This window comes from Neoarius graeffei, chromosome 11 (genome assembly GCF_027579695.1).
Source record: "Neoarius graeffei isolate fNeoGra1 chromosome 11, fNeoGra1.pri, whole genome shotgun sequence".
NCBI lineage: Eukaryota > Metazoa > Chordata > Actinopteri > Siluriformes > Ariidae > Neoarius > Neoarius graeffei.
Window position 1 is genome coordinate 47,997,121 of NC_083579.1, and position 120,604 is coordinate 48,117,724.

Here is a 120,604-nt window from a genome sequence, read left to right on the forward strand (position 1 = left end):
TTTGCATATTCATCCTTTGTTTCTGTGAGTCTCCTCTGAGTTTTCAGGTTTCCTTCTACTTGCCCAAAACAGGGATGTACGTAGGTATATTGGCTACATTGGTCCTAGGTGTAAATGAGTGAGTGTGTGCATGGATGCCAAGTGTCTACTGCCTTCTGAAACAGAGAAGAATGCGCTGGCTCAGACACCTGGTTCGGATGGAAGATGGCCGAGTACCAAAGGACCATCTCTATGGAGAGCTTATGGTAAGTAAACGCCCCACTGGAAGACCGAAGCTACATTATAAGGACATCTGCAAACGAGATCTGAAAGCCTTGAACATTGACTTACACTCCTGGGAGAACCTAGCCCTCGACAGACCTGCATGGAAGCTAGCTGTCCAGAATGGACTATGCAATTATGAGAAGACCCTGATGAGGCAGGCTGAAGAAAAAAGAGAACGGTGGAAGGAACAGCAACAGAGAGGGCACCTTCCATCAATTCACATCTGCACCCTTTGCAGATGGGACTGCCTGTCAAGAATTGTTCTTAACAGTCATGCCCAGCACTGCTGTCGTAGTGCTACTCATGGAACCACTCAACAAAGTGCGACTCCATAGTCTCAAAAGACTGATGGATGCCTACTTTAGCACTCTACCACTTGCAGCAGGTGATGCTGGTGCTTCACTGGTCTGGGCTTTGATCTTGAGCTCTGGTTACTGTCTATATGAAGTTTTGAATGTTTTCCCTTCAGTTTCCATTCACCTCCCATTTTCACACATTGCCAATATATATTTTGAACTACATTTTGAATTGATTTTTTCTAGTTAACTTGTTCAATGATCATTTATTCAAGCGCAGAACAGAATGTAGCGATGCTCACTGCCCTTTTGTATTTGCCTATCCTGACGATGTTGTTCCTATGTATTTACAATTCTGTTCATGATGATTTGTGGTCTGTTTACTGCTGACAGATTGAATGTTCTCTGTCTATGGCTGACAGATGTATTTTCCACCCCTAAGGTGCCTGACACATTTGTAGCTGCTGTAAATCCTTTGGCAATATTCCTTGAATGGCTTCACATTAATGTTTTCTTGGAGTAACCTCACTTCTTTCTTTCTTTTTAACTCAATCATACTATAAAGTGAAGTGGGGTTCTAGACTGTACATGGTAAAATTTTTGTGTTTATTCTTCACACTTTTTTCCATAAAAGAAGACAGAAATTTCATCTCATTATCTCAAAATATGTACAGGTATATGTCGGTTGTATATACATATACAGTAACTGATTTTGTATGAAATTAAGAAATTCAATGCAATATATTCACAATACATGCACTCAAACAATTCCACATTACAACCACTTGTACACACTTTACAATTTGTTACAATACAAAATGGCCAAGCAACAACAAAAAAGTACAGCCGCGTGTTAAACAGTCACAGCATTACTTCGTGTGTTAATGACATACAGGACAGCTAAATATTACATTTACAATTACTATTTTGAGAATATTTTCAACAGGCTTTGCACAGCATCCATATATACAACATACACAATCCATCTTACATGCCTTGTGTAGTACACATTTACATAAACATGGTGGTAACTTGTTAAGGTGCAGTATCCTTTCTAAGAACACATAATGCTGATGGCTAAAGTGATTGACTGACTAATTTCCATCTTGTAGTGTCTTGCTCACAGCCAAGGGAATACCAGCCAGGGTGGAGCTGGTGTGTTGGCGGGGTAAGCGGCTGGAGGTAGAGCTGCTTTGGGCCTGAGATTGTCTGCGCCTCTGGAACATGTGGCGGCACAAGTAGGACAAAAACTTGTCATGCAGAGAAGCATAGATAAAAGGGTTAAAGCATGCAGAGCTCATGGCTATCAAATGGCATGAGACCTGGATCACATTGACATGACTCTTGCTCAGGATAACAAAGTCAGTGTCCAAGTCACGGATGAGGTTGACCACCTGCAAGGGGAGCCAGGAGAATGCAAAGCACAGCACTGATATCAGCAGCAGGCGGAAGGTCTTGCGCCTCTTGCGACCCCATTTCTCCTGATTGGCAGGAATGGCAGCTATTAGTCCCTGTATGGCCCTGTGTTGGAGGTGGCACGAAATGGCACAGTAGGATATAGACACAGCTGCAAGAGGGACAAAATAGGAGAGGAGCAGAAAAAAGCACGAGTAGATGAGCCGACCAAGCTCCTGCTCTTGCCAAAACTCCTCACACACGGCCATGTGATGACCGGCAGCGCTCAGATCCAAATACACAGTGTGTAGGGTAGCAGGGATGGACATTACCATGGCACAGATCCATATGCTTAGCACCAAGCCAATGCAAAAATGGCGCCCTATACGTCGACGAATGGGATAAGCAACCACAATGTACCGGTCCACTGCTATGGCTGTCAGAGACAGGACTGCTGCAAAGACAGTCGCAGTCTGCATAAGCGAGACAAAACGGCACATGAAACGCCCAAAAACCCAGCCGCGCTCATCAAAGGCATAAAACACAGTCAGGGGCACGCAGAAAAGACACATCACCAAGTCGGCCAGGGCCAAGTTTCCAATCAGGAAGTTTGTTGTGCTGTGAAGCTTCTTGTTCAGTCCAATGAGGAAGAGAAGGAAGAGGTTTCCACAGCAGGCTACTAGGACTAGCATGGCATAGAGAGGCACAAAGAGCATCTTTAGTTCCATCAGAAGGTTCAGTCCGTTGAAAGAGGAGAGAGATGGAGGAGAGATGTTGAAAGTACTGTTCTCCCAGGTTCCATTCAGGAGGGGGTCCATGTTCACCTCAGCTTTCACCTGTTATAAAGAAGTGTGTAAGTATTGTATGGAGGTACATACAGATTACATATCTTACATGTCATTCATGGTGAAATAGAAAGAACAACAACTACTGTATATGTGTGTCCTTTTGTTACCTGAATCAACGAGGATGCATTTTTAAGAAGTCTGAAGACTCTTGACCATTGAGAGGTTTATACAAAGCTGCATCTGTTTGCCTTTTTGAAGTTTCATGATACATAGCCTGATAAGGGAGATTATGGTGCTATGCTGAAACCCTAAACATCAAAATAACTCAACTACAGATATGCTGATCAATTTTCTGAAATCGTTGGCTTCTTCCTCTTTTTCTTAAAAAAACCCCCCAACAACAATTGTTGCCTAAATCAAAGACATGATCGCTTTAGAATTACTAAGCACATTTTGTCTGACTAAAATGGCTGAAATGCTTCAAAAGGATTGATTTGAGTCAAATCAATATTTCTTTGTTCATAATAGCTGTAACATTTCGAGAGTACAGTCCTGTTCTTCTAATGAGCCAGATGTAAGAAAAGCTCAAGTGAGCTATGCTAACCTCCTTCTTTGGTAGAAATTATTATAAATACAGTCATTGCTAAATCAATTATCGCTTCATGCTCTGTTCTAACTTTAATGAACTTGGCTCATGACAGATCGCAATCCCTATTTTTAGATTTTTTTTCCTCCTCTGATTTGTTTTAACACCACCAACTAAAGTCTCTGATAGTTTTTGTGAAAGGTGTGGTTACTGTTTAAGCAGGGCTGTTCTAGCCCAAGAGACATAGAACCGTGAGCTCTGTTCTCACCTCTTATTAACATTAGATCACAATCAGACATGTGATACAGAAATCTGTTTTCAACTGGCATTTCATGTGTATTGACTTCAGTGAGCACTTGTAAATGGATTTTGTGACAAGGCAGTCTTTCATTATTTTCCCTCCCTCCAGAGGTAGTGAGGTCCTACATTTGATTAAATTTACTTAATCAACATTTGAATAAATTACCAGTGTATTACTGTTGCGAGCATATGCAGTGAATATAAAATCATTTTGCGAGTCATTAATTTCCTAAGAAGCAGGAAATAAAAAGGAATTGAAATAGGATTAAAGTGTAAAGCATAAATGATTTTAAAGATTAAACAGGAGAATTATAAATCAAAGAATTGAGTAAGATTCCATATATAGCACATGTAAGTTTTTTGAGCACATATTGTATGAATTAATTTCAAATATAAGAGCAAACCTACTTCCAGTCATTAAACTAAGGCCATATGAAACACCCATTCAGATTTAACAAAATAAAATAGAAAAAGCATTTCCTAAGTTTGATCTACATGCTGAAAACTGAAGAATATTCCAGTCATTTGAATGGGTACCATATTCATCTCATTATCTCTAGCCGCTTTATCCTTCTACAGGGTCGCAGGCAAGCTGGAGCCTATCCCAGCTGACTACGGGCGAAAGGCGGGGTACACCCTGGACAAGTCACCAGGTCATCACAGGGCTGACACATAGACACAGACAACCATTCACACTCACATTCACACCTACGGTCAATTTAGAGTCACCAGTTAACCTAACCTGCATGTCTTTGGACTGTGGGGGAAACCGGAGCACCCGGAGGAAACCCACGCGGACACGGGGAGAACATGCAAACTCCACACAGAAAGGCCCTCGCCGGCCCCGGGGCTCGAACCCAGGACCTTCTTGCTGTGAGGCGACAGCGCTAACCACTACACCACCGTGCCGCCCACCATATTCATTATTTCTGTAATTCACTAATATAAACAAGTATAGTGCTTTTGGGGCAGCATGGTGGTGTAGTGGTTATTACTGTCACCTCACAGCAAGAAGGTTCCGAGTTCGAGTCCAGTGGCCGGCGGGGGCCTTTCTGTGTGGAGTTTGCATGTTCTCCCCATGCCTGCGTGGGTTTCCTCTGGGCTCTCCAGTTTCCCCCACAGTCCAAAGACATATAGCTTAGGCTAATTGGCTACTCTAAGGCCCTGTCCACACGGCAATGGATTCAGGTGAATCTGATAAAATTGTTTATCGTTTCGGCCTGGCGTCCACACGGCACCAGCGTTTTGGGTGCCCCAAAACGAAATCTTTTGAGAACGGGTTCCAGAGTGGAAAGATCTGGCAACGGCGCCATTGTGAAGTCGTCTGGATGAGTAGAACGGATTTGTTTACGATGACGTCACAACCACATGACTGTCAGTGCTTCACGCCGGGTAGAAGTGTAACGAACTCAATGCGAGTTGTCAACAGATCCTATAACTTGGTTCATGAAACGCGCTTACAAAATATTTTCACTGTGAATATTTATTGTGTAATGGTGCAAAGTGAGAGAGAGACAGAGAGTGAGAGACTCTGCCCTTAGGGCAGAGTCAATCCTGCCAGCAAAAATAGGGAAAAAAAGGAGCGATCTCATCTCTTCAGATGTTGGTTTAAGTCCTACAATACATTCCTCAAAAAGGGCGTAGAAGAACAAATTAATCCATCAACGTGTAGCATTCAATTTATTCTGGACCATTAAAGACGCTGCCTTCCGCGTAGAATCATACGTCATCCTCGCCGCCATATTGGATGGGGCAAAGCAGAGAATAAAGATGCCTCATTCATGTGCTGCGTTTAACTGTACCAACAGGTTTACCGTCCAAACGAGATCACATGGGATTACCTTTCACAGGTGAGACTGGAAAAATACTTTTCATTGTATTTGGTCATTATAACGTAACTTTACGAACAGATTTTCCTGACTTTGTGGCTAATATGAAGTCTTGCGCATAATAGTTTATGCGCATGCGTCCTTACTTCTTCTATTGTCCTGGTGTCTCCGATGGGACCGTCTTACAGCGCACCTAGAGGTGTGGCATGTGTATTGCATCGTTTTCAGCAAGTGTTGCGTTGCCATATGGACCTGATATTTTACTGATCCGTTGCCCATGTGGACGCGATATTTTTTTTAATAACATCTCGTTGCCGTTGTCGTGTGGATGTAGCCTAAATTGCCCATAGGTGTGAATGTGTGTGTGTGCACGTGTTTTTATATACTACTGGGGACCAAATGTCCCCACAAGGATAGTAAAATCTGACAATTTCAACCTTATGGGGACATTTGGATGATCCCCATAAGGAAATTGTTGTGTCTATTTCTTTTAAACAAAAAAAAATTAAGAAGAAGAAGAAAAGAGCCAAAAAGTTTCCTTTTCATTACTGAGGTTAAAGTTAGGGTTAGGTTGAGGTGCATGCACAGCATTAATTAACTGCAATAATAATCATGTCACTGGAAGGTCCTCACAGGGATAGTGAAACAAATGTGTGTGTGTGTGTGTGTGTGTGTGTGTGTGTGTGTGTGTGTGTGTGTGTGTAGTAGTAGTAGTAGTCAAAGACAGCAACATTCCAATTTTTATTTTAGCAATTTAAAATGTCCAATTTTAAACTCACCCAATTGTAAATACCCAGCTTCATACTGTCTTATCCATTGATAATATTTTAAATTCAGTCAGGGTTCAAATCTGGCCATAGTGCAATCACAGCATCAACTTAATTTTTTAATAATTTAGTTTGTTCCCTTCAATCAATCAGCTTGTGATAGGTTTTATAGTTACCTTACAGCACAGACTCTCTCTGAAACTGTGGCTCATGTAAAGTCAGGATTCAGAGAGTTTACTATCTGTGCCCCACAGGGGTCAATATTGGGTCTGAGTTTATATACACTGGATGCATATAATATACTGTACCTATAATGTAAGTTTCATTTGCATGTTGATGACATCATGTTGTGCTGGCTATTTCGAACCTCTAAGATTTTTTTGACATTATGCAAAAAAACTTGATCATTTATTTAAAATTAAAAACATGTTCCTCAAGTCCCAAACTATTAACCATAATGGTTTACAAAGTAGTAGCACATTCACAAATGAAAGAATTAATGATTAACCTGACATTAAATCCTGTTTTGTTTTAATACCAGGGTATATTTTTCTATTTTGTTTTAGATTATGGGAATATTATTTATGACAGGGGCATTGCTTCAATCCTGAAAACTTTAGATTCAATATTTCACAGTCCCCTGTGTTTTATTAGAACTGGCAGAAGAGATACACATCACTGTGATCTTCACTAGCCATCTGCAGGCAATTATACTCCCTTGGTTTTGTATATAAGGCTTTACTGCAGGGGAAAAAAAAACCCAATATCATCTTCTTTAGTGTTCTGCCTGATGGCAGGTCTGCTCTGACGGTTTCAGCCATCAAAGTTTCTCGGGAAGAATTACAGTAGTGGTTTCCCATTGCCTTCTACTGGATTATTATAGAGGTTTTCTCCTCTCAACCATTCACACACACACACACACACACACACACACACACACACACACACACACACACACACACACACACACAGAGGATACTACACAGTGGCGTGAAGATATGAAGTTTATTTTCGAGTGGTGAACATACCGTAAAATACCAAATAATAGCCGAGTTCCAATTAACCGCCGAGTTCCCTTTAACGGCCGGGTGTACGCGTGTGTTGTGACAAATAAAGGCCGGTTCCGAATACTCGCCGGGGTCTAAAAAAAAAAAAAAGCGTCCGAACGTTCTATCTAGAATCTTGAGGCCCAGCACTTTTCTGGTTTTCTGGTGTTTAAACGATTTTGCATTGCATAGTTTTCTACCGAAACAATATGAATGAATGAATGAATGAATGAATGAATGAATGAAATTATTTCTATAATACTGTTTACAACATTTTGTTACGTGATAATAAACATGCCATTTCAATGTTATAATCTTGGTCTACCGTAATATTTCTTGAGGAATGCAACTCCGTAACTTTTGACAGATGTCTTAGCCAATTACGTTTGACATGGGTGTGTGGGATATCACTTACGTCATCGAATGAGGAATACCCCTTTGGGTATACCCAACGAAAGCCAGCGTGTGTGGTGACATTGAGGACTGCGGGTTTCCAAGGTTGGACTGCTGCTTCTGTTAAACGACCTAAATTGCCGAATGCATGCGTCAAAGCACACACTGAGTTTTATTAAAGACCTTATACCATTTCACTTGCCCTTACCCATTCGGATCTGGAAGACGCTTTACAAAAAAGGTGAGAGCGTTCTAACATGCATTTCAGTCTGCTCGCGGCCAATCTAATCCAAGGGGCCTTTTCAACAAGTAATCTGTCGTGCAAGTTGGGCAGAAGCACGCGTCAGGCAGGCAACATGTAGGCCTACAAGTCAGTAACCTATTCAACTAACTTTCATCCGAACTTTAAGTTTTCTACGGGGTCGAGCTACCGTACCAACTCACTCGGGGAATAGGCTCATATCGGCCAAATAGGGAGACGTCTTGGAGAGAAACGTGAGAATGCAAGATGACAGTATGTAGCCACTGCAGGTCACTTATTTTTCAGCATAAGAAAAAACCCTTTGGTTTGACACTTCGCACCCTAATTATGTTGCTTCAACGTCGCGCCCTCCATGCAATTTCAGATTGACAGACATCGCGAAGCGCAAAGGGTGGAGGCTGCATGGGTGAGGGTGATAGCAAGTGACCATAACTTTGCAGAGTAATTAAATCACAGTGCTGCGCACAGACAATGGTGTGGTTTCTTGATTATTTTGTAAAGCATGCGCTTAACTAGTCATTAACAGGAAAAGGTGTGTGATTTATCCTTTATCCACCCCGACTGTGCCATGCGAAGATGCATTCTGCGTCTTCAAAATTCCCCGAAGTCGGCACCGTGCTATCTGTAATCTAACTCTAAACAAACTGTAAGTTATACTGGTTAAAAGTAGGCCTATCTGAGAATGATTTTTTTTCCCCGTTTTGAGGTAGATTTTGGGGAAGGTATTTGTGAAGAAGGAATTAATCGCCTGTTCCAAATAGCCGCCTAGTCTCTAATACGCGCCGGGTCTCTTACGTGATTGAGACAAATAATCGCCCGGGCTATTATTTGGTATTTTACGGTATTTCACAAGTGAGCACTCGTTATATTTTTCAACATGAGAAGATAAACATATCTTCGCACCACCGTGTAATGTTCTTTATATTATATAGACACATCCACAAAAAAATACGCAAGTTAATCAAAATAATTTAAATTTTGAACTGGTTCGCCATTTTGACAACCCACCTCCAGTCAGTGGGAAAACACTGGGAGTGACTTCATCGGAGTGAGATATCGAGAATTATTATACATAGAGGATGCATCTTTCTCTTTCAAAATTCTCTCAGTTTTCTGTATTTAATGAAGCAAACTTGGTGGCCATGTTTGTTTACAAATTGTCAGTCGCTCACTAGCGTGGAAGTTTTACGTCTCTGATGTGTCTCTTTTCCAGTTTTTCGATGCCCGTTGGTATGTTTTTCTCTTGTAAATATGCGTGAAGAATATCTAATGAAGTTTTGGTAGTACACGTTTGAGTGTTCAGTGGATCTTTCTCTTTCCCAGCAAACATAGAAATGATTGTGCGCATGCGCAGCAGAAAAGTTTCTCATTGGATATTCGCGCTCCGATGTGTGACATTGTGTTGTTTTGACAACGTGCAATATTGTAACAATATTACATGCTCATTCTGCATTGGGGTGAGTGGCATAATATACGTAGGATAAGCGATATGCTAACAATATTGCATGCTATCGAACCAAATGAATGAAACCCACTAGAAGGGAATAGAAAACACATTTTTATTTCACGGAAAAGGTGTCTTGTATGTATAATAATTCCTGATATTCCACTCCGATGATGGCACTCCCAGTGTTTTCCTGCTGAGTAGATGCACGTTGTCAAAATGGTGAACTGGTTCAAAATTAAAATTCTTTTGATTAACTTGCATTATTTTTTTTGGATGTGTCAATGCTGAAGGTGTGTTTTGAGCCATTGTCATGTTGAAAAACAAATGATGGTCCCACTAAGTGCAAACTGGATGGGATGGCATGTCATTACAAAATGCTGTAGCCAGCGTTTACCTTGATGATGCTTTGTACACTATTGGCATTATCTTAACCAGCTTCATGAGGTTGTCATCTGGAATGCTTTTGAATTAACAGGTGTGCCTCGTCAAAAGTTAATTAATGGGATTTCTTGCCACCTTAATGTGTTTGAGATCAAACAGTAAATAATAAAAATATAGTAAATAGCCCGATTCCACAACTGTAGTAATCCATATTATGTGAAGAACTGCTCAACTAAGTAAAGACAAACGACATCCATCATTACTTTAAGACATGAAGTGAAATGGGGGACAGAACTGGGCTCTAAGATGGAATGCATAAACCAGGTACTTTTTTAAAGTACTGTACATTAGCTGGGATAAAATGGTGACTAAACACATTACAAATTAAGGTTTTATTATCAGTTAAGTCAGATTACATTTCTGCAGTCTCTTTGGATGTTTTATTAGTTTCCAAAACCTAGAATGATGGCCATTACTATCTGTCAAATAATCATGGCCTTTAAAAAAAATTGCCAATGAGTACTGGTTTCAAACATCACATTTTTTGTCAAAATCAGGAAATCTGCAAGAGACCCTTGAAATGCTATATGAACATAGCTCTCGAAAATTTCCAAGAAATTGAGCGCATTGTGTATCAAGATCATCAGATCACCCTCACTGATACCCCTTTTGAAGTGCAATTGCCACTCAGAACACATCACCCGGCCCATCGCTTCATTGCTGTAGGCTTGCGTAAGCATTTCGGGGATCTCTGTTGTTGATTTCCTGAGTTTGACACAGAATTTGGTGTTTGGTCTCTGCATAAAATCACAAATACAGTGGTGCTTGAAAGTTTGTGAGCCCTTTAGAATTTTCTATATTTCTGCATAAATATGACCTAAAACAACATCAGATTTTCACACAAGTCCTAAAAGTAGATAAAGAGAACCTAGTTAAACAAACGAGACAAAAATATTATACTTGGTCATTTATTTATTGAGGGGTGGTGTAGTAGTTAGCGCTGTCGCCTCATAGCAAGAAGGTCCGGGTTCGAGCCCCGTGGCCGGCGAGGGTCTTTCTGTGTGGAGTTTGCATGTTCTCCCCGTGTCTGCGTGGGTTTCCTCCGGGTGCTCCGATTTCCCCCACAGTCCAAAGACATGCAGGTTAGGTTAACTGGTGACTCTAAATTGACCATGAATGTGAATGGTTGTCTGTGTCTATGTGTCAGCCCTGTGATGACCTGGCAACTTGTCCAGGGTGTACCCCGCCTTTCGCCCGTAGTCAGCTGGGATAGGCTCCAGCTTGCCTGCGACCCTGTAGAACAGGATAAAGCGGCTAGAGATAATAAGATGAGATGAGATTTATTTATTGAGGAAAATGATCCAATATTACATATGTGAGTGGCAAAAGTATGTGAACCTCTAGGATTAGCAGTTAATTTGAAGGTGAAATTAGAGTCAGGTGTTTTCAATCAATGGGATGACAATCAGGTGTGAGTGGGCACCCTGTTTTATTTAAAGGCAAGGCAAGTTTATTTATATAGCACATTTCATACACAGTGGCAGTTCAATGTGCTTTACAGAAGTAAAAGCAAAACAGTAAACAATAGAAAATAAAATTACATAAAATAAATGGGGAAGAAAATTAATAAGAATTAAACAATAGTAGAAATAAAATAATAAAATGAGATAAAAGTTCAATTTAAAAAAAAACAGCAGAATAAAATAGAATAAAAGTTAAGTAAAATTTAAAACATGGAGAGACTGTAAAAGTAAAGAGTTTAAAACATGTAGAGATGGCAATATTAATAATTTAGCAGAAAGCATCTGAAAACAGCTTGGTCTTTAGTCTAGATTTGAAGCTGCCAACAGCAGGAGCATTTTTAATGTCCTCTGGCAGTTGGTTCCATAGCTGTACTGCATAGTAGCTAAAAGCTGCTTCACCACACTTTGTTTTAACAACAGGTTTTACCAGTAAATTTTTCTGCTGCGATCTGGTAGATCTGATTGGGTTAGGCCGCTGCAACATATCAGAGAGGTAATTGGGCCCTGTACTGTACCATTTAGAGATTTGTACACCAGCAGCAATGCTTTAAAGTCAATTCTGTAGCTTACTGGAAGCCGGTGAAGGGACCTTAGAATTGGAGTAATGTGTTCTGTTCTTTTTGTTCGTGTGAGAACCCTAGCTGCTGCATTTTGAACCAGCTGAAGTCGTTTGACAGTTTTTTTTGGCAGGCCTGTGAAAAGGCCATTGCAGTAATCAACCCTACTAGAGATGAAGGCATGTATAAGTTTTTCCAGATCATTTTTGGCATAAGTCCTCTTAGTTTGGAAATGTTTTTTAGGTGATAAAATGCCGTTTTAGTGATTGCTTTCATATGCCTCTCAAAGTTTAGCTCGCTGTCAATAAAAACACCAAGATTTTTAACCATTTCTTTTGTTTTAATCCCCTTTGTGTCAAGAATAGTGGTAATCCTGAGTCTTTCATCTTTTTTTCCAAATAGAATTACTTCTGTTTTATCTGTGTTCAGCTGAAGAAAATTTTGTGACATCCAGTTGTTGATTTGATCGATACACTGGTAGAGACATTCAAGGGGGGCATAATCATTAGGTGATAGAGCAAGATAAATTTGGGTATCATCTGCATAGCAGTGATATAAAATTGAATTGTTCTTGATAATTTGCCCAAGTGGGAGCATATAAAGGTTGAATAGTAATGGTCCAAGAATCGACCCCTGGGGGACACCACAGGTCAAGGACATTGACGCTGAGGTACAATTTCCCATGGTAACAAAGAAGCTTCTATCTTTTAAGTATGATTTTAACCAATTGATAACTTTACCAGTCAACCCAACCCAATGTTCAAGTTGATATAGCAGTATGTTGTGATCAACAGTATCAAAAGCTGCACTGAGGTCCAGTAATACCAGGACCGATGTTTTGCCTGCATCAGTATTAAGACGTATGTCATTTATAACTTTAATCAGCGCTGTTTCAGTGCTATGATTGGCACGAAATCCTGATTGAAAGTTATCAAAACAGCTGTTTGATATCAAGAAGGCAGTTAATTGATTGAAGACAATTTTTTCAAGGATTTTCCCGATGAATGGTAGATTTGATATTGGCCTGTAGTTATTTAATACTGAAGCATCCAGATTATTCTTTTTAAGTAGGGGCTTTACAACGGCTTTTTTCAAGGACACAGGAACAATGCCAGTCTCTAGGGATGTATTTATGATTTGAAGCACATCTGTAATTATAAGATGTAGAACAGACTTAAAAAAGTTGGTGGGCAGAATGTCCAATTCAGATGTTGAGGAACTGAGATTTTGTACAGTTTTTTCAAGAGTCTCATAATCAATTAAACAAAATTCTCACATTGTGTTGAAGTTATCTGTCTGTGTCACTGGTGATTGCAGTTTTTCAATTATTTGCAACTGAGATATATTATGAGCAATATTATGTCGTATTTTATCAATTTTACCTTTAAAGAAGGATGCAAACTCATTGCATTTATTAACTGAGAGAAGTTCAGGTGCTAATTGTGGTGGGGGATTTGTTAGCTTCTCTACTGTTGAAAATAGCACACGGGCATTGTTCATATTCCTGTTGATGATGTTGGAGAAGAAAGACTGTCTTGCTTTACGAATTTCATAATTATATTTACAAAGCATCTCTTTATGGATTTGATAATGGATGTTAAGTTTAGTTTTGCGCCATTTTCTTTCAGTCTTTCTACATTCTCTCTTTAACAGTTTAACAGCTGGGTATTGCTTCCATGGTGCTTTCTGCTTATTATTGACTCTTTTGATTTTGAATGGAGCAATATCATCCATAATTTGGGTCATATTTAAATAAAAAATTTCCAGTAAATCATCTACAGAGTCTGACATTTTGGTTGAGATCCGAGAGAGAGCTTGTTTAAAGAACAGGGATCTATCAAAGTCTGATCTTCACAACACGTTTGTGGAAGTGTATCATGGCACGAACAAAAGAGATTTCTGAGGACCTCAGAAAAAGCATTGTTGATGCTCATCAGGCTGGAAAAGGTTATAAAAACATCTCTAAAGAGTTTGGACTCCACCAATCCACAGTCAGACAGATTGTGTACAAATGGAGGAAATTCAAGACCATTGTTACCCTCCCCAGGAGTGGTCGACCAACAAAGATCACTCCAAGAGCAAGGCGTGTAATAGTCAGAGAGGTCACAAAGGACCCCGGGTAACTTCTAAGCAACTGAAGGCCTCTCTCATATTGGCTAATATTAATGTTCATGAGTCCACCATCAGGAGAACACTGAACAACAATGGTGTGCATGGCAGGGTTGCAAGGAGAAAGCCACTGCTCTCCAAAAAGAACATTGCTGCTCATCTGCAGTTTGCTAAAGATCATGTGGACAAGCCAGAAGGCTATTGGAAAAATGTTTTGTGGACGGATGAGACCAAAATAGAACTTTTTGGTTTAAATGAGAAGCGTTATGTTTGGAGAAAGGAAAATACTGCATTGCAGCATAAGAACCTTATCCCATCTGTGAAACATGATGGTGGTAGTATCATGGTTTGGGCCTGTTTTGCTGCATCTGGGCCAGGACAGCTTGCCATCATTGATGGAACAATGAATTCTGAATTATACCAGTGAATTCTAAAGGAAAATGTCAGGACATCTGTCCATGAACTGAATCTCAAGAGAAGGTGGGTCATGCAGCAAGACAACGACCCTAAGCACACAAGTCATTCTACCAAAGAATGGTTAAAGAAGAATAAAGTAATGTTTTGGAATGGCCAAGTCAAAGTCCTGACCTTAATCCAATCGAAATGTTGTGGAAGGACCTGAAGCGAGCAGTTCATGTGAGGAAACCCACCAACATCCCAGAGTTGAAGCTGTTCTGTACGGAGGAATGGGCTAAAATTCCTCCAAGCCGGTGTGCAGGACTGATCAACAGTTACCGGAAACGTGTAGTTGCAGTTATTGCTGCACAAGGGGGTCACACCAGATACTGAAAGCAAAGATTCACATACGTTTGCCACTCACAGATATGTAATATTGGATCATTTTCCTCAATAAATAAATGACCAAGTCTAATATTTTTGTCTCATCTGTTTAACTGGGTTCTCTTTATCTACTTTTAGGACTTGTGTGAAAATCTGATGTTTTACGTCATATTTATACAGAAATATAGAAAATTCTAAAGGATTCACAAACTTTCAAGCACCACTGTATGCATGTATGTACACATTGTCACAAAAATGCATCTAAATGCTATTTGCATCTTTTTAAATTTTACTTAACTTTTATTCTGTTTTATTCTGCTGCTTTTTTTTAATTGAACTTTTATCTCATTTTATTATTTTATTTCTACTATTGTTTAATTCTTATTAATTTTCTTCCCCATTTATTTTATGTAATTTTATTTTCTATTGTTTACTGTTTTGCTTTTACTTCTGTAAAGCACATTGAACTGCCACTGTGTATGAAATGTGCTATATAAATAAACTTGCCTTGCCTCTAACACAGGTCCCAATGTTGACAGCATGACGTCACATGGCATACTGACCCACGAAAGTTACTGTTCACTCCTGCTGCGTGCACACGACTGTGCCACACTCTGTTTGTTCATAAAAGGAACAATCTTTGATCGTACATCGTAATGAAATCCTTGTGCCATAGTTGCAGAGATGGGGGGGATGCTTGAGGAGTTGTTGTACAGAAATGTTGCTATGTATAATTCCTAACATTTCTCATCACAATAATCTCTCTGTACCTGCATTTTCAAAGGGAAACTCATCTCATCTCATCTCATTATCTCTAGCCGCTTTATCCTTCTACAGGGTCGCAGGCAAGCTGGAGACTATCTCAGCTGACTATGGGCGAAAGGCGGGGTACACCCTGGACAAGTCGCCAGGTCATCACAGGGCTGACACATAGACACAGACAACCATTCACACTCACATTCACACCTACGGTCAATTTAGAGTCACCAGTTAACCTAACCTGCATGTCTTTGGACTGTGGGGGAAACCGGAGCACCCGGAGGAAACCCACGCGGACACGGGGAGAACATGCAAACTCCACACAGAAAGGCCCTCGCCGGCCCCGGGGCTCGAACCCAGGACCTTCTTGCTGTGAGGCGACAGCGCTAACCACTACACCACCGTGCCGCCTCAAAGGGAAACTGTTTTATTTAATTGATAAGCCAATCTAAACAGACTCCCCTCAGCCAGAATTTCAGAAAGGGTGTCTAGTGATGAGGGTGGGTGATCAGCTGTCACTTTCAAATTACTGGCTAATGCAATAACATAATAATCCTGCTCTTAGCAAAGATGCTACCTGGAAAATGACATTTATTCAAGTCAATTTTTTAAAGTACCAATATTTGAGAAAATAATGAAGTAGTAAACCTTGAATGAGCAAGGTTTGCGATTTTTATCTCCTCTGTCCTCGTTGTTCGAGACACATCAGGACACAATAGCACGCACTGCAAATGTTACATGGTCACCTCTGAAAGTGGATTAAGTAGATCAGATCACAATGTAGCCCCAAGACACACTTGACTCCAGAAGTACCTGTAATTGTGTACATTGTTTATTTGTGAGCGCTTCATCCAACATTGGTATTAATACGAAGTGTGAGATTTTCCTGTTTTCACAGTTATACTTTGTGACTCTATAGGACACTGTTATAGAAGCGAGTTATTTATAATCAGGCTATCTGTCATCACACAAATGAGGATGGGTTCCCTTTTGAGTCTGGTTCCTCTCGAGGTTTCTTCCTCATGTCGTCTGAGGGAGTTTTTCCTTGCCACCGTCGCCACAGGCGTGCTCATCAGGGATAAATTAGGGATAAAATTAGCTCACGTTTAAAGTCTTTAATTCTTTGGATTGCTGCTTTACAACAATGTCTGTTGTTAAAAGTGTGATACAAATAAACTTGACTTGCTTAAACGCAACTGGGTCATAAGGTAGGTTTTTATGTGCATACCATATACTGTATGTGCAACATTTAAATAGACCAAATAAAATTCATCAATAATTCATCATATCAATAGTTCCAGAAGCTGGGCATGCCAAGTGCCATGAAAATCCAACTAAAGCACCAATATGATAAAGAAAAACAATCCCATTAATTATTCATCGTATTTGAACACAACTAGAGAGTTAATGGAAACAAATGAGGCGCCCCGGCTTTGAAAAACATCTTAATAAAAAAGGAGGTACTTGACATTTATGAAATTGGGTTGATCCATAATCAAGAGTTTTTCAAAGCCTGAAATTAGTGAATAGGTTTCATTTATTACAGTCAAACAGATCTACACGATGTCGTATTCTATGCATGAATATGGAACATCTATCCACAGCTACAGGAAAAAAAAAACACTTCCACACTGTCGCAGAGCAGGAGCTCTCAAAGTTTTTGCAATCAGAGACACATTTAACTGTACAATAAATTCCACAGACTTCTGAGCACAGCTTTATGATGACAAATCAACTATTCAAATAGTTGGCTCATTGTTTAAATGTGTGCAATAATAATTTGGCTATTTATTGAAGCCATAAAGCTACAGTATTTATTCCTGAAATTTCCATCAACAGTCAACATTAGGTAGGTCTCACCTGTAACTGATTTTGAGTTATTGAGATTTGGGATTAGATTAAACCCTTTCATTTCAAATAACCTATAAATACTATAAGAATTCAATATTAACTCAGTACTACATATAATAGAGTGGCACAGTGGTGTAGTGGTTAGCACTGTTGCCTCGCAGCAAGAGGGTTCTGGGTTTGAGCCCAGTGGCCAACCCAGTTTCCTCTGGGTGGTCCAGTTTCCCCCACAGTCCAAAGACATGCAGGTTAGGTTAACTGGTGACTCTAAATTGACCGTAGGTGTGAGTGTGAATGGTTGTCTGTGTCTATGTGTCAGCCCTGTGATGACCTGGCGACTTGTCCAGGGTGTACCCCACCTCTCGCCCATAGCCAGCTGGGATAGGCTCCAGCTTGCCTGCGATCCTGTACAGGATAAGCGGCTACAGATGATGGATGGATAATTTTTAGTAAATGTGAGCTGTGATTTCCACTGCTGTAACAATTTAAAAAAAAACAAACATTACAGACCCTTGTCAATGCTTCAGGGACTCCACTGAGAGAACCACTGTCACAGATGATAATATGAGGCACTAAGAACATAATATTTCTACAAATACAGTTGAACATTAATGTTTTTCAGCAGACTAAAATTTACTACAGGAAGTTCAAATAATCAAATTTTATTTCCATATTAAAAAAAATACAGATGTAATTGCTAGAGAAAAATATAACATGAAATAGTCCTCGAGTTAAGATACATATTTCAAAATTGGACCTTTATTATTATTTATTTTTATTTTTTTTACAATCAATATATTTATATAATCAGGTCCACAAATGTGCTGTAGTATTAAGACTTGAGATTTCAGAGTGAAGGCATCACCTGTAACCTTGCTTCAGTTTAAGCTTGACCACTGTATACATTACACAACAGCCTATATGATATATGCTATGCATGACATTTCAGTAGAGATATATTAATTTTATCATTTTTAAGCATTACACCTGCAACTGACATGAGTATGGAATTAGGGAACACAACAGTTACCTTCCTTTGTCGAGCTGATCACATCTCAAGCAGACAGTAGATGATCCAAAAATAAGTTCACTCTAAATCACAACTTTATTTAGGTTTTATATTTGACTAAAAATAAAAGGGTGGTCAAATGTCAACAAGAGAATATTAGGTGTTATTGTCTGAAGATTTTCAGTCAGCTGTCGTTCATCTGAAGCTGCTCTCGTCTTCCCGTTGCTCCACAGCAGGCACACACAAACACACACACACACCTTCTCTATTCTCCACGTCACTGTGCTGGAAGCGAGAGGACCAGCCTCTTCATCACCACCTTATTATAGAGCCGAGTGTCATAAACATTGCAGTAAATAACCATCATAGTCAGAGAATTTTTGCACATTCATAATAGATATAATTACATGCATACAGTGGTATGCAAAAGTTTGAGCACCCTTACTGAAAATGTCTGTTACTTTGAATAGTTAAGTGAGCAGAAGATGAACTGATCATCAAAAGGCATAAAGGTAAAGACGACATTTCTTTTCAGCATTTTCTGCAAGATTTGTGTATTATTTTTGTTTTGTACAATTGGAGAGTGAAAAAAGAAAAGGAACACCATGCAAAAGTTTGGGCACCCCAGTACATTTGAGTTCTCAGGTAACTTTTACCAAGGTTCCAGACCTTAATTAGCTTATTGAGCTGTGGCTTGTTCCAATTCTTCATTAGGAAAGGTCAGATGATGCAGATTTCAAAGCTGTATAAATTCTCTGACTCCTCAAACTTGTCCCTAAAATCAACAGCCATGGGCTCCTCTAAGCAACTCCCTCGCATTCTGAATAATAAAATAATTGATGCTCACAAAACAGGAGAAGGCTACAAGAACGTAGCAAAGTGTTTTCAGGTAGCCGTTTCCTCAGATTGTAATGTTATCAAGAAATGGCAGTTAACAGAAACAGTGGAGATCAAGGTGAGGTCTGGAAGATGAAGAAAACTTTCTGAAAGAACTGCTCGTTGGATTGCTAGAAAGGCAAATAAAAACCCCTGTTTGACTGCAAAAGACCTTCAGAAAGATTTACCAGACCCTGGAGTGATGGTGCACTGTTCTACTATGCAGCGACACCTGAACAAATACAACCCCGATTCCAAAAAAGTTGGGACAAAGTACAAATTGTAAATAAAAACGGAATGCAATGATGTGGAAGTTTCAAAATTCCATATTTTATTCAGAATAGAACATAGATGACATATCAAATGTTTAAACTGAGAAAATGTATCATTTAAAGAGAAAAATTAGGTGATTTTAAATTTCATGACAACAACACATCTCAAAAAAGTTGGGACAAGGCCATATTTACCACTGTGAGACATCCCCTTTTCTCTTTACAACAGTCTGTAAATGTCTGGGGACTGAGGAGACAAGTTGCTCAAGTTTAGGGAGAGGAATGTTAACCCATTCTTGTCTAATGTAGGATTCTAGTTGCTCAACTGTCTTAGGTCTTTTTTGTCGTATCTTCCGTTTTATGATGCGGCAAATGTTTTCTATGGGTGAAAGATCTGGACTGCAGGCTGGCCAGTTCAGTACCCGGACCCTTCTTCTATGCAGCCATGATGCTGTAATTGATGCAGTATGTGGTTTGGCATTGTCATGTTGGAAAATGCAAGGTCTTCCCTGAAAGAGACGTCGTCTGGATGGGAGCATATGTTGCTCTAGAACCTGGATATGCCTTTCAGCATTGATGGTGTCTTTCCAGATGTGTAAGCTGCCCATGCCACACACACTAATGCAACCCCATACCATCAGAGATGCAGGCTTCTGAACTGAGCGCTGATAACAACTTGGGTCATCCTTCTCCTGTTTAGTCCGAATGACACGGCGTCCCTGATTTCCATAAAGAACTTCAAATTTTGATTCATCTGACCACAGAACAGTTTTCCACTTTGCCACAGTCCATTTTAAATGAGCCTTGGCCCAGAGAAGACGTCTGCGCTTCTGGATCATGTTTAGATACGGCTTCTTCTTTGAACTATAGAGTTTTAGCTGGCAACAGCGGATGGCACGGTGAATTGTGTTCACAGATAATGTTCTCTGGAAATATTCCTGAGCCCATTTTGTGATTTCCAATGCAGAAGCATGCCTGTATGTGATGCAGTGCCATCTAAGGGCCCGAAGATCACGGGCACCCAGTATGGGTTTCCGGCCTTGACCCTTACGCACAGAGATTCTTCCAGATTCTCTGAATCTTTTGATGATATTATGCACTGTAGATGATATGTTCAAACTCTTTGCAATTTTACACTGTTGAACTCCTTTCTGATATTGCTCCACTATTTGTCGGCGCAGAATTAGGGGGATTGGTGATCTTCTTCCCATCTTTACTTCTGAGAGCCGCTGCCACTCCAAGATGCTCTTTTTATACCCAGTCATGTTAATGACCTATTGCCAATTGACCTAATGAGTTGCAATTTGGTCCTCCAGCTGTTTCTTTTTTGTACCTTTAACTTTTCCAGCCTCTTATTGCCCCTGTTCCAACTTTTTTGAGATGTGTTGCTGTCATGAAATTTCAAATGAGCCAATATTTGGCATGAAATTTCAAAATGTCTCACTTTTGACATTTGATATGTTGTCTATGTTCTATTGTGAATACAATATCAGTTTTTGAGAGTTGTAAATTATTGCATTCCGTTTTTATTTACAATTTGTACTTTGTCCCAACTTTTTTGGAATCGGGGTTGTATGACCTTCATGGGAGAGTCATCAGAAGAAAACCTTTCCTGCATCCTAGCCACAAAATTCAGCGTCTGAAGTTTGCAAATGAACATCTAAATAAGCCTGATGCATTTTGGAAACAAGTCCTGTGGACTGATGAAATCAAAATAGAACTTTTTGGCCACAATGTGCAAAGGTATGTTTGGAGAAAAAAGGGTGCCAAATTCTAGGAAAAGAACACCTCTCCAACTCTGAAGCATGGGTGTGGATCAATCATACTTTGGGGTTGTGTTGCAGCCAGTGGCACAGGGCACATTTCATTGGTCGAAGGAAGCATGGATTCGAATAAATACCAACAAATTCTAGAAGCAAACATCACACTATCTGTAAAAAAGTTGAAGTTTAAAAGAGGATGGGTCCTACAATAAGACGATGATCCAAAACACACCTCAAAATCTACAATGGAATACCTCAAGAGGCACAAGCTGAAGGTTTTGCCCTGGCCCTCACAGTCCCCTGACCTAAACATCATTGAAAATCTGTGGATAGATCTCAAAAGAGCAGTGCATGCAAGACAGCCCAAAAAACTTGTAGAACTGGAAGCCTTTTGCAAGACTGAATGTGTGAAAATCCCTCAGGTAAGAATTGAAAGATAATTAGCTGGCTACAAAAAGTGTTTACAAGCTGTGATACTTGCCAATGGGGGTGTTACTAGGTACTAAACATGCAGGGTGCCCAAACTTTTGCTTTGGGCCCTTTTCCCTTTTTGTCATTTTGAAAATATAAAAGATGAAAATAAAAAAATTGTTTTTGCTTAAAATATAAAGGGAATGAGTCATCTCTAACTTTATGCCTTTTGGAGATCATTTCATCTTCAACTTGCTTAACTGTTCACAGTAACAGCAATTTTGAACAGGGGTGCCCAAACTTTTGCATACCACTGTATATAAAACTCCCACATTTTCAATGGAATGTCAGTTGATAGAATTTCTATTAAATTTCTCTCTATTTCTTACAGAGCACTTTCTTCCATTCCTTCCATCAAATAAACTGTCACAGTAAACTGATTTAATGTTAAAGAGCAACAGAGCCTTATTAATAAAGTCTCATCTCATTATCTCTAGCCGCTTTATCCTGTTCTACAGGGTCGCAGGCAAGCTGGAGCCTATCCCAGCTGACTACGGGCGAAAGGCGGGGTACACCCTGGACAAGTCGCCAGGTCATCACAGGGCTGACACATAGACACAGACAACCATTCACACTCACATTCACACCTACGGTCAATTTAGAGTCACCAGTTAACCTAACCTGCATGTCTTTGGACTGTGGGGGAAACCGGAGCACCCAGAGGAAACCCATGCGGACACGGGGAGGACATGCAAACTCCGCACAGAAAGGCTCTCGCCAGGCATGGGGCTCGAACCCTGCCCTTCTTGCTGTGAGGCGACAGCGCTAACCACTACACCACCGTGTCGCCCTTAATAAAGTCTATTTTTTGTAAATTCGCCCAAATAACTGAGATTATCATTGAAGAAACTTATGTAAAATTAGCATCCCATTCTAGTTTCATACAATAACCTTAACTGCAACCGACTTTAGCCGGTGACGTGACGAAATTCTTCCTCCAGCTCACCCTGTCCAACATTGCCGTATGAAGTTCTTTCCCCTTCAAACCAGTGTCATTCTCAAGGACTTTCTTTGAGGTGATGTTTGGTCGCCCTACTCATCTACACAAATTTGGGGTCCATAGCAGAACTCTACCAGCAGGTTCATTCTGTCTTGACATGTGCCCAGCTAAGCTGAGCTGCCAGTGCCTTATGGTGTCAGAAAGGTGAGGATTGGACTCGTAAATTGCTTTGTTTATGATATGCGCTTTCCAAGAAACATTTTGAACTTTTCTCAGCATGTGCCATCAATTTTCATCGTGAGTTTTTGTTAGTGTCCATGAGTCAGAACCATAGAGGAGAATGGTCTCAACCAATGCCTTGAATAGCCTCATCTTCGTTTTCTTGATCTCCCCAAGACTTTCCTCTCCTGGTATCAACACCATACAATAATTCATACAATAATTAATAAGAAAGTGTGGGTATAAACTTTTGGAGTGATGTCTGGACTTAAATAAGCATATAATGCTTATCGTAAAATTTTGTATAAAGCTTACACTAACTCAAATTTCTCCTGCAGTGGTTTTCTGCACAAACTTTTCTACTTCATTATGAAACATTTCCCTTCATATGAAACAAATGACAGTTAGTTCTGGTCCACTAATTTGATTGGTGGCGTTCCAAGAGTGCTGATATTTAGTATAATATCACTAGGATACTTCACTATTTGTATCACTCCGCTTGTCTGTGTTCGACCCATAAATATCCGTGGAGAGAGAGAGAGATGGATAGATAAATAACTTTATTAATCCCCAAAGGGAAATTGCAGTGTTACATGGAAACCACTGAGACCCTTATTATAAGCCCAGTCAGTCTGTGTGATGGCATGGAACATGCAACACTATCCAGATGTGGCTTCTTGGGAACTATTTTCATCAATGGGGCAAAAAGAAACAAAATATTTGGCAATATTGTGTCTGAAATGTCAGTTTCGTTAAACAATATCACAAGAGAGGAAATGCTGTTGTACTGAATATCAACATTGGCTGTGATTAGTTATCCATCGTAACTAATCACAGCTGTGCTGATATTCAATGCAACAAACAGCATGACCTTGACATGAGTGTGATATTGCTTTTATACAACAGTTCTATCAACAAGAAATTATTCTCAAGTATGTGACATTTTGGACACCATATAATCAAATGTTTAGTTCATTTTTGCAACACAAGCAGAAATAGATCCTGAGCTAGCACATCAGCTAAAGGTGTTCCCAGTAAAGCCAGCATCCCTTTACATCTTCATTTGACAAGCTTTAGTACAGGGGTCACCAAACTTTTTTCTCTGGGGGCCACATTGTCGTTCCTGACTGTGATGGGGGGCCGGGGTCGGGTCAGCTATATAACAGAATTGTATGACCCAGACAAATATGACCACCAGCAGGCCTCATTGTGTAGTAGAAATTACTAGCCTGGCACAGCCATCCCCACTACTATATCCACACTACTATATCAACACTTGATTCCTGGCACATATTTGTTTATCTTTACTAGTGGTTTGCAAAAGTAGTAATTGAGTCTTCACACTTTGTTTTAATTTGAAATACCACAGATATTCCATTTATTTATTTTCTAATAAAAATAACATCAAAGCTGTCAAGGTAAGAAACATCTGCCTAGTTGAGGTGATTGACACTGGCAAAGGTGAGTGGAAAATTATAAATTGTAGGTAGGCCTGTTGATATTATTAATAATATTAATAATAATTGTGTGTAGCACTTAATAAAGGTCAAATAAATAGGCCTATAAAATAAATACATTTTAAAAAACAGTGAAATTATAATAACATGAGCAATAGATCAATAGATCACAGCAGTCGTGCTGTGTCCTGCATGTCATTGCTCTCATCCATGGCCAAAGCAAAAAACTCGAATTCTGACGCTTTCTCATTCAGCCGGTCATACACGTTGTCCCCCAAATCTTCGGTTCGCCTGGTCATAGTAGGTGCGGAGAGACTCGCCACGTTGAGCGCATCCTTCTTGTCGGGACACACCTCCTCGGCCACAGCAAGCATGCATACTTTAACAAAGTCCCCATCAGTAAATGGCTTTCCATGGGTAGCTAGTAGGTGAGCTACCTTATAGCTAGCTCGGACAGCAGCCTGGTTGATCTGGGTTTGGCGAAGGAATACATTCTGTTGTGCAGCCAGTCCGCGTTTCATCCTCCGAATCCTGTCTTCTCTTGTTTGCCCTCGCAAACTAGCATACCCTTTGTGGCGGGTTTCGTAGTGACGACGCAGATTATATTCTTTGAAAACCAACACACTTTCTTTACATACAAGACAAACTGCACGGTCCTTACACTGAACGAAAAAATAATCGGTGGTCCACTGTTCTTTAAAAACTCTGCACTCTCTGTCAGCTTTTCGCTTAGCCATTTTGCTGTCCTGAACACTGACAGTTCTCTGCGCGTGCGCTGCCCGTCACTGCTTGATCGCGAGCATATGACGAAAATTCGGAAAATATGAATAGTTCATTTTATAACTAAATATCAATTTTAATTGATAAAATCAACAAAATGCAAGATGCAGACATGTTATTATTTGCCAAAAAGCAATTAAAAAAAAATAGGCCATGACCATTTTTGGGGATTGCCTCATAGGGCTGGTTCAATTGGTGGGGGGCAGAGGGGCCGGTCAAAGGGGGGTGGTGGGCCGGAGTCGGCCCGTGGGCCATAGTTTGATGACCCCTGCTTTAGTATTTTAAGTCAAAATTTATATTTCTGAAAAGTATAATTTACCGTGTCAGCTGATGATTTTGCGAACACTACTGTAGTAAGTTCTGTCTCAACAAGGAAGTGGTATTCTCTGTGCAGGACAAAGACAAGTGGCATGAGACACACAGTAAAACATCCCAGTGTCCTTATACAGAATATTAGCACTGCTGGAACACCGCTCAACCAATCAAATTAGTGGAGTGGAACTAACTGTTATATAAATGCCATTATACAGCAGTTAGTTCCGGTCCAGTAATTTAATTGGCCGAGTGGCGTTCTAGAAGTGCTGATATTTAGTATAACATCACTCTGCTTGTCAGTGTTCGCCACATAAATATCCATTTCTAGAAACAGGTTGTTCTATTGAAACTGTTAATACACTTATTATGGGCTGTCAGTCAGTCTGTGCATTGGCATGGCAACATGAAACACTATCCAGCTGTCTCTTGTTTGGGAACTATATTCATTAACAGGGCAACTATAAACAAAATCTTTGGCTATATTGTGTCTGAAATGTCAGTTGCTCAACTTTAAGGTCTTTTTTTAATAGAACTGTTGTATAAAAGCAATATCACACAGGCAATCATTGCAGTGGCATTTCAGGTCAGCAATATCGCACAAGCAAGAATGCCGTACTGAATCACAGCCGTGCCAATATAAAATATCTGACACTGCTTTATTGAAATGTCATCAGTAATATCAAAAACATGTGAGCTGAATACATGCCCAGAAATTTTCACTTTGCTGCTCCTATACAGTCGTGTAATCATGTCCCTTGTGTCCTTTTAATTCATTAGTCTTATTTGTAGGTGATATACAGTAATGCTAAGTCAGCTAGTGTTGTGCTTCCATGCTTCCGGAAGAATTTCAAGCTATAAAGATCGTTGTTTTGTCAGCTAAGATTAATTTTAGGCTGGAAATGTTTGTGCATGCACCACTAAGTCAGGCAATAACAACCAAAATAAATAATAATAATAATAATAATAATAATAAAGCATCAGAGAAACTGGAGAAGAAATCACAACAACCTACTGACATCTACTGGTCATTATTTTGCAATGTTAATTGTAACACTGAACATGTAATCAGCGTCATCCAAGATTTGTCATGAAATTCTTAACTGCCTTAAAACAAATCTTTCATCCAACATGTTGATCTATTTTCACTTTAGTCAGTGGTTTCCTACATTACTCACAATACTGTTGAATGACTGCTGAAACACAAGCTTCCACATCATCAACTTTTATGCTAATACCATCGTCATTGTGCTTGTCATCGTGTAGATAGCTAACAAGCTGAGCCGAGTCTCTGCTATAAATCAGCAGCGGAGTCGGAGAACTGCATTGCATTATGGAACACTGAACCCAAAGATTGCTGTCTTCACTACTTCTACACTGGATATCTTATTAAAGTGATGCTGAAAAATGCTACGTGAGAAAAGAAGCTTTGCTCTTTTGTTTATGCTGCACTGACCAAGAAATCACCACAAGAATAGCCAAGGACTTCACAAATATTTCTAGATGAACATATTTATTGTGTTTGAGTGTGGCGTTCTCCTCTAAAACCCAACAGTCCATTGGTGAATCAAACTAGTGAAATGAAACTGGTGGAACTGTACTTGATGGTAGCTGGTGTGGAGGAAGTGGAGGTAAAACATGACCTGATACTGGTTAATATTATTTTTGAAAGCCTGTACATGCACGGTGACAGTGTATAAAATAAAATAAAAACCCCTCCAGAAAGCTTAGAAGAGATCAAAGATCGCAGAAAACCAAGAAATGTACACTGTACACTACCGTTCAAAAGTTTGGGGTCACTTTGAAATTTCCTTATTTTTGAAAGAAAAGCACTGTTCTTTTCAATGAAGATCACTTTAAACTAATCAGAAATACACTCTATACATTGCTAATGTGGTAAATGACTATTCTAGCTGCAAATGTCTGGTTTTTGGTGCAATATCTCCATAGGTGTATAGAGGCCTATTTCCAGCAACTATCACTCCAGTGTTCTAATGGTACAATGTGTTTGCTCATTGCCTTAGAAGGCTAATGGATGATTAGAAAACCCTTGTACAATCATGTTAGCACAGCTGAAAACAGTTGAGCTCTTTAGAGAAGCTATAAAACTGACCTTCCTTTGAGCAGATTGAGTTTCTGGAGCATCACATTTGTGGGGTCGATTAAATGCTCAAAATGGCCAGAAAAATGTCTCGACTATATTTTCTATTCATTTTACAACTTATGGTGGTAAATAAAAGTGTGACTTTTCATGGAAAACACAAAATTGTCTGGGTGACCCCAAACTTTTGAACGGTAGTGTATCCGTTGAGAGACTGATGCTCATGTATAGTGTATGATGTGATCAAGCAAGACTAAAATGACAGTTTTGAGTTCAGCTTTTCTTGAAAACCTGGTAAGAAAAGCCATACAGAATGTTAAATCCTTTTAAAGGTTTTCAGTTATGCAACTAAATACACATAATACTGTTTGATATTCTGAATACTAATTCATGTTGGGGGGAGAGAGAGGAAAAAGTAGGGTGGGAAATTACTGATTACTTAAGATACTCCTTTTTTAAATACAGAATATGGTTTAAAAAAATCAATCTCAAAAGTCCACAACATTACATCCTCTGAAGATTCATCATCATCATCATCATCATCAGATACTACACAGTGAATCTCAAATACACGATCATCTGCTGCTCATGTGACTAGTCTTTTGGGGAATGATGAGACTTATTTTTCAGGACTTGAACATTCTTCCTCGTCCAGCTCTTCTGTGGAATGACCTGAGCTCGATTGGTGGTGTGAGGCTCTCTCTCGGCTCTTAGATGGCAAGAGGAGGTACTCCAGCTCTTCTGCACTGATTGCTACACGCTCTGGAGACAACCAACGCTTCAGCTGCTCCAAGGCACTGTCGAGGCAAGAAGGACAAAATATTACAAATGTACTTCAGTTCTAAATGCTAAGATTGGATATCCATCTGCTGTAGAAAATACATATACTCCATGTCTACCATGGACAGATCATCTCATCTCATTATCTCTAGGCGCTTTATCCTGTTCTACAGGGTTGCAGGCAAGCTGGAGCCTATCCCAGCTGACTACGGGCAAAAGGCGGGGTACACCCTGGACAAGTCGCCAGGTCATCACAGGGCTGACACATAGACACAGACAACCATTCACACTCACATTCACACCTACGGTCAATTTAGAGTCACCAGTTAACCTAACCTGCATGTCTTTGGACTGTGGGGGAAACCGGAGCACCCGGAGGAAACCCACGCGGACACGGGGAGAACATGCAAACTCCGCACAGAAAGGCCCTCGCCGGTCACGGGGCTCGAACCCGGACCTTCTTGCTGCGAGGCGACAGCGCTAACCACTACACCACCGTACCGCCCATGGACAGATCAGCAAATTAATAATTATATAATATCAGGTCATAGAAAACAACTTAATAAGCGTCACCATCCATACTGTTAATGCCCAAGGGAACACCATACAAGATTGAGAGATTTGTTTTTCCACTTACCTCTGATCCAGCTCTCCTTCCTGGAATAGCTCTGAAGTCTGAGCATCATGGAGGAACCTGTCCCAGCACTCCTTTTTGGCCTGGGACAAGGAGCGCAACATTTCCCTTGATGTGACTTCATTCGTCTGACCTTTAATCCTCTTCAAACGGTTCTCTGCAATGCAAAGCACATTCCCTTTTTTATTTTAAGATAAATTATATTAGTAACAAAGTAAGTCAATACACCTGTTCCCATACCTAAGCTGGCAATATAGACTGCAGAGTCTGCCATCGGTTCCCAATGACTGGAAGAAGTAAGGTTGCTAGGAGAGGTCAAGCTGCTCTGGTTGCTTACAGGACACTGAGGCTGGAATGAATCTGTGAAGTGTTCTTCGGCAGCTCCGTGGTCAGGTGGCTCTGGCAGATCTGAGCAGATCTCCGACCACAAATCACCGCTGGACCGGGTCTCGAAACTTTTGGACTCATCACTCATGTCTCTGCTAGATTGAGCCTAGCCGTAAAAACAATGACCAACTCAGTAACCACAGCTAGCAACGTGAGGTGGTTTCAGATCGAGTTCATTTGAGGTTTGGCTTGAATCAATCATTCAAGCTAGAACACTGGTTACAAATTGCTGCTGCAGTTTTGTCAAGGTGAGGATGGAGTTCATGCTACCAAACAGAAAAGAAAGTAGGGTTTGAAGAGGGTGGGATGAGATTAAATTTTTGGTGCAAAGTCTTGCACTGAATTAGGAACACACAATGAATTACCAGCTGCACTATACATGTTCACTTACAATGCTTTACTTGTGTTCTAACCAAAGATCTCTGGGAGGGGTTCGAGGAGGATTTAACAACACTTCATATGATAAGATTTCATTCAGATCAAGGGTGTAGAAGTAACTTGGCAAAACAATATTAGCTGGGTTGGGGAGGAGTTGGAAAAAACAGTATTTGCAGGCTGATTTGTGTTAACTTATCAGTAGCATTTATCACAAAAACACTGCAAAATGGCCAAAATGTCTGTTCATAGACAGTGAAGGACTCTCAAAACATTAAACAAGTAAGTGTATTTAGACTAAATTTGGGATCAGTATCCCATAACTGTGAGACATTTAAATTCTCTCATTTTGGCATGAGACAGAATTTCTTTGTCTGGAATATCGCGCTACAAACCAGTGATGAGACAAATTTGCTTCTTTGAGGTGTATCATGATATTTCCGTTTAATATTCATTATAAGCACTGCCTTTTCTAACATATAGACCCCTTGCACTGACGTCACGTTTACGTTAATCGTTGTGACCCTATACCTGGAGGACAAGCGAACTTTGTTTACATACCGTTCATATACTGAAGCCAAGCGGAGATGTTGAGCATCTGTTGCTGTTGTCTGAAGAAAACTACAGCTACAAAAGCTCTACTACCCGATTACTTGGATAATCTCAGTCAGAAAGAAGTGAAGGATACACATGGAAATGAGAGTTTATTAGCAGTTATGATCTGTACAAAATTCCTCAAAACGACTGGAGTGATGGTGCAGTGCCGAGTTTCCCAAAAGCATCGTAACGCAAAGATCATCGTTAAATGGTGGCGCGAGCAGCACAATGGACACTCTCCTAGTTAAGAGGCTTTTGGGAAACCCACCACAGATTTGTAGCCTAGCGTTAATGTTAACTACATTTTGGAATATACCTGGAATATATTTTTTCTGAAGAGTCCGTACATGGAAGAACAGTTTTAAAAAACTAAAAAAAAAAACCCTTCTTTGTGTAAAGAATTTTTCCCGACATCAGCTCTTGGGAACAGGATGTTGCGAAAGCCAAAGCGTTTACTCTCAAAGGACTCCGACCTGAACTGTGGGCTGGATGGTATTCCCAGCCCTCCATTTCTCAACAACCACAGGGACATCCAGTTACACAACTATCTGCACTCTATCATTTATACAGTGATGCTCATTATTGTTAAAACAATATCTGCAGTGGGTTTTTTTGGTAAAATATCAAATTTTTTTTTTGTGGTCCAAATTCTGCGCTCTGATTGGCTGGCGAGCGGGTCCGTATCCTACAGTATGGACCCCAGTTACGGACCTCTGGCGACTCGCTTGTTCACAACAAACATAGTAGCATTTTTTTTGTCAACATTTATCTTTTTTTTTTTACAAGATTTATTTATAAGATTATCAAAAATCTTATAAATTTTTGCCAGCATTTATCAAGAAAATAACATTAATTTTACAGCATGGATAGCGATAACAACAGTGTTCAGAGCAAAAGCAAGTTTTACTACCCTGAGGGAGAAAAAATAAAACATTTCAGGAGAAGCTAAAACCTGTAATTTGCTAATGCTAAGCAAAAACATGGCTGAATCCTGAATGACTCCTATTTGTATAAATAGGGGACTACATAGGCGGCAAAATGTAGTTTTTTTCCTGCCATGGAAGTGCACTCGTATACTGAGAAGAAAGCAATTTGCATTACAGCCGTGAATGAGGATTCAAAATAGCATTAATTTTACATCATGGATAGCGATAACGACAGTGTTCACAGCGAAAGCGAGTTTTACAACTCTGAGGAAGACAAAATTAAAGAAAATTTTTCAGGAGAAAGCTAAAAACCACTCTAACTTGCTAACACCGAGCAAAAACATGGCTGAATCCTGAATGACTCCTATTTGTATAAATAGGGGACTACATAGGCGGCAAAATGTAGTTTTTTTCCTGCCATGGAAGTGCACTTGTATGCCGAGGAGGAAGCCATTTGCATTACAGCCGTGAATGAGGATTCAAAATGGCGGCTCGGCTCGGTTTTCCCTTTCGGGCACTCTCGTTTTCTGTTAGAATTTCGTAAAGAAAAAAATAAATATTATTTACCAGCTTAAGGTCGGTCCGTATGGTGAAATACTGTGACCTCGGCCTTGAATACTGACCTCGGCCCAGAGGGCCTCGCTCAGTACTTTCAAGACCTCGGTCACGGCATTTCACGATATGGACCTCCCAGCTGGTAAATAACATATACATCTTGCTCTCAACTTTCAAACAATGTTGTAAGATTTTATTTTACCCAATAGTGGATGGTACAATAATTACAAACGCTAGCAGAATCAGCACATTCCAGATGTACAGTAACTACAGTCATATAGTAACTATAATCACCCTTGCAATAATAATTTCAATAAACGGTTAATGTTCAGTTCCCTCTTCATTTATTCTCTATTCAAAAGGCACAACTGAGTCACACAGGTTGATAAGTGTGTAACGGACAATAACAATTTTATCCAAAACAGTTTTTCCTGCCTTAGTGGATTTAGTTCCGTTTCACAGGTGTGCAGCTTTTGTAAAGTTCAGTGCGTTTGTGTAGAACTCTCTCGAAGTGTAGGTTCATTACTACACTCTGACTCCATGGTGATATTCTGCTCAGGACTGGGTTCCTCTGATAACAGAAACAAAGCTTCAGCACTCTCTGCTCTTAATCTGTTCTGTTCTTTCAGGATACATCATGCATGTCGTTCCTTGTTGGATTTTTTTTACTGAATTATGTCTGTTTGCTTGGTGGCAAATCTGGGTTTTCTGCGCCGAATAAGGAAGCTGGTTCATCTGTAAGAAAATCGTTTGATTTTGTTTGAACACTTACATGAAGGAGCTAACTCGGATGCGAGCAGAAATAAAACAAGACTCTTAAACTCTTCCATACTCACGTCTGACTTTCTATATTTTTAAAAATACATTTTACGTACAATCGCAAATTTCTCTGGAGTTTTCAGGTTTAGCTCCTCTCGTCGTATTCTCTTTAACCACTCATTTCTTCGTTGTTCTTGAAGCATTTGCTTCTCTTTGTTAACATTTTTCTTGATGGTGGTGAGACGGTAGTACCTTTTATGTATTTCTCTGTTTGAACAACCAAAAACAGCGCAAAAATGAACCATATTGAAGACAGATTAAGCTTTGCTTACACGAAAGACGGTGTCCGTTTGACCCCCAGGTGAAGTTATCACGTGATGCGTGACATCATGTGCAAGGGTGCAGCAGTATCAGCATACAGAGCACAAGGTTCGAGTGTGAACCTAATTACCTCAGTGCATACTTGCTTAATAGTCCAACATTTGATATTAAAGTGGTTTGATTTGTTTTTATTATAAAAATGAATGTATTAAAAATCTCATCTCATTATCTGTAGCCGCTTTATCCTGTTCTACAGGGTCGCAGGCAAGCTGGAGCCTATCCCAGCTGACTACGGGCGAAAGGCGGGGTACACCCTGGACAAGTCGCCAGGTCATCACAGGGCTGACACATAGACACAGACAACCATTCACACTCACATTCACACCTACGGTCAATTTAGAGTCACCAGTTAACCTAACCTGCATGTCTTTGGACTGTGGGGGAAACCGGAGCACCCGGAGGAAACCCACGCGGACAACATGCAAACTCCACACAGAAAGGCCCTCGCCAGCCACGGGGCTCGAACCCGGACCTTCTTGCTGTGAGGCGACAGCGCTAACCACTACACCACCGTGCCGCCATGTATTAAAAACGTTAAATGTAATGTTTGTGTCAACATCATCATCTTGTGAAACCTGTATCCGGATACGTGTCGTATCATGGCTTTAGTGAATTGCCTCATACTGAATAATAATCAGAACATTTCTAGAAACCAGAACATGGTATTTGGGATACTGAATGGTGGTGGTTTTCTGAGACACCTCCTTCCAGTAGCAAGCACATCCGTGTTTTGTCAGGGAGAGTCAGTGTATTCATCAGACCTTAAATTGAAGGAGTAATTTTTTTTTATCTCTCTCCTGCCCATGAGGCAAACTGTCATTACAATGAAAAACCAAACTGTGCACTTTACATTTTCATTCTGCAGTCCTACACTGAATGATGGCTTCCCTTCTGGGAAAAAAATATTATTTTATATAATGCCTTGTAAATTGCCTTTTCCTTAAAAGGTGGCAACTCGGAATAGTTTATATATAGTTCATTTATGGTTCAGAAAAATGACCTGTCGCTCTCACTCACTTGTCTTTAACCATTTTTTCCTGATCAGGGTCACAGCAAGTCCAGAACCAATCCAGGAACAATGGACATGAGGTGGAAAGATTCACCCGAGATAGATCACCAGGGCACCATGCACACACTCCCTCTACATGCATGCTTTTGGACAGTTGGAAGAAACCACAGAACCTGGAGGAAACCCATGCACACACGAGGAGAGCATCCAAATCTACACTAAGTAAGGCTACATGATTTACTGTATTGTATTGTGATGCGAGTTTCCACCATGAACCATACATGTCAACCTATACGGAATGTCCGTATTTTATACAGATTTGATTCAATAAACGTAGTATATGGGTGTACAAATAAAGTTATACGGATTCTTTAAAAAAACTTTAATATTTATTTAGAGCTATAATCAATTCCCACGATGATAAAAGAGCGCATAACATTTACAAACGTACTGTACACCACAGAAAGCACTGACAGCCAGTAAAGAGTCTTATGAAATCGCGCGTTATCTTGTGGTAGCGAGACTTCGTTCCACTTTTGATCATGCGCACACCGCACTACAAGAATCCCGCCAACCGGGAAGTAACATTTTGTTTGAAAAGCGTATTTCCACCTGAGGCTAGCGCTGTAGTGGTTAGCGCTGTCGCCTCACAGCAAGAAGGTTCCGGGTTCGAGCCCCGTGGCCGGCGAGGGCCTTTCTGTGTGGAGTTTGCATGTTCTTCCTGTGTCTGCGTGGGTTTCCTCCGGGTGCTCCAGTTTCCCCCACAGTCCAAAGACATGCAGGTTAGGTTAACTGGTGACTCTAAATTGACCGTAGGTGTGAATGTGAGTGTGAATGGTTGTCTGTGTCTATGTGTCAGCCCTGTGATGACCTGGCGACTTGTCCAGGGTGTACCCTGCCTTTCGCCCGTAGTCAGCTGGGATAGGCTCCAGCTTGCCTGCGACCCTGTAGAACAGGATAAAGCGCCTAGAGATAATGAGATGAATGAATGAGATTTCCACCTGAGCGACTTTCACTAGCGACTGAAAAGATTCTGAATGGGCACTCCGGCAAGATCAACACAGACACTTGCTGTGACATGCAGCCGAGTGAGGTATTGGTGCAGACTGCTAAAAAAGCTGTCATGGAGTACAATTCAGAACATTAGAGTGACACTTTGTGCTTTTGTCAAACATTGGAGCTTTGTATTCATTCTGAAGGTTTATTGTTATTAATATTGAATAAAAAGTAACTTGGATATATCATTGTTAATTATCATTCAAATTTTAGGTAAATTATTTTAATTTACATCTTATAAGGATTTTATAAGGGAAATACGGATTTTGGAGGTTGGTTATACAGGTTTGATTGACCAAAGGTTGACATGTATGATGAACACACCATGCGGAAATAACAGCATCACTCAAATTGTTTCTACCCATGAACAGCAGGAGTGTGTGTAGGTGAAAACATCAGTGTAGAACTGCAGAGTGAAAGCGTAGCAAGAATGTAAGTGAGGAGAAACTGATCCTGAAAGACACATCCCTATTTCCTGACTCTTCACTCTTGAACATGACCCATTAAAAATACGACATAGAAAGTGGAACCCCCCCCCAAAAACATTTGCCTTTTGTTAGTAACAAGCAGTATTGTAGTCAAGTCACTAAACTTTGAGTCCGAGTCCAGTCTCGAGTCCCCAGTGTTCAATTCTGAGTCAAGTCCAAGTCATTAAAAAAAATTCGATTCCGAGAACAAGACTCCAACTGCACCATTTGACGGTGGCTGTTTTAGCGCCATTAACATTAGTTTGTTCCTGAACATAACGTATGAACAGGTGAATGTGCATTCTCTTTGTCAGGGAGTGCAAAGTATTCTGTCAGAGATGGTTGGGAGATGGATGTAAGTGCAGAAGGTGTGTTTATTAATCCAAGCGAAGACAGGTAAACAATCCAGAACGGCAGGCAAAATCGTCAAGCAATAGGTCGAGCGAGGCACAAACAGGCTATCATAGATGAGGCAGAATCAAAGATGAGAAACAGGAAATCGGGGCTCAGGAACCCAAACAAGGCTCGGTAATGTGTCAGCAATGCAACTCAATACTTCGCAAAGTAAGTGTGTTTTCACAGTTTTTTTATATAGGTGCGCTGATTGTGCCTTAACCCTGTGCCAGTGCGAGTCGTTCACGCCGCGCTCGCAAGAGTCTGCTTGGTGCGCGCACTGTCTGGAGCACGCCTGAGAGTCTATCTGATGCACGAAATTAGTACAAAATTAATATGGATATAAATATCTTATGCCAAATTATTATGGCATGCTACAAAAAGTAAGGAAAAAAATCTAAGTCTGAGTGCAGTTAACGCACGAGTCAGAGTCCAAGTCAAGTCACAAGTCCTTAAAATTAGGGCACGAGTCAGACTCGGGTACTAAACGTCTGGTAACAAGCTAGCCTTTAAAGTGCATATCCTGGACCAAATTCATTTGTGTTTTTTTTTAATATATGAAAGAATGTCCCTTTACACACTCATCCAGAAGGGTAATTTTGCACAAGGCCATCTGTCTACAGAAAAAAAATAAAATAACAAAACGCGTCTGGAAAAATCCCAAGGGAGTCTGGAGCCAGATTCGTGATGTCACCTGCGGAAGCGCCAGCAGGCTGCGAGAGCTTGCACGGTTTCAGTGCACAGCCTGTGTAGACCGAGTTTAGCAGCTAGCGATTTTGCACTGAAATATGGAATTGTCACCTGAGCACAATGTGGGAAACGATGAGTACTAATCCCATCAAGATTGGTGTTGCTACACCCTCCTACGATACATCTGTTAACCATTTTAATAATTACGTGATAACGTTGAAGAAATTTGCAGAAAACCACCAGGTCGTTTTCTCATAAACAAACCAGCGCTGACGTAGGATTCAGAGGGAGGCGTCCCGCACGCGACGTCACGAAAATCAGTGTTTGCCGGGAAATCCAAATGCCAAGTTTTTTCAGAGGTGGACCAATTCACCTCAAATGGCTTGATTTCAACTGAATTTTTCTGGTATTGCGCAAAGTAAAAAAATTGCACAAAATCAAAATGTGACAGATCTTTGACCAAAGTTTAATATAAAATAGGAGAATTACATTGATCTTGCTCCCGAATTTACCCGTGATATGCACTTTAACTGTAATGAGTGATGTACATTTTCCCCCTCTGCTGATCACAGTTCTTGTTTAAAGACGGGGTAGGTAATTATTTAGAACAATTTTTTGTTAATTTCAAGAAATATATCTTTACATCCTGAGAACAATTAATAAATCAAATGCTCTAACTACAAAAAGAAAAAGTATCATCTGTGGCAGTCGCAGAGCTGTAACCCCCCCACCCCCCGTCCAATCGTTCCGACTGAAACGAACAGACGGCCTACCTGCCTGTCTACCTGCACACACACTGCCCACGCACTCCTTGAGCATGAGCAGATTCTTCTTCAAGGCTAGACAGACATATTGCTAAAGCTAGTCAACAGCTGTAAGAGCTAATAATAGTCATGTTTGTTGTTAATAACAAACACTCCAAACGTTCTCTCTCGTGGACGCGTCCTCCAGCAGTAATCAGGCAGTGTGCGTTCACGTGTTTTGGAGAACTGGCTTTGGAAAGAGGGCTGAGATTTATTTTATTTTTTTTGCTGGATACTTTCAAAATCTAGCTCGCTTTTGTTGGTTTCTTCAAAATTACCTACCCTGCCTTCAAGTGAACGTGTGTATGTTGATTGCACTAAACCAAGTATGTGGATATGCCGTATAACTATTTTAAAGGTAAACAGTACTACTTTGCTGACATCTGATGATATGCACGGTCGTGGATTTGACGTCACGCTGCAAACTTGGAAGGAACTCAAACTGAGAACACCAAACATGCTGATGAGCAGAGAAGGCATTTTCTGTAGCTTTTCCTGGATGGAGGTTGGGAAATCCAAGTTGCAACCTCAAATTGAATGCAACATTAAGCCAGTATCTCACTGGGCTGCGACAGCTTGTGACAAATTGCGAACGTCATTCGCGAGAGATTCAAAAGTGTCTTGAAACATTCGCTGGGCTTCTCAATTTCCTCGCATCAGTCGCGAAGTGTTGCTCCTTCATCGCTGAAATTTTGAATATGTTCAAAAAATTAGTGCAACAAAATTTCTCTCAAAATAGTCGCGAATGCGTCGCACATCAAAGGACGACACATCCAGGCTGGACAAACTGATCAGGCGAGCCGGCTCTGTGGTCGGCACAAAGCTGGACTCTGGTGACGGTGGCAGAGAAGAGGACTATGGACAAACTACTGAACATCATGGATGATGTCCGTCACCCTCTGCACACCGTCATCAGCAACCAAAGGAGCCTATTCAGTGACAGAATGCTCCTTCCCAAGTGCAGGACTAACAGACTTAGGCCAAGTTTACATTAGACCGTATCTGTCTCGTTTTCTTCGCGGATGCACTGTTCGTTTACATTAAAACGCCTGGAAACGCTGGGAAACGGGAATCCGCCAGGGTCCACGTATTCAATCTAGATCGTGTCTGATCCGGTGCTGTGTAAACATTGAGAATACGCGGATACGCTGTGCTGAGCTCTAGCTGGCGTCGGCATTGGACAACATCACTGTGACATCCACCTTCCTGATTCGCTGGCGTTGGTCATGTGACGCGACTGCTGAAAAACGGCACGGACTTCCGCCTTGTATCACCTTTCATTAAAGAGTATAAAAGTATGAAAATACTTCAAATACTGATGCAAATACTGCCCATTGTGTAGTTATGATTGTCTTTAGGCTTGCCATCCTTCCACTTGCAAGTGGTAAGTGACACGCATGCCCGACATGCACTGAGATCACACACACAGCGGCTCAGTCCCGAATCACTGCTTGTGCACTTCACTCGTGTGCTCTGTGAGCTGCGCAGGGCCGGAGTGCGCACCCTCCAGAGGGCACTCGCTGTTCAGGGCGGAGTGATTTGGAGCGCAGGATGCCTGCGGAGCCGAGCGTATCCGTGTATTGGCGTTGCTGTGTGCACGCGAATCGTGTATTGGCGTTGCTGTGTGCACACTAATCGTTTTAAAAACGTTAATCTGATGATCCGCTGATACGGTCTAATGTAAACCCCACCTTAAAAACTCCATCCCTCACGCCATCAGACTGTACAACTCCTCTCTGGGGGGAGGAGGGATAACAGGAGGACAGAGGACGGGAAGGAGCAGTAGCCTGGCCTAACAATAAGCAATACTGGACAATGTGCAATATAAAGTGCAATATCTCTCCTGCTGGCCCCTTCCCCATATCTTATTCTTTTTATATTTGTATACCTCATCTCATTATCTCTAGACGCTTTATCCTGTTCTACAGGGTCGCAGGCAAGCTGGAGCCCATCCCAACTGACTACAGGCAAAAGGCAGGGTACACCCTGGACAAGTCGCCAGGTCATCACAGGGCTGACACATAGACACAGACAACCATTCACACTCACATTCACACCTACGGTCAATTTAGAGTCACCAGTTAACCTAACCTGCATGTCTTTGGACTGTGGGGGAAACCGGAGCACCCAGAGGAAACCCACGCGGACACGGGGAGAACATGCAAACTCCACACAGAAAGGCCCTCGCCGGTCACGGGGCTCGAACCCGGACCTTCTTGCTGTGAGGCGACAGCGCTAACCACTACACCACGGTGCTGCCCTATATTTGTATATGTAAATACTTAATTTAATTTATCTAGAAGTTTTTTCTCTAATTTCTATTCTCTGTTTATCCTGTAATGATGCTCCTGGAATCTTAACTTCCCAAAGGGATCAATAAAGTTCTATCTAATCTAACAAAGCCATCATGAACCCTTCTCATGTCAGTTTCCGTGAGACAGGAAGTGCGAGTGTATCTCACTGGGCTGCGACAGCCTGCGACTAGTCGGAGACACAACAATTGCGATAAAATATGCGAATATCAATTCAGTGTGATTCCAAGTGAAAATTCGCATGTTTTATCGCAATTGTTGTATCTCTGACTACTCGCAGCGCAGTGAGGTACTACCCTTAGTGTCTGTGAGGATTTTCACATGTTCACCCTTGGGGTTTCCTCCCGGTTCTCTGGTTTCCTCCCACCACCCAAAATCAGTATGCTGATTGGCTACTCAAAATTGCTCCATAGGAACAAAATCAATCCTGACCAGGATAAAGCAGTTACTGAAGATGAATGAATGAAGGATGGACACTTATAAGAATAATGAGTAAATGAATTCGTGTGTAATATGTTTTTGATGGATGTGCCTATCAGCCTAAACACACTATAGCTACTGCTAGTAAAGTGCACTCCAGATATCTTAACTAACACAACCTGAACTGATAATCTACTTATATTATTCTTTACTTTATGTGTCAGAGTCATTCCTGTGACTTGTTATAGTCAGGTTTGATTCATGTATCTGTCCAAAACAACGAAATGAATAGACAAGCGTGAAATCTTCCCTTAACAGCAAAACGGAAGTGCCTTGTGTGTATGTAACACAACCGAAATTTAGCTTTCATTCTTACCTTAAACGTAGTTAATGCTCTCCTAATTCAGAAATATTACAGCTAGCTAAATGAACGTTTCAACATATAAACAACATTTTAGCTCGCAGCCAGGCTTTCCTAGGTAAACAGAAACACAACCAAGACCTATTAGCGCTTCTGGATTTTCATTGGACAACAGACGCGTCTGTCAATATTTTCAGCATTGTGATTGGTTGAGCGTTGTGCACGAGGGTTTGCCTTCCGTCTACATTCACTAACGTAAGTGACTGGGATGAAACGTAAGGTTCTTATGTATATTTGCTTTTTAATTATTTATTTTATGTAGGGATTTTAATGCAAGTCGCACGTACAAAAGTTATATTGTGGTGAATATCGTGTAAAAACATTGTTTTGGCGTTAAACTTGCTGGAGGAGTAGACGTTTTCAGGCAGCGCGTGCACACAGTCGGATGACGTCGTCGCTGAGTGTTCAGTGCAAAACGTTTCCGTCTGTTTTTATTTTAACGCGCAGAGAAGTCACGGCTTTAAATGCAGGTGATCGAAGGCGGTGCTGAATGTTGGCCTGCACACTAGTGTTGGTAGGCTTAAGAAATATGTACACTATATATTTTTTTAATGTAAGATAACATTACTAGTTTGGAACTATAAAACTAACAAAAAGGGAATTTTAACAGCTGTTTCAGGTTTGTTGTTTTTGTCGGATATTTGTTTTTAGAGTATGATTTATAAAATGTCTTTTAGTGCTTCTCAAACCAGTCCTCAGTCCCCCAAAACCACATTTTAGGTCAATCCCAACTTACACAACGCAGGGATAGAGCACTGATCGCCATGTAAGATATCTGGAGAGCTGATTGGCCAATCAGGGTGAAGCGATCTGGCCGCCATATTACCACGCACAATAAAAACAAAAACTACAAATTATTCTGATATTCCATACAAATCAATATTTCCTAAACATTTTTTGACAATTTTCATGAAAACCTGAATAACATCAGGCGATATGTATAGGTAATCGTATGGGGCCGAGTAAAATTAAGGATTAATTTCACGAGTGATTTCAAAACTTTGAAATCACAAGGAACCATACAACTACTTGTTTATAATGTATAGGGCCAAATTCATACTTCGGAAGCCATTCAAGTTGACAACATTTGTCATTCACGTTTTCTGAACCGATCAGGGCACAAGACTATCTTGCACGTTTGAATCAGTTTCTAAAGCGTCTTTCATCATGACATGGCGACACGACACGAGGATTTTGAAAGTCTCATCTCATCTCATTATCTCTAGCCGCTTTATCCTTCTACAGGGTCGCCGGCAAGCTGGAGCCTATCCCAGCTGACTACGGGCGAAAGGCGGGGTACACCCTGGACAAGTCGCCAGGTCATCACAGGGCTGACACATAGACACAGACAACCATTCACACTCACATTCACACCTACGGTCAATTTAGAGTCACCAGTTAACCTAACCTGCATGTCTTTGGACTGTGGGAGGAAACCGGAGCACCCGGAGGAAACCCACGCGGAGACAGGGAGAACATGCAAACTCCACACAGAAAGGCCCTCGCCGGCCACGGGGCTCAAACCCGGACCTTCTTGCTGTGAGGCGACAGCGCTAACCACTACACCACCGTGCCGCCCGATTTTGAAAGTGGTTTACAAAATTTTATTGGAACTTCTTTACAAAAGCCATTTTGTTGACAAAATTTGCTAATTTTTGTAACCGTAACCAAGCAACAAACTAGCCAATAGCATTTCAGAAATGCGCCCTGTGTTAAGGAAAAAAAGCCCTGCTTGATTGACCAATCAGAACTGAGTAATTTGGCCTTATGTATTATAACTATATTAAAAAAAAATCAATATACAAATTCAGTAGTATAAAAAAGCCAATGTGTATTAAAGAAAATGAGATGTGAGATATTAATGTGAGCACTGAGGAATAATCTAGAAGTTCTTGAACTCTATCAGGATCGATTCATGTGTGATGTGAATTACTTACTTACTTACTTATGGTCCCCGTCACTTCATGATGATGGGGGACCCTTGTTAGCCCTTTGGTGCCTTCTCCTGCGACGTTCTACTGCCCGGAATTGGAGGCCATCTTCACAAAGCTTCTTGCCAGAGTGCAGAGTGCATCTCCACTCATGTCGATCTTGCACGGTCTTGTACCAGTTTTTGCTGTCAATCCCAAAAAGTCACAGGCCTTCTTTAACGCAGTCTTTCCACCGTTTTCGCGGTGGAAAGAAGCGTGGTCTCGATGGTAGTGGAGTTGGCATGTTCTAAAATTTCCCAGTTTGTCACGCGCTGCCACCATTTGACATTCATTATTTGCCGAAGCGATCTTTGGTGGAATACTTCTAGTCTTCAGATGTGGTGTGCTAACGTTGGCCACGTTTTGGATCAGGATCGATTCATGTGCGATGTGAATTATGTGACCAATAAATACAGTTAAGACATGACTATGAGAATGAAGTGAAAATGGCAAATAACATGAGAGAATAATCCTGTTTCAACAACTGTCCTAGATACAAAGGAAGAAGAAATATGTGAAAGAGAAAGATGCACCGTATAAGAGAAAAACTAAAATAATCTCCGTTAAAAAAAAATTATAGTAGTAAAACAGCTGTTCAAAAAATTATCAGAGCTTGAACTGGAAAAGGAAAAAAAAACAATAACAACGAAAGGGAGCGCTGTAAAGATTTGTAAGGAATGTGGGTAAAGTTGAGAAAATAAGAGGAGGTAATGAAAGGGAAAAAAGTCAGGAAATAGTTTTCTTGGGGCAAATTTGATCAGATACGACTGTTTAACCTGTCAGCCAAGTACACACGATGGGTGTGGTAAAATGGCAGCTTGGACACGTCACTAGTCTGTACAACACGGGTTGACAAATGAGCTATGGAGATATTTTATGTAAAGATCAGTGGGATAGAGCCTGTCTGTGGGCTGTCTGTGGGCCCTGAGGACTCATGTGACACCACAGTATTCCCCAAATGGTATGTTAATTCCATCGTTATTGATTTCCAATTTTGAAAAACCCAGAGTACATTAATATTGTGATGTTCATCTGTACTGGAAAATATTACCATATGAACTAGAGCAGACAGAGGTAGGAATAAATCCAACGATAAAACATAATGATATCCTGACTTTACAAATGAAAAAGGGATGTCCTGTATTTTTTAAAATTAAATCTGTACATCCATTAAGAACATTTTATAGAGACATAAACACTCCACTGAGTCAGTTTAGCACCAAAGAATTTTTAAACAGAACAACTTGAATTATTTTATTAGAGAAAAAACACTTTTCAAGAGAGTTACTGTGATTTGTTCATATGGAGGGTCAGATAATAGCACAGGGTTGTAAGTAGATAGCCTTCCTCTGTATTAATTTTAAATGATGTACAGTACATACACATTAAACTTATTGAAAAACATTTACACCTTCCTGTAACTTGTTTCAGATGAGAGCAGCCTAAAGAGGTTAATTCTGTAACTGAGGATGTCGCTGTTGTAGAAGAAGAAGAAGCCTTGTCACATATGCATTACAGTATAATGAAATTCCTTTTTTGCATATCCCATGATTTAAGGAAGTTGGGGTCAGCTGTTGCCCCTGAAGCAAATTTGGTTATAGATGTTACTTAAATCCACAACCTTCTGATCAGTAACCTAGAGCATTGAAACACCGAGCCGCCACTGCCCTTTCGCCAAAAGCCACCGAGCCGCCACTGCCCTTTCGCCAAAAGCCACCGAGCCGCCACTGCCCTTTCGCCAAAAGCCACCGAGCCGCCACTGCCCTTTCGCCAAAAGCCACCGAGCCGCCACTGCCCTTTCGCCAGAAGCCACCGAGCCGCCACTGCCCTTTCGCCAGAAGCCACCGAGCCGCCACTGCCCTTTCGCCAGAAGCCACCGAGCCGCCACTGCCCTTTCGCCAAAAGCCACCGAGCCGCCACTGCCCTTTCGCCAAAAGCCACCGAGCCGCCACTGCCCTTTCGCCAAAAGCCACCGAGCCGCCACTGCCCTTTCGCCAAAAGCCACCGAGCCGCCACTGCCCTTTCGCCAAAAGCCACCGAGCCGCCACTGCCCTTTCGCCAAAAGCCACCGAGCCGCCACTGCCCTTTCGCCAAAAGCCACCGAGCCGCCACTGCCCTTTCGCCAAAAGCCACCGAGCCGCCACTGCCCTTTCGCCAAAAGCCACCGAGCCGCCACTGCCCTTTCGCCAAAAGCCACCGAGCCGCCACTGCCCTTTCGCCAAAAGCCACCGAGCCGCCACTGCCCTTTCGACAAAAGCCACCGAGCCGCCACTGCCCTTTCGACAAAAGCCACCGAGCCGCCACTGCCCTTTCGACAAAAGCCACCGAGCCGCCACTGCCCTTTCGCCAGTAATCATTTAATCATTGAGCCACCACTAGTTATACATATATGTAACTGCAAGAGGGAATACTAGCTGTCAAACTAAGACAGATACCAGATCGTAGTTATGTTTTTGCAGATACATTAAACATTTAATTCCCAAAATAAGCTTACAACATGAAAGTGCTAAACAGTTTTTATTGTGGTTTTGGCTGTACATGAACATTTTATGAGCCAAAACATGGAATTCTACGCGGAGTCTTTTTTTTTTCCTTTTGTCTAACTCTAAACAAAATTTAAAAAAAAAAAAAACTTTTTTTTTTTTAAGATTTACTGTTGGATCATTCCTTAAATATATACAACTTAAAAAAATAATTTGGTAATGTGTTGCAGGTGATCCTTCTCCAGGAAATGTGGAGTGTGGCCAGGCTGGCAGCATTGGCTTTCCCAATGGGTTTGTTTCTAACCAGGACCATGGCATGGATATCTAGTGGCAGAACACATCCCCAGCTTATAAGCCGTTTGCGAGGTAACAACCTGGCAAATATGCAAGACATGACCTGCGCCTAATACAAACGTTGATTAAATTCTACACATTTCACATTTCTATTTTTATAGAGTTAATGGTATATCTTATTCATTTACATGACAGAGCATGGAGTTATCCGTAGTGATCGAGTGTTCGAAGCCATGCTCGCCACTGATCGGGGCATCTATTCCAAAGACTACCCATATGAGGATTCTCCTCAGTCAATAGGTGTGTTCTCCTCAGTCAATAATTGAACAAGCACACAAATTACAAATGGGTTAGCGGGGGAAAGAACACAAAACACTTTTCTCATCATAAATGCATGTCGTTTCTTGCTCTCTTCAAAGGGTACAAAGCCACCATCAGTGCTCCTCATATGGTAAGTTAGTTAGAGAGAACAGTCAGGCATGTGTGGGCATAAAGGGCATATTCTGGACCAATTTAATTTTTTTTTATATGAAAGTATGTCCCTTTACACACTCATCTAGAAGGATAATTTTGCACAAGGCCATCTGTCTACAGCAGAAAAAAAATAAAATAACAAAACGCATCTGGAAAAATCCCAAGGGAGTCTGGAGCCAGATTCGTGACGTCACCTGCGGAAGCGCCAGCAAGCTGCGTGAGCTTTGCACGGTTTCAGTGCACAGCCTGTGTAGACCAAGCGCTCCCATTTCCCTCTCATTGTCCGGTCTTTTGGAAAACGATGAATACTAATCCCATCATGATTGGTGTTGCTACACCCTCCTACGATACATCTGTTAACCATTTTAATAATTACATGATAACGTTGAAGAAATTTGCAGAAAACCACCAGGTCGTTTTCTCATAAACAAACCAGCGCTGGCGTAGGATTCAGAGGGAGGTGTCCCGCACGCGACGTCACGAAAATCAGTGTTCCCGGGAAATCCAAATGCAGAGTTTTTTTCAGAGGCGGACCAATTCACCTCAAATGGCTTGATTTCAACTGAATTTTTCTGGTATTGCGCAAGGTAAAAAAATTGCAGAGAATGCAGAATATTACAGATATTTGACCAAAGTTTAATATAAAATAGGAGAATTACATTGATCTTGCTCCTGAATTTACCCGTGATATGCCCTTTAAGATTTTGTAGCTTGTGAGCAAGGAGGTTATTTTAATCTATTCATCCTTGCTGAACTTTATATTGTCAAGTTTGTTTTGTCTGATAGTGTGACTTTTCTCTCTAGCATGCACATGCTCTCGAGATTCTCAATGACAAATTAACTGAAGGAGCTTCAGCACTGGATGTTGGCTCAGGGAGTGGTTATCTCACTGCCTGCTTTGCAAGAATGGTAAACTTCACAGCATATTTACAGTATTTCTAAGACATGCCTATTGTATCTGAAAGAGATCTATTACTATTTAATTACTGTTATTATTGAGGTTTCATTGATTGCTTTAATAAAAAAAAGTTAATATATCATCATATACACATACAGTACCAGTCAAAAGTTTAGACATGCCTTCTAATTCAATGTTTCTTCTTTATTTTTGTTAATTAAAAGACACTTCATGTCTGAAAATAATGATGGATGTCGTTTCTCTTTATTTAGTTGAGTGGTTCTTGACATAATATGGATTACTACAGTTGTGGAATTGGGCTATTTACTGCATTTTTATTATTTACTATTTGATCTCAAACGCGTTAAGGTGGCAAGAAATTGCATGAATTAACTTTTGATGAGGCACGCCTGTTAATTTAAAAGCATTCCGGGTGACTACCTCATGAAGCTGGTTAAGATAATGCCAATAGATAGTTTTCACTGACGTCACAACATTCCGGGGAACGCCCTCCAGCCGCCATCTTGTGGGGCTAACAAAACGGACCATCGCTATTACCGGCTACGTTATCTCGGACGAATTTATAAAGTTATATAGTCAGTTTTCTAAAATAAAGATCAATGTCGGCAAAATCAAGCAAACGGCAGTATATGGATACATTGGACGACATCTCACGACAACGGTATGCAGCCAAACTGGCCTTGATTGGGGGAATTGACCCCACGAAGTGGACAAAGATGCATTTTCAAGTGACTATGCAGGGCTGCCATCCATATCGTACCGATATTGTGAACTATTTCGTGAATAGTAAAAGTGCCTACACACTTGACGACCTCAAAGCATACAAGTCGCTGGAGTCATACAATTATTTTGTCTGTGGCTGGGTCCGTGAAGTCCACCATATAAAAACAAGTGACAGTCGTGTCCTAATTACAGCCAAGGTATGTAAACATTGGAATTTTAGAGCTCTCAACACTGCATATAAATATATGTGTGTGTATAATATCGAGTTGATTTAAGACAAATTTTACATCCATTAGTGGTATTACAGTTAGGCATCCTCCAGAGATTGTTGACACAATGTTTTGGTTTCCAAAAACAAACTTAAACACAATTGATTGTTTATTTAAACAACTTACCACTTATAAAATGATCGGAGCAGACTTTGCTGTGTTTGGAAGGCTGATAATCCTTGCGGTTGATTCTTGCAAGCCATAGATTTCTCCTTTGTATGCTGAGGTTCTTTGTTTGCTCGCCTTCGTGCTCTCGTACAGTGGGAATTCCATAAAAGCTCCGCTTGACGTCATCATCCGACCTATTACGACAGCCGTGAATACAACAGGTGTGCACCATTGCTAGCTTTAAATAGCCTGCTTGGGTTCTTTTGAAGACTTTGTACTCGCGCGTTACAATGTGTGCTCAGTGACCCGTACGGTAAGCTTGACCCGCAAGATGGCCGCCACTAGGGAATCCCCGACTCTGTGACGTCATGTGAAAACTATCTATAGTGTACAAAGCGTCATCAAGATAAATGCTGGCTACGCTGAAGAATCTAAAATATCAAACATTTTTTAACACTTTCTTGTTTACCACATAATTCCGTATATGTTCCAGATGTTATTCCATAGTTTTGATGTCTTCAGTATTGTTCTACTATGTAGAAAATAGTCACAATACAGAAAAACCTATGAATGAGTAGGTATGTCCAAACTTAAGTTAACAATTATTTGCTGAAAGTGAGGTGAATATTGGTGAATAATAACCGAGACAAAGTCGAAGTTATTATTCATCGATATTCACTGAGCCTGAGGTGGATAATTGTTTTAGTATAAATACACAGGTGATGATTTAAAAAAAAAGAGGGAGAGACAGACAAAAGTGTATTAAAAGTTTTTTTTTTTTTTTTAAACTTCAAAAGCGGCATGCAAATGTAATAAAGGTGTGGCGCAGGCTTGTTACTTATCTATGCGACTCACACAAAATACTTTTGTTTTGAAATGGATAAAATAAATCACAATTCCACCTTGCCTTTGAATAGTTTTAGACCAAACTTCGTAGCATCTTTAGTGCTTTTAGGAACAGCATTTTCTTTCATCATTTGTAATTCTTCCTCACTTACGGTGACGAAGCGATTGGCCGCCATTTTGTCCAGTGGCTCAAGGCGATTGGTTGAGAAATTCGGACTATTTCTCGATAATCAGCGTGCCTGATTGCCTGTAATCACCTCCGTATTTATACTTATTAAAAAATACACTTGGCATTATTCTATGAAGGTTGTGAGTACAGAACTACCAGACTGTTACTGTTTGATCTTGAAAAACCCTCAAGTGTTCCTAGGCTACTGACCCTGCACTCTGGCCCCAGCTTCTTTTCAAGTTAGGAGAAAGCATTTAACTGCACACACATGATAATTACAGTAACTTGCATTAAATGAGATGGTGTTCAGTGTCGGGCAGCACGGTGGTGTAGTGGTTGGCACTGTCACCTCACAGCAAGAAGGTCCTGGGTTCAAACCCAGCGGCCGGCGAGGGCCTTTCTGTGTGGAGTTTGCATGTTCTCCCCGTGTCTGCGTGAGTTTCGTCCGGGTGCTCCGGTTTCCCCCACAGTCCAAAGACATGCAGGTTAGGTTAACTGGTGACTCTAAATTGACCGTAGGTGTGAATGTGAGTGTGAATGGTTGTCTGTCTTTTGCCGCTTTTCCACTACAAACGCGGCTGAGTCGGGCTGAGCCGTGCCGTGCTGAGTCGGGCTGAGCGGGGCTGTTGGAGTTGCATTTCGACTACAACCGCGCTGAACCGTGCTGGCTGGAAGTGGGTGGACACATTGGGTGGAGTTAGCGAAAGTGGGTGGACGTCAGGTGATGTCGTTAAGCAGCGCAAACAGTGACATCAGTGATCTTTTAAGCGGTAGTCTCACAACCCGAATAGTAAACAATAAACATGGAGGACATGGAGTCGTTAGTGTTGCTGGTCTTGGTGCTGTGGCTTGTTGTCACCGACAACGCCAACAGATACTGGCAAGAGCGTATAGATGAGGCGAGGCGCATAAGGCTTCAGAAATTCTCGTAATTCGTAATTATTCTCCTTCCGGGTTTGCGGTGTTTACAGATCCCAGCGTGCTCGCGGGGCGTGTGTGGGCATGTGAGGACACTCTTCCTCACCAATCAGTGCACAGGGGAGTGTCTGCTCATGCCCCTAGCCCCACTCGGCACGGTTTGGCTCGCTTCAGCCCCACTCCAAAACGGTGCGAGTTTTGGGTGCTAAGCAGGGCTGAAGCGAGCTGAGTCGTGCTGGTTTTTGGTAGTCGAAACGCGAGCCGTGTCGGGCTGAAGTGAGCTGAAGCGGGCTGAAGTGAGCTGAAAAAGGGTAGTGGAAAAGGGCCATATGTGTCAGCCCTATGATGACCTGGTGACTTGTCCAGGGTGTACCCCGCCTCTCGCCCGTAGTCAGCTGGGATAGGCTCCAGCTTGCCTGCGACCCTGCACAGGATAAGCAGTTACAGAAAATGGATGGATGGATGGGTGTTCAGTGTCATAATGATGGATGATGTATAACCTTCTGGAAATGTGAGAAATTCTAGGGATACAATTATACTGGGAGTAGCTTTGGAGATAAGCTCTTATCCTGGGCACCAAGTTTGAAAGTTGCTACTTTTTTTGTTTGTGTAGAAAAAATGCTTTAATGTTAAACTGCATGTTTATCTTCTATATGCAGGTAGGTCCCACTGGAAAAGTGGTGGGAATTGAGCACATAGAAGAACTTGTGCAAGCCTCTGTGAAAAATGTCCAAACTGATGACCCAGAGCTGTTAACTTCTGGACGGATCAAACTAGTGGGTGAGCCACTTAAGAACTGAATAGAATGGTATGCATGAAATTAAATAACAAACCAGGGTCTGTTTTTCCTCTTCAGCAAAGCATAGTTACTTTTATAAGGAACTCGTCTTTTCTCATTTGACCGATATTTATTCTTTACACCAGTTGAAGCTACAGTATGTAGGGTTTTGTTAAAAATGGGAAAATCTTGATAATTGGAAAAGGGATGGAAAAAACCCCCTCTATAATATGATTTTTCTGTGCTGGCATGATTCACCCTGACGGTCCTGTAATTCACAGCCAGAGCTGTGTGTGGAATGTTGTGTTAGAATTGGCGTGAATATTTCTATACTTCCGCACCAGATCAGACGTGTTAATGTCAAACTCAAGCATGAAAGAAGTCCACTTGCACTGTGTTTGGCAGGAGCAGCAGTCAGTCAGGAGAGAGTGTAAACAAATAGGCGTGAGAGAGTGGAAGAGTGTGAGAATACACTATAAAAGGAAACAGGAATCAGGACTGATGGTGTTTTAGCAGGTAAGGCAGTTATTTGTTCTCTAATTTGGTCAGAGGCTCATGAGTTGTAGTCATCTATTCTATCCTTGTTGAGCTACAAAACTCATGATAAGTGGTACCAACTGGTGTTTTGTGAGTTTCTCTGAGCTTTTGTACAACCCCGATTCCAAAAAAGTTGGGACAAAGTACAAATTGTAAATAAAAACGGAATGCAATGACGTGGAAGTTTCAAAATTCCATATTTTATTCAGAATAGAACATAGATGACATATCAAATGTTTAAACTGAGAAAATGTATCATTTAAAGAGAAAAATTAGGTGATTTAAAATTTCATGACAACAACACATCTCAAAAAAGTTGGGACAAGGCCATGTTTAGCACTGTGAGACATCCCCTTTTCTCTTTACAACAGTCTGTAAACGTCTGGGGACTGAGGAGACAAGTTGCTCAAGTTTAGGCATAGGAATGTTAACCCATTCTTGTCTAATGTAGGATTCTAGTTGCTCAACTGTCTTAGGTCTTTTTCGTCGTATCTTCCGTTTTATGATGCGCCAAATGTTTTCTATGGGTGAAAGATCTGGACTGCAGGCTGGCCAGTTCAGTACCCGGACCCTTCTTCTACGCAGCCATGATGCTGTAATTGATGCAGTATGTGGTTTGGCATTGTCATGTTGGAAAATGCAAGGTCTTCCCTGAAAGAGATGTCGTCTGGATGGGAGCATATGTTGCTCTAGAACCTACTTTCAGCATTGATGGTGTCTTTCCAGATGTGTAAGCTGTCCATGCCACACGCACTAATGCAACCCCACACCATCAGAGATGCAGGCTTCTGAACTGAGCGCTGATAACAACTTGGGTTGTCTTTCTCCTCTTTAGTCCGAATGACACGGCGTCCCTGATTTCCATAAAGAACTTCAAATTTTGATTCGTCTGACCACAGAACAGTTTTCCACTTTGCCACAGTCCATTTTAAATGAGCCTTGGCCCAGAGAAGACGTCTGCGCTTCTGGATCATGTTTAGATACGGCTTCTTCTTTGAACTATAGAGTTTTAGCTGGCAACGGCGGATGGCACGGTGAATTGTGTTCACAGATAATGTTCTCTGGAAATATTCCTGAGGCCATTTTGTGATTTTCAATACAGAAGCATGCCTGTATGTGATGTAGTGCCGTCTAAGGGCTCGAAGATCACGGGCACCCAGTATGGTTTTCCGGCCTTGACCCTTACACACAGAGATTCTTCCAGATTCTCTGAATCTTTTGATGATATTATGCACTGTAGATGATGATATGTTTGAACTCTTTGCAATTTTACACTGTCGAACTCCTTTCTGATATTGCTCCACTATTTGTCGGCGCAGAATTAGGGGGATTGGTGATCCTCTTCCCATCTTTACTTCTGAGAGCCGCTGCCACTCCAAGATGCTCTTTTTATACCCAGTCATGTTAATGACCTATTGCCAATTGACCTAATGAGTTGCAATTTGGTCCTCCAGCTGTTCCTTTTTTGTACCTTTAACTTTTCCAGCCTCTTATTGCCCCTGTCCCAACTTTTTTGAGATGTGTTGCTGTCATGAAATTTCAAATGAGCCAATATTTGGCATGAAATTTCAAAATGTCTCACTTTCGACATTTGATATGTTGTCTATGTTCTATTGTGAATACACTATCAGTTTTTGAGATTTGTAAATTATTGCGTTCCGTTTTTATTTACAATTTGTACTTTGTCCCAACTTTTTAGGAATCGGGGTTGTATTTCAAACTTGGTTATATTTTGTCATTGAGTGATTTGAACTTTTTTTTTCCAACCTCTTCTGTGTCTTTTTAACCTCTGATGAAGGCTAATGTTTGAACACTATCTGGTTTGTGCCAAACATTTTTTGATAGGCTGGAAAACAGAATAGACAAATCATATAACAAAATACACACAAAACGCACAAATCAAGTTTTTCTTTACATTTTTATGAGCGTTGTATAACATTGGTAAATGACGAGGTGTATTTGTTTTGTTCTCTACAGCAGCCTTTCTCAACCAGGGTGCCGTCTGGCTTCATTAGGGGTGCCGTCAAAAAATTATTAATACCCTGTCCACACTAGGGATTTTGTACCGATACGATACTACTTTCATACCGCAACACCTGTCCACACTAGCAACTATACCGGTACTGTAGCGGTTATAACTGTATCGGTACGAAACCCACAAATGTATGGGTTTCGTACCGGTACAGTATCGGTACTGTAGCGCTTCGCTGTAGTGTGGACAGATGAAGCGGTTCTGTATCGATACAAATATAATGCGCATGCGCAAAGTCACACACCTCAATCTATGTCTTCGCTGAATAAAATAGTGAAGAACGGAGATTCGTTTTCTTTGTTTCTTTCTCAACTGCCTCGCGCGTTTTATACGATTCGACTGAATAAATGACCACCAGAAATACAGACTGTACATTGACAACAAAAAGCACACACGCGTTGTTTCATCCGCCATATTCTCGGAAGGAAGTTACTCGGTAACCACGGAAACATTTCGTACACGCGCATTTCAACTACCGTGAAAGAAAACCGCAAACATTTCTCGCTAGTGTGGACAGATGCACTAAACTGTACCGGTATACTTTGTATCGATACAGTTATACCACTATCGTACCGGTATATATGTGAACACAGCTATATTCTAACATTGAAATAAATAAAATGAATTAAAATTCCAAAAAACGATAGTTACACTAATGCAGATCATCGCAGGGCTCGACATTAACGCTTGTCCGGGACAAGTGATACTTTATGTCGGACAAGTTCATCGTCTCAGTTACTTGCCCGATCGGACAAGTGCCAAAATACGCCGATATTCGGGTTACATATCAAATTTATCAGTTTATTCACATGATTTCCGAAGCATCTCACTCAACATATTGTTTTGATGAATCGCCGGATGTTTCTATTCGGAAAGAGCAATGTGCGCATGCGCAATATTCCACTTGCGAAACCGGCCAATACCGCTTTGTGTATTTGAGCTGAAAAGTAAACGGTTGTTTACGATTGGTTTTAATCGTGTCATACACGTGGATTTGTTGACATTTCTGTTGGCGGGATCATTATTCAACTGTATGTTTATGTTGAGCATGTGGTAATTTCCAAATCTTTGAATTGTTGTTGATGGTGTTCATTATAAAAATTTAGACATTTAGAAAACGTCCCTCCTGAAGTTCAGCTTCACAAAGAAGTCTAGTGAATCCGAGGTTACTTTTTGTGATATTTGTTACTGAACTGCAGACTACTGATCTGTGTATATATAATGGTTAGTGTTTCTGGATCTCATAGTATAGTTATTTTGTTCTTAAAATTTTATGTTCATAATTTCTACTCTATTGGAATATATTGCTTCTGAACTTCAGTATAATAATTGGTGAATTATGGTATCAATCAGTCTGTTTTACTATATTTTTGAACTTTTGCCTCAGTATATCAAGTATTGATTACTTTTGATTCATAGATATTATGCATATGTTGTGAATTCGGAAAGAAATGCAATAAAGATTGTTGGGTTACAAATAGTTTGTGGGGGGTTTTTCTCAAATATTTCTTCGGACAAGTCAACTTCACATTTGGACAAGTAAATTTCCTTTCAACTTGCCTGACAGGACAAGTGGTTTCAAAAGTTAATGTAGAGCCCTGCATCGCTGCCTCATGCATCATCAAAATTTGTCTCACGGCCCCCTTTCCCATGTCACAACGTCACTGCGGGGTCAGCGTGACTGCGTATATTTTATATGGGGGTGCCTTGAGAATTTGCATACTTCTGAAGGGTGCCGTGACTGAAAAAAGGTTGAGAAACGCTGCTCTACAGCATATTTTGGTTAGCTAGAGTTAGGACGGTGGTGCAGTGGTTAGCACTGTCGCCTCACAGTAAGAAGGCTCTGGGTTCGAACCTCACGGCCGACGGGGGCCTTTCTGTGTGGAGTTTGTACTGTATGTTAGGGATGTCCCGATCCGATCACGTGATCGGAAATCGGGCCCGATCACATGGTTTCAGACTCGATCGGAATCGGGCATTGCCTTCCGATCAGGGATCGGATATATATCTATATAATATATTCTCATTTTTAACACATCAATAGCTATGCGTTGGCACAGAGTGAGACCAGACCTCTTGTCTCAACACAGCAACATCAACACGTGCGGCATGACATCACTTTGTAGCGGAGACGCTATTGGTTATTGGCTGCCTGTTGCCGGCAAAGTTGAACACGGAAGCAGTTCGAAGCGGAAAGCAAAGCATGAGATCATTTTTTTCGTTGGATGACAAAAGAAACGGGCTCAAACCTGAAAGGGTAGAAATGCTTATTTTCATCAAGAAAAACGTTCATTTCCTTAATTGAAATTACTGTACACCACTGTGAGATGCGTTCTTAAAAGCAAATTACCGGCACTGTGGCACTTTATTTTTTTTTTTATTTGTTTACATTCCTGCCAGGTATTTTAAGGTTTTTTTTAAATTTGTTATTGTTCAAACTGCCTCACGTAAGTGCTCTGTTTGCTAACGGAGTTGTTGGATGTTAAAATAAGGTATTAAATAAAAAATGAGGAACATCCTGGATCCGTTTCTTTCCTCGTCTTTATTTTTTATGGATTATAAGAAGTATCGGATCGGGACTCGGTATCGGCAGATACTCAAAATCAAATGATCGGTATCGGATCGGAGGGCAAAAAAACCTGATCGGGACATCCCTACTGTATGTTGTCTGTTTGTGTTCTGGGTGCGCCGGTTTCCCCCACAGTTCAAAGACATGCAGTTAGGTTAACTGGCTAATCTAAATTGCCTGTAGGTGTAAATGGTTGAGAGGAGAAAACCTCTATAATAATCTGGTAGAAGGCAACAGGAAACCACTACCGTAATTCTTCCCAAGAAACTATGATGCAAGGCAGAGCGGCCACGTCACTATAGTGACATGCCAAAGAGAGGTTGAGACTAAAGTTTCAGGAAATGGAGATTACAGTGGAGTAACCCTTTTTATTTCAACCAGAGCTTAACATTAGATGACTAGTTAATTTTGTGTTGATTAAAGTGCATATTCTGGACCAATTTCGTTTTTTTTAATATGAAAGTATGTCCCTTTACACACTCATCCAGAAGGGTAATTTTGCACAAGGCCATCTGTCTACAGTAGAAAAAAATAAAATAACAAAACGCATCTGGAAAAATCCCAAAGGAGTCTGGAGCCAGATTTGTGACGTTACCTGCGGAAGCGCCAGCAGGCTGCGCGAGCTTGCACAGTTTCAGTGCACAGCCTGTGTAGACCAAGCGCTCCCATTTCTCTCTCATTGTTCAGTCTTTTGGGAAACGATGAGCACTAATCCCATCAAGATTGGTGTTGCTACACCCTCCTACGATACATCTGTTAACCATTTTAATAATTACACGATAACGTTGAAGAAATTTGCAGAAAACCACCAGGTCGTTTTCTCATAAACAAACCAGCGCTGACGTAGGATTCAGAGGGAGGCGTCCCGCAGGTGACGTCACGAAAATCAATGTTTGCCGGGAAATCCAAATGCCAAGTTTTTTCAGAGGCGGACCAATTCGCCTCAAATGGCTTGATTTCAACTGAATTTTTCTGGTATTGCGCAAGGTAAAAAAAACTGCACAAAATGCAAAATGTGACAGATATTTGATCAAAGTTTAATATAAAATAGGAGAATTACATTGATCTTGCTCCCGAATTTACCCGTGATATGCACTTTAAGATCGGTCAGAATGAGCACAGTTGCATCATGACAGGTTGGTGATACATGGGCTACTGCCTGTGATACTCACAGTGAGTACTACCAAGCTGATGATTTAGCTTTTTCGTCTGCCCTGACAGTCATTGATGTGCAAAATAAAGTAATTTTATTCTCATAACATGTCTATAACACTGAACAGTCTTGCAATATGCATATTTTGTCTGCATCCCAATTTCATTATGTCATTAGAGTTTATACTAATTATTGTCCATTGTGTGGGTTGGACACACAATGTATGTGCACTCAAAGCTAATGCACACTTTTTTTGGGGGGGGGTGCAGCACAAACTAGGTTATGAAATGTTCCTCCTCAAGTAACTTGGAACAGCATTTTTCTACCAGAGAAGGTGTAATTCAGAAATCTTACATTCCCTTCACATGAAGTTCATCACTATTGTTCTTGCAGTAATTGTCTGTAGTTTACTATAGTTAAAAATTCCAGCTAAAAGGATGCACGCACAAACTCGAAATTCCTTTTTATACCAAAATCATTGCACTGTTTTATTTATTCTGAATGTAAACAATGATTTCCCTTTTAATGCAGTGTATTATTGTCCCTACATCGGATTTCTATTAGTTTAACGTCGTGCTACAACATTAGTACAACAATGGTCACAAAACTACAACAATGGCCATTAAAATTAAGTAATTCGGTTTTGGAATTCGTACAGACCAACACAAAATATTTCTTTGGTCTAAACTTGGCTGTGTCCCTTTGCAGTGGGCGATGGACGGTTAGGTTTTCCAGATGGAGCACCGTATGATGCCATTCATGTTGGAGCAGCAGCACCGACAGTCCCCAAAGCGGTAGGCACACAATTTCTCAATTTCCTCATAGTTTCTATTCTGCTCTACAGTCTAATCCTATCTGTCCTTACACTTGTCACATTTTGAGCAAAAAAAACAAAACATTTTAAGTGGTATTTCTTGCATCAGAAGTTTATAATGGAAAGAATAAAATTTGACATTTGTACATGTGGCCACTAATGCTCAGCTTGATCTTCAATTTGTGTATATTTAGTGAAGCGGATGTGATAACTCAGCTTCCTAAAGGACATCACTGGGAATCAGTGATTGTACATGTAAATCCAGCATCACCTGCAATTCAGTTCAGTAATAAGAAGTATTAGCTAGCAATCAGAATGACTGTAAGTATTTCAGCCTCAAGACCTGACAATAAAATCATCTTCAGCTTCTGGAGCAGCTGAAACCAGGTGGAAGACTTGTGCTACCTGTAGGTCCAGAGGGTGGGACCCAAGTTCTGGAGCAGTATGATCGCCAGAGTGATGGTACTTTTGTCAAAAAGGCACTCATGGGGGTGGTGTATGTACCACTTACAGACCGACGTTACCAGTGGCCAGGGTAGGTACCACAGCATCATTCGCCTGGTATATGATTGATATATATTGTACAGTCCTATTGTCGCTTGTGAAAGTCCAAACTTCAGTCTATATTAATAATCTCGTAGTGGTTTGTACTTTCTAATTTACAAAGAGATATGATTTGATTTTTATACCTGGTCAGCTATGGCCAAAAGTTTGTGGACACCCAAACATAACGCTCATGAGTTTATATGTGCTGTTATAAGGCTGTAGTTAGGCATTCCAGTTCATCCCAAAGGTCTTCAGTGGGGTTGAGGTCAGGGCTCTGAACAAGCCATTCAAACTCTTCCATTTCACCCTTGGCAAACCATGTCTTTATGGACCTAGCTTTGCACACAGAGGCATTGTCATGCTGTTTGGGCTAGGTCTGTTTAGTTCCTATGAAGGGAAATTCTAAATCTTCTTCTACTAGCTGCTCCTGCTTCTCTGCGGGGTCGCTGCAGCAGTCAGTCTTCTCTAATGCCCGTGGTCTAATGTGTCTTCTTTCACTGCTCCGATGACCTCCATATCATCTCTGATGTTATCACTCCATCGCCTCTTGGGTCTCCCTCTCTTTCCCTTTCCTGGTGGTGCCATATACAACATCCGTTTCCCCACATACCGATCGTCTCTTCTCTCGACATGGCCATACCAGCGTAGCCTTGCTGTTCTGCATCTGGTCGAAATACTCTCCACTCCGAACACATCTCGCACTTTCTCATTCCTCAAATGGTCCAATCTTGTCCGTCCACATGCCCACCTTAAAGTGCATATCACGGGTAAATTCAGGAGCAAGATCAATGTAATTCTCCTATTTTATATTAAACTTTGGTCAAATATCTGTCACATTTTGCATTTTGTGCAATTTTTTTACCTTGCGCAATACCAGAAAAATTCAGTTGAAATCAAGCCATTTGAGGCGAATTGGTCCGCCTCTGAAAAAACTTGGCATTTGGATTTCCTGGCAAACATTGATTTTCGTGACGTCACGTGCGGGACGCCTCCCTCTGAATCCTACGTCAGCGCTGGTTTGTTTATGAGAAAACGACCTGGTGGTTTTCTGCAAATTTCTTCAACGTTATCACGTAATTATTAAAATGGTTAACAGATGTATCGTAGGAGGGTGTAGCAACACCAATCTTGATGGGATTAGTACTCATCGTTTCCCAAAAGACCGGACAATGAGAGAGAAATGGGAGCGCTTGGTCTACACAGGCTGTGCACTGAAACTGTGCAAGCTCGCGCAGCCTGCTGGCGCTTCCGCAGGTGACGTCACGAATCTGGCTCCAGACTCTCTTGGGATTTTTCCAGACGCGTTTTGTTATTTTATTTTTTTCTGCTGTAGACAGATGGCCTTGTGCAAAATTACCCTTCTGGATGAGTGTGTAAAGGAACATGCTTTCATATAAAAAAAATCCCAAAATTGGTCCAGAATATGCACTTTAATCTCCACTACTTCAAGTTGTTTTTCTTGTTTTCCTGTTAGGGGTACAGTCTCCATTGCGTACAGCATGGATGGTTGTACTACCATGCTGTAGATCTTCCCTTTCACTTTCCCTGGGACTCTCTTCTCACACAGGATCCCCATCATTTTCTTGACCACTTTCACGTTTGTTGGAGCATAGGTTTTATGCCGGATGCCCTTCCTGCCGCAACCCTCCCCATCTATCCGGGCTTGGGACTGGCACCAGCACCTTTCGACAACTGATGGCTGGGTTAAGGGAAATTCTAAATCAACAGCATACAAAAACATTCTAGACAATCATGTGTGTCCAACTTTGTGGGGACGAACCACATACGGGTGCGATGGTCAAGTGTTGACATAATTTTGACCATATATTGTATGTTCAGGTTTCAGACTTTCCTAATGAGGATGTGCTAATGAAGACCGAACTAATGCTAAAAACTAATTCACACGTGGATAAGTCTTTTACAATACAGCTATAATCTTGTTGCTCTGTTTCTGTCCCCAGTGGTGAGCTCTGATTGCAGTGTGGTTACTCCTGCAGGAGATGGTTGTGGTGTTGCAGTGCAGAGAACACTTAGGACAGCGCGCAAGGCCCTCACTTCAGCTGTGGATCGCTTCCCTGCCTGTCACCTCCATCCAGCTTCTTCAATTCTCTTATACTCTAGTCTAATGACTTTAATGACCTATAGCAAGGCGTGTTTTCATTCAGCCATTATTGGATGGCCCTGAGATTTGTTATTGAAATTGTGTCTTTCCCAATGGGGTTTATATACCATTTTCCTAAAAAGGAAATGTATTTATAGGTTTGTGTTTCTTAACCCTACCACCACCATGCTTTTTGCTTGTTTTGTAAACGCAATGTAAAATATTTTCTCACTTTAGTCGAAGCAATGGCGAGTTAATTAAAGCATTAAGGTCATTATTCGGACTGGAATGGCACAATTATACGTAAATCGTATATTTATGTAACTAATTTATTAATAAATAAGCTAAAAAGAAAAGCTAGGATTTATTTATCTGTTTGTTTAGTCAGTCTAACAGAGAAATTCCCGAAACCAAATCATAGTGCGCCTTTTCAGGGAAGGTCACGCGTTACGTCATCAGCCTGCGACAGAACACGCGTGCGGGCATGACAGCATGGCGTGTCAGAGTAAACAGTGTACAGAGGTTGGTCAGTTGTTTACTGCATAGTAATTATTTTAAAAAGAAACATATACCTGGTGGCATTTATTCGTTGTGTAATGGAATCGATGTTAGCAGAAATATAACGAAATGTAAAGAGTCGCGGCGGTGTTTACACACCACAGCCAGTGTTTTCAGAGCAAAGTACCGAACCAAGTTCAGCATCATGGAGACCAAAGAGTTAAACCCTGCAGAAACAGGGAAAGATCCGGAACTGAGCGTGAGTGAGAGCAAAGAAGTAAAAGAAAGCTGCAAGAAAAGGAAAAGCGAAGACCTCGAAGAACACGAGATAAACAAACGGGGTAAGAAGCGAAAGGGAAGCAAACAGGTTAAACCCGGGGATAGGTACATTCCTCCGCCACAGAAACGCAATCCCGGAGTGAGTTTTAACCAAGAACACTTCGCAGAAACCTCCTACTATTTTGAAGGAGGACTTAGGAAAGTGTACCCTTATTATTTCGATTTTAAGACTTACTGCAAGGGCCGATGGATCGGTAAAACACTACTAGAAGTCTTCAGCAGTGAATTCCGTGCAGAGCCATTAAACTACTATCAGAAAGCAGTTAAAGAGGGACGGATTCGGCTGAATGAAATACCTGTGGACGACCTAAATATCACACTGAAGGTAAGGAATTTGATGTTACATAAATTCTAACAACGAAAAGAAGTTTGGTTTTAAGGTTTGGTTTTTGTGCTTTCCAGAACAATGACTTCATGAGGAACACTGTGCATCGCCATGAGCCCCCTGTTAATGGCCAACCGCTGCAGGTCTTGGTGGACGATGGTGAAGTGGTGGTGGTAGACAAACCCGCCTCTCTGCCCGTACATCCGTGTGGCCGCTATCGCCACAACACAGTCATCTTCATTTTGGGGAAAGAGAGAGGTCTGTGCGGCCTCCACACTGTGCACCGTCTCGATCGCCTCACCTCAGGCATCCTTCTGTTTGCTCGCACTCTGGAGATGTCCAAGAAACTGGACCAGATGGTTCGGGATCGACAGGTGAAGCCATCACCGCCTTCCTGATATGACCCTTTCGACTTGCTCGCAGCGGCACGGTGGTGTAGTGGTTAGCGCTGTCGCCTCACAGCAAGAAGGTCCGGGTTCAAGCCCCGTGGCCGGCGAGGGCCTTTCTATGTGGAGTTTGCATGTTCTCCCCGTGTCCGTATGGGTTTCCTCCGGGTGCTCCAGTTTCCCCCACAGTCCAAAGACATGCAGGTTAGGTTAACTGGTGACTCTAAATTGACCGTAGGTGTGAATGTGAGTGTGAATGGTTGTCTGTGTCTATGTGTCAGCCCTGTGATGACCTGGCGACTTGTCCAGGGTGTACCCCGCCTTTCGCCCGTAGTTCAGCTGAGATAGGCTCCAGCTTGCCTGCGATCCTGTAGAACAGGATAAAGCGGCTTAAGATAATGAGAGATGAGATGAGACTTGCTCGCAGAGGCTCCAACTTGAGAAATTGCAAAGAGGGAGATTCTCCCTCTCTGCGAGTAGCTCGGAGGGAGACAAGTTTGAGCGCTGTAGGCGAGTGTTATATATGAATGAATGATTGATTCACCGCATTTTGTGTCAATTAAATCTTATTAATAGTAACAGATCTAGATAAATCCAGTGACTACAGACCAAACTTTAATATGCCTAAAATCAATGTCAATAATGACTATTATAAATTGCCAATGGTAGACCCTCTGATGATAATGTTCTTCTAATAATATTCTAAGTTAGTAAAAGTCAGACAAAAAAAAGTCAGACAAGTTCGTTAGAATCTAACGTCTGGTCTGGTGATCTAACCCTGTCAGATATAGAGTCGTCTTGCTGCCATCCAAAATAGTCCGCCATTCGTCCCTGGCGACCATTGCGGTGGGCGATCCCAACTTTATCTTGGTGATTTTCTGATATTTCTTCTTCGTAGTTTGGCTTTCACCATTTCCACCAACGGAACTTCGTTTATGTTCTCTTGAATGAGATAATGAAACTGAAAGACAAGCAGGCGATAAATGTAGACGCGAAAAAACAAACAAAATGGTTGAGTGTCGCGGGTTTTCTCGTTCTCTCACGCGTACCATTAATGGCACCATCTGTATGCTTTATCGGTAACTGCTAAGACATTGGGTGGTTCAGTGTGACCCTGTGGCGCACCGAATTCCGCTCGATTCATATGTGCGCTTGATCTGCATGCGCATGCCTCCGGCATTCACTTCAGTCCCCCCATTACGCCCGTCGGTGTGCCAACCGGGGAATCGGCATATACCGCGGGGTACACACTTGAGTCCAATGTCAGACACGAAAAGCGGAAAGTCAACTATTAATTTTCGTCAACATAAACGTATCAACTTATATATTTTTAACTAATCATGTGTAGGAAGGGCGGGCGGGAGATTTTTATGTTGTCACCGGGAGGTCAGGAGGATTTTCGAAATGTTCCCTAAAGTGGGAGAGTTGGAGCCTCTGTACTCGTGATTTATTTATCCCCCCCCCCTCCCAAGAAAATTACTAAATAGAAGTACCCTGTATAAGTTTTATAGTAAAGAAGACACAATGATCATCTTGCATATTCAGGTGCTTTAGTTTAACAGCCACACTTTTTAATGTATGGTTATTTGGGGTGTCTACCATCTCTAAGTTATAACATTTTCTGAAGGCACTCTGTTTAGGCTAGCACTTACTATACAAAACCTGAACAAGATGATGGTCATCGTCGTCATCAAATGACGAAGTTGTCATAAGCAGTAAATTCTCCCAGAAACTTATGACCCTGATGTTATTTATTATGTAGGTAAAGCTGTCATCCTTGACTTGCAAGTGACGTCAAAGCAAAATAGAAACCTGGATGTCGGCCATGTTGGTGGATCTACAAATGCGGGGTCAAGCGATATTACATACAAAACATAATCACGCATGCACAAGTCTCTTTGTTTTTCCACTGCTTTAAGCGTTCTTTTAGCTATGCCATATCTTTGTGCTGTATATGGTTATGGTCACAACAGCACTTGTGACTGTGGCACGTTCTGATTTTTTTAGACTTCCGTCCGTGATTCGGAAAGTGGGCTTGGAAACTCTTGATGCTTAGTACAGAGAGGAGACAAGGGGATCAGGACACTTTGTCCAATGACCATTTCATCCAATAGTTAAGACATTTCATCCAAAGCCTTTTCCATATGCCCTATCAATTATTTTATATTTCAGGTATTCCAGTGTTCATGAACAAAAGAACACTGCTCCGCACCTAAAGATTTAATATGATCCAGCCAGCTTTAAAAATTAATAACTCGACCAGGGGAGCTCGCAGCGAAGCCAAATTTTACAGGCACCTCCCTCTAAGCCTCCCCCTTCAAAAGAGCATGGTCTTGGGTCGGTAGGACCACGCCTCGGCCTGGGATTCGCGAACAAAGCCCCTGTGAGAGTGCTGCTCGGCGCCTAAAGATTTAATATGATCCAGCTGGAAACAGACATGCAAGTGAGCAGCCTGCAATGACGAGAGAGTTAACTCATCCCAGAGTCAGCAAGTGGCACGGCTGCCCGCCTTAGTATGCTCTTTAGTGTCGAAGCTGCTTCGGTCAAACTCCCATTGAGAATTCCTCCCTTTTTCAAACAAACAAATACCTGAAATATAAAATAATCAATAGTGCGTATGAAAAAGGCTTTGGACGAAATGACCTGTATTCATACTCGATGGTTGGTAGAAGCGTCTCATCTTCAGAAAAGTCTGACTTATTTCAATAATATGGGTCAAAACCACACACATCTATCTTCTCTTTGTATCGAATCTTCGCTCGACCGTTCAAATCGTGGTAACACTGAGAAAATTCAGCAATGTTTACAGACACGCTTTCAGCGGCTGCCATCCTAGTTGCTTTGCATATCCACCATCATGGCAGATGCTCATGACGTAGCACGTTTTGATCATGTGGTTGCAAGTCAGCTATAGTGGTGCTTGAAAGTTTGTGAACCCTTTAGAATTTTCTATATTTCTGCATAAAGATGACCTAAAACATCAGATTTTCACACAAGTCCTAAAAGTAGATAAAGAGAACCCAGTTAAACAAACGAGACAAAAATATTATACTTGGTCATTTATTTATTGAGGAAAATGATCCAATATTACATATCTGTGAGTGGCAAAAGTATGTGAGCCTTTGCTTTCAGTATCTGGTGTGACCCCCTTGTGCAGCAATAACTGCAACTAAATGTTTCCGGTAACTGTTGATCAGTCCTGCACACCGGCTTGGAGGAATTTTAGCCCATTCCTCCGTACAGAACAGCTTCAACTCTGGGATGTTGGTGGGTTTCCTCACATGAACTGCTCGCTTCAGGTCCTTCCACAACATTTCGATTGGATTAAGGTCAGGACTTTGACTTGGCCATTCCAAAACATTAACTTTATTCTTCTTTAACCATGCTTTGGTAGAATGACTTGTGTGCTTGGGGTCGTTGCCTTGCTGCATGACCCACCTTCTCTTGAGATTCAGTTCATAGACAGATGTCCTGACATTTTCCTTTAGAATTCGCTGGTATAATTCAGAATTATTTGCTGGTATAATTCAGAATTATTCGCTTGTATAATTCAATGGATTCATTGTTCCATCAATGATGGCAAGCCATCCTGGCCCAGATGCCACAAAACAGGCCCAAACCATGATACTACCACCACCATGTTTCACAGATGGGATAAGGTTCTTATTCTGGAATGCAGTGTTTTCCTTTCTCCAAACATAACGCTTCTCATTTAAACCAAAAAGTTCTATTTTGGTCTCATCCGTCCACAAAACATTTTTCCAGTAGCCTTCTGGCTTGTCCACGTGATCTTTAGCAAACTGCAGATGAGCTGCAATGTTCTTGCAATGCACACCATTGCTGTTCAGTTTTCTCCTGATGGTGGACTCATGAACATTGGTTAATGTGAAAGAGGCCTTCAGTTGCTTAGAAGTTACCCTGGGGTCCTTTGTGACCTTGCCGACTATTACACGCCTTGCTCTTGGAGTGATCTTTGTTGGTCGACCACTCCTGGGGAGGGTAACAATGGTCTTGAATTTCCTCCATTTGTACACAATCTGTCTGACTGTGGATTGATGGAGTCCAAACTCTTTAGAGATGGTTTTGTAACCTTTTCCAGCCTGATGAGCATCAACAACGCTTTTTCTGAGGTCCTCAGAAATCTCCTTTGTTCATGCCATGATACACTTCCACAAATGTGTTGTGAAGATCAGACTTTGATAGATCCCTGTTCTTTAAATAAAACAGGGTGCCCACTCACACCTGATTGTCATCCCATTGATTGAAAACACCTGACTCTAATTTCACCTTCAAATTAACTTCTAATCCTAGAGGTTCACATACTTTTGCCACTCACAGATATGTAATATCGGATCATTTTTCCTCAATAAATAAATGACCGAGTATAATATTTTTGTCTCATTTGTTTAACTGGGTTCTCTTTATCTGTTTTTAGTACTTGTGTGAAAATCTGCTGATGTTTTAGGTCATATTTATGCAGAAATATAGAAAATTCTAAAGGGTTCACAAACTTTCAAGCACCACTGTAGGTGGGAAAAAAATTCCTAAGATCAGGTTGTCCTGAACCAAAAGTGTGTTTGATAACATTAAAATTTGACAAGACAGTATTTGTGTGTTTTTCACCATTCAAATGGAAATAGCTGTGGACAGAATGGTGTTCAACCATCAACTAACCATCAAGTAGAGAGAAATTAACAAAAAATGATATGAGAACAGAGTGGCACGGTGGTGTAGTGGTTAGCGCTGTCGCCTCACAGCAAGAAGGTCTGGTTTCGAGCCCCGTGGCCGGCGAGGGCCTTTCTGTGCGGAGTTTGCATGTTCTCCCCGTGTCCGCGTGGGTTTCCTCCGGGTGCTCTGGTTTCCCGCACAGTCCAAAGACATGCAGGTTAGGTTAACTGGTGACTCTAAATTGACCGTAGGTGTGAATGTGAGTGTGAATGGTTGTCTGTGTCTATGTGTCAGCCCTGTGATGACCTGGCGACTTGTCCAGGGTGTACCCCGCCTTTCGCCCGTAGTCAGCTGGGATAGGCTCCAGCTTGCCTTTGACCCTGTAGAACAGGATAAAGCGGCTACAGATAATGAGATGAGATATGAGAACATAAAAGGCAAGTAAATACTTGCATCTCGCATATAAGCCATCAGTATGTTACCCATCCCAAATTGCGAGTTTCGTCTTGGTATTGAGATTGAGAGTAATTGTTAGCTGAATAAGTTGAGCTCACACGTCTTTAGTTAGCCAATAACCTTTGGTGGTATGTTGTGAGATCATGAACATTAGCTCGGCAACTTGCTAGGTCTTGAATCCAGACCGAGAAGCCATAGGCGCAAAAATAGAACTTGCTAGAGCAGGCAGTTTTTACTTTTTTTTTTATACATGCTTAAACAGGCAATCAGATATGACTCTCTTGTAGCACAAAGAAAAGACAAACATTTAACCATGAGAGTGATCATGCAACCCTGCACAACACATTTACTGCATTCATTCATTAGTCTTCAGTAACTACTTTATCCTGGTCTCTTGATTTGTTACATTTTAAGAAACCGGCAACTAAGTTTGAGAAATATCAGCACATACACAGCACATTAGATCCTAACGGAGGTGTGTTGGAAAAGGTATACACACTTTTTTTTTTTTTTGGCTACATAGCATGTAGTGTAAACAGATAGGTGGACAATGAAATAAGTTTTATTACTGCCCTAGGAATGCTACATATTCTCTACTCTTTTACATATTTGCATCATCGGAACTTAATTTGTTAGATACATTCAGTTGTAGATACTGTAGACTGTGAATAGTCTTCCGTGTTCCTATATATAGATTTTCCTTTGCTTTGTACAGTTGGAGAAGGAGTATGTTTGTCGTGTGGAGGGGGAGTTTCCTGACGGCGAGGTTGTGTGTGAAGAACCAATTCTGGTAGTCTCATTTAAGGTGGGTCTCTGCAGAGTGGATCCCAAAGGTAAAGACTCCCGCACAGTTTTCCAAAAACTCAGCTACAATGGGCGCTCTAGTGTAGTGCGCTGTCTCCCACTCACAGGGCGCACGCATCAGATCCGCGTGCATCTCCAGTATCTGGGCTTCCCTATCCTCAGTGACCCCATTTATGGTTCTTCTGCCTGGGGCCCAAACAGAGGCAAGGGAGGCCTGGTGGGCAAAAATGATCAGGAACTGTTGGAAGCTCTTATCGAGGAGCACCGTTCCAAGGAAAGTTTGCACCTCTTGGATATCTCGGATGAAGCGTTATCAGGAAAGGACGAGTCTAATGCAGGCACCAGTGGCGGTGCTCTAGTTAACAATGCCCTAACAGGCAGGGCTGAATCTCTAAACACTGCATGTGAAGAATCCACTAGAACTTCAAATGACAATGAAGCAGTAACGAAGAGTACACAGGCAAAAGAGAGCAGTTATCACTCTGAGGCATTATCTGGAACTGCAGATACAACCCACATAGTCAGAGATCATTTATGTTCAGAATGTAAAATTGTCCGACCTGACCCTACAGAGAAGGAGTTGGTCATGTACCTGCATGCATTACGCTACAAGGGACCTGATTTTGAATATTCCACACAATTGCCTGACTGGGCTAAAGAAGACTGGATGCAGGATTGAAATTCTTTTTACATTATTTTCTGTTCTTTATAAAAATTTAATCTGTAAAAAAGAGAATGGAAAATGGCTGGCATTTGGATTTGCATTTAAAATTAGAACTGTGATCAAACCTTTCTGTAAAAGGAGCTTTTAAGTAAAAATGTAAAATTTTCTGAAGTTATTGAGACACTTGTATTCTCCTTTTTTTTTTTTCTGTGAACCAGGTCATGGCTCAGTAAAATAGAAATTTTTATTGACTTTCTTAGTCACATTTACATAATAGATCATTCTTGGTTCTTTAAATCTGACATCACATATAGACAAAACAATTTTAGAACAGCATGTTTCTCAAACATGACCACTTTTTTTTTTTTTTTTTAAATAAATAATTGTTACTTTTTTTTTTACATTTGGCACTTTGTACAACAGAAAGGTATGACAGCATTCCAGATGTTTTGGTTGCTGGCATACTAATTAAACATTGATCTCAGTTTAATAAAATGTACTAAATGGACCATGATGCAGCCATTAGTAATCCACTTCAATGTGTGAATGCTTGATAAACTGACCAGCACCACTAGTGGCACAAATATGGCAAAGGATCAATTATTATTTTTAAATTAAATGGCTTTTAACTTTTTTTTTACATTCTATAGTCATTCAGTAGTTACTACTGATTGATAAATGTTCATTTAATTTAAAAAATTAATTCAGAAATGACCAAGTCTCACACAACATAGCACCGCACTTCACAGCAAGAAACCCTGTCTTGGTAGTGTAATGATCGTACAACATTCAACTGAGTGATGGCATATAAAGACAAGAATTTAATGTGTGGAGCAGAAAATAATCATGCCTATATTCAGATATTAATTGACTGACTTGGTAGCTATTTATTTCCGACGATGGTTGTACTGTATTTTGTTAAAGAAAAAGATCTGAACATCAGGTAAAGTAAGTAAAACCTTGAAAAGTTTGCTTTTCAAAAGACTGTACAAATGTTCTGACTACTTCCATAGTTCATATACAGTTGGAATATTGGTTTGGTTCTGTCCTACCATTCTGTGGCATTACAAAATTAAATAAAATGTAGTTTTAGTTATAAATTAAAACGTGTGAATGTGCATCTACAGCAAATAACATTAAAGCAACATGTCCTGATTAAAAACAGGTATTTAAGACCCTTTTTTTTAAACAGATATATTTTCCTCTTTCATTTGGATATTCTTTTATGAAAAGAGAATACAGCACATGCGATCAGGCTGTCACGTTCGAGTAGCATACCTATGATGTACTAGCACATGTAACAAACAAATATCTTAGCCAATAAAGTTTTATTCCACGTCCCTTTGGACCATTTCTATTGGTCCATATTTCATGATAAAAAATATAAAGGGTTAATTGCCTTTTTTTTTGTTAGCTTAATGTCAATTTTAAATTTAAAAAAAGCATGTATGGCTTTATTTGTAGATTGATATGTTGACTTTAACACCATGTTGATCTTAAACACTCAATTGAAAAAATTCACTGTAATTCTGATGTATAAATTGTAAGCACAATGCATGAGTAAAAAGACATGCATCAAATACAGTTCTGGTAGTTGAGTCTTCTGTATGACATTTAAAACAATAAATAATTCGAATGTGCTATTTGAGGGCTTTAAATGTTTGAATATATTCTCTTCACGCAGTTAGCTTTAAGCTCAGTGGAGAGCTGAACAAAATAAACGGATAAATACACACAGAGGGCCTCAGACAAAACAGAATGGTACATATTGGAAATTAAACAAGTATTTCATCAAAGACATGAATCTTTGTATTAAAGGGGTCCTTAAGTGGAAAACTCTTAGCTCCTATGGGGACTTGAATTGATTGCCTTCTTTTGTTTTGTATTGTGTTTACGCAATTTTCTCCAGATTTAGTTCCTACGCTTCCTCCACACGTGAAGCCATATTATTGCTTCATTAAAGGCAGGTGCACTTGGATGGAAATCCAGTTATGCCTTGTATAAATGACCTGTAGAGAGTTCTCATATCAAGACAATACAAGCAGTGTCCGACAAGTGATTATCATGATTTAAAATCTACACATTATTCACTTAATTTTAAATGAAATAAAGTTGTGTACAGTTCTACATTTGATTATGTCTATTCCTTATCTAGAGTATTTAAAATGAGGACATTGCTTTCATGTAAGGTTTCAGTAAACTGCTCTCAGGCACCATAGTCATTTGAAAATATATACAATATTTATAGTATGAAATAGCAACCCAAGGCCATGTGGTACAGGCTCCTTCACACATCTTTGCGGTTTCTGTCCCAAATTTTCTGAGTAATGTCGTAAAATCACTGCAGGTATCGGTGTGAAATTAATAACATTCAAAAAGACTCAATGTGGAACCTATATAAGTGTGAATTTACAGCTCGTTGTGTTTAGTAAGCATTTACAGAGAAGATAAATTAGATACTGAAATTGTCAGATGCACTGTACAAGTACACCACCGCAAGTTCAGGATTAAACATGGTGGTAAAAGCATACACTGAGATCCATCTGTTAATCTGTTTTATTCATTAAATCAACTGCTGTCCTCATCTCTTCCATCCCTCTTGATCCAAACGTCGGGTAAATCCGGTTGACTGTTTGGCAATATTACGGGCAGCTCACTTTGGCTTGTCCGCCCCCTTCCGGACCCTGGGGAGCCAGGGTCATAAACTGTTTCTCTCAGAGACAGACGCAAAGTATCTCTCCTGCCATTGAGGTGACCTGGTCGCAGCTCTCTGTCAGTCACTGTGGGTGGTGCGATAGAGACCGTTGGCTCAATGTCACTCAAACAAGTCTCGTTAGAATCTTCAAGCCCCTCAAAGGAACTCTGAGACTGACAAGACAATAGTCTTTTATGTGCATGGCATCTATAGGCCCCATCCATAGAGAGTGACCTTTTATTATTGTCATCTGTGGTCTCTGTGACAGTGATATCGTCCATGCTCGAGGATGATAAGGAGACATTCCATAGTTTAATTCCAGGGCTGGTATGGCATTTCTTGCACAAAAGCTTTTCCTTTACTGGATCACCTGGAGGAACTACCACAGGTCGCGTTTTGTTTCCTTTGTAAGGGGATGAGGTCTGGATGGCTCGGGAAGTGTCACAACCTTTGAGGTGCCTGCTGCATATTTCCTCGCTCACGGATTCAGTGCTAATCCTGTCATAATATCGCTTTGGACTGAGACCACAGAACTCGATGTCATCGGAAAGAACAGAAGGTCTGTTGGACAATTTGCTCGTGCAAGTGCTATTTTCAAAGCTGTCACTTAGATGACAGGCAAGGGGTTGTAGCTCATACTGCTCTGGCTCCCTCCCTAGCCTTGACTGGTGTTGCCTGTGACGGTGCTGATTGGGGCACAAGAATGCTCCGCCACTTTCTTTCATACAATTTCTTCTCCCTTGTGATCCTGTGCCAGTACCGCAGCTGAACGTACCGTTAGCTGATGGATTGTTGTTTCCTGCTTCAGCACCTGAACGAGAAGGTTGTATAGTTTCTGTGGCTCTCTCTTTTGCACATGGTATGATTATTTTCCCGCAGTTCTTCTCAGGACCAAAGAAGCAACAGAGTGACTGAAAGAAAAAAGTGGCAAAACCGCATGCCACGCACTTCACGAGAAGGAGAAATATTCCAAGCTTCCGGAAAAGCAATGCTGTTGCCGGTAACATTATAATCCCGACACAAAAGGATGCTCCTGCACCTGTGGCTACTGGACAACCCATTTTCTTCAGAGAATATGCGACCCTACCCAGTCTGTCAGTATGTGGGGCCAGGCAGTAGGAAATGCAGTAATTGGCTACAAAGTCAACAGAGAGGCCAGCAGCAGCTGAAATGAGCAGGGCTTCCACACTGTTTAACTGCCATTCTAAAAGCACAAGTAGGCCAACTGTAACAAAAACGCTCCCTCCGACAGCAAATGTCACATAAATGCTTAATGGTATATTCCAAGTGGTGACCAGAAGCGATGCAAATGTAAGGGCTACAGAAAAGCCTGCCACTACTAATGTCTCTGAGCTCAGACATTGCTGGAGATCATACAACAATAATTGGCTCACGAACCACCCTCTCTGCAGTCCAGGTGGAGCACTCGAAATCTCATTATTGAACCAAGACATGATTTGTTTATAGAAGTTTGAAGTTCTGCTGAAGTTAAAGCTGTAAAGCTGTGAGGTCTTAAATACCACAACAAGGGCAGCGATTCGATTTTGTGAATCAAAACGAAGGCCCCCGTTTTTAGGTGAACCCATTTCTGCCTGTTCTTCCACCATCATTTTGAGACACTGCTCAAAAACATTGGGTGAGTAGGGGAATGTAATATTATTGCAGCAGAAACTAAAAGGATCCTCATTTTCAGAACAACGGCGACTAGATACCCAATGAATCAAGTCTTCCACAAAACAGGTATTGTCTTCCACTGCTTCTTGGTCTGCTGGTGGTGGTGAATAAAATGTCTGGCTTCTAATTCTTCCACATAGCTTCTGCAACCAGACTTGGGCTTCAAAACTACTTATATTGAATTCTGGGTCCATGGTGAAGGAGCCATTGCTTCTTGGATTGAAACGATCATTATCATTGGCTGGGGTGACACCCCAGATGAGAGTCATGGTCATAGGCTCATCCTCTCCTTGTTTCATTCGCTCAAACATGAACTGATGGCGGTATTCTGCATCATATCTTTCAAATGGATGACTGGAGCGAAACAGCTGAGTTGCCCTACTGTCTGAGGCTGGCAGTTTCATGCCAGGGTCTACACATGAGATGTAAATTCCTCCTGTAGCCAGGACTGCAAACCAGCAGATCCATATGTATCGAAACTTAACCACGCCACAGGGCAGGACTTTTAAGAAAATTAGATTTGATGTGTCTGAGAGTCCACGTTTTAGGCCCCGGAATTTCTGTCCCATTGTGAAAAGGCACCGCTTCCTTGAGCTGGTGTCCCAAAATCCACCAGGATTTTTGGAGCAACATGGCTTCCATGATGGCTTAGAAGTAGCGTTGGAAGCCTCTGCTGCATGTCGCTCTTGCAAAACAATGGCACAGGGGAGCCAAACAAGAGTGAAAAGTGTGTTGATTAAAGAAGCACTACCAAGATACACAGCAAAACACCTGACCACTGTAATGCTACTTATGTAGCCTGAGTAGAATGTGATGCTGGAGGTCAAGCCAGACACCAAGATCAAGTACCCCATTTCCTGTAAGACACGGTGGACTCTCTTTTCTAGTGCAGCTGGAGGATTATGGCTCAGTTGGGACTTCCAAAAGTCATTAAAGGTGAAGGCTTGATTTGAGGAACTTCCTAAAAGGACCAGAACTGCCATGAGATTTATAAGTGGAAAAAACAATAGGCCAAATACAACTTTGTAGAAAAAATAAGCAGTCAAAAGTGATAATGTGACTCCAACCAATGACATAGCTGATAAAAAGAATGATCTAAGATATAAGGCCATTGTAAGTAGCAGCGCGAGAACTGTGAGAATAGGGTAGACCGAGTCTCTTGAGAGGTAATATTTGAAAAGCTTTTGCTTAATTCCCAAGTCCATTCCTGTTATGGTAGTATTATTATATGTTAGCTCGTGACCTTCTAGATGTTTTAGATAAATCTCCATTAATGCATTTCCTTTTGTCATTGGTAGGAACAGAACACTATATTTTAGGGATGGAACCTGGTATTCGACAGTCTGAGGCCCCAGGAAGTCCTTATCCACCAGGTAATGTAGAATCTGGTAGACGATACTGGAGTGTTTGCAGGGATACGGGACAGATGCACAATAGCCATATTTGCTTCTCTGCGCACACGATGCAACAAGGCTTCCATCATGGTAGTAACGGGCACAATATCTGAGCAAGCCTAAACTGTCTGACACTTGCTGAGCTGTAAGACTGAAGCAGGAAGAGACGTTGTTGAGGAGAGCCAAGAAGTTCCCCAGGGACCAACTTGGACAGCACTCTCGCTTCTCTTTGGTGCCAAAAGCTTCTGATTTGACCTGACAGAGTTCTTTGAAGTGTGCATCTGAGCGTATCTGAAAGTTTAAAGATGACATTAAATTTTTTGACTACAAGAGTTTAAAGAGTAAAATGGCACCTTCACATAAAATTGGACCAAACATTTCCAAAATCTTATATATTTGGATTACCTGGGTTTGCTCCATCTTGCACATGGAATGGATTGCCTTCAGACTCCAGAGACTATCAGAGTTTCCTGAGCGGAATACCAGCTGGGCGTAGTGATCTCCTGCAGCAGCACAGATGGAAGACAGACACCAGCATATTTTATTATTTGCTACACTCAAATTACTGATGCATTTGTTTCGCTTCATATTTAACTGACAATTGCAAATGACCAGAACAAGTATTTTCTTTTCCCTTACCTGGATCATTGCAGAAATAGGCATTCTTAGTAGTGTCTGTATGTAGCATTCTCGTTGAACGATGTCTTAAATGGAGCTGGGTTTTACTGGTGACCTCTCTGGAAGCACCATGAAGTATGAAATTCGTTAGTGTATATACAGTATACACTGAATGTCCACTTTATTAGAAACAACTGTAAACCTACTCATACATGCGATGATCCAATCGGCCAATCATGTGGCAGTAGCACAATGCAAAATATTATGCAGATGGAGCAAAGGAGGGTCGTTAGGCCCCACGGTTTTGTTTTTAGAAAAATATGGTATAAAGAATGTAACAGTGTAATAATAGAACAATTACAAATTAACTGGCATCAAGTCTAATAAGTGCAACAGTTTTCCAACAAGCCTATTCCCTCCAGGTGTAGGGCAATAAGCCACCAGCAGAAGAATCCAACTTTCAGTTTCTATTTCATTTTACCGGGTACAGTTATCACACGTCAGGCCTCAACGTTAACTTTTGACACCTTAAATGGCCTCAATTTTTTGTCCCCCCCCCTTCAACTTCCTTTTGCCTTAAAATTTTGCTGTATTTTGGCGAGTTTTCTAGTACACGGTTCAAGGCAATACTGATATGTTTTCTAGGGGTATAACTGACTTATTTAGACAAAAGTACGTCATCTCATTATCTCTAGCCGCTTTATCCTGTTCTACGGGGTCGCAGGCAAGCTGGAGCCTATCCCAGCTGACTACGGGCGAAAAAGCAACATTTTGTTTTTAAAAACATTTATTTCTGCAACAGAAGAACAAGACAAGTCCTGAAAACATGAAACATAAATCAATATCATATGTAAAACTTACCTACGTAATATGTCTTTTTATATAGAGTTTAGGACACAAAACGCACTTTGTTTTGCCTATAACAATGACTAGCAATATTGCAAAGATAAATGGGGTAAGATATATTTATCTATGGGATAATTCACTATGTACATGATATATATTTACTGTAGAAGGTGTGGTTTACTATTTGAGACACAAAAGCATGTCTTTCCATTCATTGAATGTACAGTGCTGAGCGTAAATGAGTACACCCTCTTTGAAAAGTAACATTTTAAACAATATCTCAATGAACACAATTTCCAAAATGTTGACAAGACAAAGTTTAATATAACATCTGTTTCACTTATAACATGAAAGTAAGATTAATAATATAACTTAGATTACACATTTTTTCAGTTTTACTCAAATTAGGGTGGTGCAAAAATGAGTACACCCCACAGCAAAAACTACTGCATCTAGTACTTTGTATGGCCTCCATGATTTTTAATGACAGCACCAAGTCTTCTAGGCATGGAATGAACAAGTTGGCGACATTTTGCAACATCAATCTTTTTCCATTCTTCAACAATGACCTCTTTTAGTGACTGGATGCTGGATGGAGAGTGATGCTCAACTTGTCTCTTCAGAATTCCCCATAGGTGTTCGATTGGGTTCAGATCAGGAGACATACTTGGCCACTGAATCACTTTCACCCTGTTCTTCTTCAAAAATCCAACAGTGGCCTTAGATGCGTGTTTAGTCATGCTGGAAAAATGCACGACGACCAAGGGCATGGAGTGATGGTAGCATCTTCTCTTTCAGTATAGAGCAATACATCTGTGAATTCATGATGCCATCAGTGAAATGCAGCTCCCCGACACCAGCAGCACTCATGCAGCCCCACGTAAGGACACTGCCACCACCATGTTTCACTGTAGGCACCATGCATTTTTCTTTGTATTCCTCACCTTTGCGACGCTATACAGTTTTGAAGCCATCAGTTCCAAAAACATTTATCTTGGTCTCATCACTCCAGAGTATAGAGTCCCAGTAGTCTTCATCTTTGTCAGCATGGGCCCTGGCAAACTCTAGGCGGGCTTTTTTGTGCCTGGGCTTTAGGAGAGGCTTCTTTCGTGGACGGCATCCATGCATGCCATTCCTCTGCAGTGTATGCCATATTGTGTCACGGGAAATAGTCACCCCAGTTTGGCTTTCTACTTCTTTAGATAATTGCAGTGAACTTGCATGCCGATTTTCTTCACCTTTGTGGTGTAAAGAAATTATTTTCTTTGGGGAATTCTGAAGAGACAAGTTGAGCATCACTCTCCATCCAGCATCCAGTCACTAAAAGAGGTCATTGTTGAAGAATGGAAAAAGATTGATGTTGCAAAATGTCGCCAACTTGTTCATTCCATGCCTAGAAGACTTGGTGCTGTCATTAAAAATCATGGAGGCCATATGAAGTACTAGATGTAGTAGTTTTTGTTGTGGGGTGTACTCATTTTTGCACCACCCTAATTTGAATAAAACTGAAAAAATGTGTAATCTAAGTTTATATTATTAACCTTACTTTCACGTTATAAGTTAAACAGATGTTATATTAAACTTTGTCTTGTCAACATTTTGGAAATTGTTTGTGTTCATTCATTGAGATATTGTTTAAAATGTTACTTTTCAAAGAGGGTGTACTCATTTACGCTGAGCACTGTACTTACCACTAGCTTTTTTACATGTATATGTGGACATCCTGAAGTCAACCTGGGAAAACGTAGAGGGCACCAGCGACCACTCGTAGTGATGAAAAGCACAAATGCACACGCGCGTCTGAAGCAAGCCAATCAGAATCGCCGTTACAAATCGGGAAGAAAAAAACAAAATGGCGATCACGCTGGTTAATACGTCTTGTTTTTTGTAATGTACTTACTTGAAAATCATTTTTGTGCTTAAAGAAGCCGACCATAGGTGTGCCTGTACGGGCCTAACTCACTAAAATATTTCTGCCCGAGTGTCTTGGTAGGGCAAATCAGGCATTCGGGCAATGCCTGGCATTGAGGCTTGCACGTTCTGACTGGCTCCTGAATAATCTGCAATAATGTCTGACATGCTGCTGATAAATTCCATGCATTTTCAATGTAGTGGGGCTGAATACCCAACAGGGCCTAATGTGTCGTCCCCCACCCTTTGCCCAACACATCAAGAGGTTCAGTTAACGTTCGTATCAAATGTCAGAATGGAGATAGATGTGATCCCAGTGCCTTTCAGAAACGGCTGTTCTCATAGGATTTTCAAGCACAACAGCGTGGAGTTAATCCAGAATGCAAGTACTGTGCTGGCAGAAATGGCTTGTTCTGAGAAAGGTCAGTTGAGAATGACCAGACTTGCCTGAACTAACCGGAAGGCTACGGTAACACAAATAACCACTCTTTACAGCCATGGTGAGCAGAATGCACATATCAAACCTTGTAAGTATTTGCATGATTTAATGCATTACACTGCTGTCACATGATTGCATGAATTAGCAAGTGTCTAAGTTATTCATAATAAAGTGGATTATGAGTTTACATGGCAAGGAGCTCATTTACTATTTACAGTACCGTGCTATACTTTGGTCTACAGACTGTTGAGATGTCAGAGATAGTGCTTTCCCAGGCCCAGTACTTTCCTGCAGCTTTTCCCAGGCTGTCAGTCGAATCCCAATGTCTGTTCCACGTGGCTCAAATCCCTGTAATAGACCATCAGGAGCAGATGAGGTGGATTATTTCCTAAAACGTGTACTTAGTCTATAAGGCAAATTTGCAGGTCTTGTTGTTGGGTTGATTTATTAATCTATTATGAATACAGCACTTTGAAAACGATAAGCCATTTTGTGTTTTCAATGCCCCTGAAGTGCTATAACTAGGGGCTCTGTTTTGCTAGAAATTTTACACAATGAACTGAAAGGTACTTACTGCTAAAGGATCAGAGAAGTCTGGCAGGGGACCAATCAAAATCCCAGCCAGGGAGAAGGCAAGTAGAACTGCTGCACATGAGATAAGAACCGTCATCGGGTATTCCGCTATGACCTGGGAGTAGCTGTCAAAACAATCGTTGTTAACAAATGACTATTAGAAGTTGGATTTTTTTTTTAAAAAGCCACAGGCTATTTAAAAACCTGACCTGATTCTATTATCTCTTTTTGTTTTTAAACAATTACTGTTAATGGGACAATATCTTATAAGCCACATTAGCACACAGTGTTAACCTACTTCTTTGGAATCCGGTGGAGTCTCTCAGTCCTATAAAGGGGACAAACTTGTAACTTATTATTTACACTTCATTCAGAATGCTTGCATTTAAATCAATCAGAACATTATTTAGGAAAAGATGTATACCGGACTGTCACCACATGATGCTGAACAGGCTTGTAGTTATTGCCATCACGTGATCCTTGCAGCCAGTGACACTGCATCGTGTTGTGACACATAGGCTGATGGAAAGGACTGCAACTGTGAACCGTCTTGACAGCATTGTTTGTGCAGTCTGAATGAGGAGACACATTTGTTTGATTCAAACAGACGTCTGTAATTGGCTGCTGGTTGTCACAGCATGATCTCTTGATTCGAGGTGACTGGTATGCATGACTCTGCAACACTTGGTCGTACAGTTGAGAGGAGCACGGTGGCGTGGACAGATGGTTTATGTGGTCCTCCTCTATGGGGATGTCAGTCATCGGAGACTCTGCATCCTCACTGTCTGGAGGACACAACGACACCTTCGGGATCTCGCTGCAAGTGAACAGGAAACATGGCAATATCTCTTCATCTACAGCCTTTAATACAAATTATTTCATGTGACTTAGTTTTCCAGTACACCAGAACCCTTGATATTCTGATCAACCAGAGTTCAGGTGCTTTGCAGAGCTTTATCACTTCTCCCATCACACATGGCAGAGCTCATTAACTAATAATTAAGCCCATAATGAGCTGAAAGTAGTGAGGTACATGGACTGATTAAAACTGTGCAGGGCAAGGCATTGAAAAATTCATTCAGTAATTGGTTTATACTGGTCAGGGTAGTGGTGGATGTCGGGGCACAAGGTGGGAATACACCCTGGATGGGATATCACACCTTCACAAACTCCTTCACAGCTACAGTGCAAAAAAAAATGTTAACAAGTGAAAGTATCTTGAATATAGTCACTCATTTTAGTATTTACTATTACAAAATTGCAGTAAACTAAATGGAAGATTCTTAAACCTATTTTGAGACATTTTGACTAAACCCCCATTCTGAAGGGGGGTATACTGGTTTACCTCTGTCCGTCCGTCTGAAACACCCCTTTTCTCAGCAACCACAAACCATTGGTACTTGGTACCAAACTTCAGCTTGGGGTTCTATACGTGTACACCGTTTTCAGGTCTGTCGCATGTCGATTTCCTGTTTACTGACAATGTATTTATGAAACATATAGCATGGATTTACAAACTTTTTGTAACACTTTTCTCAGCAACTACAAATCACAACTGCTTGATATTTGGTACCGAGCTTCAGCTTGGGGTTCTATAGAGTTTCCAGGTCTGTCGCACATCAACTTCCTGTTTACCAACTGAATGCATTTACGAAACGTAAAGGGTGGATTTTGACACTATTTCAAGAAGCAGAATGCGATTTCAAAATGACAGTTTGCCAGGATGCTATTTGAAATTTATTATTTGTTGAAGTCAATATTCATAATAAGTGTCCTATTCCTTTGATTGCCTGCATTCTGATTTAACCCCTTTGGCCATAATGTGTACAGTTGTACACATGAAGTTCTTCTTCTTCTTCCGTCTTCTTCTTCTTCTTTATTTTTCTCCGCTGTTGGGCCATTTTCGGGGCGCTTGCCATGGGCGAAAACGCACGAAATTTGGCACCAGTTCCGAGAATTGCCACCGCTACTCAGAACCAGAAGCCCAAACTTGGTTGGGGCTCAGGGCCTCCATAGCGCCCCCTAAGTCGTTGTGATTTTGGCCTCCCGCATTAAGGTGCCTGGGTGCCAGGTAGTTTGTAGTAGTGGCATGCAATTTGGTAGGCATATGTATCTCACTAAGCCGGACAAAAATGTAATGCCAATGCATTAGCCACGCCCAACAGGAAGTGAGGTAATTTCACTTTTGTGCGAAATGCATGGCCACGAAGACGGCGCAACTCCTCCTAGACCGTTCATACGAATGTCACCAAAATTGATACACATCATCTACAGACATGGCTGACAAAAGTTACTAAATACGTTTCACGTAGGATTAACCGTTCAGAAGTTATACGTCAATCAATTTTCGATGCAAAATTTTACATGCTTAAAAATTCATAACAAATCTTCTGATTGCTCAAAACTGCTCATACATCAAACGCAAATCACTCATTGGGCTTCTGACATGTTACCCAATTTCTGTGATATTTCGCCACTGGGGGCGCTATTTTTGGGCAAAAATTCCAATCTTTCCTCAATTTTGGTCAAACTTCACGGCCACCCTCTTACTACCTCCCATGTCATGTATACCACGTTTTGGAAATTTTCGTCCATGGGGGGCGCTGTTTTTGGCCGACGCAATTGCTCCAAAACGGGTTTTTGGTAAATAATTCCATAATGCTTTTCCTTCACACCACTTCCTTGTGATAGTACGTTGCTGTTGTAGACACTTATTTTTCCAACTCATAATCGCTCATGTACAGCATAGCGCCACCTACTGACATGGGAAAAACCAAAAAATTTATTCTTCAAAAATCTATATCTCATCTTCTATTTACTCAATTGTCATCAAACTTCATACGCAAACTCTTCATAGCTCACCTGACGTCTACGCCACATTTTGTGCACTTTCGCCCCTGGGGGTGCTGGTTATGGCAAAAATGATATTGCAGCTTCTGATTTGTCAAACTTGCCAAGCCAACTCTTTACAAGACCCTTATTGGGGCGCTTGCCATGGTCGACAACGCACGAAATTTGGCTCCTTTTCCTTAGACTGCCACCGCTACTGAGAACCAGAAGCCCAGATCCAGGCGGGCCTCAGGGCCTCTATAGCGCCCCCTAACTCGTTGTGATTTTGGCCTCCCGCATTAAGGTGCCTGGTTGCCATGTACTTTGTAGTAGTGGCATGCCATTTGGTAGGCATATGTATCTCACTAAGCCGGACAAAAATGTAATGCCAATGCATTAGCCACGCCCAACAGGAAGTGAGGTAATTTCACTTTTGTGCGAAATGCATGGCCTCGAAGACGGCGCAACTCCTCCTAGACCGTTCATAGGAATGTCACCAAAATTGATACACATCATCTACAGACATGGCAGACAAAAGTTACTAAATAGGTTTCACGTTGCATAAACCATTCAGAAGTTATACATCAATCAATTTTCAATGCAACATTTTACATGCTTAAAAATTCATAACAAATCTTCTACTTGCTCAAAACTGCTCATACTTCACATGCAGATCACTCATTGGGCTTCTGACATGTTACCCACTTTCTGTGATATTTCGCCACTGGGGGCGCTATTTTTGGGCAAAAATTCCAGTCTTTCCTCAAATTTGGTCAAACTTCACGGCCACCCTCTTCCTACCTCCCATGTCATGTATACCACATTTTGGGAATTTTTGTCCATGGGGGGCGCTGTTTTTGGCCGACGCAATTGCTCCAAAACGGGTTTTTGGTAAATAATTCCATAATGCTTTTCCTTCACACCACTACCTTGTGATAGTGCGTTGCTGTTGTAGACACTTATTTTTCCAACTCATACTCGCTCATGTACAGCATAGCGCCACCTACTGACATGGGAAAAACCAAAATTTTTATTCTTCAAAAATCTATATCTCATCTTCTATTTACTCAATTGTCATCAAACTTCATACGCAAACTCTTCATAGCTCACCTGACATGTACGCCTAATTTTGTGCACTTTCGCCCCTGGGGGTGCTGGTTATGGCAAAAATGATATTGCAGCTTCTGATTTGTCAAACTTGGCAAGCAAACTCTTTACAAGACCCTTATTAGGGCGCTATTATTGTTAGGGCCCGAGCACCGTACAGTGCGAGACCCTATCGTTGCCATGTGTCCGATTCTGTTCTTTGTCGCCATTGTGGGAGTAATGTCTCTTGCCGAAGAAGCTGTGGAAGGTATTTCGCGGGGACGCATGCCCCCGCCCCCCTTGGCTGCTGGCGCGAGGGCCCGTCGAGGCCGCTTGCGGCTTTAATTATTATTATTATTATTATTATTATTAGGGCCCGAGCCCTATAGGGCGAAGGCCCTATTGTTCTTGTAAGAGTTCACTATTATTATTCTTCCGTCTTCTTCTTCTTCTTCTTCTTTATTTTTCTCCGCTGTTGGGCCATTTTCGGGGCGCTTGCCATGGGCGAAAACGCACCAAATTTGGCGCCAGTTCCGAGAATTGCCACCGCTACTCAGAACCAGAAGCCCAAACTTGGCCGGGGCTCAGGGCCTCTATAGCGCCCCCTAAGTCATTGTGATTTTGGCCTCCCGCTTTAAGGTGCCTGGGTGCCGTGTAGTTTGTAGTAGTGGCATGCCATTTGGTACGCATATGTATCTCACTAAGCCGGACAAAAATGTAATGCCAATGCATTAGCCACGCCCAACAGGAAGTGAGGTAATTTCACTTTTGTGCGAAATGCATGGCCACGAAGACGGCGCAACTCCTCCTAGACCGTTCATAGGAATGTCACCAAAATTGATACACATCATCTACAGACATGGCTGACAAAAGTTACTAAATACGTTTCACGTTGGATAAACCGTTCAGAAGTTATACGTCAATCAATTTTCGATGCGAAATTTTACATGCTTAAAAATTCATAACAAATCTTCTGGTTGCTCAAAACTGCTCATACTTCACAGGCAAATCACTCATTGGGCTTCTGACATGTTACCCAATTTCTGTGATATTTCGCCACTGGGGGCGCTATTTTTGGGCAAAAATTCCAATCTTTCCTCAAATTTGGTCAAACTTCGCGGCCACCCCCTTACTACCTCCCATGTCATGTATACCACGTTTTGGAAATTTTCGTCCATGGGGGGCGCTGTTTTTGGCCGACGCAATTGCTCCAAAACGGGTTTTTGGTAAATAATTCCATTATGCTTTTCCTTCACACCACTACCTTGTGATAGTACGTTGCTGTTGTAGACACTTATTTTTCCAACTCATAATCGCTCATGTACAGCATAGCGCCACCTACTGACATGTGAAAAACCAAAAAATTTATTCTTCAAAAATCTATATCTCATCTTCTATTTACTCAATTGTCATCAAACGTCATACGCAAACTCTTCATAGCTCACCTGACGTCTACGCCAAATTTTGTGCACTTTTGCACCTGGGGGTGCTGGTTATGGCAAAAATGATATTGCAGCTTCTGATTTGTCAAACTTGCCAAGCAAACTCTTTACAAGACCCTTATTGGGGCGCTTGCCATGGTCGACAACGCACGAAATTTGGCTCCTTTTTCTTAGACTGCCACTGCTACTGAGAACCAGAAGCCCAGATCCAGGCGGGCCTCAGGGCCTCTATAGCGCCCCCTAACTCGTTGTGATTTTGGCCTCCCGCATTAAGGTGCCTGGTTGCCGTGTTGTTTGTAGTAGTGGCATGCCATTTGGTACGCATATGTATCTCACTAAGCCGGACAAAAATGTAATGCCAATGCATTGGCCACGCCCAACAGGAAGTGAGGTAATTTCACTTTTGTGCGAAATGCATGGCCACGAAGACGGCGCAACTCCTCCTAGACCGTTCATAGGAATGTCACCAAAATTGATACACGTCATCTACAGACATGGCTGACAAAAGTTACTACATAGGTTTCACGTAGCATTAACCGTTCAGAAGTTCTACGTCAATCAATTTTCAATGCAACATTTTACATGCTTAAAAATTCATAACACATCTTCTACTTGCTCAAAACTGCTCATACTTCACACGCAGATCACTCATTGGGCTTCTGACATGTTACCCACTTTCTGTGATATTTCGCCACTGGGGGCGCTATTTTTGGGCAAAAATTCCAATCTTTCCTCAAATTTGGTCAAACTTCACGGCCACCCTCTTACTACCTCCCATGTCATGTATACCACATTTTGGGAATTTTCGTCCATGGGGGGCGCTGTTTTTGGCCGACGCAATTGCTCCAAAACGGGTTTTTGGTAAATAATTCCATTATGCTTTTCCTTTACACCACTACCTTGTGATAGTGCGTTGCTGTTGTAGACACTTATTTTTCCAACTCATAATCGCTCATGTACAGCATGGCGCCACCTACTGACATGGGAAAAACCAAAAATTTTATTCTGCAAAAATCTATATCTCATCTTCTATTTACTCAATTGTCATCAAACTTCATACGCAAACTCTTCATAGCTCACCTGACATGTACGCCAAATTTTGTGCACTTTCGCCCCTGGGGGTGCTGGTTATGGCAGAAATGATATTGCAGCTTCTGATTTGTCAAACTTGGCAGGCAAACTCTTTACAAGACCCTTATTGGGGCGCTATTATTATTAGGGCCCGAGCACCGTACAGTGCGAGACCCTATCGTTGCCAGGTGTCCAATTCTGTGCTTTGTCGCCATTGTGGGAGTAATGTCTCTTGCCGAAGAAGCTGTGGAAGGTATTTCGCGGGGACGCATGCCCCCGCCCCCCTTGGCCGCTGGCGCGAGGGCCCGTCGAGGCCGCTTGCGGCTTTAATTATTATTATTATTATTATTATTATTCATAGTAGTAGTTTTATTTAATGCTTAAAACTTGGTTTAATAATCCTATATTTGGTTTATTGTAATCTTATTATAGGAAACATAAATATGACCATATTCAAGATATTTTCACTTCCTTTTTTTTCCAGTGTAGGATGAATTTAATAGTATTGGTTTCAAGATCACCTTAGCCAAAACCATAGCCAACAGAGTCTGAGTCAAGACTGAGTATGACGGTGGTGCAAGACCAAGACAAGATCAACACCACATATGGCCAAATCTGTGTCAAGACTAAAACTAGCCACTCGGATGTGTTCATTTGCTGATTGTACTATTTTTCTACTGTATGTAATATAGGCGAGAGGCCGAAGGCTATAGAAACTGAGACTGGCACCGCCTGATGCGCTTTAAGGGCCTGGTTAGTACTTGAAGAAGCCAAGAAGCCTTTATTTGTCAAATGTCCACTCAAGCACAGACTTGGGCCAAGTTTACATTAGACCGTATCTGTCTCGTTTTCTTCGCGGATGCACTGTCTGTTTACATTAAAACGCCTGGAAACGCTGGGAAACAGGAATCCGCCAGGGTCCACGTATTCAGTCCAGATCGTGTCTGATCCGGTGCTGTGTAAACATTGAGAATACGCGGATACGCTGTGCTGAGCTCTAGCTGGCGTCGTCATTGGACAACGTCACTGTGACATCCACCTTCCTGATTCGCTGGCGTTGGTCATGTGACACGACTGCTGAAAAACGGCGCGGACTTCCGCCTTGTATCACCTTTCATTAAAGAGTATAAAAGTATGAAAATACTGCAAATACTGATGCAAATACTGCCCATTGTGTAGTTATGATGGTCTTTAGGCTTGCCATCCTTCCACTTGCAAGTGGTAAGTGACTTGCGCACAGCGGCTCAGTCCCGAATCACTGCTCGTGCACTACACTCGCGCGCTCTGTGAGCTGCGCAGGGCCGGAGTGCGCACCCTCCAGAGGGCACTCGCTGTTCAGGGCGGAGTGATTTGGAGTGCAGCCGCTGAGGAGGAAGCGATGAGCCGCACTGACACATTTCAACTTGCGTGCCGAATTAGTCATGTGATTAGCGTATCCGTGTATTGGCGTTGCTGTGTGCACGCAAATCGTGTATTGGCGTTGCTGTGTGCACACTAATCGTTTTTTAAAACGTTAATCTGATGATCCGCTGATACGGTCTAATGTAAACCCCACCTTAAGCACACAGTGAAATTTTACCTCTGCATTTAACCCATCTGAAGCAGTGAACTCACACACACACACACACCCAGAGCAGTGAGCAGCTATGCTACAGCACCGGGGGAGCAGTTGGGGGTTAGGTGCCTTGTTCAAGGGCACCTCATGTTAACCTAACCTGCATGTCTTTGGACTGTGGGGGAAACCCATGCAGACACGGAGAGAACATGCACAGAAAGGCTCCTGTCGGCCACCGGGTTTGAACCCAGAACCTTCTTGCTGTGCGGCGACAGTGCTAACCACTACACCACCGTGAATGGGAGACTGCCTGGGAATACCAGGTCCTAGCACAGGAAGGACTTTGACTTTTGACTTACTGTAAAGTTCTGTATTGCTTTGAAACAAATAAGCTCTGTGTCATAACAATAATGAAACAATTACAACAAAAGAATGTATAATTCACCATATTTTCAAGTCTAATATCCAAGAAACATGGTGGTGTAGTGGTTAGCACTGTTGCCTCACAGCAAGAAGGCTCTGGGTTTGAGCCCAGCAGCTGACAGGAGCCTTTCTGTGTGGAGTTTGCATGTTCTCCCCGTGTCTGTGTGGGTTTCCTCCGGGTGCTCCGGTTTCCCCTACAGTCCAAAGACATGCAGGTTAGGCTAATTGGTGGCTCTAAATTGACCGTAGATGTGAATGTGAACGGTTGTTTGTCTCCATGTGTCAGCCCTGCAATGACCTGGCGACTTGTCCAGGGTGTACCCCGCCTCTCACCCATAGTCAGCTGGGATAGGCTCTAGCTCACCTGCTACCCTGTACAGGATAATTGACTACAGATTATCCTGTCATATCATGTCATGGGAAGTCATATCAGCATATCAGCATACAGTCCAAAGACATGCAGTTAGGTTAACATGGGGCAGCTTTGGGCTGAGGTGCCCTTGAGCAAGGTACCTAACCCTTAATTGCGCCCCGGCACTGCTCTGGGTGTGTGTGTTCGCTGCTTCAGATGGGTTAAATGCAGAGGACGAATTTCACTGTGCTTGAGTGTGCTTGTGACAAAGGCGGCTTCTTCTAATTTCAATGCAATAATTTATTTTTCTGACAGTTGTTTCAGTACTGAGCCTTTCCTCAGTGCATTTTGCTGAACTAGTAACACTTCAATATGAATGCATCAGACGTCATCTGCTGTATTCCCTGTGTCTGCTTGTAGGTCTTAATCAGACTCTACAAATTCTCCAAATGCTCCTCAAATCCATCTGGCTGCACAGCTTTTCTTTCCCCTCAGTGGAGCATCTTATTGTGCTGTCTTTCTTCTTGCCAGTACCAACTGTGTGTGTGTGTGTGTGTGTGTGTTTTACTTTGGGGTGCTTTGGCCTTGGAAGATTGCACTGGAATAAGATGATCTGACAGCTCTGCAGCAATTTTGTTGTTATGCACTTTACACAGCTAAGGCTGAATAACGACTGCAGAGGTTTGTCGGAATCTAAAGAATGTTCTTGCTCTGCGATCATCTGACAAGAGGGGAAAAAAAAGTATTACTACACAGAGAGCCTTAATAAACAGAACATGCAGAGCTCCCTTACTCAGAGTAAGAAACTGACATTGGTGTGTAATACGACGTTACACAACGGCGCTCTTGAATTATCAAATCTGGTGATTTAATTTTATGTAACAGCAGGACTCTGAAAATAGTGCTGGCTGTAATTCAAATCACAGGTTTTTATTAAAAGCACCCATTTTAATAGGCTATCATGTCGATAGTAACAAATAATTCACAGTGTCTCGTATGACCGAGAATCTACACAATTAAGGTTAATAATAAATGGATGAATCAGGGTTCCCGCGAGGTCTTAAAAAGTCTTAAAAGCATTGAATTTGAGAATTTGGAAATAATACCTTGAAAAGCCTTGAAAAAGCATTGAATTTTAATGTGTAGGTCTTAAATTTGTGCACCGATGATAATTTGTATTTTAGCATTGTTCATTACTTAAATACCCCAGCAGGCGTTATTTTTTCGTCATTGTTTTAGTAAATGAGGCACGAGTGGCCAAGTAGCCAATAGTGGTGGAACTGGAGTTGTGGGCGGAACAATTACGCGCGCACACCGACTGAGGTAGCTGCTAATAGTTTACAGCTGGCGATTAATGGAAATTCGGAAAGTCAGGGAGGTGGAAGCAGGCTAAACGATAACTCGACGGTGTAAAAATGGGCAAATGTAAGTTTAACCAGTTATGGCTACATCATAGTTCATTTCGAGAATGGGTTAAACCAGTGGATGGTGACATATTCGCAGCTTTTTGTTCAGTTTGCAAAAGGACGTTTAAATTGGGCACAATGGGCGTTAAGGCGCTGGATTCTCACGCGCAGTCTTCAAAACACATGGCTCTTCTCAATGATAAACGGCAAACGCCGTCTGTTTCATCTGTGTTTCGGCCAGCTGTTGACGTTAGCCAGCTGGTACCTAGCCAACTACCTAGCACGGCTAAGGATGGCCAGTCTGTTGCCGCTACAGTAGTCCCTAGTACTAGAGTTGATTTGCGGACAACACTCGGTTCAACACCTACGATGAAGGCTGAGGTGTTGTGGACGCTACACACAGTAGCCCAACACCAGTCCTACAATGGCAACGAAGGTGTCTCCGAGCTATTTAAATTAATGTTCCCGGATTCAGACATTGCCCAGAGCTTCAGGTGTGGTGCTGACAAGACGGCCTACATCGCCAAGTATGGGCTGGCCATTCACATCAAGGACGAGCTGGTGTCGAAAATCAACCAATCGCCGTTCGTATTGATGTTCGACGAGAGCATGAATGTAACCACGAAAACAAAACAGCTGGACGTCCATGTGCGGTTTTGGTCAGAAGGACAGGTTAGGTCCAGATATTTTGGCTCCCAGTTCATGGGTCATTCCACCGCCAAAGACCTTCTGTCACACTTAAAAGTAAGCACAAATAAAAGTGTGGTGTTATTTAACAAAGAAAAATATAGGATCATTGGTATGTTGAACTTTTCAAGAAGGAGACATTTATTTTAAATGTCTTTGGGACAGAGAACCTTGTGCTTTCAGGGTTTTTCTGTAACATGACAAGCTGTGCTTATTTTATTTTATTTTTTCTATTAACTTCAAGAGAAAAAAAAAAAGAGAGGCTGGTAAGGGAATGAGCATTCACAGATGCTATAACATAAGTGATAACAGAAACTAATTTCTCTTGTTCTATCCATCCATTATCCGTAACCGCTTATCCTGTGCAGGGTCGCGGGCAAGCTGGAGCTATGGGTGAGAGGCAGGGTACACCCTGGACAAGTCACCAGGTCATTGCGGGGCTGACACGTAGAGACAAACAACCATTCACATTCACACCTACGGTCAATTTAGAGCCACCAATTAGCTTAACCTACATGTCTTTGGACTGGGGGGGGGAACCTACACAGACATGAGGAGAACATGCAAACTCCACACAGAAAGGCCCCCGTCGGCCGCTGGGCTCAAACCCAGAACCTTCTTGCTGTGAGGCAACAGTGCCAACCACTACACCACCGTGCCGCCCTTCTCTAGTTCTACAACATTAAGGTGGTGTTTACATTAGACCGTATCCGTCTCGTTTTCGTCGCGGATGCACCGCCCGTGCACATTAAAACGCCGGGAAACGACTCCACAGGCGGAACAACTTGAATCCGCCAGGGCCCACGTATTCAACCCAGTTCGTATCTGATCCGGTGCTGTGTAAACATTGAGGAACGAGGAAACGCAGTGCTGAGCTCTAGCTGACGTCGTCATTGGACAACGTCACTGTGACATCCACCTTCCTGATTCGCTGGCGTTGGGATCACACACACAGCGGCTCAGTCCCGAATCACTGCTCGTGCGCTTCACTTGCGCGCTCTGTGAGCTGCGCAGGGCCGGAGTGCGCACCCTCCAGAGGGCACTCACTGTTCAGGGCGGAGTGATTTGGAGCGCAGGAGGAAGCGCTGAGCCACACTGAGGTTTATTTACACATTTCAACTTATTTACCTCCTTCAGGCGCTTAAACTCAGTGAGAACATGAACATCACAGCCAGGTGTGTTTATCTGCTGGAGAAGGTGTTCGCTTGCCATCCTTCCACTTGCAAGTGGTGAGTGACTTGTGCATGCCCGATATGCACTGGGATCATGTGACGTGCCGTCTACTTAGTCATGTGATTAGCATATCCGTGTATTGGCGTTGCTGTGTGCACGCGAATTGTGTATTGGCGTTGCTGTGTGCACGCGAATCGTTTTAAAAACGTTAATCTGATGATCCGCTGATACGGTCTAATGTAAACCCCACCTAAATGTATTTCAGTTATAAAAGTTTGTTATATACTTGATAACAATGCAAACATCATTACCAGGAATGAAATTCTTAGCCTTACAGCCACCTCAAAATAAATTAAAAAATACAGCAAGTTATAAAATATTATAAAAGGTTAAAAAGCACAGTATAGTTTCTCATCAATCAAAACATGTAATTGTTGTTAAATCTCAGTATTAAGAGGAGGTAAAACACTTCCAGACATGCTGTTAATAATCCCCGACGGGTTTGTGTCACGCAGTCGGACACAAAGCCAAAAATTATTTTCCTACTGTCTTGTTTTAGTCCTTACGAACGTAAGGGCAATTAGCTTGTAAAATCTCTCAGATTGCTCATTACACATGGCACTAATACACTATTATAATTTTGAACTATACAAAAATCACTGCGTTTGAGAGCCTCTAATTGTGAGCATGTAATTAGATAACAACAAAAAGCATTGACAAGGCTGTGCACATTTCATCTGGATATCCAACCTAGCTTTATTTATCTCTCTTAGGAGACACTATTGGCCTGTGATGAACCCTGTACCTTAAAATACAACCCAGGGATGAAATGTCAGTGGACTATATTGTATTATCTGGCAAACACTAACCGCTCATTCAGCAAGCTTACTGAGTCACACTTACTTTAGGTCACCACCTCTACTGTCCCAAGCAAAACCTAACTATTCAAATATTTCCAGTCAAAAGTTTGGACATGCCTTCTAATTCAGTGATTTATCTTTATTTTTATTAATTTAGACACTTCATGTCTGAAAGTAGGGCGGCATGGTGGTGTAGTGGTTAGCGCTGTCGCCTCACAGCAAGAAGGTCCTGGGTTCGAGCCTCAGGGCCGGCGAGGGCCTTTCTGTGTGGAGTTTGCATGTTCTCCCTGTGTCCGTGTGGGTTTCCTCCGGGTGCTCCGGTTTCCCCCACAGTCCAAAGACATGCAGGTTAGGTTAACTGGTGACTCTAAATTGACCGTAGGTGTGAGTGTGAATGGTTGTCTGTGTCTATGTGTCAGCCCTGTGATGACCTGGCGACTTGTCCAGGGTGTACCCCGCCTTTCGCCCGTAGTCAGCTGGGATAGGCTCCAGCTTGCCTGCGACCCTGTAGAAGAATAAAGCGGCTAGAGATAATGAGATGAGATGTCTGAAAGTAATGATGGATGTCGTTTCTCTTTACTTAGTTGAGCGGTTCTTGACATAATATGGATTACTACAGTTGTGGAATAGGGCTATTTACTGTATTTTTATTATTTACTGTTTACTGCTTGATCTCAAACGCATTAAGAAAGCAAGAAATTGCACTAATTAACTTTTGACGAGGCATAGGTGTTAATTGAAAAGCATTCCAGGTGACTACCTCATGAAGCTGGTTAAGATAATGCCAATAGTGTGTAAAGCATCATCAAGGTAAACACTGGCTACTTTGAAGAATCTAAAATATGAAACATATGTTTTAAACACTTTTTTTTGTTCACCACATAATTCCATATATGTTCCATATGTTATTCAATAGTTTTGATGTCTTCAGTATTGTTCTACAATGTAGAAAATAGTCACAATACAGAAAAACCTATGAATCAGTAGGTGTGTGCAAACTTTTAACTGGGACTGTATATCCACAGATCTCCTTAATTTTATATATATGAGATATTACATGGTGATGCGAAGATATGACATTTATCTTCGAGGGGTGACCATATTCACGAGTGAGCGAAGCAAACAAGTGAAAATATTTTCAAACACGAGAAGATAAACTTCATATCTTCGCACCACCGTGTCATGTTCTTTATATCATATACATGCATCGACAAAAAAAAAATGCACATTAAAGGAATACTCCGGAGTGAAATGCTTTTTAGGGCTATTTTCACATGATTGGGAGTGCATATGTTGAGTTGGTAGCACAATCACGTCAATCGGTTGTGTTTTGAGAAAGTTGTTTTTTTGTGATTTAAACCGAAAGCGCTAACACGGCAGTGCGAGGGGCATGTCATTTCACCGATACAAAATGCTGTTTTTAAAACCATTGCCAAGGTCCAAACAACATTACAGTTCAGTGGAAGTGAGTACAGGGTTCCTACACACAAACCGAAGTGTCCCTGGCTCTGTAAGTGTACGGACAGATCATCTAGAAGACTGAATACAAAACATGTCCCTTCCCGAAAGTAGTTGTTCTCCAGACGCCATCTTCAGGGGACAGTCCGTAAAAGTCGAGTGCCGAGTGCAGAGCTAAATCCTCTGGAAAGGCACAATTTCGTAGCATCACATGACCTCCCATTCAAAATTCCAACCCGCTTGGACTATAATGTTGTTGCATGCAGTTTCCTTTTAATTTCGAACTAAACACTAGACTGTGTTTCCGTAAAATGCTATGAAATTGTGCCTTTCCAGAGGATTTAGCTCTGCACTCGGCACTCGACTTTTACGGACTGTCCCCTGAAGATGGCGTCTGGAGAACAACTACTTTCGGGAAGGGACATGTTTTGTATTCAGTCTTCTAGATGATCTGTCCGTACACTTACAGAGCCAGGGACACTTCGGTTTGTGTGTAGGAACCCTGTACTCACTTCCACTGAATTGTAATGTTGTTTGGACCTTGGCAATGGTTTTAAAAACAGCGTTTTGTATCGGTGAAAAGACATGCCCCTCGCACTGCCGTGTTAGCGCTTTCGGTTTAAATCACAAAAAAACAACTTTCTCAAAACACAACCGATTGACGTGATTGTGCTACCAACTCAATGTATGCACTCCCAATCATGCGAAAATAGCCCTGAAAAGCATTTCACTCCGGAGTATTCCTTTAATCAAAAAAAATTTAATTTTCAACCAATTCGCCATTTTGACAACACACATCTAGTCAGCGGGAAAACACTGGGAGCGACATCAGTGGAGTGAAATTTCGGAAAATACAGTCTGTCACTCAGATCCGCGATGTATTTCATATAAAAATATGAGTTTTTCAACATGAGAAGATAAACTTCACATCTTCAAGCCAATGTGTGATTTTCTTTTTATTGTTCACAAACAAAAAGTACCCAAATTTATCAAAACAATCCATCGATTTCCTCACAAATGGATATTGGAAAATGTGTTACTCGATGTCCCAGATGTAGTTCGTATGAAAAATATGAGTGGAGTATTTCCCAGTAAAACACTCGTGGCCATATATAAATAATATTATGAATATACACCAATAATTATTTAACTTTTTAATATTAGGCCCATTATTTAAATGTGTACAATAACATTTGGGCCATTTATAGAAACCATAGAGTTTTTTTATTCCTGAACTTTCCACACACATAACGCATTACATTCAAGTATAATGTATATTTCAAGGTAATTTAGATGCCTACTTGTTTGAGTTATTAAGGTTGGGATTAAACTTAGTCAATTCCAGGGAGTCTAATTACTAGAAGAACCCAATAAAAAAATAATAAATTTGATAACGATGGGTTATGATTTCTCATCTCATCTCATTATCTGTAGCCGCTTTATCCTGTTCTACAGGGTCGCAGGCAAGCTGGAGCCTATCCCAGCTGACTACGGGCGAAAGGCGGGATACACCCTGGACAATTCGCCAGGTCATCACAGGGCTGACACATAGACACAGACAACCATTCACACTCACATTCACACCTACGCTCAATTTAGAGTCACCAGTTAACCTAACCTGCATGTCTTTGGACTGTGGGGGAAACCGGAGCACCCGGAGGAAACCCACGCGGACACGGGGAGAACATGCAAACTCCACACAGAAAGGCCCTCGCCGGCCACGGGGCTCGAACCCGGACCTTCTTGCTGTGAGGCGACAGCGCTAACCACTACACCACCGTGCCGCCGGTTGTGATTTCTAACACTAACAAAATAAAAACATCCCATACAACCCGGCTATGCTTCATGAACTACACTTTGAGGACCACTGGGTTATAGAGTGCCTGAGAAGCTCAAAGCCTTTAGAATATTTCTTTATGATAAAGCAGGTCACAGGTTTGACCTTCACTAATAAGCAGTTGCAGTTCTGGTGCATTAGTTTGCTTGAAACACACCTGTGTAATATTTTTCTCCATGTCTACTGCTAATCCGGTATTAGGTGTTGCCACCTCTAGGCTGCACGTTGCAAAGAAACATCCTACAGTGCTGCATCCATCAGACATGCACCTAACTCAGCATGATTTGTGCTGTTTGCAGAGATGACAATAGCAAGGAGGTGATGTGTGACAGATGAAGCAGCGGCTCCGTTGAATATACACTACTGCAGTGCTGCTACAGACAAAGAGTAAGAGAAGCTCGAACACCCTACAGTGTAGAAATCTGCTCTTAAAATAAAAACTGCACAACTTCTGTCGTGAGACAGTTAAATACGCATACGGTATACACATACTATATTGATATGCCTTAAGAAGACACAGTGTTACTTTAAATCTTCAATCTCTAAGACTCCTACTTTCTTCTCTAAATACACACACGTACCTTTCCGAAGTTCACTGAGGAGTAATTCATAGTAGTTAATGAGTAATACGCTTTAAGATGACGACTCAATTGGAAATGAAAGTCAGCTATTACCACAATATGTTTATTTTTAAAACACGATATTGCACACACATGATTCAAGAAAAGCATGCTCAATACAGCATTAATACTTAAGGAACACGTAATTGATCCTGATTCGGCTCATTTTCAATCGGCTAATCTTCCTGCGTGTTCACTGAAATGATCTTTCAAGAGCTCAAGACATTTTCTTTTGTGCACAGGATGTGAGCAGCCATTTTAAGTAACATAAACAAGACCAACTAATAATGTAGCACGAAGCCCTTCGATGAACAAATCAACAAAGGTTTAGATAGAAGTGCCCTGGTGTGTGGTCGACGCTTGCAAACGGAGACTAGGCTTCTCCTACGAGAGTCATGCTCAGACATGAATCATCGCAGTGACTGCTGGAGCCTGTCCACCAGAGCTGAAGAGTCATCCTCTCACCATCTGCTTAGCACCTCTCCTCTCCCTCGTCACTTCATGTCATTTATCACGATCGGCGGAAAGGGAACAGTGATGCTGTAGTTTACTTAGCTTAAGATAAATTGTTCACTTTAGTAAAAAGAGAAAAAAAAGCTAGTTATTAGACCTGTATTAATGCATTAAGCAAAACACCTAATTTAATGGTTAAGTACACTTTCGATTTCAAACTGCAGGCTATTCAGCCACGGAGAAGAATGGAAAGGGAACTGGAAAAGAAAACAAGCTGAATATATATATACACACATTCTGCTGTGACTATGAAGTCGAACATTTTATTTCACACAATGTATTCACTTAAGGTTTCACGCTGTAGTAGAATATTATTTGATATGCAAAGCTAGGGGGCGGCACGGTGGTGTAGTGGTTAGCGCTGTCGCCTCACAGCAAGAAGGTCCGGGTTCGAGCCCCGTGGCCGGCGAGGGCCTTTCTGTGCGGAGTTTGCATGTTCTCCCCGTGTCCGCGTGGGTTTCCTCTGGGTGCTCCGGTTTCCCCCACAGTCCAAAGACATGCAGGTTAGGTTAACTGGTGACTCTAAATTGACCGTAGGTGTGAATGTGGGTGTGAATGGTTGTCTGTGTCTATGTGTCAGCCCTGTGATGACCTGGCGACTTGTCCAGGGTGTACCCCGCCTTTCGCCCGTAGTCAGCTGGGATAGGCTCCAGCTTGCCTGCGACCCTGTAGAACAGGATAAAGCGGCTAGAGATAATGAGATGAGATGAGATTATCAAGATCATCATAAAAATAAATAAATAAATACTCCAGATACAGTATACATGTATCTCAAGGGTCTTTGTGTCTCAGTACTTTGGGGAAGTTATAAAAATAGGTACCCTATGAGTACATGTGGCTACTGCTTATAAATAAAACTGTTTCCTGATACCATGTCCATACAGTAAATATAGTATATACACGTTATCAGTTATACTCGCCTCATCTCTTGCAATCACCACCAAGCTGTGAGCAGCATCAGGGTTTGTAGTATTTTGGTTAGCAATTTAGTTTACTGTGTTTTGTTCAAAATACAGTGCTGTGAACTAGATCTATTTTCAAAATAGTAAGAAAGCACTTGTTCATGAATTGTCTTAGAAGCATTATTTAGTACTAATGAGCACATTTTGTTTCACAAGTGTAAAGACTAAAATAAAAAATTAAATAAAAAAATTTAAGCGAATAGCAAAAGTTTGATATCTGCTTCTCAATATATCTGCCATAAAGCTAAAAAAAACCTTTCATTTGACCTTTCAGAAGGACCAAACAAAAGCTGTGATAATCAAAAGGTAAATGTTCTTAAAATAAACACCACTTACTTGATATCAAATCGGCAGCCTTGGAGAACCACAAGGTGAATTTCGTTTATCTTTTTATCTGCTGATTATCTTCCGATACGACGAAGTTATAACGAGGTTTCTCTTATTTTGTTTCTGGTTCTGATTGGTTCCGAAGTTTATCAAGAAGTAGAACAGGTAATCAAACTTGATCAGTATAAGTGCTGATTGGTTATGAAGTTTCGCTATTGTTACATTCATTCTTACATTCTTACAACACGATGACATAGTGGCTTCGCCACTCGTTCTTGTGTACCTTTGATAATGCGAGATCAACTGTTTGTATCACGAGATCACGATTTGCCGTTCTGGTGATTGTAATGCTTATGTATATGCGCATGCGCAGTGCACTATTGTTACACTCATTCTTACAACACGATGGCATAGTGGCTACTGCCTCGCTTTGCTTCTATGAGGCAGTAGCCACAAAAATCATACATCAACGTGCAAATGTAGTGATGAGATAACACTTCTTAACAGGCCTTGTGGGGAACTATTCATCTGTTTAGCACTAGTGGCATTGTCATGTCCTGAAGAGCACTGGTGGCTCAACGGGTTAAGGCTCAGGATTACTGGTTGGAGGTTTGAGCTCCAGCACCACTGCCATGCTTCCTCTGTTGGGCCCTTGGGCAAGGCCCTTAACCCTATCAAAATCAACCTATCTACATCAACCTCATGCAGAAGTGTGTTGGGGCGGAGATGTAAGAAGAAATATTTTCATGTGCTGAATTTTCTGGTCTTGTATAAGAAATATGAACAGCTAAGAGATAAACAGTTCATTTTGGTCAATTAGTGCAGATCAGTTTTAACTGCACTTTCAGAAAATAAAGTACCTTATTATACCTTTTGGAGTACAACGGCTTGTCACTGGGCCAGTAAGGTACTTATTTGTGCCTTTTGTATACTGTGTGGGAACATAGATGTACCGTTTAGACTGTAAAAAGATACACATGTAGGTACACCTTGAAGTCCAATAATGAGCCCTAGGGGGTACATTAGTGTCGATTGTACCCTGGAGGACAGAAATGGACTCCCACTATTTCTCACAGTGTGTGGTGTGTCAATTCACCTTTTTGTCTTCATATACTACAAGCTGGCATATATGAAGACAAATGGTAAGCACTGCCACCTCACAGCAACAAGGTTCTGGGTTCAAACCTGCTGCTCAACCATGGCCTTTCTGTGTGGAGTTTGCATGTTCTCCTTGTGTCTGCGCGGGTTTCCTTCCACAGTCCAAAGACATGTGTACTGTATTAGGTCAACTGGCGACTCTAAATTGCCCATGAGTGTGAATGGCTGTCTGTCTCTCTGTGGCCAAGTTTACATTAGACCGTATCTGTCTCGTTTTCTTCGCGGATGCACTGTCCGTTTACATTAAAACGCCGGGAAACGGGAATCCGCCAGCGTCCACGTATTCAATCCAGATCGTGTCTGGTCCGGTGCTGTGTAAACATTGAGAATACGCGGATACGCTGTGCTGAGCTCTAGCTGGCGTCGTCATTGGACAACGTCACGGTGACATCCACCTTCCTGATTCGCTGGCGTTGGTCATGTGACGCGACTGCTGAAAAACGGCGCGGACTTCCGCCTTGTATCACCTTTCATTAAAGAGTATAAAAGTATGAAAATACTGCAAATACTGATGCAAATACTGCCCATTGTGTAGTTATGATTGTCTTTAGGCTTGCCATCCTTCCACTTGCAAGTGGTAAGTGATATGCGCTGGGATCACACACACAGCGGCTCAGTCCCGAATCACTGCTTGTGCGCTCCACTCGCGCGCTCTGTGAGCTGTGCAGGGCCGGAGTGCGCACCCTTCAGAGGGCACTCGCTGTTCAGGGCGGAGTGATTTGGAGCGCAGGATGCCTGCGGAGCCGAGCGTATCCGTGTATTGGCGTTGCTGTGTGCACGCGAATCGTGTATTGGCGGTGCTGTGTGCACACTAATCGTTTTAAAAACGTTAATCTGATGATCCGCTGATACGGTCTAATGTAAACCCCACCTGAGTTAGCCCTGTGATAGATTAGTCACCTGTCCAGGGTGTACCTCACCTCTTGCACAAGGTTATTAACCAGTGTCATGAACCAAAGATTCATTTTACTAGGAATCCAATTGAGCTGATTATGAAATTTCATTTGCATCATATTTCACGCTGTATGCTGATATGACTTTCCATGACATGATATGACAGGATAATCTGTAGTCAATTATCCTGTACAGGGTCGCGGTTGAGCTAGAGCCTATCCCAGCTGACTATGGGTGAGAGGCGGGGTACACCCTGGACAAGTCGCCAGGTAATTGCAGGGCTGACACATGGAGACAAACAACCGTTCACACTCACATTCACACCTACGGTCAATTTAGAGCCACCAATTAGTCTGCATGTCTTTGGACTGTAGGGGAAACCGGAGCACCCGGAGGAAACCCACACAGACACGGGGAGAACATGCAAACTCCACACAGAAAGGCCCTCGTCGGCTGCTGGGCTTGAACCCAGAACCTTCTTGCTGTGAGGCGACAGTGCTAACCACTACACCACCGTACCGCCCTAGCTAGCTAACTATTACATCAATAAAATACTCACTACCCCAAAAAAATGTTTTTTTTAATGATAGTAGGTATAACTACCAAGTGAGCTTTCTGTTTAGATAGTTATATTTAGCTTTAATTTTTGATTTGATTTATTTCTGGATCAACACATTCCAAAGGATAACATGCAAAAGCAAAATACACAGTACTTATTTCCAGCATGGTCCTTGGTGTTACACAGAAACGTAGACAAAAGACAGACAGACTCAGACTTTAAAACACATACATTAAATAATTAGGAGGAGAGAAGGACATCACATAAAACAAAAATCAAATAAATAAATAAAAAACACAAACTGCTGAAAATCTATTCAATTTAACAGTGAATGTCCACCTTATTATATAATATCTGCTTTACCTGTCTTTTAAAGATCCCTAGATGTTAGAAGTTTAGTAACTGTAGGTAAACCATACATGTCAACCTTTGGTCAATCAAACCTGTATAACCAACCTCCAAAATCCGTATTTCCCTTATAAAATCCGTATAAGATGCAAATTAAAATAATTTACCTAAAATTTGAATGATAATTAACAATGATATATCCAAGTTACTTTTTATTCAATATTAATAACAATAAACCTTCAGAATGAATACAAAGCTCCAATGTTCGACAAAAACACAAAGTGTCACTCTAATGTTCTGAATTGTACTCCATGACAGCTTTTTTTAGCAGTCTGCACCAATACCTCACTAGGCTGCATGTCACAGCAAGTGTCTGTGTTGATCTTGCCGGAGTGCCCATTCAGTATCTTTTAAATACGCGTTTCAAACAAAATGTTACTTCCGGGTTGGCGGGATTCTCGCAATGCGGTGTGCGCATGATCAAAAGTGGAACGAAGTCTCGCTACCACAAGATAACGCGCGATTTCACAAGACTCTTTACTGGCTGTTTGTGCTTTCTGTGGTGTACAGTACATTTGTAAATGTTATGCGCTCTTTTATCATCGTGGGAATTGATTATAGCTCTAAATAAATATTGAAGTTTTTTAAAGAATCCGTATAACTTTATTTGTACGCCCGTATACTACGTTTATTGAATCAAATCCGTATAAAATATGGACATTCCGTATAGGTTGACATGTATGGTAAACTATTCCATGCCATGATACCAGTGTAAAAGAAAGATTTTTTAACTGCATTATTTGCTCTAGGCCCCATGCAGGAACGGATGCTGGCCCTAGTGTTATGATTGTGCTGCGTGTGAATCATGGTCACATTAGAACATAAATATTTGGGGGCGTAACCATTAACAATGTTAAACATATGGTTCAATTTAAGCTGTTCAACTCTTAAATGCACAGGAAGTAGACCAGCTGTTGTAAACTCCTCCCTACCTACATGAGAACGAGGGGGTGCTTTTAACAGGTACCGGATAACGTTGTTTTGCAGCACTTGGAATTTGTTTCTAAGCTTCATTGTCAACCCAGAAAACCATGCAGAGCACACAAAATCCACATGACATTGAATCAAAGTTAATACTAATAATTTTTTACAGAAAAATCTAAAAACTTTGTCTTGTAGTATAAAAACTTTAACTTTTTAGAACATTTAGCGAAGACTTTAGCTACAATGAAATCACTTATAAGTGATTGATCCAATGTTAGACCCAAATATGTGGCACTATCCTTGGACACAATTTCAGACCCATTACACATCACATTCAAAGTATTTGATTTTAACAACTTCCTTCTTATACCAAACAAGATTGATTCAGTCTTGCCCAGATGCATGGACAGCTTATTGTCCACAAGCCACTGATTGACAGACTCAAGCTCAATGCCAAGAGTATTTTCAATGTCCTTGACATTACACCCTGGGACAAGCAAAGCAGAATCATTGGCATATAATAGTAACTTGCACTGAACTGCAGCTGACATATCATTTATATATATTAAAAATAACAGGGGCCCCAGGATCGAACCTTGGGGCACCCCACATGTTATGCTCTGTGGATCAGAGAGGGTCCCCTCAACATCACATACTTGTGTCCTGTCTGTTAGGTAAGATGTGAACCATTTGACTGCTGAGTTTCTAAACCCCATGCACTGTAACTTAGAAATTAAAATATCATGGTTAACAGTATCAAAAGCTTTTTGTAAGTCAAGTAGAAGCATACCAACATAATTCCCTAAATCAAAATTCTGGCGCACATAGTCAAAGAGATGAATGAGACAGGTATCAGTAGAATGTACAGCTCTAAAACCAGACTGGAGCTCATATAATAGATCATGTCTGATGAGATACTCTTCCACCTGTTCATATACAAGGCACTCGAAAATCTTTGACATGGAAGACAGAATCAAGACTGGCCTATAATTCCCAACATCAGCTCTGTTATTTTTCTTAAAAAGAGGAACCCCACCCTTGCATTCTTCATGTCGTTTGGAAATACACCCTGACCTATGGACAGGTTTATGACATGGGCAAGAATACTAGATGTAACCTCAGCACTATCCCTGAGAAACCTGGAGGGGATAAGGTCCAAGCCAGTGGCCTTATTTACTGACAAGGTGGAGAGGCTCGCTCTAACTCTATCCTCTGAGACAGGTCTAATTACAAATGCATCCGGAGAGACATTTTTGCTTCTATAAAATGAGTTAACAAATGATTTGCCATATTTATCAGAAGCAGCTGGCAATTTACTAACCAGACTGGCAGAAACAGTTGTAAAATAATTGTTAAAATGACAGGCAATCCGTCACTTATCAAAACACATCTCGTCTTCAATGATAAGCCCTGCTTTACCAGACTTTGATTTGGATTTTGCTGTTGATCCCATATCATTGAGAATTTTCCAGAGTTTTTTTAGGCTGTTTAACATTTGCAGTAATGGCTTCCGAATAAAATTCAGACTTATCCTGTTGAACCTTGTAACTGACTTGATTTCTAAGATTAGCATAAGAGTTATAGTCAGCTGGTAGTTTAAACTTTTTAAACTTTATGAAACATCTATTACGTTGTCTGATCAGATCAACGATTTCAGAAGTCATCCAACATGCATTTCTATGCTTAATTCTTGTTTCCCTTATTGGTGCAATATCATCAAGAACAGCTATGAAACCCTGCTTAAACAAATCCCAAGTCTTATCAACATCATTACATTTAAACATATCCGACCAGTCTCTCTCAGATAGCCTTTGATTGAACACCTCAGCAGAGTACTGTTTGGTACATCTGTATTTAATTGAACAATGCTCATTTATTGGCTGAGACTTAATTTTCTTGCATGTGCAAAAAACTGCATTATGATCACTCAAGGCCACATCCAGCACACCTGATTGACATATCATTCCACAGTCTGATACTAAAATTAAGTCAAGAAGGGACTGACTATTTATGGACAACCTAGTAGGCTCAGTAATTAATTGCATTAAACCAGACACCTTGCAGAGATATGTGAGAGACTCCTTCAGACTACTTCTTGGCAATAATAGATTAGTATTAAAATCACCCATTATGATACATTCCTTTTCAAGACATATATTGCTTTTACAACAAACAGATTCAAGGAGTTCGTAGAAGTCTGTTTGTTTAGGTGGGCGGTAATATACTCCTACAATGATGGGCTTGGTTTTGGGGAGTATTAACTCAACCCAAGCTGCCTCCAAGCCATCCACCTGTAGATCAAGGTGCGGATTGAAAGTTATGTCAATCCTAATAAAGAGGCACACTCCTCCTCCATGCCTGTTGCGATCTCGTCGGTAGATGTAGTAGCCTATAAGTCCAACTTCCCCATCTTGAATGGAGCTGTCTAGCCAGGTCTCCGACACCGCGATCACAACAGCCTTGGAAGTAGTCGCGAGGGGCTCAACTTCATCCAATTTGGGTATAAGACTTCTGGCATTAACATGAATAAAATGCATCCCTTTCCAATTTGAGAGGCCGAGTGAATCATAATCTGTCCCATCTGTAACATTACTGTCCTCATCATAAGTCCTGACTTCACTTGAGTCATCAAAGACATCGGCGCTACACATTTCCCACACACAACATTGGTTGCAAACCAATGGAATATCTGACTTATTCCTTACTGCCAAGTCATACAATCGCGGCGCAATATTCCCGCAACTTACATGAACAAAAACGTCACATGTGTCACAAGCAACTGCTTTGGCGTTTATCAGCATTTCCTGCCAGGCGACAGCTTTTGTCCTCATGCTCAATTTTCAGCTGCGTTGACATATCATATTCAAAGTACTCCTTGAAATTTTCAAAACGATAATCTAAAATGCTTAAAAACACGGTATAAACTGATACTGCTACCAGCACCCCAAACAAACCTGGTACACCTGACGCCATGTTGGACGCCACCATTCTGGATCTCGGGAATCACAACCCGTTGTCCTAATGCTAATTAACTTCAAGAGAAAAAAAAAAAAGAGAGGCTGATAAGGGAATGAACATTCACAGCTGCTATAACATAAGTGATAACAGAAACTAACTTCTCTTGTTCTATCCATCCATTATCTGTAACTGCTTATCCTGTGCAGGGTCGTGGGCAAGGGTGAGAGGTGGGGTACACCCTGGACAAGTCGCCAGGTCATTGCAGGGCTGACACACAGAGACAAACAACCGTTCACACTCACATTCACACCTACGGTCAATTTAGAGCCACCAATTAGCTTAACCTGCATGTCTTTGGCAGACACACAGCTTATGAACAGGCAAGGCAGGCAACTGCTTGGGGCCCCCTGGCCCAGGGGCCCCCCGAGAGTCGGGGCCTGAGGGTTTATTTATTTTGTTTTTTATTGTTTTTATTGTTCTTTACCATTGTATTTTCACATTTGGAATTTAAACTTTGGTTTCATACATTTTTCGTTGGTGTCAGATTATTTATAACATATTGGTGATGAACACTGGTCAGAAGGGCCCCTTGGAAATTTTTGCTTGGGGCCACAACAGACTCTAGAATCGCCTCTGGTCTTTGGACTGTGGGGGAAACCGGAGCACCCGGAGGAAACCCACACAGACACGGGGAGAACATGCAAACTCCATACAGAAAGGCCCTCGTCGGCTGCTGGGCTCGAACCCAGAACCTTCTTGCTGAGGCGACAGCGCTAACCACTACACCACTGATATAACTTTAAATTGCAAATATACTGTATTTTATAGATGTTACATGATTAGTGTCCTACTGCAGCCTGCACAGTAAACCCCCCTGTCCTGAAATAAAGATTTACAGTGTTTATATCAATCCAGCTGGACATACATGAACATTTCAAGAGTTGTCTCAAGGCTTTTTTTTTTTTGATAAACAAACTGAGTGGCTCGTGTATTCTCAGCTGTGCACTTCAAACTAGGCGCCTACATGTTTTTATTTGCTGCTGTCAGTATTGAGAATTGTTTTCATTGGTAAGTGAGCAGTGCATTACACCAATGAGGTGGTTTATTTATGGATGCATGCATGCAGCTGCATGTTTAGTAGTAAACACAGGGCAGATTGATTGTGTTATTTACCTCGCAGAGAATGAAATATACACGCATTTGTAACAAGAGTTCAATCACAGCAGCAGCAGCAGCAACCCGGAGCCTACCTTGGAGCAGGTCCTTCCGCCGTCGTCTGATTCATTTCACTCATCACACAGCGCTCATCACAGGTGGACACGGCGTCCATATTAACACTCCACTTTTAACCCTAATGTATATCAGTCTTCACCGTTTTCCCCGCTATCCCCCATAAATATGAGATTTCTGACCCACTGCGCGACCCAGCTGATTTTAAATGATGCTCATGGGCTCCGGGTTGAGGTTTGCAGGCTGGTCCGTGACTGGATTCCAAATTGCTTCCTATAGAATACGGAGTGTACTAAGTGTAGTGCACGCGCCACTATTCTTGTACTCATGTAGTGCACTTATATAGGGACTGAACGGCGGTTGGAGATGGAGCCTGAGCTCGCGCCGCTCTCCTATTGGTGGAGCTGAGCGGTCGCTGTTCTGTTGAGCACAGGATGCTGCTAATAACTGTTATATATATATTATCCTAAGCTTTTCCACATAATACATCAACCGGGTATTTAACCGCATTAGAAATACTGAATTTATTTTTAAATCGAATTATTAAACAAGTCACAATGCTAAAATTCCTCAAATGAGTTTCCAAGTTTATTTCTATCTATCTATCTATCTATCTATCTATCTATCTATCTATCTATCTATCTATCTATCTATCTATCTATCTATCTATCTATCTATCTATCTGTGTGTGTGTGTGTGTGTGTGTGTGTGTTTCAGATTTTTTAAAACCTTCATTTGTCACTTTACAGCACAGTGAAATTCTTGGAGCAGATAGTGTTAGGGCCTTGCTCAAGGGCCCGACAGTGGCAGCTTGCTGGTTCAGTGGTTGAACCACTTTTGGTCGGTACTAACCACTGCATACTGGGAACACCCCACAAGATGTGCCATTTTGGAGATGCTCAGACCCAGTCATCTAGCCATCACAATTTGGCCCTTGTCAGATGGCTCAGGTCCTTACGCTTACCCATTTTCCACTTACCCATTTTACTGTCTTATACGTCTTACCTTTCACTTTTGCTGGGACTTTCCTATCACAAATGACTTCTCCAACTGCTCCACCCTGCCTGCACTCTCTTTCTCACCTCACTATCGCAGCCCCCCTGCACAGTTGACCCCAGGTACTTGAATTCACCAACTTTCTTTACGTCTGCTCCTTGCATCTTCACTATCACTCTTATCCCCATTCTCACTGATGCACATGTATTCTGTTTTGCTACTTATTTTGTTTTATCTAATCTAATCTAATTTAATCTAATCTACTGCTCACCTTCATTCCTCTTTGTTCCAATGCATACCTCCATCTCTCCAAACCCAACTCAACCGCCTTTCTACTTTCACCACATATCACAATATCATCCACAAACATCATGTTACATGGTGACTTTTGCCTCACTTCGTCTGTCAAGCTATCCATCACTATGGCAAACAAGAAAGGACTCAAAGCAGATCCTTGATGAAGTCCCACCTTCACCTTGAATCATTCAGTCGTTCCAACTGCACACCTCACTGCTGAATGGTTCAAAGTGAAGGTGGGACTTCATCAAGGAAGTCCCATTTCCCCCCATTATGATGTTTAATATGAACATTAACTGATGCTATTGGCCTGTATCTCCATGCCATTATGCATTGAGCTGCTGCAACATGTTTGGTTGAGTGGATAGTTGCATAATGGAGCAGGTGTACAGGTGCTGCTAATACACTGTACAGTACATCATGGCAGTTTTGGTGCAAAATTGCTTTATTGCTGAAAATGTTTACTCAGAGCACGCTTTGGAATGAAGATGCAATGAAGCCATTTTGAATAAATACAAGTTTGGAGCTTTACAGCATTACATTTTATATAGGTAGCAGTGAACATATGACCATGACATCATAAATGAATTTTTGAGTTTGCTATTGCAAGAATTTTAATCTACTAAATTTTTGGAATTGATGAAGAGTAGAGGTTTTTTTCATCATCAGCACCTTCATTTTTAAATTCATTAAACATTGTCATCATTGTTACCTTAAAAGTTAATAATCTCACTTTATTTCATCCCAGTTTTACACTATGCTACTTAAACCATCAGCTGCCAGACAGCAAATTAACCAGGGGCCTTTTCTATTATGTAATATATTTTCGGCTCTGCTGCAGCTTGTTGCTGCGATCCGTTTAGATCTGTCCACTCAGAATCAAGGGTGTTTCTGAACTGCTTCCTGTGGTAATTTCCACTGACATCTTTTTTCCAGTGTGTAACAAAAGGGTTTATTTAAAGCCCTGGTGCATCTCAATTAGAAATAAGACCAGAGTTTAATGTCTGCAATACTGGCTCAGTTAAATACTCCCAGAGGAATGAATGTAATGTGTTGTTTTATTGTGTGTAAATGGGTTGCAAGCAGTTATTGGTATTAATAACATTCATTGTAATTTCTGATGCAGTTGCACTCTTAAAATGTACATTAAAACTCTTATTTATTATGGTTTATGTAGCACGCACATTTCATACATGCTTATTTTGACCACCAACTGTCTAAATCATGTCGAAGGGGGTGGTCAAGAAGACTCATTATTATAAGAAAGCAACATTTGGCATGTGCACTTAACATCAAGACTTCAATATTACTGGCATTAACTCTATTTGATGATCTAGCTTGATGTATAGGTATTAAAATAAACTCATACAGATTCATCCAAACATATCAAAATCTTTTTTGAAAATCCAGAAATTCACTTTGTCAGTTATGCGTGACATTAGCCATTTCAGGTGACAGGATCCCCCACACGCTGATCCTTACCAAGGCTAACTCCACAATCATGGAGTCCATGATCCTCCATTGTGTCCTCCAGTGGACTGGACATGTCACCCGAATGGCCCCCAACGGAATGCCCCGGATGGCCTCTACGGAGAACTCATAGAAGGGACCCGCTCCCGTGGAAGACCCAAGAAGCATTGGAAGGACTTCTTGAAGTGGTCCCTGCAGTCGTGCAACATCCCTCCTGCTGACCTTGAGATCCTCGCCAAGGACCATGTGAACTGGAAGCAGACTGTGTCCCAGGGAGTCCGACACTTCGAGGAAGAATGGACCAGGCTGAGGGAGGAGAAACGGGCCCAGCGACACCTTCGGCAATTCCTTCCCTCTGCTCCCACGCCTGGTCCCTTCACCTGTCGTCGTTGTCCCAGGATCTGCCAGTCCAGGATAGGGCTTCTCTCTCATGGGTTGCCACATGAGAGATGGTGACAGATGGCAACAACCCCAACAGCAACAGCAGCAAGACCTGGGAAGGCAAAGAAGACAACAAAGAGGAGGACCTCATCATCGTCGAATATTGATGGACAGCCATAAGCAAGCAAGTAAGTAAGTAGCCATTTCAGTTGATATTAATATTTCAAATACACATTTCAAGGACTGTCAGAGATATTGCATAACTATGCTGTCTAGTAATGTGCACCACCCTAGGTCTTCAGAATGAATTCTACAAGATGCTCAACATGTTTTGCCCAAATGCTGTCTCTGTCTTTTTTTGGCATATCTCTGCAATGATGTGGCCACTCTGATGGCTCCAGCCATCAAAGTTTCAAGGAAAGAACTATAGTAGTGGTTTCCCATTGCCTTCCATTAAATTATTATAGAGGTTTTCTCCTCTCAACCATTCACACACATTCACACCTATGGGCAATTTATAGTAGCCAGATAACCTAACTGCATGTCTTTGGACAGTAGGGGAAACCAGAGCACCCAGAGGAAACCCACGCAGACAGGGGGAGAACATCCAAATTCCACACAAAAAGGCCCCCGTTGGCCGAGAGGTTCAAATCCAGAACCATCTTGCTGTGAGGTGACAGTGTTAGCCACTCCACCACCGTGCCACCACTCAAATGCTCTACCATGTGGAAATTAGTTTATTGCACTGGATGACTGCAAACAACTCTTTCCACCTCATTGCAAAGACTTGAGATGCAGGGACTGTGCAGACCAGTGAGCCCATAAAAGCCCACTGACATGTTCCAGGAACAATTTGGTGATGAAACCTGCATTATATCATGATGTATTATCATAGTGAAGGAGTTTGTCATAGTGAAGATAAATTATAACCATAAAAATATAACAAGCTCAAATCAGAAAAACCTGGGAGGGTATGGAAAATGCAAATAAAAAAGAAAGCAGTGATGTCTAAATTTACTTTGGCTTGTATTTCATTTGCAGACAGTATGAACCCAGGATATTTCATGTTTTGTCTGGTCAATTTCATGTCATTTGTTAATATTCATCCATTCCTGTGTTGTAGGCCTGTAACACATTCCAAAAAAGAAAGTTGGGATGGGGCAATTTAGGGCTAGTAATGAGGTAAAACAATTAAATAATGAAGTGATTTGAAACAGGTGATGTAAACAAGTGATTCGGTACAAAATCAGTATCCAGGAAAAGCCTAGTCTTTGAGGAGCAAAGATGGGCCAAGAATCTCCAGTCTGTTAACAAATGTGTGAGAAAAGTATTGAAATGTTAAAAAAAATGTTCCTCAGAGAAAGATAGGAAGAGATTTGGATATTTCACCCTCTGTGGTGCACAACATCATTAAACGATTCAAGGAATCCGGAGGAATTTCGGTGCATAAAGGGTAAGGGCGCAAGCCTAAGCTAAACACCCGTGATCTCCAATCCCTCAGACGGCACTGCATCAAGAACCGTCATTCATCTATAGCTAACATAGCCACATGGGCTCAGGATTACTGTGGCAAGCCTTTGTCAAGCACTACAATATGGAGATACATCCACAAATATCAGTTAAAACTTTACTATGCAAAAAGGACACCTTTTGTTAACTGTGTCCAAATGCGCCATCAACTTTTTTGGGCTTGGAGGCATCTGAGATTTATTCATTATCATCCTCATTATTGTGGTCAGATGAATCAGTATTCCAGGTCTTTTTTGGAAGAAATGGACATTGTGTGCTCTGGACCAAAGACAAAAAGGACCATCCAGACTGTTACCAGCAACAAGTCTAAAAGCCAAGGTCTGTCATGGTATGAGGTTGTGTCAGTGCCCTTGGCAAAGGTAACTTACACTTCTGTGATGGCAGCATTAATGCAGAAAAGTCTCATCTCATTATCTCTAGCCGCTTTATCCTGTTCTACAGGGTTGCAGGCAAGCTGGAGCCTATCCCAGCTGACTATGGGCGAAAGGCGGGGTACACCCTGGACAAGTCGCCAGGTATGCAGAAAAGTACACTGAGATTTTGGAGCAACATATGCTGCCTTCAGGACGACATCTTTTCCAGCGATATTTCAACAAGACAATGAAAAAACACATTCTGCACACATTACAAAGGTATGGCTGCAGAAGAAGAGGGTACCTGTCCTCTTTGCCTCCAACAGAGAATGCATGGCAAATTTTGAAACAAAAAATTCAACAATACTGTTGCACCATACTGTTGCACACTTTAAGATATGTTTGCAGGAAGAATGGGACAAAATAACACCTGAAACGCTTCATCATTTGGTGTCGTCAGTCCCTAAACATCTTTCAAGCGTTGTGAGAATGAATGGGAACATTTGAAAGTGGTACATGCTTCACCATCCCAACTTTTCTTGGAATGTGTTGCAAGAATCAAAATTGAAACGTATTTATTTAAAAAAAAACTGCCAATAAAATTCACAAGGTAAAACATCAAATAATGTGCTATTGTATTGTTTTGACTGCAATACAAGTCAAAGGTTATTTACAAATCATTTTTATTTTCAGTTGTAATTTCAATGTAAATATACCATCCCAATTATTTTTTCTGATTTGGGGTTGTACATTGGGCAATATTCATTGCACTATTTAAATATTTTCCAAAGCGGATCTAGTTTGTGCCAGGAAAGTTACAGCCTGATGGTACTGTTGACATTCAAGAGGATGGCCCCAGGGACTCTTTTTCTTTTCTTTCTTAATTTTCTTTCTGATTTTCTCCCCACTTGGTCATTTGCTGTTTCCCACCCATTAGCTAGCACTCTCAGATCACACAACAACTCCCAACATGGAAGGTGCAGGGACGGCTCCAGCCTAAGAATCTAACAGATGCACATTTGAAGAAATATTTTCACTAATTTTACCAGATCACTATGGAATTTTGTTTTTAAGATATGCTAATATACATTATCAAGATAACACACCATGTATGACAATGCTTCATTTATTAATGTCATACTGTTTGAACAATGATTTTGTATTGCACACATAAATCACATTTTATAACAATGTAACAAGTTCATATGAATTGTAAAAGTTTTCTCATCTCATCTCATTATCTCTAGCCGCTTTATCCTTCTACAGGGTCGCAGGCAAGCTGGAGCCTATCCCAGCTGACTACGGGCGAAAGGCGGGGTACACCCTGGACAAGTCGCCAGGTCATCACAGGGCTGACACATAGACACAGACAACCATTCACACTCACATTCTACGGTCAATTTAGAGTCACCAGTTAACCTAACCTGCATGTCTTTGGACTGTGGGGGAAACCGGAGCACCCGGAGGAAACCCACGCGGACACGGGGAGAACATGCAAACTCCACACAGAAAGGCCCTTGCCAGCCCCGGGGCTCGAACCCAGGACCTTCTTGCTGTGAGGCGACAGCGCTAACCACTACACCACCGTGCCGCCCTTGTAAAAGTTTTCTGTTAGAAAAAAAATTAAACAATTAAAAAAATTACTGACAAACTGGACTAGAGCTGGTGACTAACACGAGTGTTTTAAACCACAGAAATAAGAAAATCTACAAAAGACGAGGCACAACTACTTCATTATTCTATAGTATCCACCAGGAACATATGTACACATAAATTCTACTCTACTACAATATCTAACGACAAAAACTGGATGGAAGGTAAAGTATCATTCCAATATTTGAGCATAATGACAAAGTGGTCAACTTATATTATTATACTCAAACAGTTTTGGTAAGCAAAAAAACATATTCGAACCATTAGGAAGCACATAATAACAATCAGTTATTCTTTAATGTTGAATGTATAATATGTAACAAAGAACTAGCAGTTGTCTAAGGGATGTACAAAATTCTATGAGACTTTTAGTAAATAACAAATACAAGAGAAATTTGTGTCAAATAGACATATAAGTCAGACAGTACAAATGTAAATTGAATATAATCAATAAAAAAATAGTATACCATAATATTGAAAAATACCAATAATTTGGTTACACACATTACATTAATCCTTTAATGCATCCACCATCAATCAGCCTGCTTACCCAGGCAAGGACGCTTGGCCTGGGTAAGTCTTCTTTTTGTAAGTTTGAAACTTTGTCCCTCTATCAACATGATCAAGAAAAATATGTATGTACATATCATTATTAGCTAGTCATTCATCTCATCTCATTATCTCTAGCCGCTTTATCCTTCTACAGGGTCGCAGGCAAGCTGGAGCCTATCCCAGCTGACTACGGGCGAAAGGCGGGGTACACCCTGGACAAGTCGCCAGGTCATCACAGGGCTGACACATAGACACAGACAACCATTCACACTCACATTCACACCTACGGTCAATTTAGAGTCACCAGTTAACCTAACCTGCATGTCTTTGGACTGTGGGGGAAACCAGAGCACCCGGAGGAAACCCACGCGGACACGGGGAGAACATGCAAACTCCACACAGAAAGGCCCTCGCCGGCCCCGGGGCTCGAACCCAGGACCTTCTCTAGTCATTCATAATACTGATATTATAAACTGTTATACAGCTTACTGTTTCTTTTCTTTCTTGATGAAAAAAGTTCCAAGTTTCCCTTGTTTCAATGTTTTCATTGCCATTGTCACTGATTGTTCTGCTGTTGTTGCATGATCAAGCTACTGGTAGAATGACCTCTTTCTGGAGCATTTTATCAGTTTGGCCTTGATTCTTTGTCTCAGGTCATGCTTTACAAAGCATCGTGAGAATACAGGTAATTAGGTCAGGTCAGCATCACCGCTTACCAAGGGTGGTCGGATCCTGAACCACTGGTCTGTTGGTTAAGCATGGCTATAGCCCTGTAGCCGGCTAGCAGTAAACAAACGCCCCGTGACCGATGCCAAGTGGTGCTCATATATTTCTGACTGATGCATGTGCATCATTTGCATCGGTCTGGATCAGGGGCATCACTAGGCCTTTTTTACTGGGGCACGTGTCCCAGTAAAAATCAGCTGTGCCCCAGTAAGAAAATGTTGAAAGATTTTCGTAACAAACTAATTTCTTTGGCAGATCATTTATCTACTGTAAGTTGTAGGACAGAGTGTGTTTCAAACTTCTATCGCCTCTTCTTTCTAACTAATTTTCTGATTGGTCTGGGAGATTCTCACTGTAAACATAGCATGCGTGCGGTGTGCCATGAGTCCATTTAGCCTACTGGAGAGATGAGTCTACTCTTTGGATGAGTCAGAGAATGGGCTCTGGATGAGTTAAGGTAGCGCGAAGTTTTTGCAACAAAACTAAGCAAACCATATTCTAACAAACCCATTAAACTACATCGAATTAAATGATATTAAATTACTTTTCCAGATGGATATCAGACAATTCTTCTCATGAAGCAGAGACAGGGGCAGGGAAACAGTGACAGATGAGGGTGAGAGAGGTAAGATTAAGGTTGTAGGCTATGTGCTAGTCAGTCATAACTAACCAGCTAAGTTCGTGACTCGTGAGAGTTGAGGTGACACGTTTAGCATCAGCATGCATTAAAAGCCCAAATGCCAACAATAAATTTTTGGGGACTGGGGTGTGTTTTCTGTCTCGTTGACCTATTCCTCGCATAGCTTCATCCACGAGAGCATGAGAATTATCCATTTTGCATAGGTTGGGGACAGGAACGTTAAGGTGCATTGTGCGGGGGGGCCAGTGCCCCAGTAAAGCTTAATTCCTAGTGAAGCCCCTGGTCTGGATCCGTCCCTGAAGGTGAGCACTAGCACATGCTTACTCCAAGACACATGAAGCTAGCCAATGCATTATTTCATCACAGGGCAGCATAACACACTCAGAAGAAACAGCTAACGACCCTCTTCTGCATATATGAGCTCCCATATGCCTGTGATTGGTTAATATTCACTGGTCTGGATTAAATGCAGCCAAATAGACAAACAACTTGATCTAACCAGCCATCTAAATAACTTCACAGTGGTGTTACACTGGCGTTACACATCAAATTCCCCAACGAGACTAAACTGGCTAGCTACCATGTCAGTATCGAGCTAAATAAATAGTGGAATTCATTGTACACTCTCACACTAAAACATCAGACTTCATCCCTTAAATTTAAGACAAACAGGGATGTAGGCGGCATGGTGGTGTAGTGGTTAGCACTGTCACCTCACAGCAAGAAGGTCCTTGGTTCGAGTCCAGTGGCTGGCGAGGGGCTTTCTGTGTGGAGTTTGCGTGGGTTTCCTCCAGGTGCTCCGGTTTCCCCCACAGTCCAAAGATATGCAGGTTAGGCTAATTGGTGGCTCTAAACTGATCGTGGGTGTGAATGGTTGTTTGTCTCTATATGTGTCAGCCCTGTGATAACCTGGCGACTTGTCCAGGGTGTACCCTGCCTCCTGCCCATAGTCAGCTGGGATAGGCTCCAGCTTGTCTGCGACCCTGTACAGGATAAGCGGCTACAGATAATGGATGGATGGATGGATATAGAGGTGTATATTACATTAGTTGGACTTGCTATATATATATTTTTTCACTTTAGTTGATGTTTATTTACTTTCAGGAAACATCAAAATGCATCGGCTGACCTTTATTTAGGATAAAAATGCACTTCAGTGTTTCTAAGTACTTTAATGCTTGTAAGTGATGGCATAGTAAGCCATTGTAACATCAAGCTTTAATGGCCACCATTGATTATAGAGAGTGTGCTTCAATTACACAGATGGGCTTAGTATCAAAGCGTAAATTGCTGCAGTTCAATTAAGTTGTATTTGTATCGAGCTTTTAACAATAGACACGGTTACAAAGCAGCTTTACAGAAATCTGGATGTAGATTCAGATACCTAAGGAGCAATTCAGAAGTGACAGTGGCAAGGAAAAAAAATCTCCCTGAGATGAAATAAGGAAGAAACTTTGAGAAGAACCAGACTCAAAAGGGAACCCAGACTCTTCTGGGTGATACCATACACTGGGATTTAGATCACTGTGCAGTTGTACAGAGAAAGAATAAATGTTATGAAATGTGGTGAAAAGGATGTTTGCTATGAGAATGTTGTGAATAGGAGTGCTGGGCTGAACATGATTTATGATTTCAACAGCTGTTCTTAGAAGTTCCACAACCACAGTGCCCTTGTGAGATTATACACCTCAGCAGCAAGCCGAATCTTAGACATAAACTGTTTTTGGGAAGTGCAAATATTTAGGGTATCCAGGGGAAGACACCCATATCCATTACCCACTGGCTGATGTTGCAACACTAAACTTAGGCAAGAGAGATTTATACATCTATTTGATTAAAGGGCAGGTAATAGACCTTTCCCCCCCCACACTTCTTCATGTGTGTAGCATGAATATGCAGTATACACTCACTGGCCACTTTAATAGGAACTTGTTCTTGATTCTAAGGCCAAGTTTACATTAGACCGTATCTGTCTCGTTTTCTTCGCGGATGCACTGTCCGTTTACATTAAAACGCCGGGAAACGGGAATCCGCCAGGGTCCACGTATTCAATCTAGATCGTGTCTGGTCCGGTGCTGTGTAAACATTGAGAATACGCGGATACGCTGTGCTGAGCTCTAGCTGGCGTCGTCATTGGACAACGTCACTGTGACATCCACCTTCCTGATTCGCTGGCGTTGGTCATGTGATGCGACTGCTGAAAAATGGCGCGGACGTCCGCCTTGTATCACCTTTCATTAAAGAGTATAAAAGTATGAAAATACTGCAAATACTGATGCAAATACTGCCCATTGTGTAGTTATGATTGTCTTTAGGCTTGCCATCCTTCCACTTGCAAGTGGTAAATGATATGCACTGGGCTCACACACGCAGGGCCGGAGTGCGCACCCTCCAGAGGGCACTCGCTGTTCAGGGCGGAGTGATTTGGAGCGCAGGATGCCTGCGGAGCCGAGCGTATCCGTGTATTGGTGTTGCTGTGTGCACGCGAATCATGTATTGGTGTTGCTGTGTGCACGCTAAAAAACGTTAATCTGATGATCCGCTGATACGGTCTAATGTAAACCCCACCTAAGATTCCTGTCCTTTGCTGGCAGGAGTGGAACCCAGTGTGGTCTTTTCCTGTTGCATGCTGAGATGCTTTTCTGCTCACCATGGTTGTAAAGAGTGATTATATGACTTGCTATATCCTTCCTGGCAGCTCGAACCCATCTGTCCATTTTCCTCTGACCTCTCTTATCAACAAGGCATTTCTACACACAGAATTATCGCTCACTCAATGTTTTTTTGTTTTTCGCACCATTCTGTATAAACTATAGAGACTGCTGTGTGTGAAAACCCCAGGAGATCAGCAGTTTCTGAAATACTCAAACCAGTCCATCTGGCACCAACACCCATGCCACAGTAAAAGTCTCACAGAGATCACAATTTCCCATTCTGATGTTTGACATGAACATTAACTGAAGCTCTTGATTTGTATTTGCATGATTTTATGTATTGTGCTGCTGTCAAGGGATTGGGTGATTAGATAACTGCATAAAACAGCAGGTGGATGGGTGTACCTAATAAAGTGGCTGGTGAGCGTATACGTATAGCCAGTGGTTTTGAGTAGTCAGTCTCTTTGAAATGCTGGCTACAGACACATGTGCTGCCTCTGAAAAAATGTAAACCCTGATCCGGCGAAGAGCATTTTTTTTTTTCTTACTCACAAACACATCAGCATTGGAAGAGGAAAAAATAGAGGATACTCTTATAGCTCAAATTCCAAAACTAACTTCAGTTCACCGAGAGGTGCAACATCAGAAGAAGACAGGGACAGAACAAACAACAGTCTCAGTATGTTGGCTGAGCTCGATCCTCCACAATTGGAAAGGTAAATTTAGCCTGACCGCTTGCTGTTAGGTGCTAGACAGAACAGATTAAGTTTCTTGATATGCATTGATATCCATGATATGAATGTGACATTGTTTAAGCTATGGATATTAATGACATCATCAAGTATTTGTGCTCTAATAAGACCAAGAAGAAGATCGTCTAAAGGTAAGCCAGTGTCATAATTCACAAGTGATGTGGCAGTGCCAATAAGTCTGTTTATTATGAGCTCATGTTTGTACTGAATGCACTGATGTTGTACTTCACACACTCATTTGAGACGAGTTACAGACAAGTAATGGCATGTATGCTAGTAATAGTATAATGGAGTGCAAAATCTTTGCCCTTCATACTAATTTAGATCATCTCTATAGCTTGTACAATTACGTCATGGGAGTATACCTTGCGGTACTATCGTTTACAGAAAGTGTGTGTGAATGTGTGTCTGCTCATGATGTATGTGTGTGACTTTTTAAATATGCTTTGAGCAGTTAACAGTATGCTAGCAAAGGGGCCGTGGGGGTGACAGAAGTAGAAGTGTATCAGGATCAGGCATCAGATTGGGTAACAGGAATACACTTACAGCTTGTAGTAGTGAAAACACATTATTAAGTATTCTCTTAATATAGTGTGACTTAAAAGACTCCATATTTTGATTGAATACTTTATAAACACCAATCAAACAAAAGTTTTAAATGCATCTTACAGAGTAATGAATGTAATCTCATCTCATCTCATTATCTCTAGTCGCTTTATCCTGTTCTACAGGGTCGCAGGCAAGCTGGAGCCTATCCCAGCTGACTACGGGCGAAAGGCGGGGTACACCCTGGACAAGTCCCTACTAAAAAAAACATATAAAAAGTAATGTTACCTAGCATCCATCCATCCATTATCTGTAACTGCTTATTCTGTTCAGGGTTGCGGGCAAGCTGGAGCCTATCCCAGTTGACTATAGGTGAGAGGCGGGGTACACCCTGGACGAGTCGCCAGATCATTGCAGGGCTAACACACAGAGACAAACAACAATTCACACTCACATTCACACCTACGGTCAATTTAGAGCCACCAATTAGCTTAACCTGCATATCTTTGGACTGTGGAGGAAACCAGAGCACCCGGAGGAAATCCACACAGACACGGGGAGAACATGCAAACTCCACACAGAAAGGCCCCCATCAGCTGCTGGGCTTGAACCCCATAACCTTCTTGCTATGAGGCGACAGTGCTAACCACTACATCACCATACCACCCCAAAACAAACATAAAAAAAAAAAAAAATTCATGTGTTTATAAAGTTGGGATGCTGATGTGCTGGTGGTCAAAATGGTAGCAACTGGATTTTATATGTAATATAAAATATTTCCACAGTCTGTTAAAAAAAAAAAGAAAGACCAAAGATAAAAACATGAATCCATACACTGTGACCTTAATAACCCACTTCCTCAGACCATGGTATCTCCAGTGATTAAACCATGGCACTACAATCATTTAAAAAAAAAAAAAGTTTTTTCTATTTTCGATTCTAAAAGTAATACCAGGAGGCATACTCATACTCCCCAATCTTGTGCTCAGGTTACTGTGTATGTAGAGTTTCACCTGTTCTCTATGGTGGCCCTGAAGGACAAATCACAACCACAAATGTGAAAACGCAATGACACATAGGTAATCACAATGGCAAATCACAAAACACTACAGCAAAGCAACACACAAAGCAACACGCAAAGCAGAAAGCACAATGACTGACTTCTATCGGAAATAGTAAGAATATGCTACTGACAAGGATCATCGCTGGCTGGATGAATGCATTGTCCATCTTTTTTAACCGGAAGAAAATGTGCCACACGCGCCATTTGGTCCCCGACTGATGTAACTGTCAGTGCATGGTCAAGGTAAACCTGTAGATGGCAGTAATGCAACACTGTGGATTCCAGCTGCTGTAAAACCCAAAAGAAGAAGAAGAAGATAAACCTACGCATGCGCACACGGATTTCTTCTGTCTGCTTGACTGTGCGAAGCGAGCAATTTCATCCACAGTATTTGCTAGGGAATCCCCTCAAATTAAATAACCTCCCAGCCACAGAATGGCCTGTTTTTTTTTTTTTTTTTGAGATATTACAGAAATAAATATATATCACAATGACCACATTTCAAATGGAACTAAATTTCACCAATTTTATGAAATTAAAAGGCCGTCTTGCTTTAATTATATGTAAAGACATTGTCTAGCTACTTGGGATAAACTGAACTTTCCAGTGGAACCGGTGACTGAAGGTCAGGTAGCAGACTCGTGAGACGTGTTTGTGTGGTTGCACAGAAACATGTATTGTATTTTCTAATGTATTTTAATATTCTCATCTCATTATCTCTAGCTGCTTTATCCTGTTCTACAGGGTCACAGGCAAGCTGGAGCCTATCCCAGCTGACTACGGGCGAAAGGCGGGGTACACCCTGGACAAGTCGCCAGGTCATCACAGGGCTGACACATAGACACAGACAATCATTCACACTCACATTCACACCTACGGTCAGTTTAGAGTCACCAGTTAACCTAACCTGCATGCCTTTGGATGAAACCGGAGCACCCGGAGGAAACCCACGCGGACACGGGGAGAACATGCAAACTCCGCACAGAAAGGCCCTCGCCGCCCACGGGGCTTGAACTCGGACCTTCTTGCTGTGAGGCGACAGCACTAACCACTACACCACCATGCCGCCTCATTTTAATACTGGTAAATGGAATTTACCAAATTTGCAATTAAGTTACAATGTCAAAAATGTTGAAAAGAACAAGATTTTAAAAAAGATTTTAATAAGTGAATTTGTATTTTAGATATTAGAGACTACATTTAGAAAAATCAATCTTTCTAAAAAGCATATATGATCATAATGTGGTTTTAATAGACTTAAAATGTAGAATAGGTTCAATTATATTTTTTGCTGAGTTTATTACCATTATTATTTAATACCATTAAGAGATAATAGGAAAGAACTAGATAGAACCTTTTAAAATCAGTGTTAATCTTAGAGAAAATATATGTATATATATCTTATATATGTATGTACAGTGGTGCTTGAAAGTTTGTGAACCCTTTAGAATTTTCTATATTTCTGCATAAATATGACCTAAAACATCATCAGATTTTCACACAAGTCCTAAAAGTAGATAAAGAGAACCCAGTTAAACAAATGAGACAAAAATATTATACTTGGTCATTTATTTATTGAGGGAAATGATCCAATATTACATATCTGTGAGTGGCAAAAGTATGTGAACCTCTAGGATTAGCAGTTAATTTGAAGGTGAAATTAGAGTCAGGTGTTTTCAATCAATGGGATGACAATCAGGTGTGAGTGGGCACCCTGTTTTATTTAAAGAACAGGGATCTATCAAAGTCTGATCTTCACAACACATGTTTG

At 41.4% G+C, this 120,604-nt stretch overlaps 5 protein-coding genes across 11 annotated transcripts; 2 read left to right on the top strand and 3 right to left on the bottom strand.

Moving 5' to 3' along the window:
* Positions 1-1,654: 1,654 nt before the first annotated feature.
* On the bottom strand, positions 1,655-6,261 carry prlh2r (prolactin releasing hormone 2 receptor). Its single transcript, XM_060932805.1, has 2 exons — positions 6,238-6,261; positions 1,655-2,791 (listed from the first exon to the last, which is right to left on the bottom strand). The coding sequence occupies exons 1-2, from the start codon at positions 6,259-6,261 to the stop codon at positions 1,655-1,657; spliced, it is 1,161 nt and encodes a 386-aa protein (XP_060788788.1).
* A 20,664-nt stretch (positions 6,262-26,925) lies between these two features.
* Positions 26,926-40,581, bottom strand: ccdc32 (coiled-coil domain containing 32). Of its 2 annotated transcripts, none has more exons than XM_060934068.1 (4): positions 40,451-40,581; positions 29,185-29,437; positions 28,948-29,101; positions 26,926-28,327 (listed from the first exon to the last, which is right to left on the bottom strand). In XM_060934068.1, the coding sequence occupies exons 2-4, from the start codon at positions 29,417-29,419 to the stop codon at positions 28,150-28,152; spliced, it is 567 nt and encodes a 188-aa protein (XP_060790051.1). In that variant the 5' UTR covers positions 29,420-29,437; positions 40,451-40,581; the 3' UTR covers positions 26,926-28,149. The 2 variants fall into 2 exon arrangements, with proteins under 2 accessions (XP_060790051.1, XP_060790052.1); XM_060934069.1 differs by having other exon boundaries at positions 29,185-29,597.
* pcmtl (l-isoaspartyl protein carboxyl methyltransferase, like) lies at positions 34,137-60,554 on the top strand. Of its 6 annotated transcripts, none has more exons than XM_060934067.1 (9): positions 34,137-34,155; positions 45,179-45,314; positions 45,438-45,542; positions 45,662-45,693; positions 46,521-46,625; positions 50,328-50,448; positions 57,446-57,531; positions 57,917-58,086; positions 60,095-60,554. In XM_060934067.1, exons 2-9 carry the CDS (start codon positions 45,197-45,199, stop codon positions 60,129-60,131), a joined length of 774 nt encoding a protein of 257 aa, XP_060790050.1. In that variant the 5' UTR covers positions 34,137-34,155; positions 45,179-45,196; the 3' UTR covers positions 60,132-60,554. The 6 variants fall into 6 exon arrangements, with proteins under 6 accessions (XP_060790050.1, XP_060790049.1, XP_060790048.1 ...); XM_060934066.1 differs by lacking the exon at positions 34,137-34,155 and adding an exon at positions 40,659-40,710; XM_060934065.1 differs by lacking the exon at positions 34,137-34,155 and adding an exon at positions 40,663-40,690.
* Positions 60,555-60,556: 2 nt separating this feature from the next.
* On the top strand, positions 60,557-69,500 carry rpusd2 (RNA pseudouridine synthase domain containing 2). The gene is made up of 3 exons (XM_060934061.1): positions 60,557-61,360; positions 61,438-61,734; positions 67,586-69,500. Exons 1-3 carry the CDS (start codon positions 60,683-60,685, stop codon positions 68,351-68,353), a joined length of 1,743 nt encoding a protein of 580 aa, XP_060790044.1. The 5' UTR covers positions 60,557-60,682; the 3' UTR covers positions 68,354-69,500.
* Positions 69,501-70,906: 1,406 nt separating this feature from the next.
* On the bottom strand, positions 70,907-105,320 carry disp2 (dispatched RND transporter family member 2). Its single transcript, XM_060933029.1, has 8 exons — positions 105,241-105,320; positions 78,913-79,305; positions 78,787-78,816; positions 78,490-78,613; positions 78,136-78,263; positions 74,741-74,838; positions 74,507-74,604; positions 70,907-74,392 (listed from the first exon to the last, which is right to left on the bottom strand). The coding sequence occupies exons 1-8, from the start codon at positions 105,318-105,320 to the stop codon at positions 70,907-70,909; spliced, it is 4,437 nt and encodes a 1,478-aa protein (XP_060789012.1).
* Between the last annotated feature and the right edge of the window lie 15,284 nt (positions 105,321-120,604).

Bases quoted from the DNA above. Each gene is read 5' to 3' on its own strand.
- prlh2r (XM_060932805.1), bottom strand. From the start codon at position 6,261: ATGAAGCTGGGTATTTACAATTGG. The intron at 2,792-6,237 runs GTGAGTTTAAAA...TCTTTATAACAG, and splicing joins AGCTGGGTATTTACAATTGG to GTGAAAGCTGAGGTGAACAT.
- ccdc32 (XM_060934068.1), bottom strand. From the start codon at position 29,419: ATGAGTGATGAGTCCAAAAGTTTCGAGACCCGGTCCAGCGGTGATTTG. The intron at 29,102-29,184 runs GTATGGGAACAG...TTTGCATTGCAG, and splicing joins AGTCTATATTGCCAGCTTAG to AGAACCGTTTGAAGAGGATT. The intron at 28,328-28,947 runs GTAAGTGGAAAA...TTGCCTCGACAG, and splicing joins GAAGGAGAGCTGGATCAGAG to TGCCTTGGAGCAGCTGAAGC.
- pcmtl (XM_060934062.1), top strand. From the start codon at position 40,986: ATGTTGGCCTGCACACTAGTGTTG. The intron at 45,543-45,661 runs GTGTGTTCTCCT...CTCTCTTCAAAG, and splicing joins GGATTCTCCTCAGTCAATAG to GGTACAAAGCCACCATCAGT. The intron at 58,087-60,094 runs GTAGGTACCACA...TTACTCCTGCAG, and splicing joins CGACGTTACCAGTGGCCAGG to GAGATGGTTGTGGTGTTGCA.
- rpusd2 (XM_060934061.1), top strand. From the start codon at position 60,683: ATGACAGCATGGCGTGTCAGAGTAAACAGTGTACAGAGGTTGGTCAGT. The intron at 61,361-61,437 runs GTAAGGAATTTG...TGTGCTTTCCAG, and splicing joins ACCTAAATATCACACTGAAG to AACAATGACTTCATGAGGAA. The intron at 61,735-67,585 runs GTGAAGCCATCA...TGCTTTGTACAG, and splicing joins AGATGGTTCGGGATCGACAG to TTGGAGAAGGAGTATGTTTG.
- disp2 (XM_060933029.1), bottom strand. From the start codon at position 105,320: ATGGACGCCGTGTCCACCTGTGATGAGCGCTGTGTGATGAGTGAAATG. The intron at 79,306-105,240 runs GTAGGCTCCGGG...GTTCACTTGCAG, and splicing joins GCGGAAGGACCTGCTCCAAG to CGAGATCCCGAAGGTGTCGT. The intron at 74,393-74,506 runs GTAATCCAAATA...TTAAACTTTCAG, and splicing joins GCAAGATGGAGCAAACCCAG to ATACGCTCAGATGCACACTT.